Source organism: Pyrus communis, chromosome 11 (assembly GCF_041283825.1).
Source record: "Pyrus communis isolate YQ-2024b chromosome 11, ASM4128382v1, whole genome shotgun sequence".
NCBI lineage: Eukaryota > Viridiplantae > Streptophyta > Magnoliopsida > Rosales > Rosaceae > Pyrus > Pyrus communis.
Window position 1 is genome coordinate 7,782,148 of NC_142575.1, and position 144,179 is coordinate 7,926,326.

The following is a 144,179-nucleotide window of genomic DNA, read 5'->3' on the forward strand; positions in this document are numbered from 1 at the left end:
AACTAGAAAGATAACATGGATTCAAATTCAATGATGATTAATCAATTACTCATGGTAGGATGATGCATATGAACGAACAAAACCTTATTATGTTTTAAAGGTTTGTACATGAGTAATATGTTTTTCATTTGTCATAGGTTCATAGGTTCTTAAGGGTCACCCAAAGGTAGACTAATTGCTCATATGATTGATGATATGAGTGTGGTGAGAATTGTATATTTCATTTTTGGGTTATTATACAAAATGGTCCCTGAGATTTGCATAATCACTAGAAATTGTGACATCCCACATTGCCCAGGGGAGTGGATCATGTAAGCCTTATAGGTATATTCCCATCTCTACTTAGCACGAGGCCTTTTGGGAGCTCACTGGCTTTGGGTTCCATGGGAACTCCAAAGCTAAGCGAGTAGTGCGCGAGAGCACTCCCATGATGGGTGACCCACTGGGAAGTTCTCGTGTGAGTTTCCAGAAACAAAACTGTAAGGGCGTGATCGGGGCCTAAAGCGGACAATATCGTGCTATGGTGGTGGAGTGGGCCCAGGATGTGGTGGACCCCAGGCCGAGATGTGACAGAAATGGTCCCTGAAATTGAAAATCAATAGACATGGTCCCTAAGATTGTCCATTATCCATAATTTTGGTCATTCCGTTAAAAACGATCGTTTCTTAATCAAATTCGACCCATAATATGTCAAAATGAAGATAGGAAAATGTAGAATAAGATTATACCTATTTGGAAGCCCAATGGTTGCTGGAGATGGCCGGAAAATAACATGAAAGGTGACTGGTTCGCGGGAAAACTGGAAAACTGGCCGGAAACTGGGTAAGTTTTAAACGTTCATAACTTCTTCAATACTCAACAAAATAGAGTGATTCAGAAACAAAAATAATACTTATTGACGAGACGAAGAGAATGGTACCTTTTTTTGATGGCTAACTCACCGTGGTTTGGTCGGACAACGGCTCGAAAGTGGCTAACCATTTTCGAGTTAGCCGATTTCAAGCCGTTTTTCGGCCAAACCACGGTGATTTAGCAGTAAATAAAGATACCATTCTCTTTGTCTCGTTGAGAATTATGATTTTAGTTTTTGAATCACTCAATTTCGTTCAGTATTGAAGAAGTTATGAACGTTTAAAGTTTACCCAGTTTCTGGGATGTTTTCTAGTTTTCCCGCGGACCAGTCACCTTTTAGGCTATTTTCCGGCCATCTTCGGCAATCATTGGGCTTCCAAATAGGTTTAATGTTGTTCTACACTTTCTTATCTTCATTTTGATATATTATGGGTTGAATTTGGTTAAGAATAGGTTGAGTTACGAAGCTTTGAAAATTGCCTAAAGAGTTTTTAACGGAATGACCAAAATCATGGATGGTGGACAATCTCAGGGACCATTTCTATTGATTTTTAATCTCATGGACCATTTCTATTGATCATGCAAATCTCAGTGACTATTTTGTATAATAACCCTTCATTTTTTTTATTTGTTCAGATATCCAAAGATAACGAAACCTGTCTTCTTAGAGATGTACAATTATCAATAGGGTATTATGCATCGATGATTGTTTGTATTGTTGTAGTATCTACCCAAATGAGAATATGATAATACACTTATTGTTATTACACTTGTTTTTATTACTCAAAGCGTTAATGTTGTGAGCACTTTTGAATTACAGTGTCAGTGCATGTTTCTCTTCATTCACTTGCTCTATCTATTCCTTCACTTAATGGAACAAATTTCTCAGATTGGAGTGAGCAAGTTCATTTTCACATGGTGTCCTAAATCTTGATTTAGCACTACGAACTGATAAACCTGATGCTCTTACAAATACAAACAGCACTAAGGAAAAATCTCTCTATAATGCCTAGGAGAGATCGAATAGATTGAGCATGATATTTATGTGAATGACTATAGAGAGCAACATAAAGGCTGGCATTCCTCAAGTTGAAACTGCTAAGGAATACTTGAAAAATATTGAGACTCATTTCAAGATTGCTGACAAGTCTCTTGGACCGCCAAGAAATTTGATGGTATGCAAAGCATGCATGAGCATGTCCTTGAAATGACTAATATAGCAGCAAGGCTAAAGACTCTTGGAATGAATGTGGATGATTCCTTTCTTGATCAATTTATTTTGAACTCCTTGCCTCCTCAGTATGGATCATTTCAAATCAACTATAATGCTATTAAGGACAAATGGAATGTTGATGAATTGGCCACTAAACTCGTTTAAGAGGAAGGAAGGCTTAAGTAGCAAGGAGAACATAATGTTCCTTTAGTAAGTCAAGGAGCTGAAAGAAAATTTGGAAGAAAGCCTGGAAAGGGCAAGAAAAGAGGATCACCATGGTGAATGAACTTGTTAATGCTACTCAGGCTCATGATAAGGAACAGAAAAGTGATTTATGTCGCTTATGTAGGAAGCCTGGGCATTATCAAAAGAATTGCTAGAAACGCAAAGAATGGTTCAAAAAGAAAGGTGAGCCTTTGGCTGATGTAAGTTTCGAATCATATTTAACTGCTCATATTTCTAATTCGATGCAAGGATTCTTTACGACCCAAACTTTAAATCCAAGTGAAAAATTCATTTTCATGGGGAATCGAGTCAAAGCTCCAGTTGAAGCTGTTTGAACTTTTCATTTAATTTTGGATACTGGATATTGTTTGGATTTATTTCAGACACTTTATGTTCCTAGTTGTTCCAGAAATTTGGTTTCAGTTTCGAAGCTTGACCGTAATGGATTTTTTTTATAAAGTTTGGTAATGAATGTTTCAGTTTATATAAGAATACTTCTTTTGTTGGTATTCTAATAGGTGAGCTGTACAATTTAAAACTCAATAATCGTTTTGATGAAACACTTTTGACGTTGCATCATAATGTTGGAACTAAGCGTAGCCTAAATAATGAAAATTCTTCATTCTTGTGGCATAAACGACTGGCTCATATATCCAAAGAAAGGTTAGAAAGATTAGTAAAGAATGAGATTCTTCCGAACCTAGATTTTACTGATCTTGGTGTGTGTGTGGATTGTATTAAAGGCAAACAAACCAAATACACCAAGAAAGGAGCCACAAGAAGTTCAGAGCTTCTTGAAATAATTCATACAGACATATGTGGAACTTTTGATGCTTCATCCTTTGGTGGAGAAAAATGTTTTATCATCTTTATAGACGATTTTTCACGTTATGGCTATATTTATCTATTGAAAGAAAATTTTGAAGCAGTGAATGCCCTTCAGGTGTTCATTACTGAAGTTGAGAGACAATTAGATAAAAATGTGAAGATTGTCAGGTTGGATAGAGGTGGTGAATTTTATGGAAAATATGATGAATCAGGACAATGCCCTGGTTTATTTGCAAAACTCCTTGAAAAGCATGGTATATGTGCCCAATAAACTATGCCAGGTATGCCACAACATAATGGTGTTGCTGAAAGGTGTAATCGTACTCTTATGGACATGGTTAGGAGTATGTTAAGTAATGCATCTTTGCCTTGATGATTATGGATGTATGCTCTTAGGACTCCTGTATATTTATTAAATCGGGTTCCTAGTAAGGCAGTTCCCAAAACACCATTTAAACTGTGGACAAGAAGGGAACCTAGTTTAAGGCATCTGCATGTTTGGGGTTGCCCAGCAGAAATAAGAATTTATAATCCGCATGAAAAGAAGTTGGATTTTAGAACGATTAGTGGTTACTTTATTGGTTAACCAGAAAAATCCAAAGGATATAGGTTTTATAGGTTTTACCATCCTAATCATAGTATGAGAATTGTTGAAACCGGCAATGCCAGATTCATTGAAAGTGGTGAAATAAGCGGCAGTGAAAAACCTAAAGAATTGGTCATTAATGAAGTTAGGGTGCAGATTCCTACACCTATAATTTCTAAGCAAGTTGTTGTTCCTACACATGTTAAACCGTTAGACAATGTTGAACATCAAATTAATGACCATCCGCTCCAGAATGAGATTATCACAAATGAAAATGTAGTGGAAGAACCACAAGAAATAACATTAAGGAGATCGCAAAGAGAATGGAAATGTGCTATTTCAGATGATTATGTGGTATATCTACAAGAGTCTGACATTGCTTTGGGAATAAATAAAGATCCGGTTTCGTTTCACAAGCCGTTAACTGTATTGGTTAATGATGAGTTAAAATCAATGGACCAAAATGAAGTCTGAGATCTCATTGAATTTCCTAAAGGTTGTAAGAGAGTTGGGTGTAAGTGGGTTTTGAAGACCAAACGCAACTCTAATGGCAATATAGAACGATATAAAGTCAGATTGGTGACCAAAGGTTTTACTCAACAAGAAGGCGTTGATTACAAATATACTTTCTCACCAGTTTCAAAGAAAGACTCTTTTAGAATCATTATGGCATTAGTAGCTCATTATGATTTAGAGTTACATCAAATGGATGTGAAAACAACATTCTTGAATAGGAGTTTGGAAGAAGAAGTCTACATGGATCAACCTGAAGGCTTCGCATTAAAGGGAAAAGAACACATGGTCTGTAAACTAAAGAAGTCAATATACGGAATTAAACAAACTTCACGACAATGGTATCTTAAGTTTGATAATATCATTGTATCCTTTGGTTTTAAAACATCATTGATCGATGTACGTATCTGAAGGTCAGTGGGAGCAAGTTTATGTTTCTAATTCTGTATGTTGATGACATTTTACTTGCTAGTAGTGATCTTGGTCTATTACATGAGACCAAGCAGTTTCTCTTGGAGACATTTGAAATGAAATATATGGGTGAAGCAGCCTATGTGATAGGAATTGAAATATTCCGAGATAGATCACGTGGAATGTTGGGCTTGTCTCAGAAAGCATATATTGAGAGAGTTCTTGAGAGATTCGGTATGGAAAAATGTTCATCCAATGTTGCTCCAATTCAGATAGAAGATAAGTTTAGCCTTATGCAATGCCCACAAAATGAATTGGAGCTTACATAGATGGAAAGTATTCCTTATGCATCTGTTGTAGGAAGTCTGATGTATGCACAAACTTGTACCATACCAGACATCATTTTTGCAGTTAGGATGTTAGGCAGATACCAAAGCAACCCATGAATGGATCACTGGAAAACTGCAAAGAAAGTGATTCAGTATTTACAAGGAACGAAAGACTGTATGCTCATGTATAGAAAATCTAATAACTAGAAGTTATTGGTTATTCAGATTTAGATTTTGTTGGATGTATTGATAGCAAAAGATCAACTCTTGGTTACTTGTTTCTCTTAGCTGGAGGAGCAATTTCCTGGAACAGTGCAAAGCAAGATGCTATTGCTATATCCACTATGGAAGCTGAATTTATAGCATGTTTTGAGGCTACAAATCATGAATTATGGTTATGGAATTTTGTCTCAAGGCTTGGAGTCATTGATTCCATTGCTAAGCCGTTCAGAATTTTCTGTGACAATGCTACCGCTATCTTCTTCTCCAAGAATGACAAGTATTCTAATAGTGCTAAACACATGGATATAAAATACTTGACTCTTAAGAAGGAGGTTCAGAAACAAAAAGTGTTTATTGAGCACATAAGCACAATGCTTATAACCGTAGATCCCTTGACAAAAGGACTAGGCTAAAGGCATTTAATGATCATGTTGAAAGAATGGGTCTTGGACGTAGTCCATGATGATTGTCATTTTTTATTTTGGTTATGAGAATTTGTTTAATGACAATATTGTGCTAGACACTCTGAGCTCGATAATTAAACATGTTTCGGGTGTTTCCTGTTTTCCATTATATGTATACATTTAGGAGATTGGATGAATGATAACAGGAATGTCTCTGACAAAGAGATTACCGAACCTACATATATGTTTCTCACTAACAAACTGTTTTAGGTAATTGCTAGTGTTGTGGTACATGGAAGGGACTATGTTGCTTGTTGATGTACAACCGCCATGACTCGCACTAGTGAATTGCTTAAGATCAGTATTTATGTTAACCAATTGATAGTAAGGATTATTTCAAACTTTACTGTTCGCTTAATGTTTATTTGTTAAACCGGAAAAGGAACATGTGTCACTATGGACCAAGTGGGATAATGTAAGAATATTTTAATATTCTAAAGTGGTCCACGTGACACGGTCTATATGATATGTAGGGTTTAACGGATATTATTATTTGCAAATAATCCTATTGGTCAAATTATGAGAAATGTTTCCTACCAAATTACGGTGATGGTTGGTAATTGATTATGGGCTTTAAATGGAAACGGGTCCTCTCTGTGCCTCACTTATATATATTGCATATACCCATCTAATATGCACTTGAGAGTTGGAAAAACACGATTAGGGTTATTAAGTGCAAATAGAGGTAAGAGAGAGAACACCTATTTCCTCCGCCGCCGACATAATCCGATTGGGATCTCATAGCGTTCGTTGTCATGGACCAAGGTACGCTTGGTTGTTTAATGTATTTCCGCATTTTATTTATAATGTGAAAATCATGAAGTTTGATGATCATGGCTAAATTGATTTATGATTAACATGGACAACAAATGAGGGACGTGAAACGTGTGTGGTCGTTTGGCTTCACATGAGGACAACCCGCTCTGAAACCATGATGAAATTGGGATTCCATCATAAAACTAATTGGCAATATGAAAAGTAGCTTAATGCCATATAAGCACATAACAAACTTGTCCTCTCACCGATGTGGGACAACTCTCAACACAAACAAGGAGGGTTCTTGGGCTTGTGTCTTTGACGAAGTTTAGAGAAGAACTGCTTCACTTTTTCTTAGGCCCGAATTTATTCTTCATGGAATGATTGAAGCTTGAGAACGACATTGTCGAATTTCAAAACCAAGATACGAGACTCCATTGTTTGGTTTGCATCAAAATTGCTATCCAAGTGCAACTTGATTAAGAGTTGAAGATTCGAAAATTGAGAATCTTGATGACCCAAATTGAAATCTGGCAGTGTCGCACCAAAATTGCGGTCGAGATTGCAGAAATCGCCATGCCAACTGCCATTTCGACCGGGCTGGCTAACATCATAGTTGCGAGATTCCGTTGTTCAAGAAACCATTGTTGAAATTTAAGATTCAAACAATTTGAGTGAACTCCTCTCAAGTAACTTTGATTAAACAAACTTCACGACAATGGTATCTTAAGTTTGATAATATCATTGTATCCTTTGGTTTTAAAACATCATTGATCGATGTACGTATCTGAAGGTCAGTGGGAGCAAGTTTATGTTTCTAATTCTGTATGTTGATGACATTTTACTTGCTAGTAGTGATCTTGGTCTATTACATGAGACCAAGCAGTTTCTCTTGGAGACATTTGAAATGAAATATATGGGTGAGGCAGCCTATGTGATAGGAATTGAAATATTCCGAGATAGATCACGTGGAATGTTGGGCTTGTCTCAGAAAGCATATATTGAGAGAGTTCTTGAGAGATTCGGTATGGAAAAATGTTCATCCAATGTTGCTCCAATTCAGATAGAAGATAAGTTTAGCCTTATGCAATGCCCACAAAATGAATTGGAGCTTACATAGATGGAAAGTATTCCTTATGCATCTGTTGTAGGAAGTCTGATGTATGCACAAACTTGTACCATACCAGACATCATTTTTGCAGTTAGGATGTTAGGCAGATACCAAAGCAACCCATGAATGGATCACTGGAAAACTGCAAAGAAAATGATTCAGTATTTACAAGGAACGAAAGACTGTATGCTCATGTATAGAAAATCTAATAACTAGAAGTTATTGGTTATTCAGATTTAGATTTTGTTGGATGTATTGATAGCAAAAGATCAACTCTTGGTTACTTGTTTCTCTTAGCTGGAGGAGCAATTTCCTGGAACAGTGCAAAGCAAGATGCTATTGCTATATCCACTATGGAAGCTGAATTTATAGCATGCTTTGAGGCTACAAATCATGAATTATGGTTATGGAATTTTATCTCAAGGCTTGGAGTCATTGATTCCATTGCTAAGCCGTTCAGAATTTTCTGTGACAATGCTACCGCTATCTTCTTCTCCAAGAATGACAAGTATTCTAATAGTGCTAAATACATGGATATAAAATACTTGACTCTTAAGAAGGAGGTTCAGAAACAAAAAGTGTTTATTGAGCACATAAGCACAATGCTTATAACTGTAGATCCCTTGACAAAAGGACTAGGCTAAAGGCATTTAATGATCATGTTGAAAGAATGGGTCTTGGACGTAGTCCATGATGATTGTCATTTTTTATTTTGGTTATGAGAATTTGTTTAATGACAATATTGTGCTTGATACTCTGAGCTCGATAATTAAACATGTTTCGGGTGTTTCCTGTTTTCCATTATATGTATACATTTAGGAGATTGGATGAATGATAACAGGAATGTCTCTGACAAAGAGATTACCGGACCTACATATATGTTTCTCACTAACAAACTGTTTTAGGTAATTGCTAGTGTTGTGGTACATGGAAGGGACTATGTTGCTTGTTGATGTACAACCGCCATGACTCGCACTAGTGAATTGCTTAAGATCAGTATTTATGTTAACCAATTGATAGTAAGGATTATTTCAAACTTTACTGTTCGCTTAATGTTTATTTGTTAAACCGGAAAAGGAACATGTGTCACTATGGACCAAGTGGGATAATGTAAGAATATTTTAATATTCTAAAGTGGTCCACATGACACGGTCTATATGATATGTAGGGTTTAACGGATATTATTATTTGCAAATAATCCTATTGGTCAAATTATGAGAAATGTTTCCTACCAAATTACGGTGATGGTTGGTAATTGATTATGGGCTTTAAATGGAAACGGGTCCTCTCTGTGCCTCACTTATATATATTGCATATACCCATCTAATATGCACTTGAGAGTTGGAAAAACACGATTAGGGTTATTAAGTGCAAATAGAGGTAAGAGAGAGAACACCTATTTCCTCCGCCGCCGACATAATCCGATTGGGATCTCATAGCGTTCGTTGTCATGGACCAAGGTACGCTTGGTTGTTTAATGTATTTCCGCATTTTATTTATAATGTGAAAATCATGAAGTTTGATGATCATGGCTAAATTGATTTATGATTAACATGGACAACAAATGGGGGACGTGGAACGCGTGTGGTCGTTTGGCTTCACATGAGGACAACCCGCTCTGAAACCATGATGAAATTGGGATTCCATCATAAAACTAATTGGCAATATGAAAAGTAGCTCAAGGCCATATAAGCACATAACAAACTTGTCCTCTCACCGATGTGGGACAACTCTCAACACAAACAAGGAGGGTTCTTGGGCTTGTATCTTTGACGAAGTTTAGAGAAGAACTGCTTCACTTTTTCTTAGGCCCGAATTTATTCTTCATGGAATGATTGAAGCTTGAGAACGACATTGTCGAATTTCAAAACCAAGATACGAGACTCCATTGTTTGGTTTGCATCAAAATTGCTATCCAAGTGCAACTTGATTAAGAGTTGAAGATTCGAAAATTGATAATCTTGATGACCCAAATTGAAATCTGGCAGTGTCGCACCAAAATTGCGGTCGAGATTGCAGAAATCGCCATGCTCACTGCCATTTCGACCGGGCTGGCTAACATCATAGTTGCGAGATTCCGTTGTTCAAGAAACCATTGTTGAAATTTAAGATTCAAACAATTTGAGTGAACTCCTCTCAAGTAACTTTGATTAATTGATAGTCACTTCTATAACGACTAACCTTTCCTCTGCTAGCCTTTACTTAAAGTAACTAAGACAACTTAAAGGTAACAAACCTAATAGCTCAACCAAATTTGTTACAAACAATTGACACATAGCAATAATGTGCTACTAAGATCTTGCCACGTCACATGCCACATCATATCATTTGTGATATGATTTTATTGGTCCATGGGTAATATTTGTTAGGAAGTTAGTTTGATCTTTAGCAAGCAACAATTTATATATTTTGCCCTTGTGCATAACAAAATAAGTTGAAGATATTGATTGTATTTAATAGAAATTGTTCTTACATAGATGAGTTAAGGTTTGACTGAGGTCTAACATTGGTATCGAGCCAGTGATTCCTACACTTGGTTGAAATGAGAAGGTCACCCAAATTGTTTGAATCTCAAATTTCAACAATGTTTTCTCCACTACCAACAACAGAATCTTGTAACTATGTTGTCAGCCAACCCCATAGAAATGGCAACGAGCATGGCGATTAATTCAATGTTTGTACTTAGAAGGCCTAAATTATTGGCAAAAAAACCTTCATGAAATCTTCCCAGCAAGGATAATTGCGACAAAATTCGCCCACTAAAACCATTGCTGACCTAGCCCAGAGGTTCGTCACCATCTCCAAACAAGGAAAATCCATCTTGATGAATGGTGCTAGCGACTTTGGGGCAAAATCTGTGCGATAGAAATTGGGGTGAAATGAGGGTTTCTCCCTTCTTGGAGATTATGATCGTTGTATGTCACATTGGAAAATTCACCGGAGATAAAACACTCCTCGCGCCGAGAGATTAAAGCTGTTGAATGATCAATGCTTGACTGGCTTTGAAATCAATCTTAAATTCAGATTTGACACTTGCACCTCCATAGCTCAATGAGAAGCTAATCGAGTCATACGCTAAAAAAAAAGATCATGAGCCCTGGTCCATACCAATGTTAGACCTCATTCGAACCTTAACTCGTATACACAATAACAATTGCTATTACTCAATAACTAGAATACAATCAATATCTTAACATACTTTGCTATGCACAAGGGCACAATATATAAACTGTTGTAAGCTAAAGATCAAACTAACTTCCTAACAAATATTACACATGGACCAATAAAATCATATCACAAATGATGACATGGCATGTGATGTGGCAAAAGCATAGTAGCATCCTAACAGAGTTGCCATCGACCCCCACCCAAAATTAGGAATCCGTTGCAAAGGAAGATTAGGGTTTTTTCGTGCTTTCAGCAAGAGAGAAGGGTCTCAGTTTAGTTGATCCAATTCCTAAATTTTAGCTACTCGATTAAGAAATTTAATTCCTTACGTGCAAGTAAACATAAAAAATTTATGAGTTGAACTTATTCTCTTTCTTTTCATTCTTGTTAGTCATAAGTAAAGGAGCTTTAAGTTTGAATCTCTGCTAGAATATCACTTTAATTAAAAAGAAAAACATTGTGGGTTTGTGGGCTTGCCCTTCTTCGATGTCCGTGATCCAATGGTCCACACAGTGGGCTTTGTCCCAACCGAAGTTCACTCATCGCCTAAGGTTATTTTCGTAAAAGAACAATCGTACATTAAGAAGGCTGATAGCTCCTCACTCCTCATCACCTCAAAAACAAAACCCTACTGCCTTCCTCTACGAACTCCATCAGCCAGCCGCCCAGTCTGAGCTCGCAGGTAAAATTCCAATTCTCCACCAATCTCCAAAATTTTCGAACAATTTAACACCTACCCAGTATCCAAAAACACCATGATTCATTGATTGTAAATTTTGTTTCTTTTTCCATGCTTGCAGATCTACAGCTTTTGATTTCGTTTTCAGCTCGCCCTTGCGGAAATGGTGCGCGTCAGCGTTCTGAACGACGCTCTGAAGAGTATGTACAACGCCGAGAAGAGGGGAAAGAGACAGGTCATGATCCGGCCGTCGTCCAAGGTCATCATCAAGTTCCTCCTGGTTATGCAGAAGCACGGTTCGTATTTTTGAAATCTTGGGTTTGATTTGGAATTTTGTGTTTTGTTGGGTTCGATATGTGATTTTTTATTGTTGGGTTTTTGGGATTTGTGTAGGATATATTGGGGAGTTTGAGTATGTTGATGACCATAGAGCTGGAAAGATTGTGGTTGAGCTCAATGGGAGGCTGAACAAGTGTGGGGTTATTAGTCCCCGATTCGATGTTGGTGTGAAGGAGATTGAAGGCTGGACTGCTAGGCTTCTGCCTTCCAGACAGGTTTCATTTTCTCACTCAATCACTGTATTGGGTTTTGGTCTGTCATATTATATGGATTTGCCCGATTGCGCATTTTCATTCGAGTTTTCATGCTGTAAAATGGTTATTGAGCATACCCATTTTTTGTAGTTTTTTTTTATTACGAATGCAATGTGTATATTTGCAGTTTGGATATATTGTGCTGACCACCTCTGCTGGAATCATGGACCACGAAGAAGCTAGGAGAAAGAATGTTGGTGGGAAGGTCCTCGGGTTCTTTTATTGAAGAGAGTATGAAGCGCAACTTTAGGAAGTTTTTGTGAGATTTTGGTTTCGTTTCCTTTGTTTTTGCCGAAAGAAGAGAACCCTTTTTCTCACCAATGCTGGTTTGAAAATTTTATTGTACTAGGATATTTAGTTTTATTTTCTGTTTTGATTGACTCTCATGTTATTGCAACCTTGAATGTTAAAGTTACGTGAAGCTTGCGGTTTATCTTTTGCGTTAGTGTATTGGACAAATGGTGTTCTACAGAGCTAGATCTTTTCTTTATCGGGTTATTTACAGTGGGTAGAGTCTTGACCATTATTTATGGAAGAGAGATTGTTTTGAGACTAGGAGACCTTAGTCAGAGGAATGACTATGCCATTGAAGTCATGGATAAATGTTAATGGAAGTCAATATGATCCTGGAGGTTTGTTTTTTGTGAAATCTCTAAGGCTTCTAGTATCAAAGCCTCAAGCCGAGGGCTTCTAGTATCGAAGCCTCAAGCCGAGGGCTTCAAAGCTCGATTTTGACTTGTTATGTTCATCTTTTCTCCAGGATCTGATTCTTTTTTGTGTCCCTGCATCTTTTATGCAATGTTGTAGCTGTTACAAAATGTTTGGAGCTCCAGATATATGGTATTTAGCATTTCAATTATGAGTTGATGTTAGCGTCTACTTTAGCGTTGTGATTCATTCATACTGCAGTAGAGTGGGACTAGTTAAGGTTTCTTGTAAGGTTTAGCTCGTTTAATGCGGCAGGACCAAGAGCATCCCCACTGAGGGACTATATGGGGCTGAAAAAGTGCTAGATAAAGTTCATTTTAGAGTTTCGAGGAATCTTTGAGGTTTTATAAAAGAATCTATCCTAATGAGAGGTTATATCTTTCGGACTTTGTATGATGCTATATATATATGTATATTTATGTACTAATTAGATTAAGCGATGATTTTTTTTTTTTTTTTTTTTTTTTGGGGGTGTTAGCTTTTCTTAAGTAGATTTTTGGATATGCTATTTTAAATATATATATATATATATATATATTTTTTTATGAACCCTTCAACCTAAAAAGTTCAAATTGTGACAAAGTTAGATTTCATTACTTATGAATCGTTCATTAGATTAAATTCTCTTCCCTTGTCTCAATCTCGTGCGTTGAAAGAAACAAACTCTCATTTCGTCATTTGAAATAATTTGATTTTCACCTATAACATAATAATTTACCTAGTAACAATTGGTAAATTAGTATCATACAATTTTGAAAAAAAAAAATATTTGCAAATTTGACCCATCAATGCTCATGAACGTTAAATCAATTTAAAATTTTAAATCTTATGGAATTTAAAACAATCATTAATTAGCCTAATAGCAAGAAAAATAAGTAAGAAAAAAGAATTAAAAAATAACAAAAGGAGAGAGCATAAGTGTATTCGCAAGTAGAGGGAGAGTAATAGAATTTTGCTCATATGGGTTGCTACTTTTTTTTGTGGGATCTATTGTTTTTTGGGGCTAGATGTAGCCCTATTTTATGCTACCTAGGAAAGGAAGTTGCTAGCCTCAATGATAGATCTAACCCTATTTTCCAGCTCTTTGGGAATGAAATTTCTCGTTGAGGCTGGAAATATGATAGCCTCATGAAGGATAAAGCCCCCATTGGAATGCTCTAATGATCACTTGTATAGAAATGGTCGTGGAACTGCACCCAAAGTTAGTGTCATGGACGCGGTGCAGCTCCCATTGAAAGCACATGGTGGTTAACCCTGTGCCGGTAGCGTAGTGATTTCATTTCATCCATTCTAAGCATTTATAATGGATTTGAATCCCAACCGATGTTTGATGAGGTAAATTGTGGCACGGACTGGTTTTGTAACCCGACAAGACCCACGGGTTACGACTCCATAGTCTTCAGCATTCTTCGCTTTTCTTCATCGCAAGCCTCGCCCTTCTCCTCTGGTATCTACTCTCTCCTCTCTTTCTATGGTTCTGATCAGCAATATTTTCGACTGGGCAATTTTTGTTGAAGGTGGCTAGTGGTGGTTGCAGTGGAATTTGGATTTTACTTTTTGTTTTTTTATTTTTATTTTTATTTTTAAATTTTAAGGTGGTGTGCTTTATGGCTTCTAGGTTTTTGGCTATTCCTTTTCTGAATGAAACTCAATCCACAGAATTGTTGGGTGGAATTTTATTTTTGTTCTTTCCAACTTTACAAGAGAAAATTGTAGAAATTGTCCCTCGGCTTTGACCTAATTGGAGTAGTGGTCCCTCAACTAAAAATTCATGAATAATGGTTCCCTTAAACGTACATCTATGATCATTTTTGTTTATTCCGTCAGAATTCTATTAGAATTCCGTCAAAATGAATCATGTTGGAATGGCAAGTGCTCAATTAGGCTAAAGTTGATGGACCATTTCTTCAATTGGTTAAAGTTGGGGGACCATTTCTCATTTGGTTTTCCATTTTTGCCCCTTGATCACATGCATGGCACGTGACTCATTTTGATGAAGGTCCTAACAGAATTAATGAAAATGATCATAGTTGCACGTTATGATGAGTTAAGAGACCTGGTCATAAATTTTTAGTTGAAAGACTATTATTCCAATTGGGTTAAAGTTGATGGACCTTTCTACAATTTTCTCATTTTACAAAAGCAAAATTTTTTAGCCAATCCAAGATAACAAGAATCCCCTCCACTTCAATTATAACCTGTCCCATCCTAAATATTAAGTTCAATCTCATCCGAACCACCAAACGTGTACTCCATATGGTGTAGTGATTTCATTTCATCCATCATGAAATCATGTGCTTTTCGCTTTTGAGCTGATGAGGTCCGAGTTAAAATGCATTCATTCAATTATATTTGCCCAACTATGATGATGCCCCTAGGCAATATGTAATCACACTCCACTTAGGCTGCAAAGGTGAAAGAAATTGCAAATTTCCACATTGCAGAAACCCTCAAAGCAGTACAAAAATATATGCGTACAAGTACGTTGTGGACGAATATATGCACATGCTCGGGTGACCTAACACGTGCAAGTTGTGAATCATTGCACGTATCCGGAATTTCGGTCGACATTGCCTTCTCTCTTTGGCACAAGGGAGAAGGCGATGATGACCGAAAGCTCTTAACCTGCCCAAACTCCTACCAACAAAACGAACTCCATAATGAGCTTGTGGGATCTTTCGTTTTCATATTATTTGAAACCTCACCTCCCACGTTTTCATTTTCATCTTCTGAAGCCCTTTAAATTATTAGTCCATCCATCGCAATCTGTAAGTACAAGTTGAAACCCCTTTTGCATGAACTTAAACTATTTGTCTCTGGCGTTTTAGGTTTACGGTTGAGACTGAAGCCCCTTTCACCCGTACACTCACTTTTTCTGACATACACGTCATGCAATAAATCAAGAAAAATACTCAGACTCCTTCCATGTTAATTAGTTTTCCTCTTTCCTAGCAATCACTTGTTTGTCAGCGTAGAGGAAAGTTTTCTCAACTGTAAGAAACCAAGCAGTGCTACGCTTATTATATTGTACCGAAATTATCATATGATTAGAATCATATAAATTGAAAGTTATCATACATATGTGGTGTTTGATGTTAAACATTTTTCTGTTTGCCATTTCACAGATTGATTGCAAAGAAGGAGAATAAAAAGATAGATATCCAACCACCATGAAAATTATAGATTGCAAAAGAGCCACTAATAAGGAAGCTAAGCTGTAATATCCCTTAACAATGTTTCTTCATTTCAAGTTTAAAACAACATGGAAGAAAAAATACTAAAACCTTGAACATGTGCTCTGCCAAAGAGTCCTTAGTTGCCCAAACATGTCCCAACTTTTAACAGCCACGATTCACAAACTCCTCCTTGTTGTCGTCCTCCTCCTCACCATCACCACCGTTGATCTTCCCGCCACACGTCCTCGTTGCCATGGCGGGGTTGAGCAGCAGTGGACACCTAGATGGAGGCCATGGATGGCTTTAAGAGGGAATGAGTGAGAGGGAGGTTTTGTGAGCTTTAAGGGGAGGTTTGGTTTTGTGGTAAGAGTATCTTCCAAGCATATGCTTAAGCATTAACTTGGTGATGGCCCATTCCTTTTCCACCTTTAGGTATTTTTATGGGAGCATGGATGTAACTAAAGGTGTAGGACTTCTTGCAATTTGCACTTGTCCCATTTTTCTATTCCATTTTGCTTTGTCACTTTGCTTTCGACTAACTATATTGTTTTCCCTCCCAAGACACGTGTGCAACCAAATGTGATTGCTAATAACAAACTTTGGAACAACCATGCGAAGGGATGAGATCATCTCTGGATCTCTGCCTTTGGAGTAGGCAGATCTGATTTTTGGGTCCGTTTGCTCCTGAGGCAGAGATTTGGAGATGATCTCTCATTCCCCATTATAAAAGACTCAAAGGGTGTTGTAAGTGTAAAGGTGGTTTTTACTTGAAAAGATTATTAGCAATTCAGTTGTACGTTTCCTCGTGTCTATAATCACGTCATAATGTAAAGTTGACTTTTATTTAAAGAGACCCTTAGTCGTTTCTGGTTGTGTATCTTTTGTGTTACTATATGACACAAGCGGATGTACAACCGAATACAGGGAAAATTCTCTTTGCTTGGATGACATTGAAGTGAAATAAATGAGGGGAAATCATAGATTGAAAAACTCTAATCATATAAAAGTGCTCATTCACATTGTGTTTATGATTGATAGTGTATGTATATAGGTGAGTGTAAGCAACACTGCTAACAAGCAAAAATGTAACTGTTGAGGTCTTAAGCTCGATTTCTCCTACTACAAAAAGAGAAAATTATCCCACTATATATGTCGGAAAAAGTAGCTTAGATTAGAGTCGTGTTAACATCCCACACGAGATTTGTAAGGAGTCATCAATTGATAATTAAATAAGGATTAAGGAATTAGAATCGAACCCATTACTGTCGAAAGTGAACCCCCACACACCAACCCCCCCCCCCCCAAAAAAAAAAAAAAACTAGAGCTCATAGCATCATACTTTTACCAAAGCGTTTGCTGCTTGATTACCTTCACGAAAAATATGAGCCTAAGAGTCATAATTAATAGTGACACTTATTTAGATTAAATTAAACCAGTCATGGATTTGATTAATTTTGGTTATGTTTGTCCCTTGTATAGTTGTATATGGCCAGGCAGATATATAGTAGGTATGGCTTAACATGTTGATGTTTCACAAAGCATGTGAGGCGTATCATTTTGTATTACAAAAAGGGTATTAGGACCAACCAAGTCAATTAGAGTTTGAGTACCATTTTTTTATATACCAATATGCATATATCATCTGTTTTTATATATACAAACAAAATGACACCATTTTCTCTCTGTATACCAATCATATTTCATTTGAGAGGCACCATGATTTTGTAAAACATACATTTGGATATCCATTAAACATAGCAAATGGGTCGTGTTAGTCGTGTTTGTGTCATACCTATTATCTTAACATATTATGTTATGTCAAACCCATTATCTTAATGAGTTCTTAATAAGTGATCAGATAACAACGGGACTTGTTAATAGGTTGACTTGAAACCTGTTATATTCTTGTCGTTTAGTGTTGGGTTAATGGGTCATCCAAGAAATTGTCAGGCCTAATATCCATATAAATTACCACTAACTCACTCCTTTCTCTGTCTTGCTTCTGAAATGAGTTCTTCAAAAAGCTAAGTCCTTTATTTTTATTAAGTTTGATGCAGATTTGTAGAGGGAGATTCAAACTTGAATGTAAAGACCAAGCACTTTGACTGACTGGCCTAACCTGTATCAGCCTAAAACCCCAATTTTTACCTTCAAATTTTTGTCATTGTACCCTGAAGATTGCTGACAAAAGCTAGTGCTGCTCTCGCCTTAATGAAAATATTAATCTTGAAGATGTGAAAAAGCATGAATCTTGAAGATTTTCAAAGGCCCACAATATTCATAGGAGAAATTTATGTGCAGGCTGCCGAGGCTAGCTAGATTCTCGTTGTTTATGAACCTCTATCTGCTCAAGTGTCCAAACCAACATGCAATGAGTGGAAGGTATGGACAAAGGGAGCATCAACTTGAACTAGAAAATTGAGAAAATTAAAAGGGGAAAACCCAGCTAGAAACAAAACTGATTCCTTTGACCCAATCTTTTTGTTTTGGTTAGCATCTAACTGGTGTGTTTATTATAATAGGCAAATTGCACCAACCGTTATGACTGACTTTTCTCATGTGGGTGGGTTGGAAAATCATTGGAAGGCGTTCAAATGAGGGTAGAATCATACGTTGACTGTAGATACACATGAGTCTCACAATTTTACGTTCAATTCAGACTATGCGGGGCATATTGTCATCTTTATGAGACTCACATGCATCTATAGTTAAAAGCACACCAATCACACACAATAGGAAGAAAGAGTGCAAGACTATATGAGAAGAAAGAAACTATCCTTTCTTTGCGACCATGGATGCACTCAAGTTCCGTGGTATGCTAGGGTTGTTCTTGACCATGTGATTTATGTGAGCTTTGTTATGTGGCTCATGCGCAATTACGATCGAAATCACTAATGCACGTATGTGCGACTAACCTGGTAATTCTTTAATTGTCATTTTATTATCGTCCCCCATTCTATGAAGTTGAACACATATCACACGTAGTTGTTCAATGCCTTACCAATTAAGCAAAGAGTGCAAGACTAGATGAGAGAAGACGAGTGGGCAAAGAAACATCTTCTTTATGGCATTCATCAATCAAAACAAGAAAAACAGATAAGCGAAAGTTCAACTGGCCCTGCTGTATTTAACTCCATGGATTTGGCCAAGACAATGCCTTTGGCTTTTAGCCCGTCAAAGTCGCCCACCATGGAGACATTTTCACAAACTCACCACCAGTTGTCACATTGTGGGGCCACTATTAGTTATCACGTGATTCGGTATACCAAATGCTATAATATAAGTGATTGATTTTTCTTTTCAAATATCCATAACACTTGGTATAACGAGCAATCTTTCTAACACATTGAAAATTCTATTCACCCACATAACCCCCCAATTATTATTCAATATTTGATTAACTCCACCACACCAGTCTTTAGTTTGGTTATATTGCAAATAAAGACACTGGAAGTATGTGCCGTGTTTACGCGGTTTTGCGACCATGGAAGCAGCATCGTTTGACGTTTTCCTTGCTTTTTATACACAACCAGTTGCTATATGAATAGATGAAATTAACAGGATATTTCTCTTAATTAAAAAAGTTTGGTACTTTTTTAACGTAATGTTTGATACTTTGGTTTAGTGGGATAAACTCACACATAATGCTACAAATTTTCCTTAATGAAGTGATCAAAATCAAATATTGACGATATATTGATCAAATATTAACAAAAAAATTGATCAAGCATTAATGACCTATGATCAACTATTGACGATGTATTGATCAAATATTGAAAAGTGATTATTTCAATGTTTAGAATTTGTGAATTGATAATTTTGAGAAATTTCTAAGAATACTCTTAGTTTAGCATTTAGGTTGAACTTGCAACCGGACAAAAACCTAATCCAATTCAATTGTAAAGGATTGGTTCGGGTTAGGGTTAGGTTGAAAGTTGAGAATGAATCTCATATTGATAAAAGAATGGACATTGTATGAGCTTATGAGATAGTTAGGTTACTCCTTGTATTGCCAATTTTATGGTGAAACCTTAACTTTCTTTATGGTATAAGAGCATGTTGTCTCGCATGTGAGAGCAATTGCCACACATGCTTCATGTTACCCTATTTGTATTGTCCACGTGTTTGGCTCGAAAATTTGCCACATGTTGGGGGAAGGGGAATGTTGAGAATAAACCCATATTGATGAGAGATGAGACCTTAGATAGACTTATACATAAGGTGAAATATTCTCCGTATTGTCAATTGATTTTATGATTGAATCTCAACCTTTTCCCTTAGCGTTGCAACCCCCATTAGTTGCACGCTTAGACGTCCATTGTAGAAAGCAAGAGAGACAAGGACCGACGGATAGGGGAAATTGAGAGGGTGAGGAGAGAGGGGCGGCGATGCTAGGTGATAATCGCTGGAGAGATGGACTTTGAAGTTTTATAGAATTTAGGCTACGTTTGTTAAGAATGCACTACAAAAATTAGTTAAGAGGGATATCAAAATTTGACTAGATGCAATTTATGTTAAGGTGTCATTTTGAAAGTCCCTTGTTTAGTGTATTTTTAATGCATTTGTGGTGTTTTAGTAGTGTCTTTGTTGTGTTTGAGTACTCATTGGTGGTGTCCATATAGAATCATTTGTATTCAAGACGTACACCACGTATCATAACACAAATGGAGAAAATGATATATTTTTTCTTGGTTACTCAAATATGAGGAGTACCTACTCAAAAGAGTTTTATGTAGAAGCTCCTATTCATCATTTGAATAATAAATATTATTCTTATTTTATAACATATGGAGTACCTGCTTGAATACTAAATACTTGAAAAAATTTCTCCAATAGTTCAACATTTACTATAAGACTCGTTTGTATACAACACATATTTAAGTAGTCATTAGTGGTGTCCATATAAGACTCATTTGTATACAACACATACTCCACATGTCATAACATAAGTGGAGAAAATGATATATTTTTTAGTAATGTTATTCTTATCACAATTTTATACCATATTTATTTACTATCTTAAGATGGCAGATGAGTTGGATAAGCTACATCATTTAATTTTAATCTTTTTATTAATTAAAACACTTAAATAATCTTAGGTGGAAAGAGACTCCTTATATACCATAATCATCATTTAATTAACAATCTTTTTATTAATTATTGATTAACATTTTGAAATTAAATGCTAATTAATTTAGAAGATGTAGCTGTTCACATCAGATATCACTATACAATTGTAGTACAAAAATATATTAAGAAAAGCATTATTGTATCTTTTTTCGTTTTTCCTGCTTATTTTTTAACATGTAACGTACCACTTGAATATCGGATATTAAAAAAATTTCTCAAAAATTTCAATATTTACTGGACCACATCTCACCACCACCCCACTAACCCCACTCCACGTGGCACCCAAAACCAGGTTTACAAGCTGTCAAATCCTCATTGGCTCCTACTTTTCCCCATAAACAAACAAATCTGTTTTCCCTGTACATAAATGATTGAGAGCTGCTAGCGTGCGCATGGTGTGCAGAGGGTGTAAGGGAAAATAAAGGGTGAAAGGGAAGAAGGAGACAGTGCGCATTATTATTAGCCAACCCACCATAGTAGGAGCAGGAGATTTGCTAGGTCTGTGTGAACCGCTCAAGGTCTCCCCCCTCTAATTCTGGCACCCAAACCCAAAAAAATCCCCATCTCTCTCTCTCTCTCTCTCTCTCTCTCTCTCTCTCGCTCTCTCTAAATCTCTTTTTGTTGATCTGGTATTTTGCTGCTGTTAATTTCTCTTTCTTTATGGATTTGTGATTTTTCTGGAGGAATGCTTTCTGGGTTTTTGATTTGGTTTCTCTTTGATTATGTATGCAGAGAGAGATAGTGTTTGGATTTGATTGTATTGGAGTTCTCATTGATTAGATAAAAAAAAACCCAAAAAAACAGAATGGCTGCTCCACCGGCGAGGGCTAGAGCCGATTACGATTACCTCATAAAGCTTCTGTTGATCGGCGACAGCGGTGAGTATTTTTTTCCCGAATTTTTAGATCGATTTTATGTTTAATGTGTCGATTTTGTAGCAAATGGTATGATGTGTTGGAAAGTTGTAGCATTTTTGCATTCAGATCATAAGAGTGTGGCTTTAGGCTTTAAGATTTGATGAGCTTAGGGTTTCAATCAGAAGTATATTGGAAAAAGGGGTTTTCCTTTCTGGGTAGTTTAGATCTGGTTTGATTCAGATTGAAATTATTTCTTCCTGATTTATGAGCTTCTGGTGTCAAATAATGTGAGCATTTGATTATAGTATAGTGTAGTCGAATTTATGAACGGTTGTTTGAGCTTCTGATTCAGTTTTTTGATCAAATGAAGTCGTGCATTCGTGTTTATGATTTTTCATTTTTTTTTCTTTTAAAGTTTGTGTTGAATGCAATGTCTTGCTAGTTTAGTCACGTGTATTTGCTCTTATACGTGAGTAGTAACTTATAATAGGTTGCTAACCAAAATGCGGTTTTTATGAACCACTTTATCTATTATATTATGGAGCTTTTGCTGCAATATGTTTAGATTAGCAAATACCTAACTAAGTAGTATATTGGAGACTCTAGTTCTTACTTGACACGGTCGGTAGCATGTTGACTGCTTCAATTGGTATAGGAATTTTGATATTAGAAATAATGTACTTGGCAGATAGCCAATGCTAAATTGGATACATGTCTTAATAATTTCTATTCATCTTTGCAGGTGTTGGTAAGAGTTGCCTTCTTTTGCGTTTCTCAGATGGTTCCTTCACCACTAGTTTCATAACAACCATTGGGTGTGTGTTCCCTAGCCTTAGAGTTTATTGCATCTGATAAGTTTTTCTGTTTAGAAGCTTCCTAAACCTCATGGGCTTATTTATCCTTGTGAAGCATTGATTTCAAGATAAGGACCATTGAGCTTGATGGAAAACGAATTAAGCTCCAAATTTGGGACACAGCTGGTCAGGAGCGGTTCCGTACAATCACAACTGGTAAAAATTTATTATCATAGGTACTTGCATGTTGATTTTACAAAATACTGATGGTGGTATATTCATTGCCCATGTTGCTCTTGATGGAAGATGGATTTGCATGAGATTTTCGACACCTTTTATTTTCCACTTTCAGAGTTTTTTTAGAGACAAGGTTTTAAATTCTACATCCTGAGTTCCTTACTAAAAAATTGGCCAGAAAAGTCGTAGTCTTTTGTTACAAGTGGCTTTTGAAGAAAATAGCGATTGGATCCAAATAATGTGCCTTTTAGAAGAAAAGGGAAGAGTGAGGGTCCCATTAAAAGGTGGATTATAAGCAGGCTGTTGCCAGAATGGCTCTTGGGGAACATGGGAACCCAGCAGTAAAGGAGGAAATGCAATGCTTATGGTCATATATTCTAGACTAGAAAAAGGGTATAGGTTGACTTTTAGTACCAAGCAGGCATGCTGGACAAGGTGGTCCCAAAATAAAGCATGAAACAGGCACATTCAGATGCAGAGCATCTTTTACTAGTATGTACATTGGATGACACTTAAAAAAAGAAACTGGGAAAGATGTCATCTCTTGTATCTGATGAATTCCTCAATTGGTGCTGGCTGAGCCCAGTATTTCCATGGGGTTTGCAAGCCCATAATGCAAGTTCCCACAAAGTATTTAGTTACTGGAACTGTGATCAGTTAACTAGCTGCTGCTCGAGTCTGTTACTTGCGGCAGGGTGAGGAGGTACATTGAAGTGGCCTGCGACTACCCTATGCTTTTTTAACCAAGAGCTAGAAGCCTATAAATAATGGATGAAACTTTTTATGAAAAACTTTACAATAGGGCCTGCGAGGCACATTGAAGTGACTTCATATCTTTGAATGCCCTGCTGGTGTGTTGTGTGTGCTCTATTACTTTTTAGATAATAAATTTTCTTCTCTATTAACTATTCCTTCTGTCCCAGCTTACTATCGTGGAGCCATGGGCATTTTGCTGGTCTATGATGTAACCGATGAATCATCTTTCAATAGTAAACTTCTCTCCCTTACTCCAATTTCTTACCTGTCAACATCTGCCTCTCTTCTACTCTTGGTTTACTTGAATCTGCTTTGTTTGAAAGTTTCTCACTTGGCTTGTTGCTGCTTTCAGACATAAGGAATTGGATTCGCAACATTGAACAGCATGCATCAGATAATGTTAACAAAATACTTGTAGGGAACAAGGCTGACATGGACGAAAGCAAACGGGTGAGCTTGTGCTTGAAATTTATCATGATAAGATGCCTTTTTTCAGATTGCTTCGAGTTATCATTGGGCAAGCTTGTTTATCTTGCATGTTGATGATGCTTGTTGGCACCATAGCAAGAGTTTTCTTCCTGGTCTTAGTAAATGGGGCAATTCTTATCGGGGTCCTAGTTTTGCTTGGAATTTTTTTAGTTACAGAAACATATGTTTGCACCCTTCCTGATCTTATCTTCACTCTCCTTTTAGGCTGTGCCTACCTCCAAGGGCCAAGCACTTGCTGACGAATATGGGATCAAGTTCTTTGAAACTGTAAGTAACGCCTAAGAATTGCGGAAACTAGTTGAATAATAAGCGTTGCTGTTTACTGAAAGATATTGCATAATGCAGAGTGCAAAGACGAATCTTAATGTGGAGCAAGTTTTCTTTTCAATAGCAAGAGACATAAAGCAACGGCTTGCAGATACCGACACTAGGGCTGAGGTATTTCATTTGCTTTCCGATTTTGTATTAAAAGGATATAATCTCCATTTCGTTTTTCCATTTTTTTTTTTTTTTCCCAAGCTCGCTTGTTTAAGGATTTAAATGACTTTGGTTTTATTCCGGCGTTGTAGCCTACCACAATCAAGATCAACCAACCTGACCAGGGAGCCGGGGGCGGTCAAGCTGCACAAAGATCAGCTTGCTGCGGTTCTTAAGTTGGTAACATTGTGATCAACGGGGGGGCATATTGAAGACGTACAAATGTTCGAAAAGACGAAAAAGCTAATTGTATGACGATACAATATGATGGTGCTTGTGATCTCTTTCCTTTTTTCTTCTTTTCGTATCATTCTTTCGAAACTTAGTGTGTGGAAGGTAGTTTCTTATTGTTTCAGATTTTCATCGTTTTACATGTTCGTGGTAAAGAATTGACGTGTAACCTGTGGCAGGCACATTTTTGTTTACTGCCCCATCTCCTTCCCAGTGTGTTAAAAGATAGATTGGATGCTTATTATCTGAGACTTTCATGTGTCTAAACTTGAAGCCTTTGCCACATGTTTTTATAGTCAGCAAAAACCCTCATCATAATTTGATATCTTAAGTCAGGATGTAGCGTTTATTGCCACCGGAAAACTTTGCGGACGGTATTGCCACCGGAAAACTTTGTTCCAATTTCACGAGAAGGAAACTGAAACCATGTTCACAACTAGCCAAAATGACTGCCCCAACCAGTGCCATAGCAAACAGAGCAGCACCGTAAACCTTAGTTCCGACATCACCACCGCCACCTGCTGACAGTCGAGGGTGAGGATAAGGGGAAGGGAAACAGAAAATAGCCATTTGTTTTCTAAAATTTTCAAGGGCTAATGTCGGAACCAGAGAAACCTAAATGTATGATGGGTTAAACGAGATTGACTCGTAAACTCTGCCATGGAAGAAAAAGCTCGAGCTACAAAACTGCACAAGCAACCCAATGAGAGCCATAAAGTGACAGTTGAACTGTACCCAATTCACAAAAAAGCATAAATTCCTCCATCCAATTGCCATACAAAATACTTAAAAAAGTGATTATTTCGCGCGTAAAAAGAAAAACTTTCTCCAATCTTCTATACAAACACGCCTACAAGTTCAGTTCCTCCTTTCCATAAATACGCTGAAGTTCACGAGTTGCCGCTTGAAAGGATTCTGATGAACAAACGTTTAAATAAGCGAAAGGAAGAGACAAGCTATGCTGGATACAAATTTAAAATTGATGAATGTTTAAAGTCACAGAAAGAAGAGAACAATAATTGGAATTCATTACCTCTCCAACTGTTAAAAGCCTTCTGATTGATCGGAGCACCAAACACAGTTTGAAGTGTATCAAACAACAAGCTCTCAGGCGTGCTCTTTAATTCTTGCACTATCTGATAGATGGTCTTGCCATTCTCAAAGAATATGTGATTGTTTGGATGCTTTGTTTTGCAACCAGCATGGCACTCAAACTCGTAAGCATTAAGCACCTTCCATAAACCAAATATCCACGTTGTGTCATGATAAAACGTAAACAAGAAGAGAAACATTCGGATGATTTACCTCAAGAGTAGTTTATTGAGAGGAAGACTTACCTTAGTATAATTACATGATTGACAACCACATAGATAGCCGACACCTTTGATAATCCCGCGAAGCTCCTTGTTACATAAAGGGATATAACAAGTCATTAGAAAGAAATCCTAGATTCCTAACTGAACAAAAATGGCCAAGAAGCTCAGAAGCTTACCTCACGTGCCAAGGAAACATATTTTACAGGAACCCCATCAAGCATGCCCGTAGAAATCAAGCTCCTAACATTCGACGGGAAGCTGTTTGGAGCTTGTTTCCTTGACGTTTTGACCTCGGGTTTATTCTTCGAAACTGACTCAGGTCTTGTTTTGGCTACAAAGGCAGTATTATCAACTGCACTGGCATTTGATGTGTCCAATTCCTTCTCGCACGCAGTTTCTGATGTTTGAACTGAAGAAGGATGGTATAATTGATTATAGTTACCAACAGGCCTGCCCATGGCTATATCTTGATCACCAGGAAACCCCCCAAAAGATATCATACTTGCATTCCCTTTATTATAACGGTCAGCCATTGCTACCACACTTTCATCCCCCTTGCCATAGTTGGAACATATTGGTCTGCCATGGTCATCCCTCTGGTTGTAGGCATGACCCATTAGTAAGACACTACCGTGCTCCTTATCATAGGCCTGCCCGACTGATAAAAAACCAGTTTCATTTACCCTATCAAATGCCTGATTTGTGGACAGGTTACTATTATTTTCCCTATTGGAACCATGTTCCCTTGAAGCATGCATGCCATTGTCACCGTCCCTTACCTGATTGACTTTGACTTTTCTAATTCCAGCATAGCTAAGAGTTTCAGGATCTTCTGTAGCATGAGATACTGACAAACTAACAGATCCGTCTTCTCCAAACTGGTCACCGATACCCTTCCTTAGATTCCAATTATCTGATCCGACAGGAGACACGTTCCTTTCAGCAAAGCTGACAGAGCTTGCTGTATCAGATCCAAATAACCGGTCAATGAATTGATGCGGAACTGACGGGAAGCCTGAAGCATTCTCCCAAGAAGGGACATTTTCATTTGACATTCCAGAGCTCAATTTGCTGTTTGGAATATGTACTGCTTGCTTCTTGTTTGGAAACAGCTCTGCTTCATTAGCATCTACAAACCATTGCTGAGATCGCTTTGGCTCAATTCTTGAAGGGTTGCCAAAAGTTCCATCTCCCTCATTTACATATCCGCCACTCTTTGGCATCCAAAAACCCTTGTTCTGGAAAGACTGCCAGTACCAAATACTCAATAAATGAAATCCATCGCATGCTTAAACATGCACAAATGTCTAATGATTAAGACAGTAACACTAAAAGGAAACTTTTAAAGCATTTTACTTGAATCAAACAGCGAAAAATTTCATCAACTAATCATATGCTTAATCCTTTCAACTTTGGACCATCTAAACATTTCAGAATTTTGACAATCCTAAAAGAACGACACAACACCTGGAAATCTATCTACAAACATGATATACTGATATACCAAATAAATGAGAACTTCAAGAGCAGCCGAAACAAAATATAACACACACTCTAGTCGAAATCACCCTTCTCGCTAGCCTTGTATTATTGCAGCGTCGAGGTACTAACAATAACCACACAATGCCAAAGTTTAAGAATAGAATTTCTTAATATTTTTAACTTTGAATCGTACCCCAACGAAAGAATGTTGCAGTCATAAACACCACAAGGATAATTAATTTGAAAAATAAATCACAATAAGCAAACCACACCAACAAACAAAAACCACAATTAAGCAACCACCAGCACCAAGTCCAACCAGATGAACACATTGGAGTTAGTAGGGGGAAAAAGTTACAACTTACCATTTTCCTCCTCCTACTTCACAGTAAAAATTTCCCCCTTACTCTTCCATTTCTGCAGTGTCAACACGCACGGACTGTGATGAACTCCATCTGCATATACGCACACATACACAGAGATGTTCAAAAATTAAAAATTCGGAAGCGTATGAACTTTCTGTCAATTCAAACCCTAAAAGTCAACAAAATCCCCAAAAAAATCCCCAAATTTCTTCCTACAACTGCATGAGATAACAAAAGCTATGAACCTAGAAATGAAGAAGGATATGATATTACAAGCAGCCGTACCTTTAGCCGCAGCAGGCCCATGGTCGGTCGACGACCGATCAATTTGCCGGCGAAGAAACTCCGGCGACGAAATTAAAAAATTGAAAAGTTGAGAGAACGGAAGAGAGGGGAAGTTAGGGTAGCTGAGGAGCACTCGATCTTTTCTCCGGGAAAGGAAAATAAAAATTCGGTGAGGCCGCATGCGAGGAAACTCGCGGTTACTTTGATCATCACCGTCCATGTGTGCGATTAATAACGAATCACAGCCGTTTATTACAAGGCCGGTCTTTAATCGAGTGTAGTTTCGTCTTTTGGCTTTCGCTTCCCTAGCAAATTAGGCTTCGTTTTTTTCATTTTATTTTTTATTTAGATTTTTTTGTATTTTTATTTTAAAAATTAAAGGAAAAAAACAATCCATTACACGCGTAATTTAATTCTGTTAGTAGATTTTTAAATTAAATTTTTATTTTAAAATTTTAATTAAAAGGGATTTTTGGAATTAGCCTTCTATATATAGATATGATAAAACGTGTAATAATTTCTTGATTGTTAAGAAATATTTCTGAATTACAATGCCTCTCCCATTAGGATTGAACTTTTCTGAAAATCCTAGACCATTTTTTATTAGGAGTTATCCCACATATATAAATAGGGTAAAACACTCATTCATCAAAACCACCAAAGCTCTAAGAAAGCAAAATTAGAAGCCTTCATTCGCTTTTCACCAAGCAAACAAGACCCCAAGCAACATGTCTTGCATCAGTTTCACGACACTTGAATCATCTGCTCGAATGGAACACGAAGAACTAGAGTCTATGTTTGTGGAAGCTGATCAAATAATGGTGGATCATAAACCAATCATCCAAGAACAACTAGAGTCTAAGTTTGTGGAAGCTGATCAAGTAATGGTGGATCATAAACCAATCAGCCAAGAACAACTAGAGTCTAAGTTTGTGGAAGCTGATCAAGTAATGGCCGATCATAAACCAACCATCGACTACATGCGACTGACATCTTTCTTGGAGTTCGATAACTCGTTCTTGACGCCGTGGAACTGGAACCCTAGTGGCCCTTCAACAAGTGATAGTAAATCAAGTTTGCAGACAACAAGCCAAGATTACGTTATGTTCCAACCTGGTTTATTCTTTACCCGCGGATACGAGGCTGAACTCGTTGCAGTAAGAGATGATGATCATGATCAGTATACGTACTCCAATGAGTTTACTGCAATGATTTTAAGGGGTTGTGATCTTGAATGAATAATGAACGAGACCTATGGCAAGTCAACGTAGTAGGAAGGAGAAACCATCAAGGATATAGAGATCGAGGAGCAAAGTGTAGTAGTTCACAAATTGCGATTTCTCTTAATGAATATTTCTTTTGTTACAATGTAAGATAATTGATTTTTTTTTCTTTATAATGATATTTTACGTACTTTAAACTAATAAATTTCATGACAGAAAATTTTAATTCGGAAGCTTATATAGGAAAAACACATCCACTCTAGCCAATGTAGCTATATCCACGTATGTGAAGAAAATTAAACCTTTTAATGGATTAGATATTAATCTAATGAATTGCTACGACAGATGGTAAACTCGTTGATCTAGTAACTACAATTATATTCCAATATGGAGAAGTTCGTATTGTTAAAAATCCACATTAGAATCCCTTCTAACGTGTCTAAAGAATTTGTTATCTTCCATCGACTACAAGCAACTGACGTCCTTCTTGGAATTCGATAACTCGTTCTTGACGCCATGGAATTGGAACCCTAGTGCTCCTGCATGTAAGCCAAGCAGAAAAAACCAAGAACACATTAAGATACAACCTGGTTCATTATTTAGCAATGAGTACGAGGGTAAGTATATATGATTTCTTGAATCTTGATTGTCATAATATATTCTTGATGCATAATTGCATATGTAATCTTCTAAAGGACCTCTTTTTTTTTTTTTTTTTCGGTCTACCGATTTTTTTAGAAATATATATATATATATATATATATATATATATTATGACAATCAAGATTACATATGCAATGACACTGAGAAGTCAACAATGAGCAGCTTAAGTGAAGTATATTAGTTTACAAATTGTGATCTCTTTTTTCATGTGTAATGGATATTGGAGTTCCCTTTTGACCATGAATGTTACGCTTGAAATAATTGTAGAAATTAGACTGATTTTTTAGACTGAGTATAACGAATAATTAATTAAGTACCGGAAATTACTTGAAACAGTCAACAACTGCATCAAAATTGTTGTTATCCCTAAACCCTAATTTACATAGGGTAATGCTATCCACACCATGTTAATAGAATTTTCAAAAGAATCCATACTTTGAATATCGTTGTTCATAGTTTCAGCGATTCAGCATGTTTCTTGCTCAACGCGAATTTAGACGAAGTCGGACCGATCAATATCTTGTTATCCCTTCTCGTGGTGCTGTTCTTCTCATCATTTACCTCTTTGTTGAGGATATTGTTCTCACGGGCAATATAGCTTCCCTCTGTCATGTTGTCATTTATTGACACTCTTGACAAAGAGTGAATATAAGGAATTTGGTCCTTGTCACTATGGAGAAATTTTTTGGTGTTCCAGGTACACACACATCAGCATGACAGGTAATGTTCCCCACTAGTTGGTCTCATCTTTATCAACCACATCATGTGGCACTTTGGTTAATAAATGCTTCACAACTTTTTATGCTTATATACACCTAACGTAAGATTGATCCAATGGCTTCTAGGTTAATCTAATCCAATGACTAGTTGACTGTTCATCACCCTTCTTCTTGGGCTGGTATAGTGAACCTTAATTATTTTGTACGATATAAATTCTAGCCAATACCCAGCAGAACCCGAATTCAAAAGACGGATTTCTACAGAAAAATATTATCTGCAACCTTAGATTCTAGTATAAGGTTTAGGATTTGGAGATTTGTTTTGCGCAAACACGGCAACGTCCTTGTCGCTGGTCAACTAAAATACAACACCACAACTTCCTACAGAAACTATGGAAATGAAAATTATGCCTATTAGATTGATACTCATTTGCTTCAATGTTTTCATTCTTCTTTTGCTTATTCACTTTGTATCTGACTTTTGGTAAGGACCGAATTCGTAATTGTTGTTTGATACATAGCAAAAACAAAAACAAAACTTGAAGACTGTTGAATCCTGCAATTTTAGTCTTTGGAATAACCAAAAAGCAACCATTAATTTTTATCCATTTCTCCTTAATATTGTCTTTTTGCAAAAGAAGTAGGATCTGAATTCAAAATCATTGAGACTCGAGAGAGAAAAAAAGAGAAAAGTGGTGAGATATTATTCGTTTGATCTATCAGACGGTAGGAATTTAAAAGCATATGTATAAGAGTAAACCTTATTTAATAATTGACACATGTATCATTTTTATCATATGTCAAAAAATAGACGAACAGGTGTCAGATTCTTATGGGTTGGAAACACTAGCTCAACTAATATTACCGAACTCCGAAAAATTTCTCGTCACTATGAGACTGGCACTAAGGGCAATGCTCCTTTATTTATCTCACTTAAACCAAGTATGCTCTCGATCTTCTCAAACGCAATCACATGATGTTAAACCGTGTGATACACATGTGACCGTCAAATCCCAAACTCTCCAATCAAGATGACACACCTCTTAATTAAGAATCCCTTTGAATTTCACCACTTGATTGACTCCTTGCAGCACCTCATCCTCACTTGATGGTGGAACCAGAATTTCTTATGAGGAAAGACCTCACACAAGTAAAAACTAAACCAATAATGATTATAAACTTACTAATGCTAACATCATAACATATATCCAAATAATTAAGTAGTCAAAATTAACATATGCATAGATAATTTTATCTATTTATAGTAATTATAATTATTCTCGACGAATTTCGTATTTTGAAACCATTGCATGATGTCATCTATACTACTTGAAGTATTATTAAACTCAATAGGCAAAATTACTAAAAAAATTTCTAACCCTAAAACTCAAGGAAGAGGCAAGATAAAATAGAAACAAATATTTTATAGAGAATAATAGTGTCACAAACCTTATTGTTCTTTATTCAATACATTTGGGATTTGGAATGGCTAAATATATGAAATTCAAGAAGAACACGGGGAATAGCTCTGCCAGTGCATGAGTGAAAGACGATTTTTTTTTAATTAAAAGTGAATAATGGGTTTTAATTTAATATCATTGGTTTGTGATAATGACCATTTGAAATATTATACTTAATTTTGGGATGAGATTTGGATGAAAAGATAGATAAATGATTGGATTTTTGTGTGAAGCGTTGAGAAGGGTTGCAGATATTGGTATAATACTAATCTTGTTTTTTCAAGTTAGGATAGGCCTAGGACTACTCTAGTCCACACGTGCCTCCGCCAGTGCCCTCACTCTATTTGGTCTTTCTTATGCAGTGTGTCTTGTTTCTCACTTTAGGGCTTCTCTAACCAATACACGTCTCATTGCCACCAAATATGCCTTTTACGTTATCTGAAAGGTGATCTTGACTTTGGTATATTTACTTTCGTCCCTTATTTATGCAGGTTCGACTAGCTAGGATGGCTAGGCTAATACTCGTCTGTTCAGTTCTGGCTTTCTTGTATTTCTTAGGTTCAATCGCTTTTCTCAAAGTTCATTTAAGCAACACATTATTTCTCGACACATTATTTCTCGCTCCAGCATCGATTCTGAATATTGCACCATGATCCACGCACATGTGTCGAAACTCTTGAGCTCCCTTGGCGGTCGACATTATATGACAATCTTGGGTTCATGCTTGTATCAAACACATTGAGCTCAATTATCATTTTGTTATGAACAGATCAAAATGGGTCATGATATTCGTTACCCTTCTTTCATGGATGAACCGATTCGCATCCTCACTAAGGGCCTCACCTACTTCGAACCAAATTGTATTAACGAAGTCATCAAGTTTTAATTAAGAAGCATAATAGAATAAAGCCTTAATTAGAATTTGTAATCACTTGAGATTTGTAGATCACTTGTATATGTTTATTTAGATTACTCCCAGGAATTCTATTCTGTCGTAGTACGGATTTCTGATGTATGTATAAAAGGATTTACCCATCAAATTAAAATCATTCAGTTTTATACAAGTCTACATCCCAGCATTTAATTACACCGACAAAGAATAATTATAAAAGGATTATTCTCCTCCTGGAGACCTCAAGGTACCGTTTGGTACGTGGGACGGGACGGAACAGAGTGGCACAAGGCGTTCCGTCCCACGTTTGGTGCACCTAAAACAGGTGGAACGAGTTGTTCCACGGAACGAGTTTTGGGTGAATTTTCGTTCCACCTCACCCCCTGGAACGACTCGTTCCACATCCATGGAACGCAAAATTATAACCTCGCCGTCTCCTTCTTCTTCCTCCTTGTTTCCATCCGAGAGCATCTTTGCTCCCGCTCCGTTCCGTTCCGTCCTGTCCCGTCCCGTCCCGTCCCATTCCGTTCCGTCCCGTCCCGTCTGCATACCAAACGATACCCAAGGGCTAGTGGAACCATATAAGACACGACTACATGTTACAGGGCATAACCTCACAAGAACTACCTGACAATAATATTAAAAAAATTGAACCATTTCCCCCTGACTTTTGCCTATTGGTCGAGTGGGCATCTTTGCTCGAAAATTCAGGATTTGGATTCTCTCCTGAGCTCAGCTCTTACTCTCTTAGTCGTAGGGAATCTCGGATTTGGATTCTCTCATGAGCTTAGGAGGCTCACAGTACCTGACAATAATATCAAAAAATTCAAACCATGTCCCCCTGACTTTTGCCTATTGGTCGAGTGGCCATCTTTGCTCAACAATTCCAGATTTGGATCCTCTCCTGAGCTCAGCTCTTACTCTCTTAATCGTAGGGATTGTCGGATTTGGATTCTCTCCTGAGCCTAAGCAAAGCACACGGGCCGTTGGATTTTGATCCAACGGTTACAATTATTATAAATTTTAAAGAGTTCCTTGTTTGTAACCGTTGGATTAAAATCCAACGACCGTGTGTTTTCTTCAGGAGGATCCAAATCCAACAATCCCTATGACTAGGAGAGTAAGAGCCGACACGTACTACAATACTTATTCATTTTCTATTTTAACTCTTTTTATTTGATATTTTTTTAAGATAGTACTTTCGTTCTTCCTTGAGAGAATTGAGTTCGTTCCCTCTTTTGACCAGGACCAATCCTATATCCATACATGTTCTTTCTTTTAAAAGGAAATATACAATCTCTAACGTCTTTTTAATCCAGCCACTCCACATGAGACGATTGCTCTCCAACTGTTACTCGATGCCAATTGCCAAGCAGGTCTTTACCACTGCAATCTACGCCGAAATTCCACGGAATAAACGCTCCCATCAACTGGTCTCCAGCGCCATCATTTTCGAATCTCTTTTGCTCAATACATGTGCAGAAATGAAGCACAGAAGCAACAAATTGAATTTCACAGTTGTCGAAGTCATAAAAAAGATTTTATGATTTGGGAATCAAAATCAAAACCCTAGAGATTGATTATGAACAACTTGGCACTAATAATTCCTATGCAGCAGTATTTTTTTTTGGAGGGCTTTTGGATTCAGTTCAAAAAACATTGTTGTTTTAATTTGGGACTGGGTCTATTTATCCAATTACATGTTTTGATACCAATTTTGTGTTGGAGTTTGAGACCCTCTTGTCCCACATTGGTCAACAGTATTTTTTCACTAGCCTTTATAAAGGCTTATTCCCTTTTCTTAGTAATTAGAACTTGGACCATTTGGAAATGGATTGAAGGCTTGGACCTTATGTTGTGTGGATTAGGCTTGAATATAATATAGCCTAAATACAATTAATATTAATTAATCAAGATGAGGGCGGCCCTTGGGGCCTTGGAATTTAAAATTAATCAGATTCATTAATTTTAATTTTCGGATTAAGTTTTTTAATTAAAAAACGTTTTGATTAAAAGACACAGCTATTAGAAAGAGTTGTGTGCTTTCAAATACACTAAACAGGTATTTGAAAGGGTGTGAAACGGCCTATATATTTGCAATCACATTATCCAAGTGAGGATGATCTTTTCTTCCCTCCTTGTCTTCCGTACAAAATTTCCAGAGAGTAAACACACAAAGCAATTCGCTAGAGTTCTATAATCCAGTGTGGGTTGTAGAATTAGGTAGTTGTATCCTGGTCGAGCAGACGTTGTAGAACCACAAGCACAAGAGTGGGACGAAAATACTGTTCGAAGGACATAGCTTTTACGTTAGCCTCTACCTTCTGTGATCAAGTTAGTATCATTGATATTTTTATATTAGTTTATGTATTTATTGTATAATTTCATTCTGCACATCAAGTATATTTGGTTAATAAAATATTGGAAATCAAGTTCTGTTTAATTCTGTTATTTTTTGTTTATTTCTAAATTGTTCTCCAACATTTTGTTCTTTCAGATAAAAATATTTAAAATTACTTAATTTTGTATCATTTACTCAAATTTTGAATGTGAATTTTTTTTCATATTTAAATACTCAAACTAAAGTATTATCTAGGATTTTTTTTTTAAAGACAAAATATTAAGATTAAAATAGAGCATGTATAAATTATAATAACCTATATAGGCTACATTATTGGACAAACACAAAAATTAATTTCATAAAATTAATTTCAAATATCTGCCTACCATATAGGTAGAAAACTAAATTTGATTTTCAATAGAGGGGGGAAGATTACAAAGTGAACCTGTGATGTAGCAGGTAGAAAATTTGACACATGCATGTATATACAGGTAAGTTATGCAAATATTCTTTGTGGAGGTATAAACAAAGAAAAACTAAAATATGTGGTAGAGGTAGACAAAAAAAACCATGTGTTATAGGTAGATAATACCAGACACATGCATGTATATACAGGTAAGTTATGCAAATATTCTTTGTGAAGGAGGTATAAAACAAAGAAAAACTAAAATATGTGGTAGAGGTAGACAAAAAAAACCATGTGTTATAGGTAGATAATACCATGTTTAATTATGAGCAGCATACTGATACACCAGAAAAAAAACAAAAAGAATAAGAAAAACCAACAAAACCCAGGAAAGGAAGAGGATATGGATGAGGAAGAATATGATATGTGAAGGAAAAAATACATATAGAAAGAGAAGATATTATGAGAAAATAATAAGAAAAGAAAAGAAAGATGGAGATAGAATTAGAAAAGAAAAGGGGAGAGGGAGGACACGAAGAAGAAAAGTAAGTAAAAGAGTAGTGATATACTTGTCATCTATTTGTACCATCTCTTTTATAGAGTTATGTAGGGCCCGTCAACATGTATGGGTCTTATTTCTATTAGAGAAATGATACAATTAGACGGTAAAAATAACATTTTTGAAGGAAAAAAAAGATAAGGAGTTGATGAAGAGAATCAGATAAGCAAAGAAACAGTCATGTTCTCCTAAGGTCTTGATTTTGAGGACCTATGTATATTGGCCACAAGAGTATATACGTTTAGCTCCAAAAGATTAAAATATTTGACAACTTAATAAAATAAAACAAACTTAAAATTCATCAACTATTACAAAATTCATTTTTTTTTTGTTTTGCTTTTATTAAGAGCATCTCTAGTGGAGTTCTTAAATAGAGACAATCACCGTATAAAATGAGTATATAAAATAAATATAGGGACAAAATAAACTTTCAATGGATTGGAAAGTGAGTCCCTAAAGTGTAGGGACTTACCAGATACATAGTGTTTGTCGTTACATATAGAGAGTGTAGAGGGACAACCTTGAGTGAAAAAACAGGGCTCACAATTTTGATTGAAGCTTTTAAAGCTTTTAATTAATTAAAATATGGTTAACATAAACAAAAAATGTGTACCTTAAGTGGAAAACGAGGCTCATAATCATGATTGAAGATTTTACTATTTTTAATGATTTTAATTAATTAGAAAAAAAGTTAACATAAACAAAAACAAAAATCAAATTATCACATAAAATTATAAAAGCTTCAAAGTTAGAGATTCTATTATAAGGACTCTACCACTGAAGGCAATATTCTTTTAGGGGCACAAAGATTTCCTTTAAGCCTTTGAATGAGTACTCAAAAGTGGTGGTGGAAGTTCCTAAATGGAGATGCTAAGTTTTCAAATATTTTAAGTCTTAGATATAAATTAATATAATTTTGTGGCTAATATGCATTTGGTACTCACGGTTCCTTAAAAATATGGACATTAGGAGAGCAAGACTCGCAAAGAAAATCGAGAGAATTCCGAAATCAGTTGGAGAAATTAAAGGAAAAGACGAAACTTTTACAATTAATTGAAAGGATAATATTTAATAAGCTAATCTTAGAATTAAGGAAGAGTATCTAATTAATTTATTAGTTACTTACGGGTAAATTAAGAATGAAAGTAACAATAAGATGACGTGGAATCATAATTATTAGACTTGTTTCAACAGAGTGGACTATTCCTAATAAGGCTCACATAAAATGAACTTATATATAGTTTACTTTTTTGTGACTAAAATATCACAAGTTCGAGTCATGAAATAGTTTATTTTCAGAACAAAAATAAACTTGCATATGATAAACGTTCCTATGCAAACTCTCACAAAATAGAGAGTTTGTTGGCTTGGTGTCGCCTTTTTTTCACTTGCAAAATACAGTTGATTGCAATGGACGGATAAACTTGGGCACTTATATACAACGTTAGATCTTGAGCGAGTTTGTGCAGGTTATTTTTTCTTGTGTTTTTCTTTTTAAAAGAATGAACATGTATCAATATTGTATTGGTCCATGTCAGAGTGGGGAGCGAGCTCATTTCCTTAAGAGCCGAATACAAGTATTGTCTGTTTTTTTTTTTTTTTTTTTTAATATTAACTAGCATTTACTTACACATTTTGTATGTATGAACATATTTTTTTAGAAAATGAGAAGGAGAGGGAGAGAGAGAGAATGTGAGGGGAGTGGGAGGTTTTTGTTTTTTGTTTTTTTTATTTTATTATTTTTTATTATTTTATAATATTGGAGGTATTTTAACATCACCTCTAGGTGATGCTTCAATAAAAAAAAGTAAAATTTGGACCTGTGAAATTACATTATTGCCCATCATTTTTTTTGTGCGATAGAAGACTAATTTGTCTTTTCACCCTCTTTCGGTTGACAAATAGGGTTTTATTAATTAATAGAGATTAAGTAACATTAAACAACATTAAACAATATTAAATAACATTAAATTACATTAAATTACATTAAAAAAACATTTAACAACATGAAACTTAAATCCGAGACGTAAAATGATTGAGATTCCTTTCTAATATTATCATCAAGTATAGAGATTTATTATAAAAATAATTTATAAATCATCCTATAGGGTTCTTGTAACATCCCACACATCACCCAAGGGTGTGGATCCTGTAAGCCTTATATGTATATTCCCATCTCTACTTAGCACGAGGCCTTTTAGGAGCTCACTAGCTTTGGGTTCCATCGGAACTTCGAAGTTAAGCGAGTTGGGCGAGAGCATTCCCAAGATGGGTGACCCACTGGGAAGTTCTTGTGTGAGTTCTCAAAAACAAAACTGTGAGGATATGGTAGGGGCCCAAAACAAACAATATCGTGCTACGGTAGAGTCTAGCCCGGGATATGGTGGGAGCCCGAGCCAGGATGTGACAATTTGGTATCAGAACCAATCCCTGGCTGTGTGTGCCGATGAGGATGTCGGGCCCCTAAGATGGGTGGATTGTAACATCCCACATCGCCCAGGGGTGTGAATCCTATAAGCCTTATATGTATATTCCCATCTCTACCTAGCACAAGGCCTTTTGGGAGCTCACTGGCTTCGGGTTCCATCGGAACTCCGAAGTTAAGCGAGTTGGGAGCGAGAGCATTCCTAAGATGGGTGACCCACTGGGAAGTTCTCGTGTGAGTTCCTACTCACTGGCTTCGAGTTCCATCGGAACTCCGAAGTTAAGCGAGTTGGGAGCGAGAGCATTCCCAAGATGGGTGACCCACTAGGAAGTTCTCGTGTGAGTTCCTAGAAACAAAATCGTGAGGGTGTGGTAGGGGCCCAAAGTGGACAATATCGTGCTACAGTGAAGTCAAGCCCGGAATATGATGGGGGCCTGAGTTGGGATGTGACAGTTCTACTCATGCATCATGAGTTTAAAATTCATCTTTTAAATTATTATAAAATTTTCAAATTGTCTGCCTTTTCTGAATAATAATAATTTTAAAAAAAATCATCCCAATTAGAAATATACATACAAAATTAAAAAACAAAGAATGCAAATATAGCATAAGTATTACGAAATATAGAATACAAAGTCTCATAAAATTAAGAACAAAATATGTTCCCAAATGATCACGAAAACAAATCCAATACCTCTTCTATATTTCAATATAAACATCGAATCAGAAAATAAAAGATAAAAATCTGACTATTATCTGTAGGAATAAATATACATCAAAACTAAAACTATATGTATGTCAACGCCAACGGAGGAAGAAAAATATAAATTAAACATGTAACAAATTAAGAAATCAACTGCAGCTTCGTCAAATCATATTGGTGATAACCCGGTGGTGCCAAATGTAAATCCAAATTCAAGTCCAGATTCAAGCATGACACCCTTTTGCTGCTATTCGACTTCTTCAAAACCGGCATCGGCGGTGACGTCTGAGTCCGAACAGCCGCAGCTTGAATGACGTCCCTATGTCTCCTCATGTGTCCCCCAAGCGCCTGCCCAATCGCAAACTCAAGCCCGCAAATCGGGCACTCATGCGTCTTGGGCTTAACCGGCGACCCCGGCGACTGTGCCAAATGTAAAAGGTTGGCAGCCCCACCGGGCATCAGCTTCGGCTTCTTGTGACTCGCTCTGTGGCCTCCGAGGGCCTGGAACGAGGGAAACTCCCGATTACACGTCTTGCATACGAAAACTCGGTCTTTTTTCGTGTTCTCGTGTTTGATTGGGGAGGAATCGGGTTCCCTGGACAAAAGCATTAGGCAATTGACCAAGTCTAAGGTCTCGTCTTGCCTGCTTCTCTTCATGGCTGACGGGTTTAAGGTTTCGGGTTTAGGGTTCAGCTCGCAGGAGCGAAGCGAAGAAGTAAGCTGGAAAGGAAAGATTTGGAAGTGGATGAGATTTGTGTGTGTGTTTTCGAAACTTTTAAGGTTGTTCTTGCTGATGCTCGAAGTGGATGGAATGAGAGTTGGGAAGGTAGAGGGGACGTATTTATAGGAGGGAGGCATGTTTTGCAGCCTTGTGGCGTACGGAGTAAGCGAAGTGGTGGAAGTCTTGGGGGTTAAGTAACGGAACAGTTTGGATAATTTTGTTAAAGTGTTTTAAATTTGAGTTGTGATTGTGATTAGCGCCGTCAGTATTAGGTTCCGATGGCGTCACCGCGTTGCTGTACTAAGGCTTCCCGAAGCGGTCGTTTTGTTGAGGCGATCGGTTGGAACTCTGGAATGTTATATTTTTGTTGGTCAAAACTCTGGAATTTACCCAACGTTCTAGGTCGTTTACTCTGTATCCATGGTCACACGCATCCAAGGCGCGTGTCCAACATAACCTAGTCTTTTTCTTTTTCATAATCTCTTTGGGGTTTACAAATAAGTTTTAAATGCAGGTGTGCGGAAAGTTGAGTGGTAAAGTATTTATAAATTTTTAATATTTAATACTGTAGTTTTTCATGAACAATTTATAATAAATTGAGTATTTGTTATTATTTTTTTTGTGAAAATAGAGTATTTATTTTCGTATTAAATCTATGATAATGTAATTTATCAAATATAGACAAAAATACCCTTTAATTTAAAAAATATCTATTTGGGCTAATCTCAGTTTACTACAAGTTTCTTGGTTTTTCAACATTTCATACATCAAGTTTTTTTTCATTCAAGTCTGGTATCTAAAGTTAAAATTTTAGAACACTTTCATACATCTGTTAAGTTTCCATTAAAACTTCCGTTAACTAATGACGTGACGCTTAGATGGACAATGACTTGGCCCCACGTGTCAATTTGAACTCACTTAAAAAATTAAAAAATTAAAAACTTAAAAAATTTAATGTTAAAAAATTAATTTTTTTCCTTCCTCTTCCTTTCTTGCTATGTTCCACAAATCTCTTAGCCTCAGCATCAACACCTTTCGACTACTGCAACCCGGTCCTCTTCATCAACGGGAACCGGTTACCACTCGCCCCGACCTGACGCCGCCTCGCTCGAAAACCTAAAAATTGTTTCTTCTCGCTGCTCCTCGAAGCCGATGATCTCTCACTAAAGCAAGTGAGACAGAAGTGCCGACGCAACCGATGGGTTGTTGGGAATTGGGCGGGGAGGCTCTGCATTGTGGTCGGCGGTGGCTGTCATTTTTCTCTCTTGGTCTCTGATTGGGACCCATTTCCGACGGCTCACGGGGTTGGGTTGTGGGTAAAGGTTGGTGGTTGTCGGGTTTTCAAGAGAGACAAAGGAAGAAAGGAAGAGGAAGGGAAAAAAAAAAATTTTAACTTTTAATTTTTTTTAATATTTAAGTGGGTCCAAATTGACACATGGTGCCAAGTCATTGTCCATATAGACACCACGTCATTAAAGGTTCTGACCGAAAACTTAACGGATGTATAAAAGTGTCCTAAAATTTTAACTTTAGGTACTAGACTGGGATGAAAAAAACTTGATATACGAAATGTTGAAAATCAAGAAACTAATTGAGACTAACCCTATCAATTTTTATAAAGACTTTTAAATATAGTCAAAATTTCAATTTTTTTTACTTTTTTTTTTTTTTTTTGTCGAACAAAATTTCAGTTAACTAGACTTGAATATGCCTTCAGTTTATTTGAATAACTAGTTGTTAATTAAAAGCTCTTCACCAATTGATAATAAAGAAAACTAATGAAAAGGGTTTAAAAACTTTGAGTTTTAACGATAAAGACAAAATAAAGGGTAAAATGAATAGTACCAGGATTGACTTTATAATGTAAATATGTGATTTTTCGTTAAGGTGAACAATATCACGAGCTTTTCGTTAAAACTCCCATAATAATATGGTCTACCAAAAGGTTTTCTGCCTATCGTGAAGAAAATTCAAACTATAAGAAGGGGAAAATTTTATGGATATCAAGAAAACGGACCATGTGATATATTCATTTCTACAGGTAACAATAAATGTGGTCATTTAAAGTCGATATGTCCTTATTGGTATTCCTTTTTATTTATTAGTGGGAGATCTTAGGTTCGATTATCGCCAAAGTTGAATTTAAACCACATTATTGCTAACCCATTATGAGACTTAACTTGCTCTCACACCCGTTTAGTGTAAATAATATTGTTTGTAAAAAAAAAAAAATCGATATGTCTCGCTCAAAATATATCAATAAAAAATAAACCTACGTTTATAATTTTAACAGAATAATAATGTCTCGTATTCGGAGTGCACGTCATGGCACCTAGCTTCATACTCTTCTGAGTTCTGGACGCGGAAAGTCTATCCAACATAATTTTGTTTACTTTATCTAATCCAATTAGTCCTCATCAACGTATAGCATATAAGACCAACTCTAATGGTGGACTAAAAGCTAAATTATCCTCCAAAATTTCCTCCTAAATCCACTCCAACCCTTGGGCTAAATGCTAAATGCTAAACCAATGCCAAATTCCCCCCAAAATTTAGCCCAGAAATTAGAGTAGACTCCACCCAATATTTATCGAAATTTAAATTTTTTTAGATTAAAATGTTTATAAAATTAATTTACGATAGTCTACATATTTATTTATTTTTTTAAATTTAAGTTAACAAAAAAAAAAAACCTAAGTTCATTCTTTAATAATCCCGGGCTAAAATTTTAGGCTAGAACGGTTGGAGCAGAAAAGCTGTTTCTGAGCTAAAAACTAAATTTTTCGGGTTAAAAAATTTGACTTTTAGCCTAACCATTGAAGATGGTCTAAGTGGTATAAAAATCTACATCACAGCGCGTGGACAGAGAATGCTGAGTCGAGTCGAGGTTCGAATGTGAACTGCGAAAGCAACTAAATTCTTAAAGAACAAGCGAGTCAACAGAAGAAAAGAAGCTACTCGCTGAAGAAGGCACACAAATAACAGATGTCGACGGAGGAAACGTGCAAGCCAAGTAGCCAAAGTAGTGAGTTATCCCTAGCTAGTGGGTTACTAGAAAATCTACGCGGTCCATATCCATCAACATCCACAGTGGTTGTGCTTGCGATGCTCCTTCAGTGTGAGCTTCCTACTTTCACACCATTATTTTATGTCATGACATCATTCATCACGCCTTTCCTATTAAGTTTCCTTCCTGCTTCAAGAATCTTCTTCCACTACTCCGTCATCTATAATTTTATATCAATTTATGCCTTAATATATGTTACAATTTATATTCATATATCATAGTTTATGTGAGCATTACCATTCATCTATGTCATGTTATATATAAGAATTTTACTTTACTTGTCTACGTGGCAATATGAAGAGTAGAAATTTGCTTCTTTAAAATTTCACTCCAACTAAACTTGATTAATTAGGGATATTTGGAAGTGACTATAGGAAGGTCAGAATTATTTCTGGAAAGATGCACATGAGAAGTATTTCTCCAAATTTTTTTCGAGATATTTTGTGGAGAAACACCCCTTATTTGATTCTCTGAGAAATAATTATGAATCATTTTGCAAACAGGACCTAGTTTACTACATTTCTATTAAAGTTGCCTTTATTATCTAAGCTATATCTTCTTCTAATTTAGCCCAATGTTTAGTTTTAATTGAGAAAATTAGTAATATAAGTTGAAGATCGAGAAGGCATTCTATACCCAAAAAAAAAAAAAAAAAAGGTTTTCTAAACCATAAAAAAAGTGCTTATTAAATAAAAAATGTTAGGGAAATCAAAATTTTATATTATTTTATGTAAACCATATGATGTAATGGTCGATAGTTGATTTCTTTTTTAATAATTTAAAAAAATAGACCAATCATCAACGACCAAATCACATAACCTACAAAAAAATAATGCAAAAGTTTAATCTAACTAACATCACCCTTTACAAATTTGTAGAATTAAAACATGCTCGCAGATTTGACATGCATGTTAGTTGTTAAATACCCTTAAATACTCGACACCATGTCATACCTTATGTATTTGACTTTCAGTTGGCTTTTCAATGTCAGAGTTGGTTAACCAAATCTATTGCTCAAAAGCATATGAAGAGAAGTTGGTGGTACTTGTATTGCGATTTCTTTAGCTGAGACAAACATGTATATATGGAGATATAGCATTCTCCGTTATTAAAGTCATATCCTTTTCGTCCATGTTTAGTGTTAGGTGTGCTATGCCTACCTGAAATTTGGTCAAAGATAAGACAAAGTCTTGGCATATAATTTCATTGTATACTTATCAACTTTCTTTGCCTTCGAGAGTTTCTAGATTTTGCATGTGTCATCTTCATATTGTCCAGTTTTGAATTAGTTTTGTATCAAATATATATGTTTTTCTTTTCTATGCAACCACTATGGAGAGATGAGAAAAATCGATCACATAACTTCATAGAAGATAAATAATCTTAACTACTTAAAATTACAATTGTTTTGCTTTATATATTCATCCACTTAGTCCACTACCTAGAAACTCCACACACAAGGGCTGAGTCACCCCCAGGCTAGAATGGCTCTAGCCCAGTGTAAAATGGTAATGTTATGTAGACTACATTTGTAAATAAAATTCGCAAATTAAGTGATGTGTCACTATTGACCCTAAAAACTACCAAGCCTACGTGGCGCACAGACCGAGTAACTAATGAGCTAACTACGTCCTTCAGTTACGTGTGGGGTGTGCCAACTCGTTGGCCAAGCTCGGCCGAAGAGTGAAATATGTTGATGTGGCATTGGGCGCGCTGCTGACTTCTTGATCTCACGACTACGGCTGAGGAAGGAACACGTCTCAGCCTTCAGGTTCTAGAGCCTAAAGACAAGGCTGCTAGTTATGCGAAGTTCAAATATCAAATTCGACTTTCAATGTGCCGAATGTAGTAACCTGTAACACCTCACTTCGCCGAGAAGGCTGATGAGATGACCTCTACCAACAAGGACTCGAAAATCCTTATTCGAAGCAATACTGTTTATCCAAACTGAAGGTGCTCCTTGATCAGCTGATTCTACGGCTCTAGTGCTGTTTATCCAAACTGAAGATGTTGCCGATTGCCTTCACGTACAGTGTTGTTTATCCAAACTGAAGATACGTTGGCGGAAAAAGAAAATAAAAATCTCAAGGTGTTTGAAAAGTTTACGTAGGGCAATTTGTGTGTTGAATTGGAGGTGCTAAAATTTTGTATGCGACTCTATATTTATAGCATCCATACTTTTGCTTGGCACGGCCTGATAATTTTATAGAAACCAATTGAAACTCAAACACGTAGTTACTGATCCATGGCATAGGCTAAAGCCTATCTTCAGATGGCTAACTTTTCAAAGATAATAAAAGCCTAGCCAGGCTTATCCTATCATGACCAAAAGCCTAGCCTGCATAGGCTTTCTTATCTCATCATAATTCCATCACCCATCCATGTATCCTAATCCCCGTTTAATGAATTTCAAATTTATTTTAAATTCATTTCTGACTACTTGTCAATCTGTCACCACCACCACACGCGAGACATCCCAAATCAATTTGAACTGTACCGCTTGCATGGGGATATAATCCACATCCTATCTATCATGTTTAAGAATATGCCAAGATAATTCATATTAAAAGATAATTATTATGAGAAAAATCATAATATTATCCTTTAACAATAACAAAATTATCTTCACTTTTCTATCCAACGGTTGCAAGCTATGCTCACTCAACGGTCTTGATTGCACAAGCCGATGATGTAATTTTGGGTCCAAACAGTTACCAATAGGAATGAGCATGTTTATCAACTCTAGGTAATAATCTAATCATTAACTTACATGTCATTTAGTTTACAAAATTTTGTCTACTTCCATGTCATATAATTTACAAAATTTTGTTTACAAATTTAATTTTCTTAGAATTACCCTGTCCAAAATATGGGTGATTGAGATTCTGGTGCTAGTTTTTATAAAGTTGATTCATTTACTGAAAGTCAGTCCATTCCATCCAATTAAACGCATAATAAAGGAAGGGGTGTGATATCCACACACCTCTTTTTACTTCTCACATACCTTTTTAATTTTCGATCATTGGATCAAATGAATTAAAGAAGATTAATGAATATAAATTAACAAATGATGTGTAAGAAGTAAAAAAATATGTATAAATATATAGCACATTCCTAAACGAAAAAAAGGAAAAATTATAATCCACCTTTTGATAGTGTGCTTTAATAACTGTGGTTTGATAAACGTGCATGCTTCAACTCACACATACAAAACATACACAGTAAGCCACCTATTCCAGTTAGTATTTTATATTTACATCGGCAAAGACGGAAGGCATTATTTTAATCCTCTCGCGAGTCTGTAGTGTGCGCTGCGTCGGTCGTAAAGATTTTGGTGTTCAAACCTTCTAGATCTTCCAACGCTTCCAACGCTTCCAATGCTTATAATTATAGTTGGCTATCTGTTTGAGCTTCTTTCAAAAGGGAATCAGTTCCAAGCTTAGAAATTCAATCTGTGGGATCAAAGTTTCTCTAATAAAAAATCATTGCAGGTTCATATGTGTATTTTATGTGTGAATTTCATCGAATTTTATATATTACTATACTATAAAGTCACTGCGTTTATCTTGAGATAGGTAGCATACCAACTTTAATAACGTTACCACCATTAATTCCTTCGATGCTTACTCGGGGCAGGGTCGACTCATTATCGAGAGAATTTTCCAAAACAAAAGTTATATTATATAAGTTTCTTCTTTATCATGTATATAAAATTTGCTGTGCTCCTGTTTGAACACTTCTACTGTAGCTGGAAACATGAGGCGCATCCACATAACAGCGCGTGGACAGTTATAGATGTGGTTGTTTTTGAGTCAACGGAGAAAATGTGCATCCGAAGTAGCAACGTATGCTTCTACGTATGTATGTTGCAATGGTACGTTAGGGTTAGGGATAGGGTTAGGGTTAGGTTGTCTTACTATAAAATCTACGCGGTCTATCTCCGTCGGCATCATTGTTGTACTATGTGGAAGAGGATCCTCTCCTAAGCTAAGGATGAGAATCCTCTGACCACGAAATCCGGACCGTTCAAATATAATCTAACCATTACAATTATTATAACTTTTAAAGGACCCCCCTGTTTGGAGCTGTTGGATTAAATTTGAATGGCCCGGATTTCGTGGTCAGGAGGATCCTCATCCTGAGCTCAGGAGAGGATTCTCTTCCATACTATGTGACCTTCCTTCCTTCACACTATTATATATTAGTCTTTTGTCACATGCGTGTTTGTCAATTTATTCTTTGGGTAAATATCAGTTTATAACCCTCAAGTTTCGTAGTTTTCAACATTTAGTACATGAAGTTTTTCGTCCCAGAGTCATACCTAAAGTGTTAATTTTGGGACCGTCTCATACATCCGTTAGTCTTGCTGTTAAGTTTTCCGTTAACTGATGACGTGGCACCCATGTGGACAATGACTGGGCGCCACGTGTCATTAAGTGGTCCACGTGGAAATTAATAATTCAAAAAGCGTTTTCCCGTCCAAATTTAAAATATTAAAATAATTAATTAAATAAAAACAAAAAAACAAAAAACATAAACAACCCAAACCCTTCGTTTTCCCCACCCGACATCCCTCCATCCTCTCCACCCCTCCACGGCTCCACCCCTCCATCCCTTCCACCTCACCCAAGCTCTCTTCTCCTCTCTGGCCACGTATCTTTTCTCCCGACACTCTCGGATTCTCTCAAGCTCTCTTCCCCTCAGCTCTCTCTCATCTCTTGGCTCTCTCTCAACTCTAACTCTTTCTTACTCTAACTCTCTCCTTCTCTGCTTCACTACACCGTGAGCACCACCATCAGCTTCAACCATTTGTCACGGTGAACAACCTCGGCCACCCCGAATTATGAAAACCCAGATAAAGCCCATGCTCGAACCCAGGCTAAGGTTTCTTTTCCCTCTCTTTACACCTTAAACTCTTGCTCTAGGAAAATTGGGTAAGTGTAAAGAAATAAGTTCTTTTATATTTCTTTCTTGATGAGTAAGGAATACAACTCAAAGTATATATACATTTGTCTAATTAGGCTTAGTAACTAACTATACTTAATTTAATCTCTTAACACAAAGATTAGTTACAAAGCTGTTATCATAAAGAATACAGCTGTATAAGACACTTGTACACTCTACACTCTACTAACTATGAGGTATCCCTTTACACCCCCTCAAGCTAATCGGCGGGGGACCAAAAGAAAGCTTGGACTGGAGATACTGGAACCTGGCCTTGGACAAGGATTTTGTATGAATATCTGCAATCTGATGTTCAGTGTTAACATATGAAACTTTGATTAAATCAGCAAGAACAAGCTCCCTGATATAGTGGTAATCAATCTCAATGTGTTTCATACGAGCATGAAACACAAGATTTGAAGCCAAAGAGATGGCAGAAACATTGTCACACCACAAAGCAGGAGTATGAGAAAGGGGAAAGATGATATCCTTGAAAATTTTACAAATCCATGTGATTTCTGTAGTAGTAAGAGCAAGAGATCGATATTCAGCCTCAGTTGAAGATTGTGCAACGGTTGGCTGCTTTTTAGCACTCTAACTAATAAGATTTGAGCCCAAGTAAACACAGTAACCAGATGTTGATCTTCTATCAAAAACGCATCCTGCCCAATCAGCATCCGAGAATGTTGTAAGCTGCATATAACCCTTTTTAAACCAAAGTCCTTAATCAACAGAACCTTTGAGAAACCGTAGAATGCGTTTGACTGCTTGGAAGTGAGTATCGCGAGGACAATAAAGAAATTGACACACTTGGTTTACAGCAAAAGAAAGATCTGGTCGTGTCCATGTTAGGTATTGAAAAGCACCAACTATGGACCTATACTCCTTTGGATCAGACAACAGATTTCCGAGATGATCTAATTTGGCAGTGCCAAGTGGAGTAGCACACGGTTTGCACCCTCCCATTTTGTCTTAACAAGAAAATCCAGGGCATATTTTCCTTGTGACAAGAAAATTCCTTCAAATGAGCGATGAACTTCTAGTCCAAGAAAATAGTGAAAAGGCCCGAGATCTTTGACAGGGAACAAGGAACTAAGCTTGTGAATGAATGCTTAACAAGAAGATGCATATGGGCCGGTGACTATGATGTCATCCACATATACCAATACAATCACAAGATGAGGAGAGGTATGCACAAACAGGGAACAATCGGATTTGGAATTAGCAAAACCAAGAGAGAGTAGAGCTTGACTAAGTTTATCACACCAAGCCCGAGGGGCTTGTTTCAAGCCATAAATGGACCGATTAAGCTTGCAGACAAAGGAAGGTTGAGAAGCATCAACAAATCCATGAGGTTGCTGCATAAACACCTCCTCTTTTAGTGATCCATGTAGAAACGCATTGCTAATATCCAGTTGATTAAGGAACCAATTGTTCTGAACAGCAAGAGTTAATAAGATGCGAATAGTCACTAGTTTAGCAACAGGACTAAAGGTTTCTGTAAAGTCAATACCCTCTTGTTGGTGAAACCCTTTTGCCACAAGACGAGCCTTGTATCTGTCAACTGTGCCATCGGATTTTTGCTTAATACGAAATACCCATTTGCAACCAACAAGGTTTTGATGAGGAGAAGATGGTACAAGAGTTCAAGTGCCTGTGTTTTGTAGTGTTTGAAATTCTTCTAACATAGCTTGATTCTAGTGAGCATGTTTTGATGCTTGCAGATAAGTAGTACGCACAAAGTTATCTATATCAATAGGATGTTTGGTGGCAGAGAAAGCTTTGGGTTTAAAAATACCTTCTTTGGACCGTGTAGTCATAGGATGAGAGTTTGCAGAGATAGTAAATGGCAAAGGTAAAAAGGGATTGAGAGAAGAAGGTTGAGAGGATAACTACAGAGATAGGACAGGTGATGAAGATATGACTAATGGTGGGGAAGGTATTGCAGAAGGTGCTGGAGTATGCTGAGAAATGGGAAATAGAAGAGTAAAGACTGGAGAAGAGGAAGGCTCGGTGTGCTGTGGCATTGATGAAGAGGAAAGATTATGTGCATCATGAAAAGGGAAGTGCCCCTCATTAAATAGAACATGTCTTGAAATATAAAGTCGCTGAGATTGAATATCTAAACAACGATATCCCTTATGCTGAAGATTATACCCAAGAAAAACACAGTGAGTGCTTTTGCCTTCTAGTTTTGATGAAACATATGGTTTGAGCCAAGGATAGTAGCTGCAGCCAAACACTTTTAATCTTGAATAGTCTGGAGATTTATGAAAGAGAAGTTCCCAGGGAGATTTGTCCAGTTGAGAAATTGGCAATCTGTTGATAAGATAAAGAGCTGTTGAGAATGCTTCAACCCAGAACCTGTGTGGAACCCGAGAAGAAGCCAAAATAGTCCTTGCAGTCTCTGTGAGATGTCTGTGTTTTCATTCTACACATCTGTTCTGTTCTGGAGTATGAGGGCAGCTATACTAATGAGAAATACCAGTGCGTGATAAAAAAGAATTGAACACAAAGTTGGTAAATTCACCCTCTACATCTGATCTCAAGACTTTTATTTTATTGCCAGTCATATTTTCTACATAAGCTTTGAAGGAGACAAAGATAGAGAAAACCTCAAACTTGGTTTTCATGGGAAACAACCAGGTATATTTTGTAAACTCATCCACAATTAACAAGTAAAACTTGTAACCACTGACAGAAGTGATTGGAGATGGACCCCAAACATCACAATGTAGCAATTCTAGACTAGTAGAGACAGAACTAATGCTAGAAGAAAAAGACAACTTGTGATTCTTGCTTATGGCACAATCTAAACAAAAGAAAGATACACTGTTGTCACCACTGTAATCAAGACTATGCTTATTTAATATTCTCCTAAACATAGCAGAAGAAGGATGACCAAGCCTTTTATGCCATGTTTGCAACGATACTTTAATATTGATGAACGCATAATAAGTAGCAGGAACTATGAGGTATCCCTTTAACAGGAACATGAGGAAGACCTTGAAAGGGATAAAAGCCTTCTTCAACTGGCCCTTGAAAAAGCGTCATCCTCGAAGAACGATCCTTGATTTCAGAACCATCAGAATCAAGGGTCAAAGAACAATAGTTATCTTTCAAGAATTGATAAGCAGAGAGCAAATTGAATTTCATCAGTGGAACATGAAGAATGTTACTCAATCTGAAATTAGCATATGATGTGGAAACTGTAGAATTACCAATGTGATGGAAAGCCATACCTTGTCCATCACCAATATACACCTTGTCATTGCCAGAGTACGGATGAGGAGACTGAATAGCAAAGATGTCATTAGTAATATGGGATGTGGCACTTGAGTCCATCAACCAAGTAGTTGGAGATTGTTTAGAGCTGGTGTGAGCACACATAACAGCTAACTTTGCAGGAGGAATTTTGCTAGCAAAGGCGGGGTTCATTCTCTCATAGTAGTTAAGAGCTTCATGATCAAAGGAGTTGCAGATCTGACAAGGAGTTCTTCCACCAGAATTATGGCGACCACCACCAGAATAATTTCGATTACCAGACTTGTTCCTGTAATTGCCATGAGTTCCCCCAGAAGTGTAAAATTGACCACAAGAATTGGTGAAATTCTTATGAAAATTACCACAGTTATGGCATTGAAATGAACCACGACCACGATTGTTGTTAGAAAACTTTTGTGGAGGATTGGAGAATGATTGATGAGCCGTATTAGCTTGAGGAAAATTATAGAACTGTGATGGTGTAGGTAGAAGGGGGGGTTAAGACTGCAAAACAAAGGCCTGAAAAGGCTTAGAAACAGAAGAGTGCACACCTTTTTTCTTACGATTCATAAAAACCTCCTTATTAAGCAACAATCCATGAAGTTCATCCAATGTTGTGGTCGAAAGTCGGAGCATGATAGAGTCAATGAAAGACTCATATTCATCAGGTAATCCATTGAAAGTAACAGCAATCAAATCATGATCAGATACAGGAGCTCCAACAGCTATTAACGAATCAGCAAGACTTTTAATTTTCTGCAAATAATCAAAGATAGAGAGATCGTCTTTGTGCACAGAGTGAAGACGAGATCGTAGTTGATGAATATGAGCAGCAGAGACGCCACCAAACCGATGCTCAAGATTCAACCATAGATCGCGAGCCGAGGTGACACCAACAGTGAATGGAATAATATCCTCGGAAAGAGTTGAATTCAACCAGATCAATATATTCTGATCTTTTTCATACCAAATCTCGAAAGCAGGATTCAGAATATTGTTACCAAATTCATCGAGAACATAAGGCAGCGGACAAACTTCAGAGCCATCAACGATGCCAATCAGCTTATATCGTTGGAAAATTGGAGCAAATAGAGTTTTCCAAACGAGGTAATTGTCACGCTTGAGCTTTGTAGGCACCATGCAACTAATATTCTGAACAGTTATAAAAGAAATTAACGAGATCGAAGAAGAATTTAAAGAATTAGGGTTCGTCACTGCAAAATTGAGGGAGGGAATTGCAGAATGAGGAGGAACAATTTCAGGCTGGACAGGAGATGAAGTCGAAGACGCTAAGGCCGGAGATCAAAGAGCGAAGAAAATCAAGAGGCGATGGCGGTGACCGAAGATCAAAGGTCGAAGGATCGAGAGGCGGTGAAGCAGAATGGCAGTGATACCATGTAAAGAAAGAAGTTCTTTTATATTTCTTTCTTAATGAGTAAGGAATACAACTCAGAGTATATATACATTTGTCTAATTAGGCTTAGTAACTAACTATACTTAATTTAATCTCTTAACACAAAGATTAGCTACAAAGCTGTTATCATAAAGAATACAGCTGTATAAGACAGTTGTACACTCTACACTCTACTAACTATGAGGTACCTTTTAGTAAGGAGCACAAAGTGTCAAGATGAGAGAGTGAAGAAACTGGGCAGCAGCTGTGGTGTCGATGTCGGCGTCGGCGAGGTCGTGCGGCTGACCTTGGAGAGACAATAGAATCTGGAAATCGGAAGGGGAAACAGCCGTGAGGTTGTAGGCGGCGATCAGGAAACTAGCTGGGACCTGGCGCTCAAGCAGCTGGCCGGAGAGAGGCGAAGAGGGGTCACGGAGAAGGCTGAGGACATAGCAGGCCCAAGGGGAGTGGAAGGATGAGAGAACGGCGGATAGGCAATTAGGGATGCAGAAGACATAGTGTGAACACAGTGGACATACTTGGGGTTGGGATTTTTGTAAGGTTTTGAATTGGCCATAAGGTTGGGTAAAAGGAGAGATGAAAGGAAGAACGGAGTAGAGGAGGATCTAGGTTGTTGATGTTGATGTTGGTTTTTTTATTTTTTTTTATTTTTTTTTATAATTAATTAATTATTTTAATAGTTTAAATGTGGGTGGGATTTTTTTTTTTAATTTTTAATTTCCACATGGACCCCTTAATGACACGTGGCGTCCAATCATTGTCCACATGAGTGTCACGTCATCAGTTAACGGAAGACTTAACAGCAAGACTAACAGATGCATGAGACTGTCCCAAAATTAACATTTTAGGTATGACTCTGGGACGAAAAAAACTTCATGTACTAAATGTTGACAACCATAAAACTTGAGGGTAGTAAACTGATATTTACCCTTATTCTTTTGTATGTTATTCTTTTTTTTGTAATTTTATTCTTTTTATTTTGTTTTAAATTTATATCTTTATTTTAAAGAAAAAATACTACATGGATAGCTTTATTCTGCTAGTTTGGATGTTGTTTTAAATTTAAATTATTTTATTTAGTCTTAGTTATAGAGAAATATTTTTATGGCTTAATCTCAGTTTACTATCTTGAAATTTCTTGGTTTTCAACTTTTCATACATTAAGCTTTTTTCGTCCCAGTCTGGTACCTAAGGTGATAATTCTGGAACACTATCATACATTCGTTAAGTGTTTCATTAAAAATATGTTAACTGATGATGTCGCACCCACGTGATCAATAATTAGGTGACACTTGTCAATATAGGCCACATGGACATTAAAAAAAATTTAAAATTAGTTTCTCATCAGATCCTAAAAGAAAAGAAAAAAAACACTCCTGAGGGCTTGCTTCGTACGAAGAGCTTGGAAGAAGAGAGTTTGGAGTTAAAGGTGGCGGCAGGGGTGGTGGGGAGGCATATCAAACACTTGGGCTACGGTGTTTTGGGGCTGAAGGTGGAGGACAAGGACGAAGTAGGGTGGGATTAGAGGTTGTCGCTCCTACACCATCGCACACACGCATGTATGTTGTTGCTCTTATGCCGTCGTACATTGCTGGGTTCATCCTTCCCCCACCGAGGCCATTGACCGCACCTCCGTCTGCCAACTGTTTTTCAAATGGATTTAGTCTTGGCCTGCAACTCTGTTTGCAAGAAATTTCAGGGTAGTAAATTGAGATTAACCCCTTCTTTAACGGAGGTTCTAATAGAAAATTTAACGGAGCATGAAAGTATCCCATAATTATAACTTTTGGTACCAAACTGGGATGGAAAAAAACTTGATGTATGAAATGTCGAAAACCAATAAACTTCAGGGTAGTAAATCGAGATAAGCCCTTCTTTATTTGTCAACAAATTTAGGTCTTTGTAATGCCCTACATTTGAAATACGATTGAACATCATTTCCTCGATGCTTCTACTTTAACATTCATTTTATTAGGCTTAGCCATGTTACCTAAAGCAACATAATCTTCCTCTGCACCTAATGTGCAAATCCGCATCTATATAATTTAGATTAGTTTGGTACAGACAGACTAAAACTTGTGTAAAAAACAATTATATTGTTATAAGAACTATGGTCTTTTATGTGAGATATATATATGCTTCATCATTTACATATAAAAATGTGAATAATTAAGTCAAAGTGCTTAAAACCCAAATATTTTTTTAAAAGCAAAAGTTAAATGTGCTTGAAAAAGAAACTCTAATATGCATAGAAAAATGTATGGCGGAGAACTTAGTCAACAAAAATAGGAATTTGGTTTATGGTGCCTCTTAAGTTGGAAATTTCAACTTTGTATTTTGGGTATGGAGCTACCTCGCCTTACGGAGATCGATCCGCTTTAATTTGCACTAGATCACTATATAATGAGCCTTGCATGGTTATTATTCTTTGCATCAGCGTCTAAGATCTCTCTTATTATACACAAGCACACACATAGAAACACACAGACCAAGCACACACTTACATACACACAGATTTAAATGGAGCGTTCAATGCGTCTTGTTTCAGCCGCCTTCGTTCTTGTCTTGCTTTTGGCCGCTACCGGTAATTATACCTCTTTTATTTAGTAATTAATTTTTTACCATGTTTTGAACAAAGCATCTTATTTGACAAAAGAAATTGATCTTTAGAGATGGGGCCAATGGGTGTTGAGGCAAGGACTGAGTCAAACAAGGCAGTTGAGGGGAAGATCTGCGAGTATCCAAGCACCTTGTTCAAAGGGTTGTGCTTTTCGTCTAACAACTGTAAACACACTTGTAGAAAGGAGCAATTCACCAGAGGCAAATGTAGTGTCTTCACCCGTGCTTGCGTGTGCACCAAAAAGTGCTAATTAATTAGTTAAAAAGAAATGTAATCTGTGTAGAGACCGTGCTTGTGTAATGTGATGGATTGATATGGCCCTGTATCCACATGGTTGCTTTTGCTAATAAATTGAATGACCCTGCATGGATCATTATTCATATGTCTAATGTAGTGTTTTCATCGCGCCTGACATACTTTTAGTCGCCTATTATTCTATATGTTTTTCTTCAGGGTTATTATTAACATTCTCGATAATCACCACAAACTCTTCTTTTGTTTATTGACTTTCAATTAAGAAAGACTGAACGATAATTATCGTGACATGCTAATAACAATTTTTTTTTTCCCTTTTGACAAGGCATTGAAAAATTTCACTTAGTGTACTTGGATTCAACACATTACTTTAATTTATGTCGCAAAGATTATTTAAGTCATGTCGTCGACTTCAGATGTACTTTTTTATCCACACCTTCTATTGTATTAAGTTCTTTTGCCTTTTATACCAGTAGTAATAAACGTAAAACAAGGTGAGGTTGATGCACAAGAAAATAATTAGGAAAGGTTCGAAATTGCTTAGCCAACTTTTAAGCAAAGACTTTACTGTTTATTTTTATTTTATTTTATTTTAGAAGAAATAATCCTTAAAGATTAATATTTTCTTGAAAACATTTTAAAAGACTCTTCTAAATTTTTTTACTTAAAACACTTTCATATTTTTCTCTCACTTTTCTACATAGTATGTGTGGTATTTCCAAGGACGAAGCCACCTTGGGCCCAAGGGGCGGATGCCCTAACTCAGTTTTTTGTGAAAAAATTGTACGTATTGCATATAATAAGTTCACGTGATAAAGCATTTTCGGCTCTTAAATTTCTAAATAATCAATTGAGAAATTGTAAGAAAATAAATGGATGAATGATAACATGGTTATTTTTATAGGAATGGATATTTGATGGTATTGGTAATGAAATTGTACATTATGCAACGCTTTCAAATTTTGAAAATGCATCGTGAGAGATTGTAAAATGTTGTGTAAAATATTTTATGGATTAATGTATGTGCATTGTTAGTAAATTCTTAAGCCTTTTAATTTGTGACTTTATTTTTTAGGATGTCCCAATTCATATAGATCTCAGACTTCGTTTCTCATGTATTAGTATGAATTTACAAGAGCATATATATATATATATATATATATATATATATCAATTGTATCATTCTAAGTTACCCTAATTAAGTTTGAAATCTTAAGTGTAAACTTGTTGCAGATACATAAAAAACGTTCCATGCGTTTTCTCCCAACTATATGCTTCTACCTGTTGCTTTTGGTGGCCACCGGTAGTATTTCTTCTTGCTCGATCTTGTTAACTAACTTCATGGTTAATATATATACATATTATTACGATTATAAGCATGCATAGTAACCATATTTTGTTTGGAAGAATTGTTTATTAGGACGATAGTTGCTGAGGGTAGGACATGCGAGTCTCAAGTAACCGCTTCAATGGAACTTGCGCGAGTAAGAGTAACTGTGCAGTTGTTTGCCAAACTATGGGCTTCCTCGGCGGGTGGTGCTTGGGTTTACGCCGCAGATGCTTTTGCACACTGAACTGTTAATTAGCTAATTAATCAAGCTAGTGATGAGCTGATCACTTATCACTTAATTATTAGTGGGCGCATGGATGCATGTACTTTGGTACTAGCTAGTGTGGAAGTAGCTGGAATAATTTACGGTTGGGTTGTTAATTAATATCGTATCTCTGCTATGGTTTTTAATGTTCTTGTTTGTTATGCATCATCTCCATGAGTTAATTATGCCGAATTGCGTAACTTTTTTATGGGTATCTCAGTTTACTACTCTGAAATTTGATACTTTGCTTTATATTTTTAATATAGAACATTCGACTTCCTCTGGAACAAAACATGATCAAACAGATGAATTTTGGAGTGATTCAAATTGGAGGACATTCATGTGTCTCTTGGCTTGTTCATGTCAAAATTTGGGATTTTTCTACCAAGCAGGTATTTTCTAGCGATTAAATAATGGAGCAATGCGCGTTTCTGGAAAGTGACGATTCTGAGCTTAAATTGAGTTTTTGGAGCCCAAGATGACCTCAGATGAGTTCGTAGCCTTTTGAAGAAGTGTTCAGAATAGTTCAAACTTTAAATCCAGCTATTTTGGGCCAGTTTTGGAGCTGATTTAGGTCCAAAACGTGGCTGTACAGATTTTTAGACGAATTTACCAAGTTAATTTAGGATTATGTTTCCTATTTTATTTCAAGTTTTTAGGTTTCCTAGTTTTATTCTAAGACCTTTTACTAGGGGGTGGGGGCCGCCGGGGGGGGGGGGTGAGGGGGGCAAACGTATGTGGATAATTGAGTTACGCTTTGACGCTTTGTATTTTCAGGGTGTTTTCTATCCTTTTTCTATCTTAATAATATTTTGTTTTATGGTTGTTAGTAAATAGTTTCGTTTTCTAAGGCGAGGCCACGAGCCTTCGCAAGAATATGTAGTTTCTTTTTAATTTTCTTATGAATTTATGCATGCAAATTTTGGATTGTTAATCACTGTGCTTTAAACTATCTCTATTTGTCTTAGTGATTCGCGACCATTAGGATATTTAGAAAAGTAATTTGATGCAATTTTGGCGGAGGGCTGTCCCTAAAATTGGTGCTGGCTTCTTGTGGTTAATATGTGTAACTACTTAGGATGGACGACATGTCTTAGGAGTTTTATGGTTTTTCAAAAGGTTTTCTCAAAACTTAATGAGTCTTGCATGTTCATATTCGATCTGGACGCCACGAACGGGTTGCATATTAGATATACGTTCTATGTTGGAGGTTCCAAGTATGGCATACTTTAGGAAAACCTAACCTTCAAAATATGCATGTGCAATTCATAAGGAATTAGAAGAACTACATAGGATTGTTAGGGTGACGGCTGAACCCTAGGTTTTACAAATTGACTTTCTTTAAATTGTTCTCTAGTTAATTTCTTTAATTGTTTTGTTTTAAAATTCTTTTTTATTATATTAAATTCTAGAACCAACATTTTCCAAACTTTGTTTTCAATAATTAATTAAGAGTTGGTTTTAAACATAAATTATTCATTCAATCCATGCGGAAAACGACAGTGCTTAAGCCGTTTATACTACAATTACCTTGTTCTCTTGCAAGTATTTTTAAGTGTTTTTATCCCTACTTTTGCAAGTGGTAAAATCCATATCACTTCGTACGAAGAGCTTAGAAGATGAGAGTTTGGAATTGAAGGTGGCGGTGGGGGTGGCGAGGAGACAGATCAAACACTTGGGTTGCGGCGTTCAGGGGCTAAAGATGGAGGACAAGGAGGAAGCGGGGTGGCATTAGAGGTTGTCGCTCATATGCCATCGCACGCACGCATGTACATTGTTGCTCCTACGTTGTCGTACCTTGCTGGATTCATCCTTCCCCCACCGAGGTCATTGACCTCACCTCCGTCCGCCGTCCGCCAACCCTTTTTCAAATGGATTTGGTCTTGGCCTGCAACTCTGTTTGCAAGCATGGTGGATCCCTTTGTTTTCCCTTCTCACTTCTTCGAGAATTGAGAGAAGGCGAGAGAGGGTGATGGAAGAATGGGTGTTTAGGTGGGGGAGATTTAGTGCTTTGGTGAGGAATTGGGTGAGGGAGTTGGGCGGAAGAAGGGGTGTTTGGGAAGGGAGGATGTGCATGGAAGAAGGAAGGTAAGGCAAAAGATTTTTTATTTTTTATTTATTTTTTAATATTCAGGTGGTCTATATTAACACGTGGCACTCATTCATTATCCACGTGGGCACCACATCATCAGTTAACGGAGGTTCTGACGGAAAACTTAACGAATGTATGAAAGTGTCTCATAATTATGACTTTTTGTACCAGACTGGGATGAAAAAAACTTGATGTATGAAATGTTGAAAACCAAGAAATTTTAGGGTAGTAAATTGAGATTAACCCCTTCTTTATTTGTCAACAAATTTAGGTCTTCGTAATGCCCCACGTTTGAAATACGATTGAACATCATTTCCTCAATGCTTCTACTTTAACATTCATTTTATTAGGCTTAGCCATGTTACCTAAAGCAGCGTAATCTTCCTAATGTGCAAATCCGCATCTATATAATTTAGATTAGTTTGGTACAGACAAACTAAAACTTGTGTAAAAAACAAATACATTGTTATAAGAACTATGGTCTTTTATGTGAGATATATATATCGCATCATTTACATATAAAAATGTGAATAATAAGTCAAAGTGTTTAAAACCCAAATATTATTTTAAAAGCAGAAGTTAAATGTGCTTGAAAAAGATACTCTAATCTGCATAGAAAAATGTATGGCGGAGAACTTTGTCAACAAAAATAGGAATTTGGTTTATGGTGCCTCTTAAGTTGGAAATTTCAACTTTGTATTTTGGGTATAGAGCTACCTCGCTTTACGGAGACTAATCCTCTTTAATCTGCACTAGATCGCTATATAATAAGCCTTTCATGATTATTGTTCATTTCATCAGCGTCTGAGATCTCTTTTATTATACACAAGCACACACATAGAAATACACGGACCAAGCACACACTTACATACACACAGATTCAAATGGAGCGTTCAATGCGTCTTGTTTCAGCCGTCTTCGTTCTTGTCTTGCTTTTAGCCACTACCGGTAATTATACCTCTTTTATTTAGTAATTATTTTTTTATGATGTTTTGAATAAAGCGTCTTATTTAACAAAAAAATAAATGATCTTTAGAGATGGGGCCAATGGGTGTTGAGGCAAGGACTGAGTCAAACAAGGCAGTTGAGGGGAAGATCTGTGAGTATCCAAGCACCTTGTTCAAAGGGTTGTGCTTTTCGTCTAACAAATGTAAACACACATGCAGAAAGGAGCAATTCACTAGAGGCAAATGTAGTGTCTTCACCCGTGCTTGTGTGTGCACCAAAAAGTGCTAATTAATTGGTTAAAAAGAAATGTAATCTGTTAGAAACTGTGCTTGTGTAATGTGATGGATTGATATGGCCCTGTATCCACATGGTTGCTTTTGCTAATAAATTGAATGACCCTGCATGGATCATTATTCATAAGTCTAGTGTAGTGTTTTCATCATGCATAACGTACTTCTAGTCACTTACTATCCTATATGTTTTTCTTCAGGGTTATTATTAACATTCTAGATAATCGCCACAGATTATTCTTTTGTTTATTGACTTTCAATTATGAAAAAGTGAACGATAATTATCGTGAAATGCTAATAACAATTTTTTTTTTCCCTTTTGACAAGGTGTACACATCGAAATTTTGGTGAAATAAATGTTGGCCAATAATTAAAATTGCAATGTTCATGTATCACATAAATTTTACACGTATCATGTAACTCAACAAAAAATCGAACAAAATCAAAAAAGTCATCAAATAGGACATGTGTCAACACTTGGCAGAAATGATTTATTTCATTTGAATATTATATTCAAAATTAGGCCTTGAAAAAGTCTATAAATAGAAGCCAATTCATTTATTTCACTTCACCAATTGACATCACACCAAAACCTTGAAGCTTTGAAACTCTAAAGCTCTCAAGTAAATCCCAAAGGATCAAGAAAGCCCTCTTCGTTCTTCGTCAAATCCTCCTTCAAGATCAAGCCCCGACGGCATTTGAAGAAACTTCCCTCAACCTTCAAGATCAAGCCCCGACGGCCCTTGAAGAAAGTGTTCATCGTTCATCCTAAGATCAAGCCCCAACGACCCTTTGGATCAACAACATCAACAAATCCACACACCCGTTCTTCAAGATCAAGCCCAAAAGCCCTTGAAGATCCGTTTACACAACTGTTCATCAAGATCAAGTCCGGAAGGCCCTTGAAGATCCATTCATCATTGTCATCCTAAGATCAAGCCCCAACGGCCCTTTGGATCAACAACATCAACAAATCTGCACCATTGTTCATCCCTAAACCAAGCCCCCGCGGCCCTTTGGATCAACAGCTCATTCACAAATCTACACCTTACGAAGATAGAATCAAAGGATCAAATTGTAAAAGAGATTGTAACCCTAAAATTAACACAAAATATTATTTTGTACACGTGTTCTTGTTTCAGGAAAATTCATGTTTACACAAGGCATTGAAAAATTTCACATAGTGTACTTGGATTCAACACATTCCTTTAATTTGTGTCACAAAGATTATTTAAGTCAAATTGTCGATTTCTGATGTACTTTTTTGTCCACACCTTCTATTGTATTAAGTTCTAGCTTTTGCCTTTTAAACCAATAGTAATAAACGTAAAACAAGGTGAGGTTGATGCACATGAAAAAATTAGGAAAAGGTTCGAAATTGCTTAACCAACTTTTAAGCAAAGACTTAATTGTTTATTTTTATTTTGTTTTATTTTAGAAGAAATAATCCTTAATGATTAATATTTTCTTGATAACATTTTAAAAGACTCTTCCACATTTTTTTACTTAAAACACTTTCATATTTTTCACTCACTTTTCTACGTAATATGTGTGGTATTGCCAAGGACAAAGCCACCTTGGCCCAAGGGGCGGATGCCCTAACTCATGATTAATATATATATATTAGCCTCTCCGCATGCATTACATCACGGGCGCTACGCATCCTAAATATGTGTTTCTTTAGATATTTTTATATTTTTTAAGTGATTATTTCAAAAAATGTGTGTTTCTGCGAAGATCTTAACAATAGTATCTACATACTTTTATTGATGCAATCGTCAAACAATATGAGATTGTTATGCATGCAATTGTCAAACAATATGAGATTTTGGGTGCAAGTTTATACTTGAAGTTGATGAACAATAGTATGTAGACATATAAATTTAAAAAAAAAAAAAAAAAGTAGATGAAACGTCATTGGCTGATATTAAAACCCTAACACGTAGCGCCCCTAAAGATGTCTTACATTAGCTGTTTTCAATTTGTTTAGTGAGGTAATTGGACAATTACAACGAAATTAGAACAACTAACGCAAGATGTTTTTAAGTGATGAAGGAAATAAAACATAATTAAGTCAAGTGTAAAATGCGTGATAAAAGAAAAAGTCATTGCACGCACGTTCAAAGAGGTTTGTAAAAAATAAATGAAGAAATATAGGAAGGAACCAAATAATATTGTAAGAAAACAAAATAAACAATTAATCTATGACATTAAGTTTAAGGGTAAGTGTACCATCCCTCATCACCCAATGGATCATGTAAACCTTATATTTATATTCTCATCTCTACCTAGCACGAGGCCTTTTGGGAGCTCACTAGCTTCGGAGTTCCGAAGTTAAGCGAGTAGCGTGCGAGGGCAATCCTATGATGGTTGACCCACTGGGAAGTTCTCGTGTGAGTTCCCAGAAACAAAACCGTGAGGGCGTGGTTGGGGCCCAAAGTGGACAATATAGTACTACGGTGGAGTCGAGCCCGGGATGTGGTGGGGGCCCAGGTCGGGATGTGACAATTTGGTATCAGAGCCAATCCCTGGCAGAAAGTGCAAACGAGGACGCCATGCCCCAAAGAGGGGTGGATTGTAACATCCCACATCGCCCAGGGGAGTGGATTCGGTAAACCTTATATGTATATTCTCATCTTTACCTAGCACGAGACCTTTTGGAAACTCACTGGCTTCGAAGTTTATCGGAACTTCGAAGTCAAGTGAGTAGCGCGCGAGGGCAATCCCATGATGGGTGACCCACTGGGAAGTTCTCGTGTGAGTTCTCAGAAACAAAATCGTGAGGGCGTGGTCACTGCCTAAAGCGGACAATATCTTACTACGGTGGAGCTGAGCCCGAGATGTGGCGGGGGTCCGGGATGGGATGTGACAATAAAAATTCATATGTATCATCTTTTTCTTCCAACACTACAAAATACAACTCACTTTAATATATTAATTAAAAATATATGTTACTAAAAATTGCTAAAGATGAGTAAGTCCATTTTTATGAAAAAAAAAAATAGGAATCTCATCCCTTAAAAACTTCCTCATACAGGCCCTTTATGCAAAGGGATCCTCATTTTTTGAAAAAAAAAAAAATGGGGATTAAGTGTGGGTCACACTCTACATTGAATTTTAACTATCTGAACCGTCTATTTTTGTAATTCTCGATTCATAGATCATTCTTGCAAAAATTCAATATAATCTAAAACCATTTACCTATTTAATTATCAATATCAAATTTCATTGTTTTTTGTATGACAAAACATTCGTTCATTTATTTGAACCCAATTAGATGTCTTAAATATTTCTGATTTGGCTAATATTTTGCAAGGATGATCTATAAGGTACAACTTAAAAAATAGACGGTTCAGATTGTTAAAGTTCAATGTATTGTAAACTCCACAACTAATCCCCATTTTTATTAAAAAAAAAAATAGGAATCTTGTCCCTTAAAAGCTTCCTCATAGTATAATATACTATTTTTCTTGACAATATCTTACAATTCCCATTCCACCTACAAACTGCTTTGTCACTTCAACGCCGCAAGAGGCTAGTTAATCATAAAACAACTAACGCTCACGAGCGTGCGCAGCCAACTAATCTTAATACTTGCCACGGTATGTGTTTCACCTTTTTAATCGAATAACTACAAAGTTTGAGAGGATAATTGTGTATATATATATTTTTAACTATTGCATTGACTTCCTCTAAAGTTCAACACCAAGCAAATTTCTTGTTTCTGGATTTTTTTTTTTTTTTTCCTTCTTCTTATTCTTCTTCTTCTAACGTTTACAATACTCAATACTGAATTCTTCTCTATGACCAAGCTAACTTCTTGGTTTCAAATTTTTTTTCCTTCTTTTCAGTATTTCTTATCTGTGACATCCTGCATAGCAATGCATCTCACAAACATGCAGGAAACCAAATAAAATGTGAAAAGGAAAAAAAAAAAAATCTTACAAACAGAGAATTTTTTATAATACATCCATATCCATGAAACTAAAAAAAAAATTAAAAAAAATTAAAAAAAAAAAAAAAAAAAAAAAAAAAAACCTTAGAATATGTTTCGAAAACACGTTTGTAGTTAGCAACATTAAAAATAAAATAAAACATTCATCTTGAGTAAAAGATGAACTATATCTACAAACTAAAGTTTTCATGCAACATCAATACCATGGTTGCCACCCATTTGTTTTCACTTGATGCTTCACATTTCCATTGTGCATCTACAAACAATATGAAAAAAATTAGAAGTCTAACTATAAAAAAAAAATATTATTATCAATAGTGAGTAGTATAACATAATTACCTTTAAATTAGACAATTTGTCCATAGCAACACTTTTTCTCGAATTGCTTGAAGAAGATTGTAAAGTAAGTATTTGGTCAAGTTCGAGTTAACAAATTGTGATCACATTTATGAAATAAGTAATGCTTCAACTTTTTTGAGTTTGAGAGAGGTATGATGCTTGTAGAACTGTTACAAAATTAAGTTTGATAAGGCTTATGTGATTGATTTCAAACTAATGCAATAGAATGTACTGCATTCTTAACTATTAAAAAAATATTATTATGCCTTATCTAGAAAAAATTGTATGGTTACAATTAATCTTCTTCCTGCACCAACATAATTGTCCAGTTAGACTATTCACGTGTTTTGTATAATTATGAATAATTAATTGGCAAACATATCACGAAGAAAGAAAATTGTCAAAGATAGATAGGCTTGGTACGTAGGATTATACCCAATTCGTTGAACTTTTTTGTAGGTTCGTATGATGTGAGGAGTAGTTGCTGTTTTCATTTCTGCTAAAGCATTTTTCATGCGCCATCTATATGAAAAGGTATATATAAGATTCAATGTTTCCTCCCAAAATTTCAATTTATAGAAAATTAAGAAGAAAGCTAAGGAATACATACTACTCGTGCTTCTTCTTTTTAAACTCTCTGAGAAATAGTTTGCTGAGATCAATAGTTTTCACCCCAACGGAGATGCCCCAACCAGGCGAAAAAATAGAAACACATCTGCTAGGTGACTCATCTTTAAGTGGTGCCATCTTCACTTTTTTGTTGCATTTCTTGTGGAGATTCTGTAAATAAACAAAATTAATAAACTTTAACACAACCAAGAGAAACGTACAAAGGTTTTTAAACCTTCTTACAATGCATCACCATCGTCTCATACTTCGTTTGCATGGTGACATGTAAAAACAAAAAGTAGCTAATAAACATGTGAGAAAATGTTAAAGGCAAAGAGACAAAAGCAGATGCCATCTCATCTACTCAACAATTAATAAGCTTTTCTTACTGCTTGAGCTCAATGGAAATAGAAAGGATCCAATTATTCAAAGTCCAAATAACCTATTAACAAAAGGCACTTTAAAGCTTTTCTAGCATACATGCAATAATAGAACAATGATATATCCCTTAACATATTATGCGAGCAAGGAAGTGGAGTCCAAAATTTATACATTTGGGTCACACATGAGTGTCATCAGAAAAAATGAGACATAAAGACGAACTGATGTCAGCTTACAACCAGAAAGACTCAGTATTTAATCAAACATATGAGCATTGAGATTTTAGATGATTAACGACAGTACCACAACCAAATATGGAGATGTAGAAACACCAAAATTCCATTCATTGTTAATGCAATACAAACAATATTGATATGGTTTAAGTGTTTAAAACAACAAAAAGACATACACTTTCAAAACTTTCTCAGTCTTCCAATAGACAAAAACAATAGAAACCGCTGCTAGACGCAAATTATTTGCAGAAATATAGACACAATGTAATTAAATTAACTTCCTCCAACTACTCCGAAACCTCAAATGAAGGCACATTTCTCACTATGTGGGTGGGACCCAATAAATTCAAATAAAGGCTGAATTGAGAAAATTTTATCCTCATAAGACCAAAACAATCAAATTTCTTTGCTACCCACTAACCCAATTTTCCTAGCAACCAATTAAACACTAATCAAAGAAAATCCAAAAATTGCTCTTTAAAAAAGGAGAATAATATAAAAAAACTCACGCTTTTTAACTTTTACTTTTGCTTCTCTTTTCATCACCGACCTCCTCCTCTGATTCTTCATCTTCAAGTTTCCGTCTTGTTGTCTCATTCAACAAAACCTAAAATTGACTACAGTAACACAAAACCCACCAAGAAATTACCTTCATAAAAATGCCATAAAAAATAAAAATAAAAAACACACACACACACATTAAGCTCTACATTCAGTCATGAACCCAAAAACTTCAAATCCCTTGAGAACTTGAACAAACCCCCAAAAACCAAGGAAAACATAGAAAATCTGAGAGAGTATCATCATCATGAGTTAATTTGTACAGTATGCCAAACTATGTAACTTCTTTATGGGTATCTCATTTTACTACCCTGAAATTTCTTGATTTTCAACATTTTATACATCAAGTTTTTTTCGTCCCACTCTAGTACCTAAAGTGATAATTAATTTTGAGACACTGTCATACATTCGTTAAGTTTTTCATCCGTTAACTGATAACATGACGTCCACGTGGACAATAACTAGACGCCACGTGTCAATATAGGTCACGTGGATATTAAAGAATTAAAAATAAATTAAAAATAAACATTTTCTCATCAGATCCAAAAGGAAAAAAAGTTAACTCCAGAGATAGAGAGGAAGACACAGAGAGGGCTTGCTTCGAATGGAGAGCTTAGAAGATGAGAGTTTGGAGTTGAAGGTGGCGGTGGCGGTGGGGGTGGCGAGGAGGCAGATCAAACACTTGGGCTGCGGCATTCAGGGGCTGAAGGTGGAGGACAAGGAGGAAGCGGGGTGGGATTCGAGGTTGTCGCTCATATGCCATCGCATGCACGCATGAACATTGTTGCTCCTACACCGTCGTACCTTGTTGGATTCATCCTTCCCCCACCGAGGTCATTGACCTCACCTCCGTCCGCCGTCCGCCAACCGTTTTTCAAATGGATTTGGTCTTGGCCTGCAACTATGTTTGCAAGCATGGTGGATCCCTTTGTTTTCCTTTCTCGCTTCTTCGAGAATTGAGAGAAGACGAGAGAGGGTGATGGAAGAATGGGTGTTTAGGTGGGGGAGATTTAGTGCTTTGGTGTGGAATTGGGTGAGGGAGTCGGGGGGAAGAAGGGGTGTTTGGGAAGGGAGGATGTGCATGGAAGAAGGAAAGTAAGACACAAGATTTTTTTTTAATTAATTTTAATATTCAGGTGGCCTATATTAACACGTGTCACTCATTCATTGTCCATGTAGGCGCCACGTCATTAGTTAACAGAGGTTCTAACGGAAAATTTAACGGATGTATGAAAGCATCCCATAATTATGACTTTTGGTACCAGAGTAGGACGAAAAAAACTTGTTGTATAAAATGTTGAACACCAAGAAATCTTAGGGTAGTAAATTGAGATTAACCTCTTCTCTATTTGTCAACAAATTTAGGTCTTTGTAATGCCCTACATTTGAAATACGAATGAATATCATTTCCTCAATGCTTCTACTTTAACATTCATTCTATTAGGCTTAGCCATGTTACCTAAAGCAACGTAATCTTCCTAATGTGCAAATCCGCATCTATATAATTTAGATTAGTTTGGTACAGACAGACTAAAACTTGTGTAAAAAACAATTATATTGTTATAAGAACTATGGTCTTTTATGTGATACATATATATATATATATATGCCGCATCATTTACATATAAAAATGTGAATAATAAGTCAAAGTGTTTAAATCCCAAATATTCTTTTAAAAGAAAAAGTTAATTGTGCTTGAAAAAGAAACTCTAATGTGCATAGAAAAATGTATGGCGGAGAACTTAGTCAACAAAATAGGAATTTGGTTTATGGTGCCTCTTAAGTTGGAAATTTCAACTTTGTATTTTGGGTATGGAGCTACCTTGCTTTACGGAGATCAATCCACTCTAATCTGCACTAGATCACTATATAATAAGCCTTGCATGGTTATTGTTTTTTGCATCAGCGTTTGAGATCTCTCTTATTATACACAAGCACACACTTACATACACACAGATTCAAATGGAGCGTTCAATGCGTCTTGTTTCAGCCACCTTCGTTCTTGTCTTGCTTTTGGCCGCTACCGGTAATTATACCTCTTTTATTTAGTAATTAAATTTTTATGATGTTTTGAATAAAGCATCTTATTTAACAAAAAAAAAAATTTTGATCTTTAGAGATGGGGCCAATGGGTGTTGAGGCAAGGACTGAGTCAAACAAGGCAGTTGAGGGGAAGATCTGTGAGTATCCAAGCACCTTGTTCAAAGGATTGTGCTTTTCGTCTAACAACTGTAAACACACGTGCAGAAAGGAGCAATTCACCAGAGGCAAATGTAGTGTCTTCACCCGTGCTTGCGTGTGCACCAAAAAGTGCTAATTAATTAGTTAAAAAGAAATGTAATCTGTGTAGAGACTGTGCTTGTGTAATGTGATGGATTGATATGGCCCTGTATCCGCTTTTGCTAATAAATTGAATGACCCTGCATGGATCATTATTCATATGTTTAGTGTAGTGTTTTCATCTCGCCTGACGTACTTTTAGTCGCCTATTATCCTATATGTTTTTCTTTAGGGTTATTATTAACATTCTAGATAATCACCACATACATACTCTTCTTTTATATATTGACTTTCAATTAAGAAAGAGTGCACAATAATTATCGTGAAATGCTAATAACAATTTTTTTTTTTTTCCTTTTGACAAGGCATTGAAAATTTTCACTTAGTGTACTTGGATTCAACACATTAATTCAATTTGTGTCACAAAGATTATTTAAGTCACATTGTCGATTTCATATGTACTTTTTTATTCACACTCTGTTGTATTAAGTTCTTTTGCCTTTTAAACCAGTAGTAATAATCGTCGCTCCTACGCCGTCACACCGTGCTGGGTTCATCCTTCCCCTACCGAGGCCATGGGCCTCAACTTCGTCTGCCATCCGCCGTCTGTTTTTCAAATGGATCTGGGTCTTGGCCTGCAACTTTATTTGCAGGCATGGCAGATCCCCTTGGTTTGCATTCTCGCTTCTTCGAAAAATGAGAGAAGACGAGAGAGGGTTGATAGAAGAATGAGTGTTTAGTGCTCTGTTGAGGAATTGGGTAGGGGAGTCCGGGAGGGAAGAAGGGATGTTTGGGAAGGGAGGATGTGCAGGGAAGGAGGGTCAGACTAGGCCTGGCAATTTCTGACACGACCCGATAACCTGACACGACACGACACGAAATTAACAGGTGTTTGGGTCGACACGATAACGAATCGGGTCTTATCGGGTAACTGGATAAGCACCTGTTAAGATAACGGGTTGGGTCGGGTATACACGTGGGTAAACACGATACACGATAAGCAGAATATTATTTTTATAATTTTATAACCCTAAAAAAATACTGTAATAATTATATACATTAATTTTACAATTTTATACCCCTAAAAATTATAATAAATATATATATATATATATTAAATTAACTATAAAATTTATAATTATTATAATTATTATATATACTATAATAATTATACCCCCAAAATATTAAGTCTATCTATACTAATTATATATATATATATTAAATTTTATAAAAACTATAATGCATATTAATTAATAATTTAATATGCATGAATCATGATCATGCATTTGTCAACTTGCCGCCCTTTTTGAAAAAAAAAATGGAGGGAAAATGAAAATGTTAAGAAAAGTTGAAAATAAAACAAAAAAGTGAGGGAATTAGGGAAAGATGTTGGAGGGAAAAGTGAAAATGATAAGAAAAAGTTGAAAAGGAAACAAAAAAAAGAGGGAAAAATGAAAATTAATAGAAGTGGTGAGAAATTTTTTTTTTTTTTTTTAAGTTATTAACTTTTTATCACACACATGACTGTCATGACATATCTCACTATTTTTATAATGACACACGTGACACGTGATGTATGTACTATTCCGTGTACCAGTCAATTATAATTTATACGTACAAAATAAATAGATTTAAATCTACTTAATAAATATATATATATATACACACACACACACGGAACTTGATTGATGGCATACGAATTCTCCAAAACTAATTTCAACGATCCCAACCGTCAAACTTGTTTGTATATGCTTTGAGATCACATCAACAAAAAATCATAAAACATAAACATTCAGAGATCAAGTAACGGGACAAAGCTTTTCAACGGTTATAAACGAAAAATCACGATTTAACGGTTATTTTAACCCTGATTTTGATGATTTTTTATAACTACACTCCTTGACCCTATATGAATACAATGAATGAATTCGATCTTCAATTTAAAATATTTACACAAGTGGATACCACAAAATCTTTTGTTATACTTAATGAAAGTATAAATAAACTCTAAGTGTTAGTCAATCTATCGTTTTACGAATTCTCCAAAACTAATTTCAACGATCCAAACCGTCAAAATTGTTTGTATATGCTTGGAGATCACATCAGCAAAAAATCACAAAAAAAAAACATTCAGAGATCAAGTAACGGGACAAAGCTTTTCAACGGTTATAAACGAAAAATCACGATTTAACGGTTATTTTAACTCCGATTTTGATGATTTTTTTATAACTACACTCCTTGACCCTATATGAATATAATGAATGAATTCGATCTTCAATTTAAAATATTTACACAAGTGGATACCACAAAATCTTATGTTATACTTAATAAAAGTATAAATAAACTCTAAGTGTTAGTCAATCTATCGTTTTACGAATTCTCCAAAACTAATTTCAACGATCCAAACCGTCAAAATTGTTTGTATATGCTTGGAGATCACATCAGCAAAAAATCACAAAAACAAAACATTCAAAGATCAAGTAACGGGACAAAGCTTTTCAACGGTTATAAACGAAAAATCACGATTTAACGGTTATTTTAACTCTGATTTTGATGATTTTTTATAACTACACTCCTTGACCCTATATGAATACAATGAATGAATTCGATCTTCAATTTAAAATATTTACACAAGTGGATACCACAAAATCTTTTGTTATACTTAATGAAAGTATAAATAAACTCTAAGTGTTAGTCAATCTATCGTTTTACGAATTCTCCAAAACTAATTTCAACGATCCAAACCATCAAAATTGTTTGTATATGCTTGGAGATCACATCAGCAAAAAATCACAAAAAAAAAAAACATTCAGAGATCAAGTAACGGGACAAAGCTTTTCAACGGTTATAAACGAAAAATCACAATTTAACGGTTATTTTAACTCCGATTTTGATGATTTTTTATAACTACACTCCTTGACCCTATATGAATACAATGAATGAATTCGATCTTCAATTTAAAATATTTACACAAGTGGATACCACAAAATCTTATGTTATACTTAATAAAAATATAAATAAACTCTAAGTGTTAGTCAATCTATCGTTTTACGAATTCTCCAAAACTAATTTCAACGATCCAAACCGTCAAAATTGTTTGTATATGCTTGGAGATCACATCAGCAAAAAATCACAAAAAAAAAACATTCAAAGATCAAGTAACGGGACAAAGCTTTTCAACGGTTATAAACGAAAAATCACGATTTAACGGTTATTTTAACTCCGATTTTGATGATTTTTTATAACTACACTCCTTGACCCTATATGAATACAATGAATGAATTCGATCTTCAATTTAAAATATTTACACAAGTGGATACCACAAAATCTTATGTTATACTTAATGAAAGTATAAATAAACTCTAAGTGTTAGTCAATCTATCGTTTTACGAATTCTCCAAAACTAATTTCAACGATCCAAACCGTCAAAATTGTTTGTATATGCTTGGAGATCACATCAGCAAAAAATCACAAAAAAAAAACATTCAGAGATCAAGTAACGGGATAAAACTTTTCAACGGTTATAAACGAAAAATCACGATTTAACGGTTATTTTAACTCCGATTTTGATGATTTTTTATAACTACACTCCTTGACCCTATATGAATACAATGAATGAATTCGATCTTCAATTTAAAATATTTACACAAGTGGATACCACAAAATCTTTTGTTATACTTAATGAAAGTATAAATAAACTCTAAGTGTTAGTCAATCTATCGTTTTACGAATTCTCCAAAACTAATTTCAACGATCCAAACCGTCAAAATTGTTTGTATATGCTTGGAGATCACATCAGCAAAAAATCACAAAAAAAAAACATTCAGAGATCAAGTAACGGGACAAAGCTTTTCAACGGTTATAAACGAAAAATCACGATTTAACGGTTATTTTAACTCCGATTTTGATGATTTTTTATAACTACACTCCTTGAACCTATATGAATATAATGAATGAATTCGATCTTCAATTTAAAATATTTACACAAGTGGATACCACAAAATCTTATGTTATACTTAATAAAAGTATAAATAAACTCTAAGTGTTAGTCAATCTATCGTTTTACGAATTCTCCAAAACTAATTTCAACGATCCAAACCGTCAAAATTGTTTGTATATGCTTGGAGATCACATCAGCAAAAAATCACAAAAAAAAAACATTCAAAGATCAAGTAACGGGACAAAGCTTTTCAACGGTTATAAACGAAAAATCACGATTTAACGGTTATTTTAACTCCGATTTTGATGATTTTTTATAACTACACTCCTTGACCCTATATGAATACAATGAATGAATTCGATCTTCAATTTAAAATATTTACACAAGTGGATACCACAAAATCTTTTGTTATACTTAATGAAAGTATAAATAAACTCTAAGTGTTAGTCAATCTATCGTTTTACGAATTCTCCAAAACTAATTTCAACGATCCAAACCATCAAAATTGTTTGTATATGCTTGGAGATCACATCAGCAAAAAATCACAAAAAAAAAACATTCAGAGATCAAGTAACGGGACAAAGCTTTTCGACGGTTATAAACGAAAAATCAAGATTTAACGGTTATTTTAACTCTGATTTTGATGAATTTTAACAGCTACACTCCTTGACCCTATATGAATACAAAGAATGAATTTGATCTTCAATTTAAAATATTTACACTAGCGGAATTTATATACTTAATAAAAGTATGAATCAACTATAATATTAATAATTATATACATTTAATATTTGTAATAGATTAGTAGTGTATGTATTATTTTTTTTTATTAGGCTTTCATTTTCGAGTGTAGATATAGTACTTGAACGAGAAATGTTTTAATGTTTTCGAGTAATATTTATGTCGCAATGTGTGGTATGTGCAAATTGTAAAAAAATATATTTTTTTCTTAACGGGTCATAACGGGTCGTGTCACAAGTGACACGACCTGTTAAGGACCCATTAAGATAACGGGTGTGACACGACACGACCCGTTAAGATAACAGGTGTTACACGAAAACGACACGAACACGACAGACACGACCCGTTTGCCAGGCCTAGGTCAGACGAAAGATTTATTTATTTTTTTTAATTTTTTTAATTTTTAAATTTTTAATGGTTTTTAAATTTTTTTAATATTCACGTGACATGTGAGCGTCACATCACCAGCAGTTAAGAAGATTGTGATGGAAAACTTTACGGATGAGTGTTTAGTGCTCTGTCGAGGACTTGGGTGGGGGAGTCGGGAGGGAAGAAGGGATGTTTGGAAAGGGAGGATGTGCAGGGAAGGAGGGTTAGACGAAAGATTCATTTATTTTTTTTAATTTTTTAATGGTTTTTAAATTTTTTTTAATATGCACGTGACACTTAAGCGTCACATCTTAACTGATTGTGATGGAAAACTTAACAAATGTATGAAAATAATTATGACTTTAAGTACGATGAAAAAAACTGGATGTATGAAATTTGAAAACTAAGAAATTTTAGAGTAATAAACTGAGATTAATCCTATGTTTAAAATTATGAATGATTCACCTTTTGTGCCCTCTTTTATATATATATATATGTTCTAGTCAATGGCGAAACCACGAAAGAAGTCCCGTGTCATAGACAAGGTACCTCTTAGTCTTAAATTCTAAATTTTGGTGGAATGTTCTAGTCAGTGGCGAAAGCACTTAAGAAGTCTGGTGTCATAGACAAGGTACCTCTTAGTCTTATATTCTAAATTTTGGCGGTTTTTCTCTTCTTTGTTTTAGAAAGGGTATATGTAGGTTGTAGTTACTGGAATACTTGCATTCTGCAACACAGGTGAAATTGCACAGATGCATGTATCTTGGCATGTGTACATATGCAGTCTGCTCATGTACAGGTGGTATCTTTACTATAATAAAGCTGATCTCTCTTTCGGGTCAGCGACTTAACCTATAGATATTGCGGTTATTGCCTTCACATCTGTAAATTATGCTAACTGAACAAAATAGTTGTTATTGTATATTGAAAATGTAAAAAGAAGAGAGATTGGACAGAATGCAAGGAAGGAAGTTGTCAAAAGGATTTGAGGGAAAGAGAAGGTGGGGAAAACTATGGTCTTAGATGTTCTGTGCTCAAGATTTCTTTCCTCTTCACAGAATGAGCATGACCATATTGACATTGTGAAATGTATTTTAACGATCCATTTGTTCTAAAAGAGAACATTTGCGATGTTTGATTTCTATAATACCATTCTCTATTTTATTTTTTTTTCTCATTTTTTGCAGACTTATATTGAACCAGGGACAGGAAGGCGGTTCCGCTCTTTAGTAGCAGTTGAGAGATACCTGACAGAAGCAAATGAAGAAGTTCCAAATGTAAGATTTATATAGCCAAGAACAAGATTAAGTTGCAGTAATCGCAATCAAGAAAGCACGAAACCCATTGCATGTAAAACACTACAATTACACTAACCCGATGTTCCTCCATTGGAAAACGCCATGGCTGCTGCTGTTCAAGCTTAGTGTACTGCAATTCTTCTTCTCTCTGTCAGATTACTTAATGCTCTAACTAAGAATAGGACTTAGTTCTTAATTGAGCGCGCATCTGTGAGAGCAGAGATCACAACATATATATAGACATATATCTCTCCTAATCCAATAAGGATTCCCTATTAAAATCCATGTAGGAAACAACTTATGTCTCCTAATCCACATCAGTTCACCACTATGATAGACTCCTCTATCAACAAGAACTCATATTTATCTTCCTATAAGGCTTTCTTAGACTAATTGGTCCAAATAGCTAATGCCAGTTCACCGAAAACTCATGTTCATATTCTTACACCAAAGGCATTGATGCCTACCAATAAGTCTAGTGTATGTTCTTTTCCAATTAGTGATCAAACAAAAGTTTATTAATCCGTTCTCTGTGATCGTTGACCTTGTCCAGTAGCTTTGCTGTGTTTCAGATATCCAGTGGCTCTTGCCATCAGCAGACAAAAAGTTCGGCTGAGATCGAGCCCCAGAATGTTGTTTCTAGTACTCTGAAGAGAAATATTTCCGGCGAGAATGATAGACCCTCCAAGCTCAATATTGGCATGCTACCAGCAATAGTTAAATGGGTTCTCCGCGGTCCTGGAGGGAATATGTGAAACCCCGTCAGGAACCATTCTGCGGTCCCGGATTCTGTCAAGCAGAGCTGGTCCCAGAGTTTCAAATCGTCCATCTCTGGTGGAAATATTAGTGCACCAAGTCTGTAAGTTACAACTGTTCTGCTAAAGTTGAACTTCTGTTCATTTTGTTTGGTCATTTACTATTGATGATAGCCCCCAAAGTTTTGCCGGATCCTTTTTTCTTGGAGGGTTACATTGGAGGAAATCGAATCCGACCAGCATTCGCATCTCGTTTTGACCTAGAGTGACATCAATAGCGGTCAACTCGCAACTCTTCTGACCTAAACCTTGCATTGGCGATGAGCATAGGCCTCAGAAAGCCTTCACTGAAGAGCAAACCAAGATTTGGAGACCCTTTTTCCAAACACGAACCCAAAAATCAAGGGAATTTAACAGGTAGATCTAAGCTACTTAACATGTCTCGTGCACGAGACGTTGACTCACAACACGGTTGAATGTAACATTAGGTTACGATATGAAGGTCGCACTAATAAATGTAGTTCAGATTCACTTAAAATTCAATTGGCTATTTTCTTTTAATTACAAGCGATATTACTACTTTAAGCTATATTAAGGGAATGAGAGAGGTTTTGAACTCATAACACATTGAGTTGAAGAGGAAAACCTTATCCATTAAAGCAATTCAACACTTGCAAGTCAAGTGGCTGATTTAATGTGAGGGAATCAAGGAAAACATCACTCCAAGGTTGAAAGAATCCCAAATTTGAGTCTCACAATTGAGTTTGAATAACGCGAGAAAAGTTTGTACCGGTTGCATGCCACGGCTCTCTTTTTCATCTCTCAATAAGAGGAAGAAAGATTACGGTGCATACTATACATATGCCATAACCAAGTTTTGTTAAATATCACCCAATTAATAAAAGAAAATGATAAACACAATTTTTTTTTTTTTTTGTCTCTTGTATACCTATGTTTAATTTTGTTCGTTATTTCGTTTGATGTTTTCAGTCAATGACCATAATAAAAAAAGTGGTGTGTCAATAGCTTAAAAGGTGTGAAAATAAGAATCACCTCCCTTACTAGTCAACTTAGAATTTGAAAGGATTTTAATAGATTTTGTTAAGTGATGAATTTCATATGATTATGTGACTTCTACAAAATCCATACGGATTCTGGAAGACTTGAGAAGATTCATATACCAGATTTCTATGAATTTTGATAGATTTCACAGCGTTGAATCTTAATCGTCAATGATTATAAATGTACCTAGGCCATGAATCTACCAAAATGAAGCTGAAATAAAAAGTTAAGATTATCACATAAACCCAACTACTTAAAAGTCTCCAACTACACCCCTTTCCAATCCTATTTCCTCCCCACTTTATTCTTCTCTCTTTTCCGTTCCAGCTAACCTCTCTCATCCAATACTTTTTTTTTTTTTTGTCAATACTCCTCTAATCTTGTTTTCCGCGACTCTCTCTTACTCCTCTTCCTTCACAGCCCAATTCCAATTCCCCTTCTCTGCCATGAAGAAAAAATTGCACAAAGAAATGTAGAAAAATTGCATAGGTGAAATAGAAAAATTGCAGAGATAAAAGAAAAAAATTGCAGAGATCAAGGAAGAAGATAAACTGTGAGAGGAAGAGGGAGAGGTTCTTGGATTTGAAATCCGAAGGTGTGAGGTAGGATCTTATTTGGTCTTGATTATATATACTTCTTACTCTCAAATCCTGCAAAATCGAAATCCTATAAAATCTTAAATTTTTCAACACACCTAGATTTAGATGGACTTTAAAAATGACTATTAAAATCTTAATTGACTACACCTATATTTGCATGGATTCTAAAAATCCTTTAAAATCATTTAGTTGACTACACTAGGATTTTAAAGTCTTTTAAAATCCTTTCAAATCCGAGTTTGACTACATCCCATAAATACACGAAAGAAATGCTAAGGAGACCATGTTTTTAGATCATATTTCATAAACCATATTATGTGGCGGTTGATGGTTCGATATTTTCTTTAATGATTTAAACAAACAATTCAATCATCAACTGTCACATTACATAGTTTACAAAATATAATTTACATAGATAGTTTCTCTAACATCACCAATAAATCAATCCAAGTATAATCATTTGCCAATAAAATAGGAAAATTGTCCAAATAATTCTTAAGAAAGCGGAATCATACTGCGTTGTCACGCTCTGTAGACCCAATTCCATTTTTTTCGTTTCTTGGGCTCTGCTGGTCCAAGGCACAGTTAACTTTAATAGCAGAACCCCAAACAAGCACATTGCTAATCTGCTACAGTGACAGCACAGTGACGATGGTGAAGGGGGAATCGTCACAGTCGGAGCCGATTCCGCTGCGAACAATGAGGCCAGGGGAAGAAGGAGAAGAACCCAGAAGCAGTGGCAGCAAAAGGCAATTGCAATTGGTCACCACCTCCCGGTCCTTCAGACTCCCCGATGGTTGGTTGGTTGAGGAAAAGCCCCGTCCCCCTAGCTCTACCAACCCGCGCCAAACCCATAGTGACAAGGTTCGATCTTTCTTTCTCTCTCTGTAGAATTGTTCAAATTGGAAATGCACGTACAATGTATATCCTTTGCATGCATGGATCATGGATGGATGTATGCATGTATGGATTGTTGTGGTTTTTTATAATTTGGGGTTTTTCCAGGGTTTTGACTGGTGCTAAAATCCATATGCTTTCCAGCATTTTAGAGGTTCTGGGATGTTTATAATTATGGGTTTGTGGGCAAATTTCATTGCAGAGTGAATAACACCGATAACTTGTTAGGAATCAAACTTTGAAATCAGAAACTCCAATCATCGTGTTCTTCTAAAGTGACCGTAAATTTCATCCAGAAAGCATAATGCTTGAGCAACAGGAGTAGTTTATGCTACACATCCCACATTGCCCACATTGGGTTTTTAGGCCACGCAGAACAACAGCGTGGTAGCCGTTTGCACTACTATGCAAATGGATTTTATGAGTTTTTTGGAAATGAAACTTTATGTCATCTGCAGTTAGAGTCCTTTTACCATACGGTAATGTATATAGTATACGATGCCTTTTATGATTTAAGTGGATCACATCTACCAGTTAAATTCAGCAATGTATGTCATACATTGGTGTACTTTTAGCTGCACTTGTAATGATAATCAATAATATCCGTGCAAATCTTCTCCTACCACACCTACTTAACGTTGCTATGTCTAATGTTTCTTTTTTGAAAATTCACCAGAAAGATTATTATGTTCTCAAGTTCTATTAGATCTTATGCAGCCAGGTCTCAGACTTTTTATTTTGTTTTGCAGTATTACTATGAGCCTGGCACTGGACTGAAGTTTCGTTCGCTGGCAGCTGTTCAGAGATACCTAACAGAAGGGCAAATCGAACAACGTACCATAAGATCAAAACCAGGCAATGAGTGTAATGTGAGTTCCAGGATTTACAGTTAATATTTAAAATTTCTCTTCCCACTCTAAGTGTTAGAGTGGGAAGAGAAATTTAGAAACAGAGGAAACATAAGTTATGCTTAGTTCATCACCCACTTGTATCCTCTGCACTGAATATACAAAATCTCTACACCTTTGGATTCACTCGCATGGTTTACTACCACTAGATTGAGGTACCATAACTGTCAAAGTGATTTTTTTTTTCTTTTCTTTTTTTTATGTTCTCCTTGTTTCATTACCATACACTTCAATATGATTCCCGAACTAATTCATTTGTTCTTATATATTTGAAGATGTAATAAAATTACAATCTAGTGGAACTGTTTGAAAAAGATAACCATGATGAAGGAGTTAAAACAAATGGATGTTACAAGTATCTCTGGTCACCGTTACAGCAGTCCGAATTGAGGAAGAAAATATTGCGATGCCTAAAATATTAGGGAAAAATCCTTATTGACAGTGTCAATGCAGATGCTGATGACACCACGCACCAGGAGGGCCACTTCATCCTTTGTACTACCTGATGGTTGGGAAGTTGAGGAGAAGCCACGAAGCAATATCAATTATTCTGGTCACACAGACAGGGTATTTGTTCTTTTTCATTATAGTTTTGGTGGGTTTTCTCTTCTATGTTGTAGAAAGGGTATATCTAGCTGTACATGCTTAAAATACTTGGTGAAATTGCAAGGATGTGCGTTTCTGGGTCCTCTGTGCATAACTGCATATATACATGTACATCTTATGTATACTATTCTAAAGCTGATTGCTCTTTTGGGTCACTGACTTCACTGAAACATATGTATTCTGCAATATAGTTACTTACGTTAACTATGCAAAATGGTTGTTATCATATATTATTGGAAAATGTAAAAGGCACATTGACATGTGGGAAGGTAAAACACTTGGCGACACATGTTAGGTTTGGGACACCGCCAATTTGGCGTGCCCATTTCATGCAAGTCTCTATAACGGATATGCTGTTTTCTCTGTTGAGTTGGAATAACAATTGGCATTTGATAAACTTCTCTTGGCGGACATTTTATATGCTCAGATATGGCTCTCTTTTTATGATCCATTTGTTCTGAAAGAAAACATTGTGATGTTGGTTCTTGTACACTGCACTCCAGAAACGTAATGCTTTTTTCGGGTGTTGCAGTATTATATTGAGCCAGGGACTGGAAAGCGGTTCCGTTCTTTATTATCTGTTGAGAGATACCTAACAGAAGCGAATGAAGACTTTCCCCTCAAGGCATTGATGCCTGCCAACAAGTCTGGTGTAAGTTCTTTTCCAATTCCTGATCAAACAAAAGCTTATTTTCTCCTCCATTACGCTTGACCTTGTCGAGTTTCACTTGTGTTTCAGCTTTCGCCTGGCTCTGGCGTTCAAAAGATGAACAATTTGGGCGAGATCCTGTCCCAGAAAGTTATTTCTAGTTCTGTGAAGAGAAATATTTCGGGCGAATATGATAGACCCTCCAAGCCCATCCCACCGGCAAAGGTTAATTGGGTCCTCGGCGGTCCTGGGGGTAATATGTGGAACGCCTTCATGGACGACTCTAAGGTCCTGGATTCTGTAAAGCAAAAGTGGTCCGAGATTTTTGTATCATCCGTCTCTGGTGCAAGCGTTAGTGTACCAAGGTTTTAAGTTATGATTGTTCATCCAAACTCATGTAACATAATGTTTTCCCAGATCCTAACTTTTTAGAGATCTGTAGATGTATGATAGAGAGATGTGTTGTTGTAGGATAAAGGAGCAGTTTGCACATCATTCAACTGAGAAATACAACATCGAAACGACAATGCCTAAACGATAACACAATTTGGATCATATCCTCAGAAAACTTATGTTTATTCCAATACAATATCACTGTCAGGGGCTCACCTGCTAAATAAACAGCCTACAAGTCAGAAACTAAAACTCGGGAAAACCCGACTTCAGCTCTATAATTTTTGGTATGAAATATGTCGTGAAAACAACTTTAAAACTGAAGACTACAACTGTCTTTGGTACCTAAAACTCTCATAAGAAAACGGAAAAGAAACAAAATCAAGGTGGCATTGGCATCCTTCTTCCAGACAGGTAGAGAGACAGCTTTTCTCTTAGATGAACGCCGTTTATGTCAATAGTTCCACAAATCTGTTGGCGGTATTCTGAGTCATGTTTGTGAGACTGAGGCATCTCGTCTTGAACCCCGCCTTCCATATCTATAACAATGTTGTGAAGCAAGCAGCAAACGAGAATGATCCTTGGCAATCTATGTTTGTCAGGTCTCCACATCACTCCCTGAATGATCCTCCACCTATCCTTCAACCTTGCCAATGCTCTCTGCGCTACCTTCTGCGTAGCATAATGCCACTTATTGAACTGAGCTTTCGGCTCTGGGAGTTCTTTCCCTTCATAGGGGATCACGAGATAGGGCAATAAAGAAAACCCCAAGTCCCCAAGTATGTATTCCCGGACATCCAATCCTGTGGAGAGCTCTAACCTTTTCCCATTCAATCTCTCACCTCTAGCACAGAGTTGATAAAAATTCGAACTCTGAAACACCGACCAGTCCTTCATTTTTCCTGGCCATCCGGTAACTATGTCCCGAAACCTCATGTCAGGGTCCACAATGGCTTGCAAGACCATGCTGTGATTCTTCTCTTGATCGAGCCATGCGTTACTTGTGGGGTCTGAAGCAGGCAAACACATCATGACGTGAGTGGTATCCACAACTCCGCAACAATTGGGAAAGCCTCGTATTTTCTGAAATTTGGATTTAACTTCTGTCATTTCTGCTTCAGTGGAAGGCCATTGCAGGTGGTGAAGTCCTCTTTCTTCCATGGCTTCAACAAATCGCCAGGTCACTTGGGACACAGTTGAGTGGTTCACCCCAAACGAATCGCCAATTGTCACTAGTGACTCACCCGAGCTCAATCTTCTTAAGGCTACAGCGACTTGATCGTGCAAAGACAAGGGCTTACCGTTTGTAAACACAAAATGTGCCGACTTTGCCATCATATCTTCACTCACAAGTGAACAGATGTAGTCGAAGGTTTTCCTGGATAGCTTAAAAACAGATTCAAACTTGTCTAAAACCTTTGATGGAGACTGCACACCTGCAAACAGGATGGGAAAGAAAAGAGGAATATTATTATCCCCAAACGTGAAGTACTTAGAGGTGACTTTGAATGCTTTATGGGAGTGTTTTACGACATTAGAAGTAACAGTAATCTCAAATATGAAGATCAAATTATTCAAGCATAAACTTTGATCATTCCTTTATGGAACCAAGTGCAAAACTGAATGGAAATAGCGGAGCCAGCATAATCAGGATATACTTTTTTCAAATCCCTCATCCAAGCGTTAGGTAAGTGTCACAGATGTATAATTAACGCATCAAATCCCTCATCCTAACTGATATGTCAGTTATATCAAAACATGAAACTGATTTGTTTGCATTTCTCTGTAACAATCTCGATAATTTATGACAGCAATCTGGTTGATAATCTGCACAGAAGAAGACTCACTCGTAAATTCGATCACTACTTGAGGAACCAAAAATCATGGTGAAAATGGTAAAGTCAATGCGGTTACAACCTAACCTCTAACTACAAGAAGGGAATTTACGAAATACATACACACTTCCGATATTGCTCATAGGTTTATGGATGGTACAGTTTATGATCTTTGAGACTTACCAACCCATGAAGTACAATACTTGTACAAATGATGAATAAAATGTTTATTTCTGTCTGCGTTAACTCTAACTGGTATAAAACAAATTACTCTAGTTATAAACTTGGTCTCTTTCCCTACACGTGTGACTATGTTCATCCATATTAATATAGTTTTCACGCTTATCTGACTCAGATACCCTTGTGTCTGTTGAACTTGACATATAGACTGCACATTTCAAGGTCTTCAAATATTATTCTTACCAAGAAGAAGCACTTTGTCTCCTCCTTTCTTTTTTATTTTTAATGGGGCCGGGCATATGCCTTATGTTCGATCACAAACTTGACATAGGCAACTACAGTTACATATATATTGGCTAACTCAAATCATATCAAGGGTAGTTGTATGCACAATCAATCTACAGTGCCCTCCAAATTAATCAACAGCTTCTGAGACAATTTCAGAAGGAACACAGAAATGGTTTGTAATATACAAAAATTAACAAAAAAAACCTTCAAATTACTCCATGATTAAGTATTCTTTTGTGAATTTCACTCCAGCCCCAGAACTGCATATCAAATCAAATTAGACCTAAAAGTATTATGTTTCTTTTAAGTTCCTTGTACCACTAGGGATATACCTTCTGAATAATGGAGAAACTTTTAAACAGTTTGTACCTAAGTCTCTTTACAACCAGCTCAACACTTTATCAATTCCCACATCGTGTAACGCTCAAACTAATGATTATCGGCATTTCCAAACTTAAAAAGATAACTGAACTTTTAGTCTAAACTTTTACAGTGTCAGTATCAAGTAAGATGATCATTTCTATGTGGACAGTAGACAGCCATCTTTAATAGCTAGTAGCATACTGTCATTACCTCAAGATTTCGGATTAAATGGGTGTTCTTCGAGCAGTGTTATTGTTCAGTCGTTAAGTATGTTGATCAGTAATGAAAACAAAAATAGAAAGACAGCTAGAATTCACACAAGCAAACTTCTTCACAAAATTGAAATGTTATATTACGAGTTAAATACCTTTGAGTTCCTGATTGCATAAATATGATAACAATGAACCGTCCTGTTAATTATAAAATGCATAAATGCTGCAGGCATTGTAGAAGGACCTATTTGAGTTAGACAGAACATAATTAATATAATTAATCTTATCTTATCCTAAACTTAGTATAATTAATCTTATCTTTTCTAATATTCAAGAAGGCAATGAAGCCAGATTGTTAGGTCAAATTCAGATTAGGGATCCTTCTTCATCGTGCATAAACGCATTCGCAATATATCGACACAGAAGTAGAATGCGGAAGAAAACATAAACCAATTTGAATTAGACAGAATCAATTTATCAGAAGTCCATTAAACATTAAAAGCACAAACACAATCAACATAATATAACTGTTGAAAAAAGCTGAAAATAAAGCAGCATATCATAAAGCAAAAATAGACAAACAAAGCAAAAACAAATTAGAGTAAAAAAGCAATCAAAATATCAAAGGAAACAATACCATTAACTCTCCTGGAGAATTCATCCCACCAATCCACAGGACCTTCCTTCTCTGATGACCCAGAACCAGAAGCATTCTCCTCACCCTTCTTCTCAGCCTTCTTTCTCTTCCTAATCCCTCTCACAGGACCCATCAGCGCACAGCCCACAACAACTAAATCGAATCAAAACCCAGAAACCCTCCAGCTCCAAACAACAGGAAGAACACAAACCCTGATACAATTCATAAAAATATCAAAAACCCATCTGCCATGATACAATATACGTGCTGAACAACAAGCAGAGAGATCAGCAGAGAATGAGCAAAAGCAGCAACATGCAAAAGTGCTTTTGAACAGCTGTTGCTACTCGCAGTGTGTGTTTTCAACGGATGTTCTGAAACGTACAGGAAAAATAGAGAAAAATAGAGAGCCTTGATGAAATAAATAGACGAAACTACAAGTGAGAAAAATCCAAACTTTGACATGTGGGTTTGTGTTTGTTTAGGACAATGTGGCAACACGAGTGAGAGACATGGGCATTGCTGCTTTTGCTACAGATTATATATCGATATATCTATATATATGTATAGCCACACTATAAATATAAATACACAGAATTCAGAGAGAGAAAGAGAGAGAGAGGGGGTGAATTTTACAGAGGGTTTTAGTGCTTAAATTGGTTGGACACTGCCTTCAAATTTCGAGAAACGATGGGGAAACCAGAAAGCAAATTTTCCCATGGGTTTCGATTTGTGTCGGATGAACAAATTGAGGGTCAAGTTAATATGTGGAATGACCAATATGCCATGAACTCCTAGTCGTGGCCAAATTCCTAGATTTGGTAAAAGGAGTGTAAATTCTGTTATACACTACATGGCATCGTGGAAAAGTGGATATTTTGCCTTCTACCACGAGAATTTTTCAACACGACGGAACACGATCTGATACAGTAAATGTAATATTATAATTGATTGGACACAATCTGATACAGTAAAAGTGATATGACATGTGGTGTTCTGAGCCGTGTTCTCAGAACATTAAAAAATGAATAATGCTAAAGAGACTAAATTTGAAGACAAAGTTTTGAAAACTAAAGGACATGGAAGTTGATAATTAATTGATTACTTAAATGTTGATAAACGTGTTTATTCCTATTGGTGACACATCATTTAGTTTACAAATTTAGTCTTCCTAACATTACTCTTAAAAAAATTTCTCTTTACCACAACTATTTTTTTCCTTGTTTCTCCCTTTTTTCTTTTTCTATAAGAAAGGAAACGTATAAAACTACATGAATATATCATTTAATGTGTATTCTAAATTCTCGATCTTTTAATGTAAATATATGGTTGTATTAAAATATATTTATGAAACAAAATTATTTTCATGAAAATATATTTCCGTATATGAAATAGTAGGAAACTTGTTTAGGTTAATAAATAATTTTATAAGCCAATGAAAACAATTTCCTCTTGAACTAAAACTTCTAAAAACAATTTTCCTCTACAACTAATGTCGATATCGCTTACCAGAATTTTCCTTGATTAATTTCTTCTTAAAACCACAAAGTATTGATTGACCCAATCCTAATATTTGTAAATATCTTGTAACTTAAAACAAAAATTGCCCCATGAAGTGAAGAATATCTACTTAATTTGGCCCGCCACAAGCACTATGGTCTAGTCGACTCCCATAACGATAAGTTTTACACAAATCTTTTTTATCATTTTTTGGTAAGTAAACATGTTGAGCATACAATTCTTCATCATCTGGTAATCGTGGGGCGCCTGCTATGGGGCTTATATCAAATGGATACTTCTGACCAAAAAAAAAATATTATCGAAGGGATACAACATTGAACGAACATTGATTTATTTAAGGAAAACAACGTGTATGACACGGGTACATCGTCATGGTAGTATCTAATGCCAATGATATAAGGACATAGAGTGACACTAACACATATTTTATATAATTAGCAGGAGACGCCACCGTAACGATTTATCCTAACCATACAAGTATTCTCCTACTCTAGGACTTACAAAGAACAGACGACAACATCTATCTTCATTAATGTACATGTTTTCTTTCATTTGTCACTAGTGTAATTCTTAGTCATTTTCTTACACTTATCATATCGACCATAAACCTTTTCGTCGACGAGCTTCAAGTGCACATGGACTCAGATGCTGTTCAATCGTGTACTGATTTTTACGTCGTTTTCTGAAAATGACAATAGGATGTAGCAAGTTATGAACATCGTGGCGAGACATGAACGTTTTTTTTTAGAGAGATTCTTAGCTATTTTCGATTTTATGTAATGTCAGAAATAAGAAACAATGGGATATACAACCGAATACATAGCATATTATTTCGCGTGTTTGATCAGAACGTTTCTTAGTGCTTACATTGTGCTTGTATTGGATAGTGAGTGTCGTTTTGCTCCAGCAGATGAAGCCTCCGCATCAGTACAACATGAAGTGCTTATCTACTAGCCTTTGTGGAGCAGTTCAGCTTATCAAGAAAGTAGATGATGCCAATATTTTCTTTTCTTTGTACCGAATTATACTTAATAATTTAGGAGCTGTTTGATCATAATTTCATTTTTTGTTTTTTGTTTTTTTTAATTGAAAACATAATCTTGTTTGGTAACTGTTTTCTGTTTTCAAAAAAATTATAACTGAAAACTACTTTCTTGAGTTTTCCAAAATTTGGCCTCGAATATCCACTTTTTGGCTTTCAATTTCATTTTTTTGAAAACTGAAAACTAAAAATAGTTACCAAATAAGATTTTAGTTTTCAATTTCACTAAAAACAAAAAACTGAAGACGAAATAATTATCAAACGCCCCCTTAACATTTATGTTCATATTTACACAATTAGAGAAACCAGAGTTCAATAACCATTCAAGTTAATATATCGATATGGAGCCACAACCAATGTTCGGCTAAGCCAGATTCTCAAACAGCAAGAAAGAGTGCATAATGATTATTTTGGATTGCTGGGTATAGCTTTCTAGAGTACAAGTCTAAAACACGGATAAAAATTTTAAACAAACGATGTCAGAGGAGGGAAGAATCAAACTTAAGACCTTGGGTTCAGGAATTAGTGCTCCTGTCCCTTGGCCTACAAACGCCCTCTGTGATAAGGATGATAGTTGGTGTTTCCTCTTATATCAAATATCTAAGCTTATGTTTTTACCAAAAAAGAAATATCTAAACTTGTGTAAGGTTTTATGGACCAACTAGCTAGCTCTTAGCCTAGTTACAAGAGCCTGAAATCCCTTGTTGATCGAATGTGAAAAAAGAATATGAAAGATTTTAGTGAAGTTGGCTACGGAAGTATATGCATGCAAGCTCGGATCTCCTTTTCCGATAATTTAGATAAATTAATGTAATTATTCTATCGTTCATGAAAAAAAATGGTATTTGAATTAGACTGGAAGCCAGAAAAATAATAGCTTTGATTTTGGTGATAAAGCCCAGAAAGTGCATATGGACTGATGATTTACTTTAAACTTGGGCAAGGTAGAAATAAAACAGCCCAAACCATTAATGGGAGAAGTAGAGCAAGAGAAAGAGAGAGGAGTGGGCTAATATTCTGTATTGATACATATATTGAATAAACAATATTAGTTACACCAAGGGAAAGAAGATAGGCTTAGTCTCACGATAGGATAACAATAATGTGGTTCAAAATCGCTTTTGGTGAAAATCAAACCTAAGACTTTTCATTTACAAGCGAAGATGAATACCACCAAACTGTAGTATTAAACAACAATCTCAACAATAATTAAAATATTGACATTCATGAAGAATATTTTAAAATGGCAATAATAATTTTTAAGAAAAGACCGAATATTAAGTAAAAATGTTGGCCATATATTTCATGTGAGCGACTAAGTAGATATATCCTTTTTGTTTGTGGAGAAAAGTTCTCCGAGCAAACTACCAATAAATGTATGGTCACTCGTATTTAAATTTGATATTAAGGATTGAAACTAAAACATTAAGAACGCATCTATCTATTCCTCATCCTTGATGTCAAATCAAAAGCCAATGCCAATAAACATTGGTCACCGACCAAGTAACCAAGAGAACAAGACTCTTTTTCATACTATATTAACGTCATTACAAAATGTAGAGGATCACAATTATTATGTCTTTTCAAAGTAAGAGATAGTCATATCATTCGTTGAACGCAATCATAAAACATTTTCTGCACTGAAGAAAAAAGGGAAAAAAGAAAAGAAAAGAGGTACATTCTTGATGAACACAAGCATGGACAATTGGAAATTGTGATGTCATATCTCTAATGCCATATATAGAAGCACCTCTACTTTTCTACATCATTCCACACTCAAAACCCTCAATTGCCTCCTACATAAAGAACCACAAGCGAATTCCCCATGTCTTTCTTTCTTGGAGGAGGAAACATTAACCAATTACCTCTCCAATCTCAAAAACATGGCTCACGTGGGTGGTCGAAAACGATGCGCTTTGGATGCCTAGGACATTATTCTTTCCATTACCCATGTCCTAAGGTCAAAAGCTCAAAACAAAGGCACAGACTTTAGCAAATATTCACATAAATCAAGGAACAAACTTCGGTCCCCCATAGAAACCAAGACGCAACTTCAACTCTTCTAGCTTTCGTAAGATTCCCACGCCCCATGCTTTGTTTCCCCGTCGAAGCTTGCGCTCATTGTGCCGTGAAATGCAATGTGCTGCCTAAAACGCTGCCGCCGCCGCGTATTTTGCCTATGCTTCTCGTTATCATTCATTCCGCTATTTTTCCAAATTTAGGGTCTCAATGTCCACCACCCCCGCGGCGCCACACCCCCCCCCCCCCAAAAAAAAACATATACATTACTTCTGGTTGTGTTAAGCTAAAAAGATGTGTGCATGACATGTATAGAAGACTGGCCGTAACACAGCTCCGCAACTTATTGATGAACCTCGAGTCGTTTGCTCCCTCCTACATGACTACTAGTACAACTACCATCACTACTAGAGGCGATGTGGTTGATCTCTCTCTTGGTGGGTATTCCTTTGGGTTTCCTGGGAATGCACTTTGCTCGTACTCCACCTTTCTCTGTTTCCTCCAATTGCAGCTGCGCACTCCTGCAATTCCATGCATATTTTAAATCAATTAATCAAAATTACTACATAAAAATTTTGACTAATCAATAAAATTAAACAAAAACTAATTTGACTCTCTAGTTGGTATGAAAGAGATGTTCACGTGACGATTTCACGGATTTGAATTCCATTTCTGTCTGCACTGAATATTTATAGAATTAAATCCTAAAACTGCAACTGTAATCTGCTAAGATCACAACTGCAGGGGCCCACATTTTGAAGATAACAAGCTTAATTAAGGTCACAAAAATCCTATGATGCTCCAGTATATGACGTACCCCAGTAGAGAATTAGCGTTAAAAAGTTATACTGTACATTATCCTTGATCCATACCAAAGAGTACAAATCTTCTTTTTCCAAAAACAAAGCCCATGAATCAAATGTTTCGGACTTTAGCGGTCTAAATCATTTGATTTGTATGCTCCGTTTTTTTAGATCCGGAGAGTATCTATACTCCATGCTAAAAACTAGAAATGGCGTTCAATAGGAAAGGCAGAGCCAGCTGGCGACGTCTCAATTAACCGTACGAATATCCATTCAAAACCGAAAGCAGACCAAACGGACCAAACGCGCTATCAGAGAATCAAAATCTTTCGAACTCGAATCTCGGGAAAGCCAGGGACAGAAACCTTTATTATGCAATAAACTTGCCTAAAGAGGATAAGCATTTTCAAGGTGAAACTTCAAATCAGCTTTTTACCTACCTTACCCATCACCTACCACTGCAGATGCTTCTAAGTTAAAAACTTAAAATGTGTGCCTACGTTTACCAAAATATTCATAAAACTATAAAAAATAAAAAAAAATAAAAAACACGTTGAAATTCTACTGTAAAATTAATAGATTTGCTGAAAGAGTATAATCATTTTCAAGATGAAACTTCAAATCAACTTTTTACTACATTAACTTAAAAGGTAGGCCTTGTCCAAATGATGGTACAAGATAAAATCGTAGGCCCCGTTCAACCTTTAACCTACCACTGCAGATGCTTCTAAGCTAGTGTGTGCCTGCTTTAACCAACAACCTTCATAAAAACTAAAAATTCACTGCAAATAATTCTAAGTTACAAAGTTATAAAGTCAACGATGAAATGAAAGTTTAGACCCGATTTATAGCAACATTTTTAAGTTTATAATAATTACAAACAAAAATTGATATAAATGCACTGATATGTCCTTAAAAGTACTAACACACCAAGTCGTCATCTGCAATTATTAGCTATGCTTGTAATAAGAAAAAATTCTGAGTTCAAAGTTGATCGATGACTAAGGATAGATTGAAGGTTAGATGTGAGGATGATAATTGCAAACGGAGACTTGCTATTGACTTTCTACCTATCCACTTTGAACTCATAATATCAAAGTACATTAGTACTTTTATATCAACTTTTTGTTATAAAAACATATAACTATAATTCTATTTAAGGCCCAAATTTAAATTATTTTTTTAAGTTTTGCAAATTAAAAAATATCTATTTTAGAATGTTAATAACAATTTCGCTTCGATAAACAGTATTAGAAGAAAGCAACTAAGCACACAAAATTAAATGCATAAGCAAACTTACCTATCTGCATTGTAAGAAGAAGACCTCTTTAAAGACGGAACCGCCTCTTTCTTGGTCTCAATTAAGCTCCCGCTAAAATACTCCTTATCTTCCAATTTTACCCCCGCTAAATTCGAAATTACGCTCTCCGTCCCGACCTGATTTCCGGTCACGCCACGTGGCAGCCTAGGCTTGTAATGCCCAATCAGCGAGAACCCCTGCTCCCTCACCGCCGTGGATCCGCAGTCCCTGAACGAGATCGAGCCGCACGATAACAATTGCATCAGGACTGTTGACGCCTTCATCTTCCCAGTTGGACAGATCTCAGCCGTCTGGTTCACTGCCTCCTCCTCGTTCGCCCCGTTCGTGCAGAGCACCAGCCGCCCATCCGCCTTCATCAGCGACTCGAGCGTTTCGGGGCTCGAATCAGACGGCGGAGGCGAAATCTCGCCCCTGCTCAGCTCCGTACTCTGACTCTGAATCCGAATCACCTCGCGCTGACTTTGACCTTGACCTTTTTCCTCGTGCTCGTCTCGAACAACACGACGCCGGTGCCGTTTTTCGTCGGTCTGAGTCGACGCGTCGGCGGCCGCTTTCCTGGCGGACTCGCCGACTGACTCGGTCTTGTACACCTTGTACTCGTTCAAATCGATCGAACTCCACGACTGGTTTCGCCGGCGTGAAATCACCGGAGATTCGAAATCTTCAGCGGACTTCAGCGCCTCTGGCGGCGGTCTCAGAGACCTCGACGACGCCGCCTCGAGAGCCAGATGGTTCAGCGGCGGGTCAAGAAGCTCCGACCCCTTGAGCACGTACTCGTGGCCGTGCGACGGGTGTATCAAGTCGTCCTCCGTCAAATCGTGCCACACGAAGCCGGTTTTGTAGCTCCTGAAATTTCAATTCCAAAGAAGTCAAGCAATCAGACCGTTGAAAAAAAATTACGTATTAGATCAGACGGTATCTGAGAAAGCTCGCTCTTACCGTTTGGAAGACCAGGAGTACATCAAAGCCATGCCCTTGCCACGTAGCAAGTTCAACCGGTTAATAACATCTGAGGAGCGAAACGTACATATTAAGTTTCTGTGATTTGGGCCTGTTTGGTTGCCAAGAAAGTGGAGAGAAAATAAAATCTTACCTTTGAGAAAGAGGCCACGGGGAGAAGAGAGAGGGACTTCCATGAAGTGAGGGTGCTCGAGCTGGCCGTTCCTGGAGAGGTAGTAAACGACAGGGACTTTTTGGGGAGTGATGGGGAGACTGGGACCGGTCTGGGCCGGACTAATCCGGTCCGGACTGGTTTCCGAGTCGCGCCATTTGCTGGGGATTTGGAGGTGGGAGGGCCGGCCTCTGGAAGTGACAGCCATGGCTGATGGCTCTGTAGAAACAAAGAGTTTGGAGTCAGAGAAAAGAGCTGTTTGGTTACCGAGAAAATTGTGTGGGGGTGGGGGGAGAAAAAGTGCGGGAAAATGACTGGTGGGAGAGAATTTAGGAGAGGAATGTAATGGGAGGGGAGAATATATATGGAGGGGAATTAGGGGATGTGTGAATCGGAAATTGAAGATTTTGGAGGGTACATATTTATTCAAAATGGGGATGCGGCAGACAAACGCTACCAAACAAATGAGGGCCGTTTCAGATTTCAGAACCTTGGCAACACCTGCACTCTATCACTGTAAATTATTATTTTTTAAATTCTTCACAAAATAAAATTTTTACTTTTTTAATTCTTAGATCCAAAGAGCAATAAAAAATCTACCAGTTTATAGACTTGTCTGGAAGGTGCATGAAACATACGAAATTCTTTTTCGAGAAAATATTTTTGAAATTAATTTTTAGTAAAAATGTAATTTGTTTTAAAATATAGTTATTTTTATACTAAGAAGAAGGAAATATTCGAATTTGTCATTCACGAAATTTAAACTTAAGGCATCTCACTTTCAAGTGAAGAAAAATACCTCTAGATCTTAATACTGAGTGGCAGTAAAAATGCAACTTAATTCTAAATCAACTGTGTATTTTAAAAAAATGTTAACGACTTGCTCACTTTGCATTGTTGAAAGTGTGTATGCTTTGTTTGAGGTGCTCCTAGTTTTAATTAATATTCTTGATTTTTTATTAATATTCACGATTTTTATCGTATTGTTGAAGTTTTATGAGAAAATATTAGTACCTCATATCACTTTACATTGCAGACTTTTTCATCCATTTACGGCTCGTTTACGTAATCGTAATCAAAATACTAGGAATTGGATTGAAGACGAATTGGATTGAGAAATAGTTGAAATAAGGAAGGGTCAAAATTCGATTCCTGTTAAAGCTGTTTAGTTAAATATTCTGGAATTGGAGTATGAATGAAATTGAGTTCATATAAGTTGTTTACTAGTTCACCTAAATCGAAATTGTTGGTAACCCTAGGTTGAACTCTCACACTAGAACACGTAGCCAAAGCTTGCTTGAACACTCAAAGACTTGGGAGAACAATCTTGTTATTCAATCATGTAAACACGGCTCTTAAGTAGCCTTACAAAGATAACTGAAAGCAGGAAAAATGCAGCCCACGTTACAACCCTACAACGTGGTATAAGACTAGTTCAAAACAAAATAACTTATCCCTACAAACTAGGGTTTATTATCAACAACTGAAACAAACTCCTAATAACCTGGAACTAAGAAGACCTAACCCTAACGGCTAGGAACCATGATAACGTTCAACAGAAATAGCAATCAATATAATTACTAAAATGCCCTTTAGTTCTTTATTTTTATTTTTATTTCATCTATATTTATTTTAATCACATTTTCATTAGTTATTTTAAAATGTCCTCATCCACCTCCTCAGTACCGACATGGCAGTTCTTGCTTTTAACTTCAATCCTCCAACACCACTCTCCTGGATCATCTTCCAGTTCCCACCCTGCAGAAGAAAATACTATTTTAAGAATCTAGCCAAATTCATCTTCCCAGTTCCCACCCTGCAAAAAAAATTAACATTTTAAGAACCTAGCCTATGCATCTTCCCAGTTCCCACCTTGCATAAAATATTTCGGAAAAAAATTGGAGCCAAGGACCAGACGAGCGTCAACATCGCCAATGACACAAGCAATTTGGCCCCAAACTTCGAGGTCCTGATTGTCAAACCAACGTCATACGAGGATGAGCCGACTATGTTGGCGGTGTTGAGGCATCTGCCGAAGCATATGTGAAGACTCTTGATAAGAGGGCATAATAGGAAAGAAGAAATGCATCCCCGATTCCTTCACCATCTCAGAATCCAAATACCACATCCATGGAGGGAGTCAAATTCCATTTTTCGTGTGAATCCCACACACTATTGATTTATCTAAATCGTAGTAAACACAAAAATTATCCGTAATCGGAATATGTGTAAACATGCCCTTAATGTATCATCAAATCAACATATAATTGACAAATCCTAACTTTAAAAAATCTCAATCAATCCTAATAATTTCAAATAAGAATGATGAACCAACTTTACGCAGTTCATGCAATTCCCCAAGAATTTTTTCTTGAATAAAAGGAATAATACTAGGCTTTTTAAAGGATAAGTTGATTTTTTACTCAAAACTTTTTGTTGTTGTTTTATAGAATTTTGTATTTATGATCAAAATCTTTTATAGATTGACTAAACGATATTAGTTTTGATTCATTTTTTTGTATAATGAAGTTTTTACAGAGTCGTTCATAATTTAAAAAATTTCGATAATAAACTCAAAATTTTATAATTCAAATACAAAAAATCTTTAAGTAGTCAAATATTGTTGAATTAAAAATCTATTGCAATTAGATACTTTCTAAATAAAAAAGCTCTCTCACAAAATTCAAACCCACTAGATGGGTTGACCAATATGTCCCTTCTTTGTTTAATTGTTGTTTACTGCTTTGGTCTTGACTCTTGGGCCACCTAACTTTGACTAGAAACCTTAATTACTTTTCAACATCCTTTCCGCAATTTTGAAAAGTATGTAGAAACCAAGTGGACCCAAAGCTGACGTGGCCTCACCTCCTTAACCCAATTAGTTTACTAATATTCCAATTTTCAAAAAATTTATTTATTTATTAATTTCCCATCACATCACATAGAATGCGATCCATACCCATGAATCATAGTGCTGAGAGAGATTGGACAGCTCTGATTTGAGTTTTTCAGAACACGTGGACGGACCAGATCAAATGAGGCTGTATCAGAAAACGTACAGACGATCTGGGAGCGGATCTGCAGTGAAGTCTTTAGGTGTGCTGTCTTGCAGTTATTGTCATCCTCCTTCCCCTGATCTTCTCAGGTACTTAGACGTCGTCGTTTCTGGTGTACGTTTGAGAGTAGGGAAGTCATGTGGGCCCCAGCTTCCCTGCAAGCCAAATTAATCTTGGGGCCCGTTTTACTTTGTGGGTCAAAAACGTGGGTTTGGATTGCGAATTAAACCGGGTCGTTAAAGTCCAAGATATCGGCGAAACAGTCCAGGGTTCAGACCACATATTTTCCACAGGGTTTGACGACTGTTCGCACGTGCGGATGCACATGCTCTCACGCTTCACATTGCGTTCACAGCGGAATGTGAACTTCGTTGTCTTGTCTCCACCGACACGAACACACTTCCATAGATGAATATAAATAAATAGAAGGAATTAGATGTTGCATAGAGCTCTTTCATCAATTACAAAATTAGATGAAGTATCTTTCTGAGTTTTTCGATCTCTGAAGAATGTATTGTCGTGTAAAAATCATCAGTTAATTTTGTTTTTTTTTTCTTTTAAAGAATTAGTTAAGTTCACTACAATTACGTATTTCTTCTGCTTTTCAAGTTTGAATTTTATTTTTCGTAATTTATATGAATTTTAATGTAGAACGTCGCTTAAATCAAAAAACAAAATTGAATTTTAGATGTTGAAATCTTGAAACATGCGTGGCAACGCTAGCTAACGTATACGCTCCTCCTTGTGCGTTTGAGGTGGAATCATTCTTTTCGCTGCTAGGCTTTTCTTTTCCAATTAGGAGAACTTGCATATCGTTGTGGCTTTCAGGAATGGACGTTCTCTTCTTGCCGCATGTAAAGAAATTAATAGGTGTCCTGTACGACAACGATGATGGGAACAATTGGGGACCTAACTAGGTGCACAACCATTTGACTCGTGTGGTATCATGTACAGTACGAGTAACGAGTTCAATCCATCGGGCAACACTCTTGTCCATGGTGGTGTACAAAATGGGCACAAGTGCCTTGACATTGTAGCGATAATATCTATTGTTGAGCACTTGGCCAACTCATACTCATTGTTTGCTTAACGTTCATCTTTATCTTTTTTGCCATTTTAATTGTATCTATAGGGTCAATTAAGCAGGGGTGAGGCATTTTGTCGAGCACTTGACCAATCCATACCTATTATATGCTTAGCGTAATGCAAATATTTATGCAGTCGCTTTGGAAAATTTTAGTTAACCAGTGTCATTTGGATGGGAAGAAAACTGCAGGAGTTCCGACTGTGATTCTTAAAATCCCTTATTACACAACCACGAGAAGATTTTACCCTTTCAAGCTCTTTCTGTAACTAATGTTTAACAAATCCTGAACATTAGGCCATCTCAGACGTGTTGACATCGACGACAATGAATGAATCATTTCTTCGGAGACTACGCAGGACAGGCTATACGGTCGCTCAAGTTCCCTGCAAATCTTTCTTAAAAGATCATTTGGAATCTCTGTCACCAGTTGATTACTTTACGACCAAGAAACAAACACTTACATAGATAATAAACCAGAAAAAGAAAGAAGAAGATTTCTAACAAAATCCCGCTTCCATTTTGTTAACGGCAATAGACCTGTTCGAGATCAGTATACTGCAGTATATTTGCTGCTATAATCGATTTTCCATTGCGATGCTTCAAATGGGGAGTAGAGAGAATTTTCCATTTTCTGGACAAAAAGAGAAGGAAAATATCCAATGAGGCATCGAGTAGCAGCACAAGGGACACAAGTGACTGGTCTCCAACCACTGAACAATGCAATCTCTGTGATAACAAAGTATGGCAAGTGAATGACTTCAACACCAGCAAGTGAATGACTTCAACACCAGGCTCAAACAGCTTCGAACAAATAACACACTCTCCCGAAGCTTCCGATCTATCAAGTCTTACTCTCTCCAAACCATCAATGGATGATTTAGTTGCAGGACTAGGCTTGACCTCATATATTTTCATGGATTCTCTCGTAACCCTTTCAATCACATCAATCGGATTGCCAATATTTCAATCACATCAGTCGGATTGCCAGTATTTCTGCGGATTCGCAAGTAACCTCCTCTATTTCGACAACAACAGGCAGCATGGATAGGGTTGATTCAACGTACTTTTCCAACAATGACTGGCTGCTCATCTACTGGGACATGCATTCCAGAAAGAATTTAGTGATTACCAAAGTACCACTTTCGGATAATAGCATTTTGTAGAGCGTAAAAATTGACTGGAAGTGCGTCAATTAAAGGCTGAGACTGCCGGGTGATCTTGGGTTTGCTTATCTTCCACACATCGGTTTTCTGCTGCACATCGCTACGATAATGTAGGTGACTTATCATGCCTGAAAAAAAATTGGAAGTTGCAGAGAAGCCAAACACTGCTCATCAATGGGGGATGCTAATTGAGAATCTGAAGTATTCAACAATTTGTGAATATCTGCAGGGTTCATTAGGTGTTTGCGTGCATATACATAATACTAATATATAACCCTAATTTCCACTAAACCAAGTTGGACTAAAGTTTTCTAGACATATTCAGCAATCATAAGATGCTTAGTCACGCATACAAATATTCCTAAATTCGTATCACTCATCAATCGTGACATGCTCGATTGAATGACTGCAACTATAACTATGATTACTGATACAGAAACCTGTCGATTCAAACTTAATTGAATGCTAAATAAAACCCTAAACTAACACCTTAACTTATAACAATTTAAAGAAAATTCGACGATATAAATGAGTTTATTAATAAACAAAAATAATACACTTAGTCTCAATGTCTCTATTGGATAGATAATACTTAGGCCCAATCCTTCATGATTGGAATTCTTGGTTCCAATATTCGTGTCATGGTAGTATGAGAATTTGGTTGGGACTACTTATGAAATTGTTCAAATTGTTTTCTGACAACTGAAGATACTTCTGAGTACATGTAAAAAGAAAACTTAAGTGTTTCCAAGCTATAGAAATGCTTTCTAAAAAAGCACATTGTCTCAGAAGCACTTAAAACTTTATATATGTTTCTAATTAAACCACTATTAAAATTTTGAATTAAGTACCTAAAATACCCCCACCTTTTATTGTCATTCCAAATTAGTCTCAATCTTTTCAAACATTCCAAACAAGTATCTAACCTATTAAAAATGTCACATCTATTACGCCTCAATCATATTTATGTTAAATTAACTAGGCTCACTTTGTCTCTAACATCAACAAAAGGTCATGGAAGCAGCCCTCCACCAAATGACGGTTATCACAGCCCCCTTTCGGCCATCACCTCCAAATACAGCGCACAACCACAAACTCCACTCTACAATTAAAGCCGTCAACATTGAGAAGAAGTTCATGGTGGTTGCTGACATGGTATGAACTATCATGATGCTGCCACCACCATCTTCACCACCTACAAAGAAGAATTGGAAGCTTTACTAGCCAAAAATTGTCTAATAAGGAAATCACATGAGCAGAAACAAGCTCATTGAAATCATATCTGAATTCTTAACCTCATTTCTTAGGAGATTTTTTTTATCTTCGTTTTTGTTTTTTATTTTACTTGTGAGTTTGTTTACTTTATTTATTTATTTATTTTATATCTTCATGTCTTTTTTGAAGTTATTATTATTATTATTGTAGTGTCTGAGTAAGCAAATAAGTTGGACATTGTTGCCACATGTACATTTTACAAAAAAATTAACTAGGATTTAACAAGTATGATATTTTTAATAAGTTTGGTACTTATTTTGAATGTTTAAAAAGGTTGAGACTAATTTAAAATGACGCTAAAAGGTTGAGGAGTTTCAGATATTTAATCCTAAATTTTTTTTTTTTTCAAATACTTGCAAGCCGAGTAGAAATGCTTCTTATAAAAGAGCCTCCTAGGGCCCTAACTAAAGAAAGGAGAAAATAACTGTTTGGGCCATACAAAGCTTTCCATTTTTATTCTCAATTAAAGGCTGAGGTCGAATAAAGTATGTTGGACTGAAGCCCAACTCGAAATATGTTGGGTCGAACTCGAAGTCCAATCCATCTAAAATATCATTTTCCCCAGGATCAAGGGTTTGGAGAAACTCTCTCAACTGTCACATCAGCCACACACCAACTTTGAGAAGTGTATGCAAGGGGTGGGTTCGATTTCAATCGATTCGGTTTTTTTTTGTCAAAAATGCAAACCAGATTGAAATTATTGTTTGATTCGATTTGTCTTTTTTTTTTTTTCGTTTTATTTCGGTTCGGATTGACTTTGATTCAACTTGTTTTGGTTCGGTTTGACTTTGATTTAATTTGTTTCGATTCGGTTTGTGTTTGATTCGATTTATTTATTTTATTTTTTTATAAAAGCTGAAAATTATTTCTGAAAAAGAAAATTTTAATTGGGGGTTGTTGGATTTGGAGAATTGAGTTCTCGTACCTATGTTTGGATGAGAGAAGTAAATCTGGAATTTTGGACAAAGACAAAATTTTTAAATTGATATGCATAAAATTCTTTGCTTAGATTCATAAATATAGAAATTTATAATTTTTGCATGGAAAAAAAAAAAACCTTGAAATTTGTGACTTCTAATTCCTAAGTTTAAATTTATGCAAATAAACATCTAAATTTTTATAAGCGAGAGTTAATTAAAAAAACACAAAAAAAACTTAACCATGTGTGGCCACACCTACGACCTACCACCACCATCTCGGCTGTTGCAACCACTACATACAATTGTGGTCCCCGCCACCACCCACCGCCATCACTGACACCACCAATACTAGAACATTTTCTAACTATTATCTCTTATTTATATATTAATGACTTTGTACACATTAAATTCTGTATGCAAATTTCATTAGTCATGTTAACCAAATATGAAAATTCATAAATTCTAAAACATAAAACTTCATTATTTCTATTTCCATCATTTTGAAATTTCTTAGTAATCTTAAATTTTTTCATCCAAAACACAGTACCATGCTGGACTCTTTTCTATGTTGTATCGAAGATTAAAATTAAATATAAAGACAAAATTCTAATGCAGGATGGGGCTTCACTGGTCCAAGCAACGGTATCCGAGAAGTCAAAGGTCTTCCACCAGCAGTTTTGCACGGTCATTGCAGATGTTCTATATCAATAGATGTATGCAAGCGAGTCGAATCCAGAGGGAGAGCCAGGCGAGTAGAAGAGACAGAGAGAGAGAGTGTGTATTCATATTCTCGTGGAAACAGCTCTGTTATTTTGTAACAACCTAATGCCGGTGACGCCAGATTCATCTAAAACTAAAAGATGCTTTACCTTCTAAAATTTTAAATTCTAATCGTAGAAAAAATGGAAAGAGACCAATCATTTAGCTGCCGCACGCGAGTCCTCCATAGTGTCTGGAGATTTGGCACCCATGTAATGTTAACTGCAGTGCTTCATGAGGTATGGTAGGTGCTAAGAATACATGATCTAAAATATTTACTAAATTAATCACAGGCACGTGTACCTATCAAAAATAGAGAAGTAAAGAATCATATAACTTATAGGGCAGGAATAAGTGGCGGAGTTGGCATGAGATCATTGCTTGCTTTTGATCCCAACAACTTCAAAAATTCCATGTATATTTGTTGTATATTGTATTGATCCTCTAAATAGCAAAGACAAATGAAATTACAACCTCCTTCTTCTATTTTCTTCTATAATATGTGTCTCTCTTCTCTTTTTTTTCTTGTGTGTGACTCTATTGTACGCACCATGTGTTCGATAAAATACCTTACTTGACAAGCCTTGGCAGTCTTCAACAATACTCCACAATATCCTACATCTACTCTCGACAAGTCTTTACAAATAATAGTAGCTATGAACATATGTTGACATAAGCATTTGGCATATGTTGCAAGAATTGGCAGGTGCTTACTAAGTACTCAACGAAATGGCATAATGCGAAACCTTTTTTTTGTTGATATAACAAGCCCATTATTTAAAAATCATGACTCCGCCATTGGAAAGAATGATAAATAGATCAACTACTTATTTTAGTACTAATTCCGGTTTCTGATTTTGATGGTATTCGATTACAAACTATAAAAACTGGATAGTTATCTGTTTTGTATTCCTTGTGTTAGTAAATATGGGAACTCAGAAATTTGAATATTTCATTGGATAGTTATCCGTTTTGTATTGCTTGTGTTAGTAAATATGGGAACTCATAAATTTGAATATTTCATTGGATAGTTATCCGTTTTGTATTCCTTGTGCTAGTAAATACTAGCATATGGGCACACACAAAATGTGTGAGAAAATTTTTTATTTTTGTTTTTGAAATAGAAGGAGAGGGGAAAAGAGTGATAGAGAATGTGGGAGTGGGAAGTTTTATTTAATTTTTAATTTTTTAATAATTAATTAATTAATTTTTATTTATTTTTATTTTTAAATTAGAGATGTGTTAGGATTACATGTAGGTGAGGCTTTGAAAAAAAAAAGGCAAAATTTGGTTGTGTGAAATTACATTTCTACCTATATTTATTATTCATGTTCTGTTTTAATTAGAGAGTTAAGCTGGTAAATTTATAGGGTTTTGGTTGACAATGAATGTTTTATTAATTAGTAGATATGGGCACACACAAAAGTATGTGAGAAAATTTTTTATTTTTGTTTTTGAAATAGAAGGAGAGAGGAAAAGAGTGATCATAGAGAATGTGAGAGTGGGAAGTTTTATTTATTTATTTAATTTAATTTAATTTAATTTTTAAATTAGAGATATGTTAGGATTACATGTCAGTGAGGTTTTGAAAAAAAAAAAGTAAAATTTGGTTGTGTGAAATTACATTTCTACCCCATATTTCTTATTCATGTTCTGTTTTAATTAGAGAGTTAAACAATTAAATTCATAGGATTTTGGTTGACAATGAGTTTTGTTAATTAGTAGAGATGGGAACTCAGAAATTTGAATATTTCCTTTTCCTCTCATATTCAGTTAATGTTGAGAGAAGTTAAGAATTGAAATAATTCTCTTTCCTCTCATATCATATCCATTCATGCATGGTAAGTAAATATGACATCACACTTCGCTTTACCAATATATAGTGTTGGAATTACACAGTTTCCTGCTAATTTCTCAAACTAATCACAACTCACCATAAAAAAAATAAAAGAAACCAATATTCATCTTCCCAAAATAATTCGAATTCCACTTGTTTTTCAATTTGTTGTTCTGAGACAGGGTTTTTGGCTGGTCACTTCCTGTTGTTGGTAATGAAGAATTTCTTGTTGGCTTTGTATCGTTAGGAAAATTATTTGAGAGCAATGAGAGGTGAAGAAAATACAAGAACATCGCATGTATATTTTCTTATATGTTATTTATTCACGTTCTCAGTTTGAATAGTATTTATGAAAATTTACCCCATTGTTCAAAGTTTATGTTAGGCGACGATTTCCAAGGAACTTCCAAACTTTAGATATTGATATATTTTTTCAGTGTGTCTGGAACACGATCTAGTACATCTAGTGTCATAATATAAGTGATTGGATACTTGAAAAATGAAAATTCCAACCATTTATATTATAACACTCAGTATACCGAAACCTATTTCATACACAACAAAATTTCTCATAGATACTAGAGCAAAACCACCTTATAAAACCAAGTGTAGTGAAAAAGCCTCCTAGGAATGTGAATACCACTATTAAGGAAGGAGTACTCTCTCTTTAATTAACAAATAGGGTTATTGGCAAACTCTAGATCCTCCTTTCTCCTTACTCCTTTTTCCACATCGTGAATATCATGATAAACTTTAAGTATATACATATTGTCATATAGTGATGATTGATCATACCAAGATGTTGACTTGGTTGCTCTATCGAGACGTATGTATCAACTGTGGAGATAACCCATGATGTCACACAACTTACAAACTTTTATATCTCGTCCCCTAAAAAATTAAACATGTATAATATTTGAGGTGCAGTGTGCGCCTGGACAGCTTTGCACTTGTGAGCATGTAGCTATATATACCACTATGCAGAAGACAAGCTAAATTAGTGATGCTTATCAACTTATCTGATATCAAATTCTTAAAGGTGTCTCCATTTTATGGAATAGACTTTTCTCATTTTCTTGCCTAACTTATTCATGACGAAGTGGTAGTGGTAGACATAAAATACCATGAATGAAGGGCTTTGCTTCTTCTTAGAGACATATAGAAAGATACCCAATTCAATTCGTTGTTCTATAGCTATATAGCTTGAAAATCATTACATCATGAAATGGTTTTATCTATTTTTAAATCAAAAGAAATGGCCAATCATAAAAAAGATTGGTTATATATAACCTATGGTCTATTGAGACAACAAATGCTGATGATTCCACAATCCCACTACTAGAATCTAATGGACCCAAATTCTGCAACCACTTAATTATTTATGATTCCTTAGAATCTACTTGACATTTTTATTATATATATAGAATTAGGATCCGAAGGTAAATTTTTGACACATATTTTAACATAACGCTTTTCTGAAACCCACTAACGCCGAGTTCTAAGCCCTTGTTTGGCAGCCCAAAAAAAAAAAAAAAAACTCATCTCTAAAGCCGATCCACTCAAATTCTACTTAATTATTTCAACGATCCAACTTTTTTATGTCTTATCTCAAAGATCATGTCTACCAAAAATCACCTAAAAGTTGAAATCATATGACCATTGGGTTAAATTTAGTGTTTCTTTGTACAAAAGTTTTGCCTATTTTTTTCCCACTACAAATAAATATCTTAATGGTTTTGAATTTGTCCAAATTTTTGCAAGGATGATTTGATGTACTAAAATATAGACGGTTTAGATCGTTGAAATATATTACGAATTGAACCTTACAAATGAGTGTAAAATGTGTGTCAAAAACATATATCCCTGGATCTTTTTTTTTAATACATCGATATTTTTACACCAAGGGGAGGGAGAGTTCGGCTAAGCAATACAATGGGTAACCTAATTTGGTATCAAAATCGTTATCCACGATATTCGAACTTAAGACCTCTCACTTTCAAGTGAAGATGAATACCACCAGGTCATAGTACTGAGTGACGCGTATTCCCGGATCTTAACTCATATATATCTATACATATTGTCCACTCTTTAAAGTGAGGGATCCTATTTTTTTAATAGGATCCTCTTCGGATCCTTTTTGTGGTGATCCAGAGGTTTAATCAATCATGTCCGTTCATCGTACATCGTGCGGTTAGAAATTATTTTAATTTTTTTTATATTTAAAATTGAATATAAATAGTACTTCACGAAAACTGAAAGCACGATATATGATAAACGGACACGATTGATTGATCTCCAGATCCTCACAAAAAAATCCAATAAGAATCCTCATCCCTATTTTTTTTCAACAAATGGAGATTACACACGGAGCCGTCAAATCATTTTTAATGAAATCAATGCGGCTGAGATCAAACTTCCCTTATCATCTTATCTGAAGCGGTAGGATGGAAAAGGCCAAAGCTCCCAATCGCTAATTCAAAAATAATGAAGGATTGTACAGGAACAAGGTTTTGATCATCTTGATTAGGATATCTTGGAGAAAGAATATACAGGTGCTTGGAAATTGAAGAATATGTGTTGAATGATTTTGGTTTTTTTTTGAAGTTCTAATCGTAAATGAATATTCGGTTCTGATGAATTGCAGGTTTGAATTTTTTGGTTTTTTTTCCTTTTAATTCAGGTTTGATTCCAATTATGGATTTGACTTTTTGGATTTTATTTATTTATTTGCAAGTTCTAATTGTAAACAAATAAAGGGCCTGTATATATACAGATTATAGAAATGGATTCCAATTTTTTTTCAAAAAAATGGGGTTAGTTGTGAGGCTGACACCACATCGAACTTCAACAATTTGAATCGTATATTTTTCAAGTTCCATCTTATAAATTATCTTTGCAAAATATTTCCCATTTTAGAGATAGTTGAGGTATCTAATTGAGTTTTAAAGAAATTGACGAACACTATGTTGTTAAGAATATTGAAATTTCATCGTGCCAATTAAATGGGCAATTGGTTTTAGACAAAATTGAATTGAATTTTTGCAAAACTTTCTATGAATAAAGACTTACAAAATAAATTGTTTGGATCGTTTAAGTTCGATATGAAGTGTAGTCCACAATAATTCTACCTTTTTTTAAAAGTAAAAATACATACATACATATATATATATATATATATATTATATAAATATGTTATATATATGTAATGTAGTAAAAGACGATAACAGAAAAAGCAGGACCAAGCAAAGTGGAAGTGATCAACATGGTTTGATCTTGTATTTTCTTAATCATTCTACTCTTGAGTCCTTGATTGCACTAACTCATCCCCCTTTGACTGATCTCCAGTAGAAAAGAAAGGTAGTAAAAGGATTTTCCCTTTAGAAAGATATACATATAGCTTAAATATTTCATAGGTTCATATTTATACGTATTTTGGGTAATAAAGAGGCTAATTGTCATTACCAAATGATAATTTTCTTCCTACAAGTAGCAATCACAATCATATGGAAAGTTACCACCATCCTCAGCTATGGGACCCTTGTTCCATTACGAATATCATTCCCTCCCCATCACTACTTCTGCATACAAATAACAAAATTAAGACAAATTTCAGTCCTAATTAGGTTAATCCATACCATTGGGATACTTTTGATGCAGTTCCTAATCCTTAACATTCTTTGACTAAAACCTTAATGGTTTTCAAAGTTTGATCAAAGTCCCTTGACTTTGTACACCTCATTATATTACTATTAATATTTTTATTTTTATAGTTTTGACATGAATTGTTTGATATTTTATGAGATTTATAATCCTATAAACTTAAGGTCCCTCATTATAATACTATTAGAAGCGGTTACAATAAAAAAAATTCAAACATTTTGATTGAATAAATGGATATAAACTATGTAACAATAAGAAATAATAAATGGCAAAAGAATTTATCCATAGTGTTAAAAAAAAATGGTACATTTTGCAAAAAAAATGATACATTTCACATATAACAAAGTGGTACATTAATAAAGAAGAATGGGTACATTATAAATAAATTAGGGTACAAATAAAATATTATAAAATTATGAATACAAATGAATTTTTAAAAAATATGGGCGCTAAAAGAAATTAATATATGGGTACAAATTAAAACTAAAAAGAAAATACTACAAATTTAAAAAAATGTTGCAAATTAAAAGTGGGTACAAACTAAAAATATAAATATATGATACAAAGTTTAGCCATAAAACATAAATATACCATATGTAATTTTTCTATCATTGACTAAATATATAATGTCACGTGACGGTAAACACATGGGTACAAATACAAATAAAACTTTAAAAAAATATGGGCACAAAAAGAAACTAATATATGGGTACAAATTAAAAAAGAAAAGAAAATTGATACAAATTAAAAAAGATTTGCAAATTAAAAATAGGTACAAACTAAAAATAAAAATATATGATAAAAAATTTAGCCATAAATATAGATATACTAATTGTAACATTTTTAACACTAAAGGAATATATTTAAAAATAAAAATATTTTATTATTCAAATAATTAATGATGTTATTAATACCCAAGGTCCTTAATCAAAAATTGAAAATGAATAGGATTTTAATCAATGTAGTAGCAAAATGAAGAATGTGAACTTAATTTCTCCTATTATAATCTAAAAAAATAGAGATAGAACGTAATATCAACTATATGTATTATTTTATCACGTCTGAATTCGTTGGCCAAACATCAGAGCACTTGTATCTGACTTAGAGTCTAACCTAATCAATAAAGTGGTGTTAACCGTCTTCTAATTACATTTGGTAAAATTGAGATGAAAATGTGGACCATGCGGACAATCAAACGAGTAAACAATTATTTATAGCTTGTTTTTAACATAAATAACCTTAAAAGAGTATCTAGAACTTAAACAGTTCCGATCATTAAACAGTTTGGAAAAAGAAAAAAAAAAACTTTAAAATAGGTTTTTTTTCAAAGAAATTTAAGAGCGTTGCATTAATTGGTGAGACAGAAAGTGAAGAGAAGGGTAGAATTAAGTGGGATGGCCACAGGGGGCATGATGTATTGATCTTGCTGGTTACTTGTTCCTATTCCACTCCACTACACTTTAAATAAGGAATTTATGTACTATTTTCTTCTATCCTGAAATCACCAATCCACCACCACCACAAATTATAAATTTTGTTAATTATGCTAATCGAGGACATGATGCCATTTCCCACTTAACTCATCTCTCTTTGAGACACTTGTCATGCATGTGGCCAAAATTTCTCATACTGAAATCTGGTTTGCTGTGTGTGTTGGAGAAGTAAAAATCATCTGCGGTCCTGGTATGAAGTTTCTTCTTCGAGCAAATGCACAAAGCATAAGGGATAAAAAAGGAAGAAGATGACGAATTAAATATTCAACACAAACACTCATGAGCTCTGATCTCTAGCAAAGTGCTGGATCCTAAATTCAAATCTTGATCATTATACTAGAGTCCACCATACACGATATGTATGTGCTGAAGGAAGAAGAGTCAAAGAGTTTCCAGGAAATTAGCTTGGCAAATGCATTTTGATGCGCCACATCGGTAAAAACTCACTTCATGAACTAGATAAATATTGCCTATGCAAAATACTCCAATGATAAATCTATTTTGCCTTGCTGAAATAAGAAAAATTGAACACTTAAATTTATCTTATATAACGATATATTTACACTAAAAGATGAAAAAATATAATTACACAAATGCAAACACAATCAAATCATGTTTTCTAGATATTTGTCTAACAAATTGACTCATCCCTTATAGTGACAAGTTTTTGATGAGGCAAATATTGAAGGCAAAGCGCCACATAGGCCACTCAGAGTACTCATTTGCATCAAAATGTTTCCTCATCCTTTGGAGATGCCTATGCATGGATGAGAAAGTGAGTAATCCCTAGAGTTAGGCTAAGCGGTGAGGATGAGAACGAACGAAATAAGTTAGAGAAAAAAGTTTCAAGTTGTAATTTAATCCTAGGCTAGGGAACGGGTTCAATTCCCTCTATTATAACAAATAATAATAATAATAATAATGTTTACTTACTTTACTACTCTTAATTTTAAAATATTTTAATAATTATAATAAGTATGATTAACATCTTATTTGATTGACAAAGAGAAATGTTTTAAATAATTACTAGCAATTCTAGAGAAATCAGCTTATCTGATTAACAAGAGATTTGTGGTAAGACAAGAGTATAGTGGGAGAAATCGTAAATTTAAGGGGCGTTTTGATATAGATGCCTCAATTTTGAATTTTTTGAATCAAACATTTTCCTTTACCACAATGGTGGAAAAGTGTTAAATTCTTGCATGAAGGCATGGGTTCGAACCCCGTTGATGGCTAATTTAACATCTAAATCATTGTACTAAAAAAAAACATTTTTCTTTTAATTTTTAATTATAAAATTATTTTTATTATATTTAATTTACCAATTAGTTCACATATTAATATCACAAATATCCTAAAACCACTACAAACATCCCATCTTATCCTATCATAAGTCGTTTGAAAATAAATTTTTAAACTCAAATAATTTTTTTTGTTTTCAATTCTAAAAATACATCAAATATCCTATTAAAATACAATTATGAGATATAACATGCACATATATTAAATATAACTTACCAATCATTTGGTACATATTGGTACGTTATATAAATTTAATTTGGGTACATATTAGTATTATTTTGGTACGTTAGAAAATATTACTTTGGTACGTTATGCAATTCTTTATTTGGTATGTACCAAGTTATTAGTGCGTTGTGTTATTGTTATTTTGGTACGTACCAATTTATTGGTACGTTGTATTATCCTTATTTTAATTATAAAAGAACTCTTTTTTTTATTTTTTATTTTTATAATCTGTATAAAATGTTGAGTTAAAAATTACAATATATATATATATATATATATATCCATTCAATTAATCTCTATCCCATATAATTGAATCCTTAAATTGAGGAAGGAATGAGATCCATAAAAATAACAATAAATAAAATAATATTATTGAGTGCATTTTTTTATATGGAAATGAATTTAAAATTAAAAAAAATACTTAAGTTAAGAATATACGTAGAATATAAATTAAAGGTGAAAGCACTTTAATAAAAAATTAGAAAATAACAGATGTTTAGTCTATAAATATCTAAAATCAAGCATCTAATTCTAATTTTCTCTAAATTTAATTGTTAACTATGTGTTGCCTCTTAGTACTACGGTCTAGTGGTATTCTTCTTCACTTGCAAATGAGAGGTCTTAGGTTCGATTCTCACTAAAGGCAAATTTGAAACACATAATTGTTAGCCCATCGTGAGGCTTAGCTTACTCCTCCACCCCTTAGTGTTGTATCTAAAGAAGTTGAGGTTCTATTTCAAAATTATTTGCCAGTGGTGGGAATGAATGATGATCCTCTTTTTGAGAATCCCAAGGATCCTTTAATCGTGTCTGTTTATCGTAAATCGTGCAGTCAGTTTTCGTCAGGTACTATTTGTATTCAATTTTAAATAAAAAGTTTAAAATAATCTCTGACCGCACGATTTACAATGAACAAACACGATTAAAGGATCTCCGGGATCCTCACAAAGAGGATCCAGAGAGATCCTCATTCGGTGGGAATGACCCAACTTATTAAAGTTGCAATGTTTCTCAACTATATGATGTGAAATTATTTTACATTCTTACATGCCTTTACAAATGCAGAAATTTCAAATCTAACACGTGGATAGTTCAACTAGGTGATGCAGAATACCTATGGCTATTACTCATCGCATGTGGCCCGTCTTGCTTTGATATTATGAAGAAAGTTCTATATTTCCAAACTAATTGAAAATGGGAGGAATTGAATGACCTAAATCCTTGGAGAATCTCCAACCAAGATGTCAAAATGCCACAATTGTAACATCCCACATCACCCAGGGGAGTGGATCATGTAAGCCTTATATGTATATGCTCAACTCCACCGTAGCATGATATTATCCACTTTGGGCCCCAATCACGCCCTCACGGTTTTGTTTCTCGGAACTTACACGAGAACTTCCTAGTGGGTCACCCATCTTGGGATTGCTCTTTCGCGCTACTCGCTTAACTTCAGAGTTCCGGTGGAACCCGAACCCAGTGAGCTCCCAAAAGGCCTTGTGCTAGGTAGAGATGGAAATATACATATAAGGCTTACATGATCCTTACCCCTGGGCGATGTGGGATTCTCATCTCTACCTAACATGAGGCATTTTGGGAGCTCACTAGGTTCGGGTTCCGTAGGAACTCCGAAGTTAAGTGAGTAGCGTGCGAAAGCAATCCCATAATGGGTGACTCATTGGGAAGTTCTCGTGTGAGTTCCCAGAAACAAAACTGTGAGGGCGTGGTCGGAGCCCAAAACGGAGAATATCGTGTTACGGTGGAGTTGGGTTCGAGATGTGGTGGGGGCCCGGGCCAGGATGTGGCAATTTGGTATCAGAGCCTAACCCTGGCCTTGGTGTGCCGACGAGGACGTCGGGCCCCTAAGGGGGTGGATTGTAACATCCCACATCACCTAGGGGATCTTGTAAGCCTTATATGTATATTCTTATCTTTACCTAGCATGAGGCCTTTTGGAAACTCACTGGCTTCAGGTTCCTCCGAAGTTAAGCGAGTAGCGCGCGAAAACAATCCTATGATAGGTGACCCACTGGGAAGTTCTCGCGTGAGTTCCTAGAAACAAAATCGTGAGGGCGTGGTCGGTGTCCAAAATGGACAATATCGTGTTACGGTAGAGTTGAGCCTGAGATGTGGTGGGGGCCCAGCCTGGGATGTGACAACAATGGACAAAGAAAACTATTTTTTTACAGCAAAAGTGGGTCCAAAAGATTAGCCAAATGCTGACATAGGTTGAAGGAAGAGAGTTCAGCGTAACAAATGGCAGAAAGCAAGTCTGACGCCAATCTTTTCTGTAAATTGACTAATCGTGAGATCCATCATAAATATAGCTTCTTTTGTGGCTATATAACCTTGAGTTTACGTTCTTCAGATCATCTCCAATTCTAGGATTAAAACCTAAAATTTAGGTTTTAAACTAATCCAATCTTTCTCCAATGGTTGAACCTAAAATAAGTTTTGGGTTAAACCCTAAAATTTGGGCAAATTTAATCCAGAATTTAGGGCAGGGTTGAAAAGCTAGCCCACCAAAATTTAGGTTTTAAACTAACACAATCATTCTCCAATGGTTGGGCCTAAAATAAGCTTTGGGTTAAAACCTAAAATTTGGGCAAATTTAACCTATAATTTAGGCTAGGGTTAAAAGGCTAGCCCACTTTATGCACATGGACGCACCCAAAAAAGTAGAGGCTGCAACAAGGCGATGCACCCAACGCACGAGGCACGTGAGGGTTAGAAGGAAGGCGAGCCTCTGATGAGAATGTCGGCTACCCAAAACTTTATAAATACATGTTTCATGGGGTTGATTTAGTGAATTTTCAACTTTTATCGGAATCTAAATATTTTTAGGTTAAAATATTCATAAAAATAAATTATGATAATCTACATAAATTTTGTTTTAAAGAAAAAGTTTACCGAAAAAATGTAGCCTAAATTTTCTTTAAAATTTTAACCCATAACCATTAAAGTAGAAAAATTATTTCTGGATTAAAACCTAAGACCAACTCCAATGGTGGGCTAAAAGCCAAATTACCCCCCAAAATTTCCCCCCAAACACACTCCAACCCAAGGGGAAATTTTGGGCAAATGCTAAACCAATGCCAAATTCCCCCCCAAAATTCAGCCCAGAAATCGGAGTGGACTCCACCCAATATTTATTGGAATTTAAAATTTTTTTAGATTAAAATGTTTATAAAATTAATTTACAATGGTCTACATATTAATTTTTTTTTAAAAAAAAAATTTAATTTAACAAAAAAAATAGTCTAAGTTCATTCTTTAATAGTCCCGGGCTAAAATTTTAGGGTTGAACGGTTGGAGCAAAAAAACTGTTTCTGAGCTAAAAGCTAAATATTTCGGGCTAAAAAATTTGGTTTTTAGCCTAACCATTGGAGATGGTCTAAGGGGGGTGTATTCAATTGGGATTTTGAGGGATTTTAATTCTTTTAATGAATCTAGGGGTATTTAATCAGGATTTTAAGTGATTCTCTGAAATTCAATGTGTATTCAATTAGGATTTTAAGATAGTTTATTAAAATTCTTAGAAATCTAGGTGTATTTAATAAGAATTTTAAAGAAGTTTATAACATTCTAGGTGTATTCAATTAGAATTTGAATTTAAAGAATTTGGAAAAGTTGAGGAATTAGAGGGAATTGGAGAGATTTTGTAGTGTATTTTAAGCATCCACAAGTCTCACCTCTCCCCAAGAGATTTCAAGGGAAGTTGAATTGAAATTTTACATCGAATCTCTACAAATTAGTTAAACTCCATAGAAATCTATGGATTTATAAATCCATTAAAATCTCTCAAATTCCCAATTGAATACACACCCTAAATTTTATGCGTTATAAATTTAGGTTTTAACCTCAACTATTGGTCTCAATAACCAAGTCATAAATATTACAAAAATAATAAAATAAAATAAAGTATTAACGTATTGGGTGTAGTGGGAAGGTTTTCATAATGTCAAATTGTCACATAAGCCATCAAATATAAATTTTGATGAATTTGACATCTCCATTGAAGATACTTATAAGCTCTTTTCTTCATATATGCATTAGGATTTCCATTTAATATAAGTGTGATTAGGAACATAACAGAAACTTTCCAAAACGGATGTCAAGGAGCCTTCAATTAGATAATACCCGTTGCTTGACATATGCTATGCATGTTATTGCTCGAGGGGTTGAAGTTGAGAAGAAGTAGTAGGAGGTAGTTATGTACAAATTAACTATTTCTTCTTCATGGACAAACCAAAGATCTTAATAATTGCCAATATAGAAAGGAGAAGTGAAAATTGAGATGACAAATGTAATTTAGCATAGATTATATTTACTTTAACCTTTTATATTTATATGCTTATTGTTATTCTTTACCCATCATTTTGATAATAGTTGTCCACATATATCTAGTCAAAACCTTACGATTGATGACTAAATTGTCAGCTAATTACTACTCCACAACAAAGAGTGAAAATTGAAAGCTTCAGAAATTTGACATATATACTTAGTCAAAACCTTACATTTTTCTCCTTGTGGTTACTAATTTATACTAAGGAAAATTTTATTCAGACTCATTTATCTTCATTCAATACCTACTTTATTAATTTTAGCCTCGAAAATTTTTGAATATACTCAACAATTCTCTTTCTAAAATGAAAAAGAACAAAATAATAAAAAAATAACATTTCAGCACTAGAAAACTCCGGCCACCCCATCTCTCTAGACCCTAACCACCCCCAATTTCTCCCATCTCTCCAAACCCTAACCACCCCCAATTTCTAATTCTTCTCAACCCCCACTGCCACCTACAATGAAAACAACAAAGATATTAGCCATCATACCCCTCTCCCGACTTTTCCCATGCCATATAACAACTCCCTATTCCACGCAATCCCTCTAACATGTTCGAATTCTATCCAGACTGTTGACCAATCAAATTTAACTGTGTTAGACCATTGAGTGTATGATACATGTGTAGAATCACACTTTTAATATTATCATAATGTTTTTCAAAGAAAAAAAATATTGACATAAATTTCTCTTGGGTCTTTTTGATGGTGGGTTGTTAGAGGATAAGGTTCTTCGAATTTCCAAATTTTTGTGGGTGGTAGGGGAGGAGCCAATAGAGAGTTGGAGAGACGTAGAAATGTGGGTGGTTGAGGTTTGTAGAGATAGGGTGGCCATAGTTGCCTATTACTGAATTATTATTATTATTTGGCTATCGTTGAGTGTAGAAAGAGAATTATTGGACACATTTGGAATTTCACAATAAAAAAATAATAAATTGAGTGTGAAAAGAGAATAAATAGGTCCAAATAAAATTTCTCATCTAATAAAATTTTGTTTTCAGTGTTGGATGGGCTATAGCGTAACCAAACTGGCCCTAACTTCATTCTATCACAACTCAATTTTTACGTATTAACTTATCTTTATTTATGAGTCTAAAGTATTTGAATGTTTACAATTTTTCAGAATTAATGTTTATAATTTCCTTCTACATAAATGAATTATGTTAAAAGCCCTTTTGCTTATTGTATAAGTTAAAGCAAAAGCATACGCTCATAAAATCAAGAGAAAAAGCACCAATTTCCTTTCTTTGAGAACCTTGCCTCAGGAAAGTTAATCAGCGGCACCAAAGAGCTGGTGCTGCGTTTAAGAGGCGACCGGCCTTATCTTTCAACTCTCGATCCACTTGTTAAAAGTGATCAAACAAAGCTAACAAATACCCCATGCACGAAACCCTAATCTAATACTGGTGGAAGCAACACACAACCGACATTGCGTTGGGAAATCCACTTAAGCAGGAAGAAAATGAATCTACCGATGCATTTTAAATACATATTCCTCAGAGTATATAATATGTACCAAAGAAAATGAATCTACCATTCCATTTATTTTCTCAGTTGAATTGAAAAAATGAAAGTCTTAAAGTCGGGCACACGTAGGGGGCACCACTAAAGCCTAAAGTACAATTTCTTCCTATTCCATTGCTTTTCAAGCTTTGTCCCCATCTGCTTTATCTTTTCACTTGGCTTCTACACCTCATATGGCCTCTATTATTGTCAAGGGTGACTAACTAACATCAATATTTCCTCAAATTGGATGAAGAAGCTCACTAGTGATCTCTATCAATTTATTCCCTTTTATCTAACCATATACCAAGACAAAGCTAATCTTCTTTACGGAAACATTCCTATCTAGTTCGTAACATAGAGTAATTCTTTTTTTTAGACTCATCGTCAAATAAATACTTATATTATTTGTGAATCTAATTCATATATTTAATCAAGATCAATTTCACTGAATACTTCAAATTTACACAGTTTGAGAAGATAACATTTCTCTCACAACAATTAATTGATTATAGTGACTAAATAATCTCAAAACATGGATTAAATTGGTATTAATTTGATTAATGATCAAGTGCTTGTGTACTATCTTCACTCATATGATTAGGTAGTTAGAGGCCTCTGATATGAATCCATCTTATGAAAGTTGCACCAACAGATCAATATCTTACTTCGATTATTGCATTCATAGTGGCTGACATCAGATTGATAAAGTGCCTTATCACAAAAACCATGCGTGGAACACATGGACGGTGAAGATGCAAACTCAGCAATATTATAGTCACATACAATAATCAAAGAGTACTTCAAAATGGAGAATGGGTAGTATATATACCAGTACCGGACAGCAAAGTTTCATTGTACTAAAAAGAAGAAAGCAGCAGCAAAAGCAGGAATCAGAGAGACAAACAAGGCCCAAGGGAATTGAAAAGATAAGGAAAAAAGGAAAGTAAAAGGCTCATCAAAAGAGAAAATTATCAGTGATGAAAATGGTGCAAGATCAAGAACAGATCAGAAGGGGGCCATGGACTGAGCAAGAGGACTTCCAGTTGGTGTGCTTTGTGGGCCTGTTTGGAGACAGGCGATGGGATTTCATAGCCAAAGTTTCAGGTTTGAAGGTGGCGGGAGACAAATAATAGGTATGGTAATCTGGAGATGGTCAGCTTTTGCAAGGAGCTACCATTTAACCAACATATATGGTGGTTTTGTTACTTGTAGGTTTGAACAGAACAGGTAAGAGTTGCAGGTTAAGATGGGTTAACTACTTGCACCCTGACCTCAAAAGAGGAAAGATGACTCCTCAAGAAGAGCGCCTAGTTCTTGAGCTTCATTCCAAATGGGGAAATAGGTTTGACCTTAAAAAAGCATGTCAATTATTAATTCATGTTTTAAGTCACTTGTTTTGTATTATCTAACATTTGAATGGTAAGACTTTAATATGCTATGTTGCTAGACTATAAATCAGACCCATAAAATCATTTTTAATATATAACATTTTGATTTATAGTTTGATAACATAGAAAACCGAAATATTTGTCAGAAACCCTAAATTTCAATTGTTTAGAATTTTATTTTACTTGATATGGAAAATTTTCTTGCAGATGGTCCAGAATTGCTAGAAAATTACCTGGGAGGACAGACAATGAGATCAAGAACTACTGGAGGACTCATATGAGGAAGAAGGCACAAGAGAAAAAGAGGGCCATGTCTCCCTCATCATCTTCTTCCAATTGTTCCTCCTCATCAAACATCACCATAACTGAAGGAGGAGAAAGCTTTTATGACACCGGGGGAAGGAAAACCAAGGCTTCATCAGGAGGAAAGAAAACTGGAGGAGGAGACGAAGTGAAAGAAGACGAGAAAAGGGAGCAAAGGGAGTACTCACTCGATGATATATGGAAGGACATCAATCTGCCAGAAGTGAGCAGTATTGTACCAGTTTATGATGGCAACCTTTCTTCTTGTCCTCTAATGGCTTCTCCGACGCCATGGGAATACTGTTCCGACTCGCTTTGGAAAATGGATTTAGAAGAAGAGAGTAAGATTATGTTTCTTCCTACACCAAGTGGTGATCACCAATTTCTGTCATGCTATGAATATGGAAAAGCATCTCTAACTGGCTAATGATGATTAGAATTTTCTTTTTTAAGATTGGTTCATATATGTGAAATAGTGTTAAATTAAGGAAAGCTTCTAACCTGTATAATAACGTGGGTCTGATCAGATCTGCTGCAGCAGTCAGCCATCAGCTGCAGATCACTTTGTTTATGCATTGCTGTAGTTCCTATCATGTTGGTATGGCATGTTCATAAAAGTATATTGTATATATGTTTTTAAGGTTTAATTTTTAATCAAGTTGGTCCAATCTACCACCTTTAAATTTTTCTTTTTTTATTTAGCCCTTATTATATGTTATTATCGAAACTATATGCAAGTTCTTCTGGAAATAGGGCAACGGAAAGTATGCAGACATAAAATTAAAAAGAATTTTGAATTATGAGCATAAGAACCTTCAGGAAACGGGATCAGGATCATCTCTTGATCTTAAAAAACTGAGTATGCTGAGCAGACAATCGTGGCCGTTGAAATTTGATTCAACGGCTACAAACAGAGAGCCCTCTAAAGTTATAATAATTGTAACCGTTGAATCAAATTTTAACGGTCACGATTACCTGTTTAACAGACTCAGTTTTTAAGGATCAGGATAACCTGATCCTGGAAAACGAACAAGGTTCTTCTATTCTTGCTTTCCCAGATACTGTTTTGCTTTTATTTTCCATGAAAATAAAAAGCTACAACTTTGTCTGCAACTAGAAAAGTGGACAAATTCTGGTTATTATGAATGAATTATTTACTAATTAACTGGTTGAAAACTAAGGATTAGCACGTGAACAAAGTGGGTTTTGAAATAATTTAAAGGAAAAATAATGAAAAATGTTTGAAAATTTTGAGTTTTAATGAAAAATACAAAATAAAAAGTAAAATGAATAATACTAGAATTGATTTTTTGGTGTAAAAATATGATTTTTCGTTAAAATAAATAATATCGGAAACTTTTCGTTAAAATTCCTATAATTTAATTAGGACATCAATTTATAAATAGGAAAACTAATGAAAAGGATTTGAAAACTTTGAGTTTTAACGATAAAGACAAAATAAAAGGTAAAGTGAATAGTACTATATTTGATTTTTTAATGTAAAAATATAATTTTTCGTTAAAATAACCAATACCGCAGGTTTTTTTTTGTTAAAACTTCTTTTATAAATGTCAGATAAAAGGACCCAGCATGGAGAAAAACTCCTTTTGGGGAGTGTGGTCCAGGTGGTCTTATTATAAATCCTTTTGCTAATTAAACTAGCTAGTACTTTAAAGTTATATGTCCAAGTCCATTTTCAATAGAATTTGTTTAATTATTCATTGAGTAGTGGTCCATTTAGAGCTGCACAAACATATACATTCTCCAGTAACCTCACCTTGTCATGCGCAAAACCATTTAATATTTCATTTCCTGATGAAAACAAACTCAGAAAGCACTTAGATATATAGAGATCTCCTGATTAATTAATGATCTTGCAAATTCACCTCAAATCTTTCCAAGAAACACAGTTGGGATTTCTTTACTTTTTTCTTTTTCTTTTTGGAATATAAATCTCTAGGCAAAAGGCAAAATCAAACCAAGAACAAAAGGCAAAATCGAGTTATTAATCATTTATACATTACAAACTAATGGTAAAGATCAAACAAAAAGAAGGGTATAAAGAAAGTATGCCCAAAAAAAAGAATTTCTAACAATGAGATAGGGATGGGGGAGATCAAGAAGTACCAAAGAGTGAACTTTTTCGTTATCTTGAAACCATCTTGCAAAATAACAAAGAATTAAATAAAGATTTCAACCACATATTACAATGAGGATGGATGTAGTGGAAGAGTGCATCCAATGTATTGTGCGATCGTCGTATGCTGCTAAAGCTAAAGGGAAAGTTTTATAGGACGGCAATAAAGCCGAAGATGCTTTATGACACGAAATGTTGGGAGGTCAAAAAGTAATACGTGCAAAATGAATGTAACGGAAATGAGAATGCTTTGTTGGATATGTTGGTACACAAAAAAAATAGGATTAAGAACGAGGATATCTGAGGAAGGTAAAGTAGGAGTGACTGCTATTGAAGATAAGATGAGAGAAAATCGGTTAAGATGATTTGGACACGCTAGCCGAAGACCTACAAATGCTCCAGTTAGAATATGCGACCATAAGATGGAGGCATGGAGGCTTAGGACAAAACGAGTAGAGAAAGATCTAGGAAGACTTTAAAAGAGACTAAAAAAATATGAACTACTCAAAGCTAACTGGAGACTTCTTCTTGTAGTAAAAATAATATCAATTAACTCAAACACTGATTACCTTTCCAACAGTTAAAAGTTAAGGCCACTAAAAGTTAATACAACAAAATAACTACAGGAAAATCCTTATGCTCTGCCCTGAATCAAATTTCCTATTATTCTGAAGCAACCACATGTTCTTTGTCAAATGTACAAAGTGTTTATATTTCCTTTCTATCCAACTTTAGCATTTCAATGGATTGCACATCAGATTTGGTAAGAATTGTAGAGATATTAACATTATCTTTTTTATAGTGCCTAGATGTGAATCCTAATCTGCTTGTTCCAGTTAGTCAATGTCCAGGTTGAAATTAAATAATTGGTCATTTCTAGTTATGGTTGGACGTATACAATCAATCTACATCACCTTTGTAGTGCCTACTTACAGTACTCATCTTTCCTTTTTCTTTATTCAACAAACCGAAAGGTACATAAAGTAGTCATGAGCAAACAAGAATCTCAAAACCAACACCAAAGGAAGAAAAACAACAGTATGAAAAACCAATATGGCATCTACTACAAACTGCATAACAGCTTGATATCAAGGAGAAAGCCTATTTATATCTACATTACTTTTAATTTTCTCAAAGATATATACTTCCATCTGTGTGTTGCACTTCGCGGTGAAAAGTGAAAACCTTACCATTGCTTTTCAACTACATTAAACTTGATAGCTTTGCAGGCTAATTTGACAACAATATTTAGGCTTTTCTTAGAAATGCAAAAAGTATTCAAAGCGCTCCTTAAAATAAAAGCACGTGGGTGCGCACATGCATATTTAATGTTTTCCATCAAGTATTGTCTGAATCACTTTTAGTAATCTGAAAACGTTTTTAGTTATTTTAAATACTTCCAAACAACCACAATAATGAGCCAATTGGTATCAAGTTATCAACATCCCAAATGTTAATACTTACAATAATAGATCAATCATGCAGAAATTTTGTTCCATCCATTCACTGAATATATGATCTATGGTTTCAATTGAAGAATAACTTTGAAAAATTAGGGTTTAGGGCCACCGAATTAGAGCAGCAGATGTCCGATGGTGTTCCAAACTTCCAAGTTTCTGCAAGTATATACTCTTGAGTTAGAAGAGATTGTCCAGATAACTGAATCAACCAACGGAGAATGAATAGAATTCATAGGCACAACCACATAAATAAGGGAAGTGGTATTTATGCACCATTTTTAGCTTCTCACATACTCTTTATCTTTATGACCATCAGATTGAATAAATCAAATAAAATCAACGTTCATGATTAAACAGGAATATATAAAATGTTAAAAAAAAATGCGAAAATCACTTTATCATAAATAAACAACGACCAACCGCACAGCAAGATTTATAAGGAGGGTCCTCAAGCACGGCCTAGGCCCACATCGGCCGACTTTCATATGTGTACTTATAATTGAGAATCCAGCTCATCAAGTAGTTGCTGAAGCCCATAAATATATCTGACCCACTTGGGCCCAATCCAAAGGAATAACCCCAACCACCATCATTGTCTCCCGCCAAGCCTGGAATTCTTGGTTTGTTTTTTAATACATCAATATTTCTACATAGAGGCAAAGTTTAGCTAAACCACGTAATGAACAACTTAATTTGGTATCGAATTCGCTATCTACAAAATTCGAACCTAAAACCTCTTATTTTCAAATGAAGAAAAATAACTGTAGTACTGAGTGCCACCATGCTTGGAATTTTTAGGCCTGGTTTGGTACTGAGGTGATTTTGAAAAAAGCTGGTATCAAAAAAAGCTGGGAGCTGTTTTTGTGTTTGGTAAACATTTAGCTTCAGCTTTTTTTCACAGTTTTGGATGAAAAAAAGCCAAAAACAAGAAGTTGCAAAACCCAGCTTTGAAAAACTGGTTTTTTTTCACATCTGTTTTACATAAAAGTTTATTAAATACTATAATACTGTTTTTTTTTTCAAAAGCACTTTTACGAAAAAATTTACTAAACACTCTGCTACTTTATTTCACAGCTATTTATTCCTACGGTACAACAAAAACAATATACTAAACCAGCCCTTGGTCCCAACCGTTGAAGTTTGGAAAGGCAGAAATGGTAAAGCTATCCAAATCCAACCTCTGTCTCTAGGCCTACAACTCTCTTCAGGCCACTGCATGGTAAAACCCCCTCAACACTCAAAACCCCACCTCCCCAAATTTCATTTTGTTATTCAAAATTTGTTGTTCCTCATATCAAGATTCTCTCATTGCAGGGCAGTTTGTCTCTCTCTAAGCTTGAGCAGCTTTGTCTTCACCAACGCCGTCAATGGAGCCTAAGCTTCTGCTGGACACCTTATCTGTCAGTATTTTAGTTCCATTTGTTTTAAATTCTGATGAACATTGGATAAAGATTTGTTTTTTAAATGAAAATTGGATAAAGATTTGTTTTTTAAATGAAGTGTTGGGTTACATTTTTTTTGCTGCAGATTTGCTCCAAATGGTACAGTTCTTGGAAGTTACACACGGAGCAACTGGTAGGTTTTCTGAAAGACCCAATATTTATTTATTTATTTATTTTTTTTTTTTGTGTTCAAAGAAGTAGAACCCAATATCTATATAAGGTATATTTTTCAAATTTATTAGGTTTATGGGTTTTGTATTTATATGTGTTCTGAAAATTGAGGTCTGGTGCCGAGTGGAGTGGTGTTGCCTCTGATGCAATGGGCAGGAAGGGCCGATTTTTTGTATGTTGTGCGCCAAACCCATGAGGTTTTCTTCCTTCTCTTTCTCTCCTTTTTATCTGTTTGTTGTTTTAGTTTCAGTTTTAGCACTAAAAACACTTATGGGTTTAATTATGAGAGTTTTAACGAAAAGCCCACGATACTGTTCATTTTAACGAAAAATCACATTTTTACGCTAAAAAGTCAATTCTGGTACTATTCACTTTACCCTTTATTTTGTCCTTATCGTTAAAATTCAAAGTTTTCAAGCCCTTTTCATTAGTTTTCCTTTTAATTATTTGAGATATGATGAGCATTCTGTGAATATGTTACATGGTGAGAGAATGACGAAAGGGATGTTTGTTTAAGCATGGACTTGAATGCATATTATGGCTATTGTTATGGATTTCAAGACCCTAATCCCAAATTCCCGAGATCAAGTAAAGTTGCTAGATAAGATAATTTAAGGATACTAGGTAAAGATCAATAACATATATACTTTAAATCAGTATTCTTTATGCGGTTCAATCCAAACTGGGGCAATCCATTGACCATGATTTGAACTAAAGGAAGAAGGATAAAAGTATCACAATGAAGAACGTATAGGTTCTTCCTTGTGCAAGTATAATCTTTTCCTTTCCCTTGCATTCAATCAAGAACACTGAATGTAACCCAACCTGACTGGCTATCTAATCTGTGGAGAAAACTTATGTACGAGCCTTCACACATCCTGACGTCCAGGTTCTAATATTCCACATATATCTTTAAGAACTATGGTAAGAAATACAAAATATGCTTCTGGTAAAAGCCTACAAACCTTTGTTGCCAGTCGTACTTTCTAGCATGTGATGTAATCAGATTCATTTTCACTTGAGAAAAATTACGCAAAGAGAAATCCTAAGTTCTATAGTTCTGCAGAAGTGCTTAGTTCTTGTGAACTTGTATGAACATTTATGAGGTCTGTTCATTGTCCACAACTAATTGCGGACCATAATTTTGAGCATTTTGTAGGTCCAAGAGTCACCATCAGTCTTCATAACTTTTGTTGCTTGGAGCTTAACTGAGGTAATTTGGTGTAATATTTATAATGCAATCAAATTTTGTTTAACTAAATAGCGTATTTCAAATTATGATCACAAACCTGTCTGCAGGTTATTAGGTATCCACATTATGCTTTTAATTGCACGGGTAGCTGTCCATCTTGGATTACCTATCTCTGCAGGTTCTACTCTTTCTCATTGTGATGATAAATTCAAAAGTTCGCATACAAGCATATAATTACAGTACCACTCAACAAAAAGTTATACAATACAAGCAGAAGAGGATTTTATTTTCAATTATATTATTATTTTTTTTTCAACAGGGTACACTGCATTCATTGTCTTGTATCCTCCAGGGATGGCTGGTGAAAGTAAGTTCATAGTTTCCATTAGTCTTGGGTTTCGATTTTTGGTTGCATGTACAAGTCCCCCTCCCCTTCTCCGTTGATTTATTTCTGTAAATGGTCGGTGATAACCATGCAGCCTGGCTTACATACCAAGCACTTCCTTTTATAAACAAGAAGAGCCTCTCCCCACATTTCTCCGCTGGCCTCTCTTTCAGCTATTATAACTTTCTGAGGGTATGTTCTGATTTTTTTCCACCATGATATGTTGCTTCTTTCCACTTTTCCAAGTAGGCACTCATGGTAGAGAACAGGTCCAAAACTTTCATATATTTTGCCGACTAAATTTGCACTTAGGAATATTTTCTCAACATATATTAAGCCTTCAAGTCTAAGAAAAATTCTAGTAACCTAGGATAATTTGGTAGTTCGTCTGCCCCACTTGGATGTGGTTGGGTTTCGATTAGTAGGTTTTTGTTGGGAAATCTAAATTGAAGTGAGCTTCAAATTTTTGCACAATTTATGAATTCTTAAACTTACTTTATTTCCTCTGTATTTATGCTTAGTGCACATAGTTGATGTGCTTCCATATTAGCTGAGAAATGATGGACTCAGAAAATATCAGTTTCTTCGAGGTTTTGGGGTGAACTGCCAATTTGAAACCTGGGTTTGTGTTGGAGTTGCACTACTAGGATATCTTTTTATTAATCAAATTTCCCCATGAAAGAAAGAAAATATGAAGTCCATAGTAGGATCTCCCATTTCAAAGTTGGTATTGCCAAGACCTTTCAGTGTCAGATCTGTCAGGGAAAAGTGCCATGGTTTTCTTGGTCCTCCAGTAAGGCGCCTCTATAAATATATACTCTTTGAATCTGCCATGTGGTTCTTTCAGTAAATGTTTTAGTCTTCAATGCACATGTATCAGAAACCATGCAACAAGGGGAAACATCTTCTATTTTCTATCAACGCCTTAACTAATGTTTCGGTTATGGTTAGCTTTTATCATTGTGATTAATATCATTGGATTCTTCTTATTCAGGTTTTGCTTGTCTGCTACCTATTCCTCTTGAGTATATTAACTGTTGGAAGTAGATGATATTTTGGCACTTGATGCGTTGGATTTCTAATGCACGTAGTAGTGGAATTGTAGCTTAAAATTTGTTATCCCTCTACACAAAAGTGTAATCTAGTTAAAGTTCTATATGTGGTCCGTCCTAAGTGTTGTTTTAAATTTATGCATAACTTACTCATGATACATGTTCCCACTTCTTCCCCCTTGTCTTTCACTTTTGCGATCAAAGTCCCTTGCCTATGGATGGTTGGACCGAATAGAACCAGTATCAAGGAAGCAGCCCTATCTTGTTTAGGTTGGATGTTTGGACATTATGCCAACTAGCAGGTATGCTTTTAATCTAAGTGTACATTTTTATTATGGTCTGCCAAAGCTATCTCTATGTGCATAGTTCACCCTAGTTTCTACATAGTATATTGCCCCATCTACGACTAACATCTCAAAGTGTACCCTCTCTCACACTCACATATTTCACTGTGTACATTATGTAAACGCATGCTACAAACTACCGTGGACGTTTTGGAGTTTACCATGTAAACACTCGTGTCATTTGTATGATTATGATTTCACCATCTTAATCTCATCGATCCAATTCTGTGCATCAACAGTTTTGTGCCATCTTCTTGCCTATTCCATGGCAGATAATATAATTACTCCTTTTCCGCAGGCCATTATTTACTCAACGACATAATCACAATTACCTTTTTCCAATCAAGTTACTGTTTCAAACACCGCCCCCCCCCCCCTTTTTTTTTTTCTTTTCTTTTTTCTTCCCTCCCTTTTACTGTACCAAATATTTGGTCTCTTTCAAGATCTGTTGTCGTCTTGTCGTCGACATTGTCCTTTAGCTTTTAGTTATTGGTTGCCAATGTTGTAATTGTTATAATAGGACAACTGGCTCTGTCTCTTTTCTCTAAGCTTCCTGTTGAGTGCTTTGGCTTGCAGGTTATAGGGTGGATTGTAGTCACGGATCCATGAGCTGGACTACTCAACAGCCACTCTATATAGACCACAAAGTTGCCAAAATTTGGTACCTTTGTATTTGAATTTTGTGACCAAATTCTCATGTCATTGGCGAAAAAAACTCTTACTTTTAACCTTGTTAATAAGCTTGTTATCAATCATAGTCAAAATCGAACTGTACATCTAAATTCCAAGGTTCTAAAAGACGCTAGGCGCTAGTCGGCCGGTGGGCTGGGACCTAGGTCATAGGCGGCGAGCTGGGGCCTAGCGCATAGACGCCTAGGCGAACTAGACTGATTTAAGTAAATCTATTATATTTTGTGTGAATAAGTGTCTGCTTATACTTAAAATATATATAATTTCATCATAAACTACAAAATAGAATGACATATATTATAAAGTGTTAAAACATAATGAAAACATGGGGACCAAAAATATAATGTATATTCATTTAAATATGCAACAAGTCTCTTACAATTTATTAAAAAAATAAAATGCAAAATTAAAGTTATATATTGTCTGTCTAGTTGAGACATGACTTAGGCGGGTCTAAGCGGGTGCCTCAGTAGATCTAGGTGCTATTTCTTAATTTTCAAATGCTTAGGAATTAATAGGGGAGGTGGCTAGCCACCTAACACCTAGGTGGAGCTTCGGCGGTGCTAAATGAGGATTTTTAAAACAATGCTAAATTCTAACTTAATTTGCTCATGTGCACGCTGCGTGCAAGGGTAGAAAGGTCATGTTAAACATTGAAGCTTCTTGGATGCTTGAATTAGTCTTGGAAGGACTCTTTTACTCTTATAAGTGATGCACGCATTTGTCCGAATTTGAGGAAATTCAAAGTTCAAATTTGAGATTGTTAAGAAATGTTAACTACAACGGAATTATTAGGAGTTTTTCCGCCACATTAGATATACAACCTACACCACAACAATGAGGACCTTCATGACACTGGTATGCCATCATTGTAGCATCATGTACCAAAAGTACACTGAAATGTCATAGTAACAGTGTGTTCGAGTCATGAGAGTTGCTCTCCACTACCTAAAGCATCTGCTGCTCGCACATCCATCTTTGTTGTCCAAAAAGGCCAGTCTGTATTCTCTTAATTAATAATTAGCTGACTAATTAGCCTTAATTTTTTTTAATCAAACGCATGCATGCCACTTTCCACCTAAAACGTTTTTTTTTTCTGTTCTTTTCAAAAACTGAACACCAATGAATAGAAAACAAAACAATACAACTTCCACATCAAATTCAACAATCAACAACATCCAAAATACAAAACTTCACCAAGCCACCACCCATTCCATCAACTTGAACTGAAACGAAAAAGAGAAGAAAAAAAAAAAGAGGAGAAATCTCTTAGTAGTCTGTGGTGGGGAGCTGCTCGTGGGTGTCTGGGGCGATGAAGATGAGCTCGTAGACTACGGCTGCAATGGCAGCCCCGATGAATGGTCCGAGCCAGTAGACCCAGTGGTTGTCCCATGTCCAGCTGACGACAGCTGGGCCGAAGGAAACTGCGGGGTTCATGGATGCACCGTCAAAGGCACCGGCAACCAAGATGTTGGCACCAACGATGAAACCAATGGCAATGGGTGCAATGGTGCCGATGTTGCCCTTCTTGGGGTCTACGGCGGTTGCGTACACGGTGTAAACCAAGCCGAAGGTGATCACAATTTCGAGGACCACAGCGTTCCATACTCCGACGCCAGACGATAGGGAGAAAGCAGATGTTTCCTGCATCAAATCAATTAACATGTTATAAAAATTGGTTGTTTCGATTGAAAGTATTAATTAGGGACGATGGGTTAGTGGCATACCAATCCACCGGTAGCAAACTTGAGGAGCAAGCAAGCAATGACGGCTCCAATCAACTGGGCGATCCAGTACAAGATAGTCCTGACGAAAGTGATGTGGCCACCAATGAAGGCACCGAATGTGACGGCAGGGTTAACATGCCCGCCGGAGATGTTTGCGGCGATTGAAACAGCGACAAAAAGGGCGAAGGCGTGCGCTAGGGCAGCAGCTACAAGGCCGGCCGGTGTGGTTGATGCACTGTCAGTGAGCTTGTCTGCCAAAACAGAAAACACAAGATTAAGCAATGCGCACTACAACATAATAACCAAATAAATACATATTTTTTTGCCAGACAATCTGATAGGTTAAATTATCGAGCAGCTGTTTTAACTTTGATATATACAGAACATATTTAAAATATGATAATATAATGTATTTTGAGCGAATGTTACGTAAAACAAAGTGAAAAATGAAAATGGTGACTTTAACACAAATTTGTAAGATTTCTGCTTGAAATATATAGTTCAGATTCATAGTCTGACTTATATATATACATACATACATATATATATATATATATAATGTATTTGAACAAACATCACATAAAACGAACGGGAAATGGAGAGGGTGACTTACTGAAGGCCATGCCAGAGCCTTCACCAGCAAAAACAAAGATGAGGACTGAGATGAACTCAGCAAGAGCTGCTTTCAGAGCATGAGCCTGACCAAACTCAGCTGCGCTACCCAGTGCAATTCTGTTGATCGCCATTTCGACTTTCGACTTAACCAAAAAGCCTTTAGACTGTCGCAAGAGGAAAATAAGCTGCTTTTGCTCTGAGTGTTTTCGGTTAGAGTCATTGTGACAGTTATATAGAGCGGTTCCTAATGACAACGTAAACACGATGCGGGACCGGACTAGCCGGTTTCCGGTGACACCGGAAATTCAACGACATGTACAATTAGCGGCCACCTGTCATTGTCTGAGTGGGCTAGTTGGCGGCCCTCCAATTTGTTCTCATCTTGCCACGTGGACGGCTGATGTGACTTGGAAGCTTGACCAATCAGCAATGATGGAGAAGTTTGATCACATTCACCGGCCAATGTTTAGCCTGGCGCCCTTGCGGTTGTCGGTCCTCCCCAATGATTGTTGTCGTTTAGACCGACCAATGTTATTTTATTTATAATTTTGTGGCTAAGTGTGATTAGTTGGTGCTGGCTTCACTTCTTGAGTTTTATCATGCACTAATTATCCAACAAAAAAGAATTATCAACGTAGTTATAGTGATTAAATTCATTTTCAATTGAAGTTAAGTTAGAGCAATATTGCATTGGTCAAAATGCGTGATCCTACAAAGTTCAAACTCAATGATTTACTTATTTCCTACATTGTTTTGTTGTTGTTGAGGACATTGCTAAATTCAAATAAACACGAGTGAAGGCTATTACTCCTACTTGCAGTTTATTCTACTTGTATTGTTTTAAGAATTTCTATGAAAGCTCTTCTTGAGTATAACTATCACGAGGGCAAGATGTTTGATAAAGTCCCAAAAAAATTAAGGTAGGATAGTTGAAAGCAAAGCGTAGACTTTTGAACTATTGAGCAACAAGGTGAAGAGTGATGCAAACCTGGGGTAGGTCATGTACTTAGCATGAAAGCTTCATAAATTCACTACTGATTGAGTACGTATAAGGTCAAAAGGGAAAATGATGCAATTGTAAATGTTGGGATAATTGTTTTCTCACCAAAAGTTACAAGAGTTTGATAGGAAGTGAAATTACTTGTAAACAAACAAGTTGATGGTAACATTTATGTGAAGATATTTCAATAAAAAACAAACAAAATGCTTTACAACGAAGCATCTAATTATCATATAAACTGATGTGATTAATAAATTCAAATTGGGGGCCGCGGGGGAATTAGCATTGGTATATTCTTTAGGGTTAGGTTGTAGTGCATATACATGATTTTTCTCTAATCCATTGTTAAAACGAAAAGGACGAATTATCAATGTCATCCGATAAATGAGTAGCAAATAAGCAAATTACATCGTATTCTCATGGGATTATCAACAAGAATTAATATTTTCATGAGAACTGGCTTACATGACATTCGATTAGAGAAATGCTAAGGAGATTCTCTCAAAAGTGAGACTTTTTTTTAACTCTTCGTTACCTTATGTTTTTGGCACAATTCTCATGCCAACATTATAGAAATTGTACAAAATATATGAGATGGCGAAGAGTCTAAAAGAATCCTGCTTTGAGAGAGTCTTAATTAGAAAGTATAAAATATAATTTGGCCTTATATTAATAGCATGGTCGATTAAAATAGGGGTGGTCAAAAATCCGTCAAACCAACTAAATCAAACAAATTCGATTAGGCTTTTGATGGTGTCCTTTCTCAGTTCACTATTGTTTATGCGGTTATTACTTCCAGCCGACATCGAGAATGATGGTGTGATCTTTTGGATATTCGTTCTTATACTACTGTACCTTGGATGACAATTGGCAATTTTAACACTATTCTTGGAGCTCATCAACGGATGGTTGTTTGCCAGCTCGAACTTCTTGTGAGGATTTGTGCAATATTACTGAGCTTTGTGATTTTACTCATATCGCTACTACTGGTACTTATTGTACCTGGGCTAGAGGTCGAGGTGTTCATGGTCATATGGAGAGGAGTCTTGATACATCTTTATGTGACACCCGTTTGTTAGAATTATGGCCTCACACTAGCTGTTCTGCTTTGCCAAGAGTAGTCATTGGTCATGATTGTTCAGCCTCGATTGTTTTACCAGGAGCCCTAGGCCTTTTCCGGTTCAATCTATGTGAACTTAGCAGTCTATAATTGCATATTGTTGTAGCATGTTTGTTATGTTGCAGAAGCTTAAGGCCTTGAGCATTTTCTTGGGGGATTGAAATTCTCTTGTTTTTGGTGATGTTCATTAGAATGTCACTATTGCTAAGGAGAATTTTAGGACTATTCAAAATATTATTGCTTCCAATTGGCTTACTCAATAGAGGTTCCGAATCCAAGTCAAATGGCTTACTAAGGGTGATCGTAATACTACTTTTTTCCATGCTTATGCCTGTGTTAGGTCTTCATCTTAAAAAATTGCTACTCTAATGGATGGTCATACTATGCTCTATTCTCCGACTGATATTGTTGATCATGTGGTAAATTTTTATCAATCTTTATATAATTCTTCCTTCGCTCTTTCTAGAATTGATGATGCACAATTCATCTTATGGTTAGTGAGGAGGAAAATTCAGTCCTTTGTTCTCTACCTTCAGCTGACGAAATTAAAAGTGTAGTGTTATATATGGACCCTTCGAATGCACGGGGACCGGATGGTTTTTCTAGTTCTTTTTATCGGTCTTGTTGGGATATTGTTGGTTTGGATGTTATTGCTTTTGTGCAAGAATTTTTTAAACGAAGTTGGTTATATCCCAATGCTAATCGTAACTTTGTGGTCCTTATTTTGAAAGTTGAAGGGACTGCTACTATTACTCACTATCGTCTCATCGCACTTGCACATTTTCTATTTAAATAATTCTTAAGATTTTTGCTGATCGACTCAGACCTATTTCCAACCGTATTATTTCTCATCAACAAGCATTTTTCTAAGAGGTAGACGTATTTCTGATTGCATTGGCTTAGTTTCTAAAGGGTTCAATTGACAAAAAGGCATTTGGTAGTAATGGGGGCATAAAAGTGGATATTGCTAAGGCTTTTGATACTTTAAACTGAGATTTTCTTCTTCATGTTCTTTCCAATTTTGGTTTTTCTCGTGTTTTTGTGAACTAGGTTCATATTTTATTACAGTTAGCTGGTCTTTCATTTCTAGTAAATGGCACCCCACATAGACTTTTCTCATGTTCACAAGTTGTTCGTCAGGGAGATCCTATTTCTCTACCCCTTTTTTGTCTTGCGGAAGAAGCTCTTAGCAGAGGTTTAACCTTACTTTACTCCACTAGACAAATTATTGCAATTTTGGCTCCAAAGGGTTGTGCCTCCTACTCATGTGTTGTATGCAGATAATCTTTTTATTTTTTATTGTGAAAATGCCCGATCTCTTATCTACCTTCACAATTTCTTAGATATGCATGCATGCTTCTAGGCAATTTGTTAATGCTAATAAGAGCACCTTTTACCTTGGGTCCATCTCTTCTTGTCGCAAAGCTCATATGGAGAGACACCTTGTTTTTCATTTGGGTATGCCTCGTTTTACTTATTTGTGTGGATAGACAAATTAATGTGCATCCTAGTTTTCAAGTTTGTCCTTCTTCATTATATGTGTTTTTCCTTTTTTCCTAACCTACTACTTTTTGTGCTTTTGCAACTTGTTTTGCAGATTTATACCTTCTAGGTATTTCTTTAGAGGAGTTTAGCTTGACGTTCCCCCTCCTTATTTTCTTAAGGGTCAGGTTTATGTCCCCCCCTCAAAAAAAAATAAAAATAAAAATAAAAATCATTTTCTTGTATTCTTATTTGTTTTCGTAAGAGGGATCAGGTGACACACCCCGACCGAGATCAGGGCGTGCTGGCCGTCACACGAAGGTGACGTAACCATGTGCACGTGCGGAAGCTAATAAGATGGTAGTAAAAAAAGTACGAATAATTAAAAACTAGCATACAAAGTACTCAAACAAGTGCTAGCGTAAGTGAGATACAAATTCAGAGCAAGACTACAGCAATCCAAAAGAAAAGTTGCGACATCAGTACACTCGAAGGTGACCCTATGCTGGTGAGTGTCTGTCAGAAAAGCCGGAAGAACCCTCTGGGAGACCACCGAAACTGCTAAGCAACTAGAACCTGGAGGGGCGCAAAACAAAAGCGTGAGTGGGCAAAAACAAAGCTTTTTGAAAACCAATTAGCGAAATACATTCTAACCCCTCGCCGTAAAACCTATATACTTCCCAGAAAATAAACATATATACGTATGTATAGATATGCCAAACATGCTCAAGGGTATAACAATCATGCTCAAAAGTGTGCCATGTCAAAGCCTCATAATGAAATGCAAGTGCTCAGGTATAAATCACATCAATAGCATAACATCTGGCAGCCGGAGTCACCTAACGTGACCTGTACGGCTGCATATAGAGCTCAAATCTCAACTCAATAACTGAACCTGCCCACGAGTCGGAACTACCTAAAGTGGTCTGTACGACAGGCCTGGGTGTAATATATATATATATATATATATATATATATATATATATATATATATATATATATATATATATATATATACGCTCTAGTGCTACGATCACGTGAAGGCTGTGCGAATAATCGCGGGTCACCTACGAGTCGGAACCACCTAAAGTGGTTTGTACGACAGGACTGTGCACCTAACTCGGATCCAAGCTGAGCGTGTGGTGCGGGAGGTGAACATCGCGTGAAGGATTGTGCCCTACTCTGGGCGGGAGCACTAACACCGGGGGTGCAGGTTATGAGCTCTCTAAGCATCTCAAACCACTACTGAAATGTAAACATGTATACCACTTACCTGGCACTTACCTGTGCGTCCACAGCACCAAATATGCATATGTATATGTGTACCACTACTAATGTATGCAATGATGCATAAACGATAATAATATGGTGCATGGCATAAAACACTTAACCCTTTTTAAACAATTTCTGGGAAAATAAATGTATATAGGTATATACGGAAAACAAAAGCCCACTCACTGGTATGTGGAAGGGTCGTAGCCCCCCTGCCTCGAGTGCGCACGCTCGTCCTCGGAATACGTGTCACCTATATGCGAAATAACTATAAAAACGTTAACTTTAAAGCACATAACCTAACTTTCGTAATAACATCTCATACATTGCTCAAAATGGACAAATGAATATACCAACGTGCTCTACACAACCTCAGGATCACAACCATATTTTTAGAAAAAATTTCCTCCGCCGCACGCGCAGGCGCAGGCACGTGCGGCGCACACGGACGGCGTCAAATGACGTCGTGAGGAATATTCCGTTATTTCTAACGGATTCCGTCAACAGCGTCAGGAATATTCCGTCAACTCTGACGGAATATTCCGTCTTCTTCCCCGTTCAATCTCCGGTGCCGTCGCCGGCGCCGGAAAACCTGCAACTTACGTTTTCTCACTCGTTTCTCAACCGTTTTTCACGAATTTAACACCAAAATGAAGCCCTAGACTAGTAGAACACGTCCAAACAAGTTTTAAGGGCTAAAACCTACGAAAACTTACCTGTCACCAACCTCCAAAACCGGTCAAGTTCGAACAGGGCGATCCCGACGTCAAAACACTTCCAACGAAGCACTCCGAGGCTCCTTGGGACCTCACTAAGACACCTACGAGCTTCAAAAATCCAAAAACATACTAAATCAATGTTTGCATGAATAGTACTCAATTCGGAAAACCTCGAATCGACGTGAAAATCGTGGTTTCCTTACCTGAAAATGGTACGTCTGTGTTCCTCTCAGTCTCACGAGTTTGAAGGTGCAATTGGTTCCTTCGATCTGTGATGATTTATGTGAGTTGTGTGTGTGTCCGTACGTTTAAGGTGAACGGGAAGGGAGAGGGAGATGAGAGACGGAGACAGAGAAAGGACAGAGAGACAGTGAGTGTGCATGTGTGTGTGTGGCCCAACACATGCCACAACACACAAAACAACCAATAATGTCAAAGAAACGAACTAGGGGCAAAGTTGACAATTCACACGTACGTTTTAAATAATTTCGGGACGGGATGTCACATCAGGTTTACATCGCATCTCTTTTATTGTATTTTTCACTTTATTATTCCTCCTTGTATTATGAGTAATTAATATTTATGTTTCCTAACTAGATGCAACTTTTTTTTTCTTTCTGATTTAATCAAATTTCTCTCGTATTGTCGAAATTTTCTAAAAAAAACCTTTTCACTGAATTGAACCAAACTGCAACTAATTTGATTTGGGTCAGTTTAGTTTATTAATTGGAAACTGTTCCTAAACTACTAACGTTAGCTGTATACATTTCTTGGCACTTAAAATCTTTTCTTATGGCTCACACATTGATATTTGACCATTTAATATCTAAAGCTAAATTCCCTAAATCATTCGATTTTGACGTTTCTATCTAAATTCACCATCTTCAATAGCAAGAAATTTTCTCTACTATTATTCAACATATGGTATGAATTTCTCTTTGATATAGAGTACAGAAGAACTCTTTAAGTGCTTATGAAGAAAAAAAATGGTCGAACCGAACAACCAAACAGGTTACTGAATGGCGTGGTTTGATTCCGTTATACTACTAGTTTGAACCGTAAATCAAATCAATACGAACCAAGCAAGATGCTAAACTGATTTGGTACCGAACCAAACTCGTTCACACTCATGCCTAATTAACAATATGCTACTTGTTAAAAATAAATAAAATGGCGTCACATGCCATTCTTTGTTGTTGTGCTCTGCTGTCATATGCTATATATATATATATATATATATATATATATATATATATATATATATATATATCTGTTCATTGTTATCCACATACTTGTATCTTATCTGCATTTCTTAATCGTCGGTCCTCAGTTCTTCTTTCTTCCAGCTAAACAGTAAGACGTGGTCCAAACAATAAGTCTCAGGAGAGGCATGAGCGGAGCGCATGAGCGGGGGAAGAGTCTAGACATACGAGGAAGGTGAATCTTTTAAGTCTTGCATATAGTATACTTGTTTTGTGCATATCATGAGTAGATTATTTAGATCTAATTCAATGGCCAGCACTAGCTCTAGATCCAACTTAGGAACTATACCTGACATTGTCAATGAAGAACAAAAACTGGATTTTCAAACAGATGAAAGTATTGATTTTTCTGAATGGAACATTCCAAAAGTTTCAACCCAAAATATTTACAAGAAAAAATGGTCTTTGACCTCTTTCAAATCAGAACATCACGTCAAAACAGTTGAGAAAGCTTATGTTCTTAGCAAAGAGCATGAGACTTGTCAATTATTTTCTCCAAAACAAATCAAAGCGCATCGCAAAAATGGTCATAACTATCTTCATATTGGTTTAGTTCAAATCGCAGTTAAACCATTAACACGAAAAGGCCTTAACACTTCTATACTTTTATGTCTTCGCGACGCCAGATTTACTGATTTCAACGATAGTATACTAGGAATGATCGAATCTAGTCTTTACAACGGATCTATCCATTTTGATTGCTTTCCTGATCTCACAATAAGTCTTTCAGATCCACATGTTTTAAAAGCTCTTACTCTCAATATCAAAACCTCCGGGTACCAAGTACTGGAAGGAACACAGCCTTTGGCACTTATTTTTAGAATTTATTACAAAGTCGATTCACTGGCACAAACATGAATTTTCAAGCTTTGAACAAAAGTCCTCGCGACTTTGTAATAAATTCTAAAAATAAGTGCCAAAGGCTGTGTTCCTTCCAGTACTTGGTACCCGGAGGTTTTGATATTGAGAGTAAGAGCTTTTAAAACATGTGGATCTGAAAGACTTATTGTGAGATCAGGAAAGCAATCAAAATGGATAGATCCGTTGTAAAGACTAGATTCGATCATTCCTAGTATACTATCGTTGAAATCAGTAAATCTGGCGTCGCGAAGACATAAAAGTATAGAAGTGTTAAGGCCTTTTCGTGTTAATGGTTTAACTGCGATTTGAACTAAACCAATATGAAGATAGTTATGACCATTTTTGCGATGCACTTTGATTTGTTCTGGAGAAAATAATTGACAAGTCTCATGCTCTTTGCTAAGAGCATAAGCCTTCTCAACTGTTTTGACGTGATGTTCTGATTTGAAAGAGGTCAAAGACCATTTTTCTTGTAAATATTTTGGGTTGAAACTTTTGGAATGTTCCATTCAGAAAAATCAATACTTTCATCTGTTTGAAAATCCAGTTTTTGATCTTCATTGACAATGTCAGGTATAATTCCTAAGTTGGATCTAGAGCTAGTACTGGCCATTGAATTAGATCTAAATAATCTACTCATGATATGTACAAAACAAGTATACTATATGCAAGACTTAAAAGATTCACCTTCCTCGTATGTCTAGACTCTTCCCCCGCTCATGCGCTCCGCTCATGCCTCTCCTGGAACTTACTGTTTGGACCACGTCTTACTGTTTGGCTGGAAGAAAGAAGAACTGAGGACCGACGATTAAGAAATACAGATAAAATACAAGTATGTGGATAACAATGAACAGATTAGATAAATGCTAATGCAATTACCAACCACTTGGCTCTGATACCAAATGGGGCGGAATTAACAACAGCAGGCGGCAAAGCCGTCCATAGAATTTAGAGTGCGGAAGTAAAACATATAAAAACAGAGTAGCATATCAATATATTGAATTAAAAAGAACTCAGGTTGATTGAAAAGAAACATCCATGGATGACTGATAATAACATGGAAGGAAAGAATTAAATTAATTATAGAAGATAATTCCATGAAAATAATGAGTTAAATGTAATGATGCAAATATATTTTGAAAATAAGTTTTATTGAAAACTTACTGCAATGCAGATTACAAACAGGTGTTGCCTAATGGCAGATGAAACAAGTAAACAAGGTGGAGCTCGCAGGCATCCTGAATAATATGTATTACAAGTGTTTGGAAAATAATCTCTGTCCTTTGTGGATAAGTAGAGAGATGTATTCTTCAGCTGAGTTCTTGAGTTTTAAAAAACTATGCTTCTTCTGAAGATGAGTCCTTCTTATATAGAGCGAGGAGAATGATGGAGGCTTGCAAATTAGATCCGGGAATCCCGCTGTCCTCTGAAGAATGCTGGCAAAGCTGGCTAAATGATGAAAGGTGACTGTGTAATCACGTTGTTTCTTTTACAAAAGTTGAATGAATAGTGAAGATGCTTTGTTTCTTTTACAAAAGTTAAATGAATAGTGAAGATGCTTTGCTTTTCACTGTTGCATAATAACTTTCCCGAGGAAATGATGGCAGCTACTGTTGAAGATGCTGTTGTACAATCACATGGGCAAATAGTTCCATAATCAAACGGATCTTGAGCATCTTGGAGGTCCACTTGGTCTGCCCAGTTAACAGGAAGCTGAGAAGAGGCCTCAGAGGCATCAGAGTCCGAGTCTGAACCTTTCTTTTTCTGTAGCAATGCTGCTTCAGCCATGAGCTGTTGAGCTAGGTCCAGAAGCTGGGTAGTCTTTGAAGATTTTTCTTTCTTCGTGCTGGAGGATTTAGTTGACTTTGTTTTACCCTTGAGGGAAGAAGATGGACTAATGTCTGAAAGTGATTGAGCTGGTTCCTGAGCTTTCGGAAGTTCGGGAAATTGTTGGGTGTCTGGCAAGGCCTGTGAAGAGGATGCAGAAATTGCTGGAGCTGAACTCTGAGGAAATTATGCCCGAACTAGATCAATAATCTTTTGGTGGTTAAATTTGTCCCACCATTTTACCCATCGGGCCCTGTAAATTCCTCCATTGTCTAGCTGGAAATTCCATTTTAAGATCCATGGAACTTTATACTTGGCCATGAATAAAGAGAATAGGGAAACCCTGCTGTCAAAACGGCTGCGGTCAAAATCGGTCTTGAAATTATTGTTTAATGCTTGACGAAGGTCATCAGGAACAAGAGAAATATTTGGGCCATGAGTAGCCCACCAATCTGGAAACCATGCTGGAAAACGAAGTCTGAAACTTTTATCAAAGGTCACAAACCATGAATGACTAAAATCTTCCGTCTGATGAAGAAAAATATTAGTCCAAGCTTGAATGTAATCATAATAATTATAATTGTTGTTTGGTATGAGAACATGCTGGGTATGAAAGGGTTTGGTATGATAAAGGGGAATGCCCCAATCTTGCTCAACTAGGAATTTTCCAATATGAAGTGAATGGTATAGAATTTTGTTTTGATGAGTGGTGCTGTAGATTGGCTTAATAGCAATGCTTTCGGTCTCAGAGAGAATGGCCTGGTAATATTTGAGGTTTTTATATGGGGCTGCTGGGAGATAATGGTGATTTGGGAGCAAAAGTAGTCTAGCAATGCGTTCTAGAGGTTGATTTTTATCAATGTCAAGAGGTATGCACAAAAGCTTTGTACCATGACATCTCTACTAATTATTTTGTGAACGTGAGGGGGAAATTTAGAATATTCAAATTATATTAAGTGGGTAATGTTGGAGATGAACTTAAAATTTGTCTCCACTTCAACATGTAAATTGGTGTAAATTAATCGTTAGATTATCAAGCCGACCACAATGATATGTATGAGCCATTTAAAATTCTAAAAGCACATAAAATAAGCAAGAACATGACACAAATCCTCAAATTTAATTGTGCACATTTTCATTTGTATTTATATTGTCCGCGAATATATATGATTTGAGCTCCATTCCTTTTTATTAAAACAAAGTCTCCCTCACCTTCCCTTTTTCTCATAATTTTCAATCTTATCTGTTGATTACTTTATCTAAAAGGGACGGCTCACGATCACTAATCATAATTAAAATGCTAAATCCTTTTTAGTTTATAGTTTTTTTGGATCAGATCTAAGTTGAATTCAGAGAGCCACAGAGTTTGGTAGTAGAGGTGAGTTGTAAACCCTAATAACCAAATTCGTTTGAGGCATGCAGCTAGTAAATGCCAGATTTTGGATGCACGTTTTGTATTATATATGGATTAACAATGACTAGGATCACATGCAGGTGCAGAATATGCAGGTGTTAGAAGGTTTTATTTTTCCCCAAGTTGGAGAGATTTCCTTGGCATCTTGGCAGTTGGTTCCTATTCGATAACATGAATTTTTTTTAGATTGTCATGTTAGACTAATCAGTGAAATCATTGCTCAAAACTAGTTAACCCTTCTTAGCATATCCTTTTTATCGATGCTAATTTGAGTAATGTTAGGGGCAATAAATTTTTATGGATGCTAATAGTCACTCTTTAATTCTACCGTTGGTCCAAATATTAACCAAAATTGTGCTAAAACATAAAGGGCAGCTAAATTTTGCACCCTTCTAGTTTAGCAAACTAACACTAAAGACACAAAATTTTACACCATTGGTTCTTCTTTAGTAATTTAACAATCAAGTTAATCTTTGTTTTTCTGATTTAGCACTCAGTTGACCTATTTTTTTTTCTTTACATGCCCGTTTCAGAACATGCCCATTTGCCCATTGGACTTATGCCCTACTACGTGGTAGCGCATTTAGTTCCAAATTGGCATTTCCCTGACAATTGTGTTTAATCTTTACAAACATCAAGGTTCTCATTCGGGATTAATTCCCTTCGTTTGTGCAACTGTCAAAATGAAGATAAGTGTTGAAGAGATCATAATCAAGCTGCATAAACATATTATAATTTGTTTGGTCGAAGATTGTATAAACATATTTTTTTTTGGTCGAAGGCTGTATAAATCAATTTTTTTCATATCTTCTCTGTTGGTGATGAATTTTTGCACTTAAAATTGTACCTAGATGAGGCGAAGCATGATGTTTAGTTTTACATGCGCCACGTCACGTGTCTTTTTAAGTAAGTCATGCGATGTAATCAACAACTCACAAATATCTTATTTTGATCTTGAAACCCTATCCTTGAGTGTCCGTTGTCTTTGGTGACTTCATTCCTACATTCCTTGACATTTCCTTCTTGTTGTTTTGAGCCTCCAGTTCATTTTTGTGTGAAATGTTTATCATTTTCTTCATGGAAAATTGATTTTAAATCCCAAAAAAATTGGTTTACATCCACACTTTGCATGATGATCTAAGATACGCTTCTCTAATAAAGCATAAAATCATCTTAGGTATAATATTTATATACTTGTGTTGTTGGTGCTACGAAGATGAAGAATTCATGAAGGAGCTGCCATGTTTTGCAAATTAAGACCAAACTTGGTGATGATGTGTGAGGATGAAGTTGCACGTACGAAGGTATAAATCATATAAATTCTCAAGCCATAGTAGATACCTGGTCAGCGATGACCACCAGTTTTTCCCAAAGGTGGGTTTCCGGGTGAACGCCTTTTTGTGTTATTTGTTTTGCTTTCGTGACTTGAGAGTTTGTTGAATGCTCATCAGGCGATCGCCATAAGTTCATAGGAAGTTGTGTACGTTGTTGTATCAGTTGAGATGTTAGTTTTCTTGATAGACTGCTCTCACATATCACTCGAATTAATTATTGCTCTCGGGTGCCCTAGAGTTCAGGTTGTCACGATTATGCATGCTATACGTATTCCATTAAATGTGTGTGTTAATTTTTTTTCTGAAATGTTAAGTTCATATGTGCACCTAGAATTGTTGTGCTTCATTTCTATATCTGTTCTGGTCATCTATATTTAGTTTTCTGATAAAGTACTATGCAGTAAGTTTAAGAAGTTTGCTCAAGTTTGCTTTATGTTAGTGTGATCTTGTTCTCGAGTCATCACTAGTATCCAATTTCATTAGCACTCTCGACTTCAACTACAAGTGATGAAGAGAAATAACACTAGATGATAATAGCGTTGGTAAAATAGAATTGACATTTAAGTCATTGTTTAGCCATTTAGCCTAGATTGAAATTTTTGTCAGTTCTCTATCTAAAGACTGCACGTGAGAGCCTCATGAGACTAACTCTTCACTGAAGTAACTGTGTGCACATAAAATATCATGACCAATGAGAGCATTCCACGTGTACAACTTATCAAATATGACTACTTTGCACTTGACGAAATACGCAAAACATTAGCCAAACCCTTACGAGCTAATGTGCCACATTCTCTGCAAAGGCCTTAGAAATGCACAATCAACTGGCCCTCAGGCTCAATTCTTCGCCAACAGTCGAAGTCAATTGCCATGTGACCAACGCACCTTGATATGCAATAAGCTTGCCTATCAGCCTCTTACGAGGCAAGACTCTCCAAAGTATATTCTAGGAATCTCAGAAGAATATTTGTCTATCAGTGTGCAGACTAGGTAACACTATATGTTAACATATTCAATGAACCTAGACGCTAGGGTTAACTCCTCAAGCTTAGCTACTTTATTCCAGTAATAAAAAACTCTCACCACACTCTTATTATTTCTTACACACTTAGGTATCGGAAGCCCTTTGGCTAACACCACACTGGTTTTACTATGACTTTGTTTGTCTCTTTTCTTTATATATATAAATTTTCGTCAATTCAACCATAGCGAAAATTTGCTCCCACAGTTACAACCTCTATTAAGAATCATTGTTGTTAGCTTACTAATCCCGACTCTTATTAAGGGGGTATGAGCATAAGAAATCCTCAAGCAAAACAAAGAACGCACTATTTCTTTGTTACTCTCATTCTCCACATCTCAATTACTATCATCAATCCACCTCTCCTACTGTTCCTATGTTCTATTTGTTGGACAATTGATTAAGATTTGACATTCGTGTATGCCAGTAATCTGCATAAGGGCCCATACATCATGTAAGGCTTTCCGTTTATATTGGAGTTATATATCAATTATTGCATTATGCAATGTCATGATATGCAAGTAAAGAGGCGTTTACGGATTTAGGACCATGATATCTTGCCTTTCCTGAGTTGACATGCCAAAGACTCTACTCTTTTGTTTTTTTATTTTTCTTTTCTCATATTAACCAATTTTGCGTCGTCATGATGGAATTCACCTCAAAGATTCAACAAAACGAACTATGATTTTTTTACAAATGGTTACATTCCGAATTACACCGACACTGTTTGGGATAAACTCCACAACTCTTGAGATACAAATGGTTAAGTTGGGGATAATATTAGTATTGAACCATTTTATCCGTTTCTCTGAAACTTTCATATTGTATTAGAGCGGGTTTGTTCTGGGCCCAAACACTAGGTCTGTACTCTTTTTTGACCCACTTAACAGGAGTTTGTTTAAAGTGCGTACCATTCACATGCTTGTCTTTCCTTTCATGATGTGGAAGTTCTCTGCACGTGTGACCCACTAAATATTTCACATGAGATGGCATGTTGGAAATCTCACGTTGGATTTGGCAAAACCAATCACTATTTATATACAAGAGGTTCCATTTTTAATTACACCAAGTCCTTTTAGAAAATCCTACACCTCTTGGAGTACATGTGGTTAAGCTAACTGACAAATGTTGGACTATTTGACCCGTCTCTCTTAAACTTTAACAAAATCGTTACCTTTCAATTAATAAAGATGAAATGACAAAGTTAACCTCGTACACGTTATACTCATTTCGTCCTTCAATTAATACAGGAATTGTTTATGCATTTGGGCCTTAGAAGTTTTATTGAAAACGAACCAAACAACGTTTTTGGTTCACTAGGACCACTACAAACCAAATAACTTGAAAGACTCAAATAATTTGTTACAAACTTAAAGCAACAAATATGAGTGACTAAGGGCCAAGTCCACACAACCTTACTGCCAATAATCTTGTTACACATATCTTTGTTGTTAATATTTAAATGATTTTGGTTATTGGGTTTAGGATAATGCTTGTGCCCTCACTTACGATTAACCAACCTTTACTGTCTAAACATTATAATCAAAACCGTCCATTCTCTTTATCATCATTTAAAGATCATCTATGCAAAATATATTTCAATTTGGAGATTGTTTAATCATCCATACGTGCTAAACCAATCAATGATTTTAATAACAAGTAGTATCCTCGTGATGAATCGTCCATTTGGTCTATGCATATGAATGGCTCATAGATCTCCAAATTGAATGATTTTTTCCCATATATGACCTTTAGCTGATGATAAATAGAATGAACAATACCACTTATGATGTTTGAATGTAAAAAATTTATTAATCATAAGTTAGGAACAAATAAGTCCCCGTTAAGAGACACACGCATGATCCTTGAATTTAATAAGGATGTCTTATTTCCTCTTAAAACAATGAAACAGGACTGTTGTTGTTACTCTATGTCCATTACTTCGTTTAAAGCCTTAAACCATCTTTGTAATGGACCGTGAGAACTGCTAGGAGTTATCAACTCAGCCCAAATGGCCCAAACCATACCATAAGCATGATCATGTGTTGTATTGTACTCCTCATACCCCTTTAATACCAAAAAGTGCCCTTTACTCTTTTATTATTTTTTTATTTTTTTTATTTTTTTTATTTTAAACAAATGCTATTATCTACACTATGGAGGTGGGGGAGTGGCTTAAGCCTCACAATACGCTAACAATAATATGGTTGAAATTCGTCTTTGGCGAGAGTCAAGTCTAAGACCTCTTACTTACAAGTGAAGAGGAATACCAGTACTAAGTGGTGCCCCTTACTATTTATGATCACTGAAAAGATTTTGTTAATTAGAAAACGAATATATATGATCATGACCTGTATAATTTTTCTTTGGTTATTTAGAAAGTTTTTTTACTTCGAAATGAGATCATTGCGTGATTTTCCCCCACAATTTAGTTGCAATAAACTTGCATGTATAAAGAACACATACAACAAAGCTACATTATGAAATGGAGTTATCCCAGACTAGGTAATGATCTCGTCATCTATGTACGTTAAATTTGAAACCTCTTTCAACTAAGTGAAGACAACTACC

The 144,179-nt window shown here is 35.9% G+C and overlaps 11 protein-coding genes, 1 non-coding gene and 2 pseudogenes across 15 annotated transcripts; 9 read left to right on the top strand and 5 right to left on the bottom strand.

Moving 5' to 3' along the window:
- The first annotated feature begins 11,249 nt into the window (after positions 1–11,249).
- On the top strand, positions 11,250–12,383 carry LOC137742138 (small ribosomal subunit protein uS8z/uS8w). Its single transcript, XM_068481901.2, has 4 exons — positions 11,250–11,360; positions 11,479–11,653; positions 11,751–11,911; positions 12,078–12,383. Exons 2-4 carry the CDS (start codon positions 11,521–11,523, stop codon positions 12,174–12,176), a joined length of 393 nt encoding a protein of 130 aa, XP_068338002.1. The 5' UTR covers positions 11,250–11,360; positions 11,479–11,520; the 3' UTR covers positions 12,177–12,383.
- Positions 12,384–21,288: 8,905 nt separating this feature from the next.
- On the top strand, positions 21,289–25,072 carry LOC137741602 (ras-related protein RABE1c). 3 transcript variants are annotated; one of them, XM_068481299.2, is made up of 9 exons: positions 21,289–21,462; positions 21,697–21,842; positions 22,564–22,636; positions 22,731–22,831; positions 23,776–23,841; positions 23,961–24,058; positions 24,302–24,364; positions 24,443–24,535; positions 24,667–25,072. In XM_068481299.2, exons 2-9 carry the CDS (start codon positions 21,770–21,772, stop codon positions 24,748–24,750), a joined length of 651 nt encoding a protein of 216 aa, XP_068337400.1. In that variant the 5' UTR covers positions 21,289–21,462; positions 21,697–21,769; the 3' UTR covers positions 24,751–25,072. The 3 variants fall into 3 exon arrangements, with proteins under 3 accessions (XP_068337400.1, XP_068337399.1, XP_068337398.1); XM_068481298.2 differs by having other exon boundaries at positions 21,332–21,482; XM_068481297.2 differs by having other exon boundaries at positions 21,338–21,593.
- Positions 25,073–25,523: 451 nt separating this feature from the next.
- Positions 25,524–28,424, bottom strand: LOC137741601 (uncharacterized). The gene is made up of 6 exons (XM_068481296.2): positions 28,254–28,424; positions 27,969–28,058; positions 26,298–27,368; positions 26,143–26,208; positions 25,839–26,037; positions 25,524–25,720 (listed from the first exon to the last, which is right to left on the bottom strand). Exons 2-6 carry the CDS (start codon positions 27,969–27,971, stop codon positions 25,656–25,658), a joined length of 1,404 nt encoding a protein of 467 aa, XP_068337397.1. The 5' UTR covers positions 27,972–28,058; positions 28,254–28,424; the 3' UTR covers positions 25,524–25,655.
- An 11,187-nt stretch (positions 28,425–39,611) lies between these two features.
- LOC137743827 (zinc finger protein ZAT12 pseudogene) lies at positions 39,612–40,470 on the bottom strand (annotated as a pseudogene).
- A 15,028-nt stretch (positions 40,471–55,498) lies between these two features.
- Positions 55,499–56,056, top strand: LOC148692828 (defensin-like protein 2). Its single transcript, XM_088680372.1, has 2 exons — positions 55,499–55,638; positions 55,725–56,056. The coding sequence occupies exons 1-2, from the start codon at positions 55,575–55,577 to the stop codon at positions 55,922–55,924; spliced, it is 264 nt and encodes an 87-aa protein (XP_088536498.1). The 5' UTR covers positions 55,499–55,574; the 3' UTR covers positions 55,925–56,056.
- A 4,360-nt stretch (positions 56,057–60,416) lies between these two features.
- LOC148692829 (defensin-like protein 2) lies at positions 60,417–60,984 on the top strand. The gene is made up of 2 exons (XM_088680376.1): positions 60,417–60,564; positions 60,653–60,984. Exons 1-2 carry the CDS (start codon positions 60,501–60,503, stop codon positions 60,850–60,852), a joined length of 264 nt encoding a protein of 87 aa, XP_088536502.1. The 5' UTR covers positions 60,417–60,500; the 3' UTR covers positions 60,853–60,984.
- Positions 60,985–68,832: 7,848 nt separating this feature from the next.
- On the top strand, positions 68,833–69,371 carry LOC148692830 (defensin-like protein 2). The gene is made up of 2 exons (XM_088680405.1): positions 68,833–68,958; positions 69,050–69,371. Exons 1-2 carry the CDS (start codon positions 68,895–68,897, stop codon positions 69,247–69,249), a joined length of 264 nt encoding a protein of 87 aa, XP_088536531.1. The 5' UTR covers positions 68,833–68,894; the 3' UTR covers positions 69,250–69,371.
- A 5,397-nt stretch (positions 69,372–74,768) lies between these two features.
- On the top strand, positions 74,769–76,315 carry LOC137743105 (methyl-CpG-binding domain-containing protein 7-like). The gene is made up of 4 exons (XM_088680236.1): positions 74,769–74,807; positions 74,852–74,893; positions 75,450–75,539; positions 76,133–76,315. The coding sequence occupies exons 1-4, from the start codon at positions 74,769–74,771 to the stop codon at positions 76,313–76,315; spliced, it is 354 nt and encodes a 117-aa protein (XP_088536362.1).
- A 2,175-nt stretch (positions 76,316–78,490) lies between these two features.
- On the top strand, positions 78,491–81,591 carry LOC137742524 (methyl-CpG-binding domain-containing protein 7). The gene is made up of 5 exons (XM_068482414.2): positions 78,491–78,840; positions 79,623–79,742; positions 80,235–80,348; positions 80,920–81,039; positions 81,127–81,591. The coding sequence occupies exons 1-5, from the start codon at positions 78,628–78,630 to the stop codon at positions 81,406–81,408; spliced, it is 849 nt and encodes a 282-aa protein (XP_068338515.1). The 5' UTR covers positions 78,491–78,627; the 3' UTR covers positions 81,409–81,591.
- Positions 81,592–89,212: 7,621 nt separating this feature from the next.
- Positions 89,213–93,104, bottom strand: LOC137743484 (protein SOSEKI 5). Its single transcript, XM_068483383.2, has 4 exons — positions 92,744–93,104; positions 92,590–92,659; positions 91,630–92,496; positions 89,213–90,047 (listed from the first exon to the last, which is right to left on the bottom strand). The coding sequence occupies exons 1-4, from the start codon at positions 92,967–92,969 to the stop codon at positions 89,870–89,872; spliced, it is 1,341 nt and encodes a 446-aa protein (XP_068339484.1). The 5' UTR covers positions 92,970–93,104; the 3' UTR covers positions 89,213–89,869.
- Positions 93,105–97,503: 4,399 nt separating this feature from the next.
- On the bottom strand, positions 97,504–98,193 carry LOC148692831 (uncharacterized; annotated as a pseudogene).
- An 18,050-nt stretch (positions 98,194–116,243) lies between these two features.
- On the top strand, positions 116,244–117,749 carry LOC137743924 (transcription factor MYB59-like). Of its 2 annotated transcripts, none has more exons than XM_068483853.2 (3): positions 116,244–116,494; positions 116,603–116,732; positions 116,986–117,749. In XM_068483853.2, the coding sequence occupies exons 1-3, from the start codon at positions 116,368–116,370 to the stop codon at positions 117,506–117,508; spliced, it is 780 nt and encodes a 259-aa protein (XP_068339954.1). In that variant the 5' UTR covers positions 116,244–116,367; the 3' UTR covers positions 117,509–117,749. The 2 variants fall into 2 exon arrangements, with proteins under 2 accessions (XP_068339954.1, XP_088535134.1); XM_088679008.1 differs by having other exon boundaries at positions 116,275–116,523.
- A 4,083-nt stretch (positions 117,750–121,832) lies between these two features.
- LOC137743839 (uncharacterized) lies at positions 121,833–125,092 on the top strand. Its single transcript, XR_015953330.1, has 9 exons — positions 121,833–121,897; positions 121,993–122,078; positions 122,206–122,253; positions 122,403–122,488; positions 123,451–123,504; positions 123,591–123,657; positions 123,803–123,850; positions 123,963–124,060; positions 124,863–125,092. It is a non-coding gene; the product is annotated as an uncharacterized LOC137743839 (transcript).
- Positions 125,093–127,081: 1,989 nt separating this feature from the next.
- On the bottom strand, positions 127,082–128,511 carry LOC137741702 (aquaporin TIP1-2). The gene is made up of 3 exons (XM_068481412.2): positions 128,295–128,511; positions 127,682–127,932; positions 127,082–127,598 (listed from the first exon to the last, which is right to left on the bottom strand). Exons 1-3 carry the CDS (start codon positions 128,425–128,427, stop codon positions 127,224–127,226), a joined length of 759 nt encoding a protein of 252 aa, XP_068337513.1. The 5' UTR covers positions 128,428–128,511; the 3' UTR covers positions 127,082–127,223.
- Between the last annotated feature and the right edge of the window lie 15,668 nt (positions 128,512–144,179).

What these genes read in the sequence shown, in the direction of transcription:
- LOC137743924 (XM_068483853.2), top strand. Translation starts at nt 116,368, where the DNA reads ATGAAAATGGTGCAAGATCAAGAACAGATCAGAAGGGGGCCATGGACT. An exon ending in TTTCATAGCCAAAGTTTCAG is followed by an intron (nt 116,495 to 116,602) that starts GTTTGAAGGTGG and finishes TGTTACTTGTAG; the next exon opens with GTTTGAACAGAACAGGTAAG. An exon ending in CATTCCAAATGGGGAAATAG is followed by an intron (nt 116,733 to 116,985) that starts GTTTGACCTTAA and finishes ATTTTCTTGCAG; the next exon opens with ATGGTCCAGAATTGCTAGAA.
- LOC137741602 (XM_068481299.2), top strand. Translation starts at nt 21,770, where the DNA reads ATGGCTGCTCCACCGGCGAGGGCTAGAGCCGATTACGATTACCTCATA. An exon ending in GGATCAAGTTCTTTGAAACT is followed by an intron (nt 24,365 to 24,442) that starts GTAAGTAACGCC and finishes TGCATAATGCAG; the next exon opens with AGTGCAAAGACGAATCTTAA. An exon ending in ATACCGACACTAGGGCTGAG is followed by an intron (nt 24,536 to 24,666) that starts GTATTTCATTTG and finishes CCGGCGTTGTAG; the next exon opens with CCTACCACAATCAAGATCAA.
- LOC137743105 (XM_088680236.1), top strand. Translation starts at nt 74,769, where the DNA reads ATGGCGAAACCACGAAAGAAGTCCCGTGTCATAGACAAG. An exon ending in AGTCCCGTGTCATAGACAAG is followed by an intron (nt 74,808 to 74,851) that starts GTACCTCTTAGT and finishes GGAATGTTCTAG; the next exon opens with TCAGTGGCGAAAGCACTTAA. An exon ending in CAAATGAAGAAGTTCCAAAT is followed by an intron (nt 75,540 to 76,132) that starts GTAAGATTTATA and finishes GCTGTGTTTCAG; the next exon opens with ATATCCAGTGGCTCTTGCCA.
- LOC137741601 (XM_068481296.2), bottom strand. An exon ending in ATGTTTCCTTGGCACGTGAG is followed by an intron (nt 26,209 to 26,297) that starts GTAAGCTTCTGA and finishes TTATGTAACAAG; the next exon opens with GAGCTTCGCGGGATTATCAA. An exon ending in GGCTTTTAACAGTTGGAGAG is followed by an intron (nt 25,721 to 25,838) that starts GTAATGAATTCC and finishes TTTGTTCATCAG; the next exon opens with AATCCTTTCAAGCGGCAACT.
- LOC137742524 (XM_068482414.2), top strand. Translation starts at nt 78,628, where the DNA reads ATGGTGAAGGGGGAATCGTCACAGTCGGAGCCGATTCCGCTGCGAACA. An exon ending in ATTCTGGTCACACAGACAGG is followed by an intron (nt 80,349 to 80,919) that starts GTATTTGTTCTT and finishes CGGGTGTTGCAG; the next exon opens with TATTATATTGAGCCAGGGAC. An exon ending in TGCCTGCCAACAAGTCTGGT is followed by an intron (nt 81,040 to 81,126) that starts GTAAGTTCTTTT and finishes CTTGTGTTTCAG; the next exon opens with CTTTCGCCTGGCTCTGGCGT.
- LOC137741702 (XM_068481412.2), bottom strand. Translation starts at nt 128,427, where the DNA reads ATGGCGATCAACAGAATTGCACTGGGTAGCGCAGCTGAGTTTGGTCAG. An exon ending in AGGCTCTGGCATGGCCTTCA is followed by an intron (nt 127,933 to 128,294) that starts GTAAGTCACCCT and finishes CTGTTTTGGCAG; the next exon opens with ACAAGCTCACTGACAGTGCA. An exon ending in AGTTTGCTACCGGTGGATTG is followed by an intron (nt 127,599 to 127,681) that starts GTATGCCACTAA and finishes GATTTGATGCAG; the next exon opens with GAAACATCTGCTTTCTCCCT.
- LOC148692829 (XM_088680376.1), top strand. Translation starts at nt 60,501, where the DNA reads ATGGAGCGTTCAATGCGTCTTGTTTCAGCCGTCTTCGTTCTTGTCTTG. An exon ending in CTTGCTTTTAGCCACTACCG is followed by an intron (nt 60,565 to 60,652) that starts GTAATTATACCT and finishes AATGATCTTTAG; the next exon opens with AGATGGGGCCAATGGGTGTT.
- LOC137742138 (XM_068481901.2), top strand. Translation starts at nt 11,521, where the DNA reads ATGGTGCGCGTCAGCGTTCTGAACGACGCTCTGAAGAGTATGTACAAC. An exon ending in CCTGGTTATGCAGAAGCACG is followed by an intron (nt 11,654 to 11,750) that starts GTTCGTATTTTT and finishes GGATTTGTGTAG; the next exon opens with GATATATTGGGGAGTTTGAG. An exon ending in GGCTTCTGCCTTCCAGACAG is followed by an intron (nt 11,912 to 12,077) that starts GTTTCATTTTCT and finishes GTATATTTGCAG; the next exon opens with TTTGGATATATTGTGCTGAC.
- LOC148692830 (XM_088680405.1), top strand. Translation starts at nt 68,895, where the DNA reads ATGGAGCGTTCAATGCGTCTTGTTTCAGCCACCTTCGTTCTTGTCTTG. An exon ending in CTTGCTTTTGGCCGCTACCG is followed by an intron (nt 68,959 to 69,049) that starts GTAATTATACCT and finishes TTTGATCTTTAG; the next exon opens with AGATGGGGCCAATGGGTGTT.
- LOC137743484 (XM_068483383.2), bottom strand. Translation starts at nt 92,969, where the DNA reads ATGGCTGTCACTTCCAGAGGCCGGCCCTCCCACCTCCAAATCCCCAGC. An exon ending in CCGTGGCCTCTTTCTCAAAG is followed by an intron (nt 92,660 to 92,743) that starts GTAAGATTTTAT and finishes TTCGCTCCTCAG; the next exon opens with ATGTTATTAACCGGTTGAAC. An exon ending in TCTTCTTACAATGCAGATAG is followed by an intron (nt 90,048 to 91,629) that starts GTAAGTTTGCTT and finishes ATGGAATTGCAG; the next exon opens with GAGTGCGCAGCTGCAATTGG.
- LOC148692828 (XM_088680372.1), top strand. Translation starts at nt 55,575, where the DNA reads ATGGAGCGTTCAATGCGTCTTGTTTCAGCCGCCTTCGTTCTTGTCTTG. An exon ending in CTTGCTTTTGGCCGCTACCG is followed by an intron (nt 55,639 to 55,724) that starts GTAATTATACCT and finishes ATTGATCTTTAG; the next exon opens with AGATGGGGCCAATGGGTGTT.